Source organism: Brassica napus, chromosome A5 (genome assembly GCF_020379485.1).
Source record: "Brassica napus cultivar Da-Ae chromosome A5, Da-Ae, whole genome shotgun sequence".
Taxonomy (NCBI): Eukaryota; Viridiplantae; Streptophyta; class Magnoliopsida; order Brassicales; family Brassicaceae; genus Brassica; species Brassica napus.
The window spans coordinates 27,365,195-27,496,444 of NC_063438.1; the positions used below are offsets into that span (position 1 = coordinate 27,365,195).

At 33.2% G+C, this 131,250-nt stretch overlaps 24 protein-coding genes, 1 long non-coding RNA gene and 2 other non-coding genes across 34 annotated transcripts; 11 read left to right on the plus strand and 16 right to left on the minus strand.

Annotated features, from left to right (window-relative positions):
- The first annotated feature begins 26,964 nt into the window (after positions 1-26,964).
- Positions 26,965-30,363, plus strand: LOC125609120 (agamous-like MADS-box protein AGL80). Of its 2 annotated transcripts, XM_048780119.1 has the most exons (2): positions 26,965-29,958; positions 30,022-30,363. In XM_048780119.1, exons 1-2 carry the CDS (start codon positions 29,281-29,283, stop codon positions 30,187-30,189), a joined length of 846 nt encoding a protein of 281 aa, XP_048636076.1. In that variant the 5' UTR covers positions 26,965-29,280; the 3' UTR covers positions 30,190-30,363. The 2 variants fall into 2 exon arrangements, with proteins under 2 accessions (XP_048636076.1, XP_048636075.1); XM_048780118.1 differs by having other exon boundaries at positions 26,965-30,363.
- Positions 30,364-32,723: 2,360 nt separating this feature from the next.
- On the minus strand, positions 32,724-36,073 carry LOC125609121. Its single transcript, XM_048780120.1, has one exon. The coding sequence runs from the start codon at positions 34,753-34,755 to the stop codon at positions 34,402-34,404; it is 354 nt and encodes a 117-aa protein (XP_048636077.1). The 5' UTR covers positions 34,756-36,073; the 3' UTR covers positions 32,724-34,401.
- A 4,672-nt stretch (positions 36,074-40,745) lies between these two features.
- Positions 40,746-44,479, plus strand: LOC106400128. 2 transcript variants are annotated; one of them, XM_048780121.1, is made up of 4 exons: positions 40,857-40,979; positions 41,061-41,129; positions 41,808-42,154; positions 42,333-44,479. In XM_048780121.1, the coding sequence occupies exons 3-4, from the start codon at positions 41,811-41,813 to the stop codon at positions 44,329-44,331; spliced, it is 2,343 nt and encodes a 780-aa protein (XP_048636078.1). In that variant the 5' UTR covers positions 40,857-40,979; positions 41,061-41,129; positions 41,808-41,810; the 3' UTR covers positions 44,332-44,479. The 2 variants fall into 2 exon arrangements, with proteins under 2 accessions (XP_013695986.2, XP_048636078.1); XM_013840532.3 differs by lacking the exon at positions 41,061-41,129 and having other exon boundaries at positions 40,746-40,979.
- A 243-nt stretch (positions 44,480-44,722) lies between these two features.
- On the minus strand, positions 44,723-47,842 carry LOC106400129 (shaggy-related protein kinase gamma-like). Its single transcript, XM_048780122.1, has 11 exons — positions 47,473-47,842; positions 46,883-47,077; positions 46,705-46,797; positions 46,559-46,618; positions 46,196-46,468; positions 45,994-46,125; positions 45,760-45,900; positions 45,492-45,638; positions 45,321-45,404; positions 45,126-45,228; positions 44,723-45,036 (listed from the first exon to the last, which is right to left on the minus strand). The coding sequence occupies exons 1-11, from the start codon at positions 47,701-47,703 to the stop codon at positions 44,954-44,956; spliced, it is 1,542 nt and encodes a 513-aa protein (XP_048636079.1). The 5' UTR covers positions 47,704-47,842; the 3' UTR covers positions 44,723-44,953.
- Positions 47,843-48,806: 964 nt separating this feature from the next.
- LOC106400131 (nuclear envelope-associated protein 1) lies at positions 48,807-50,470 on the minus strand. The gene is made up of 5 exons (XM_048780123.1): positions 50,154-50,470; positions 49,953-50,060; positions 49,370-49,834; positions 49,194-49,295; positions 48,807-49,096 (listed from the first exon to the last, which is right to left on the minus strand). The coding sequence occupies exons 1-5, from the start codon at positions 50,322-50,324 to the stop codon at positions 48,929-48,931; spliced, it is 1,014 nt and encodes a 337-aa protein (XP_048636080.1). The 5' UTR covers positions 50,325-50,470; the 3' UTR covers positions 48,807-48,928.
- Positions 50,471-55,265: 4,795 nt separating this feature from the next.
- LOC125609124 (transcription factor bHLH150-like) lies at positions 55,266-56,207 on the minus strand. Its single transcript, XM_048780128.1, has one exon. The coding sequence runs from the start codon at positions 55,998-56,000 to the stop codon at positions 55,398-55,400; it is 603 nt and encodes a 200-aa protein (XP_048636085.1). The 5' UTR covers positions 56,001-56,207; the 3' UTR covers positions 55,266-55,397.
- A 203-nt stretch (positions 56,208-56,410) lies between these two features.
- Positions 56,411-62,323, plus strand: LOC125609123. Its single transcript, XM_048780126.1, has 6 exons — positions 56,411-59,423; positions 59,750-59,836; positions 60,262-60,651; positions 60,748-60,860; positions 60,961-61,184; positions 61,456-62,323. The coding sequence occupies exons 1-6, from the start codon at positions 59,367-59,369 to the stop codon at positions 61,845-61,847; spliced, it is 1,263 nt and encodes a 420-aa protein (XP_048636083.1). The 5' UTR covers positions 56,411-59,366; the 3' UTR covers positions 61,848-62,323.
- A 250-nt stretch (positions 62,324-62,573) lies between these two features.
- Positions 62,574-64,695, minus strand: LOC106399335 (zinc finger matrin-type protein 2). Its single transcript, XM_048780127.1, has 10 exons — positions 64,558-64,695; positions 64,385-64,465; positions 64,271-64,295; positions 64,124-64,206; positions 63,607-63,639; positions 63,436-63,514; positions 63,259-63,311; positions 63,107-63,167; positions 62,935-63,017; positions 62,574-62,805 (listed from the first exon to the last, which is right to left on the minus strand). Exons 1-10 carry the CDS (start codon positions 64,573-64,575, stop codon positions 62,713-62,715), a joined length of 609 nt encoding a protein of 202 aa, XP_048636084.1. The 5' UTR covers positions 64,576-64,695; the 3' UTR covers positions 62,574-62,712.
- Position 64,696: 1 nt separating this feature from the next.
- TRNAP-CGG lies at positions 64,697-64,768 on the plus strand. The gene has a single exon. It is a non-coding gene; the product is annotated as a tRNA-Pro (tRNA).
- Positions 64,769-65,210: 442 nt separating this feature from the next.
- On the minus strand, positions 65,211-68,684 carry LOC125609122. Its single transcript, XM_048780124.1, has 5 exons — positions 68,111-68,684; positions 67,799-67,924; positions 67,533-67,591; positions 65,951-67,450; positions 65,211-65,882 (listed from the first exon to the last, which is right to left on the minus strand). The coding sequence occupies exons 2-5, from the start codon at positions 67,920-67,922 to the stop codon at positions 65,283-65,285; spliced, it is 2,283 nt and encodes a 760-aa protein (XP_048636081.1). The 5' UTR covers positions 67,923-67,924; positions 68,111-68,684; the 3' UTR covers positions 65,211-65,282.
- Positions 68,685-69,450: 766 nt separating this feature from the next.
- Positions 69,451-73,612, minus strand: LOC111213576 (ATP-dependent DNA helicase Q-like 1). The gene is made up of 10 exons (XM_048780125.1): positions 73,419-73,612; positions 72,799-73,157; positions 72,068-72,319; positions 71,755-71,918; positions 71,524-71,620; positions 71,383-71,426; positions 70,916-71,030; positions 70,420-70,773; positions 70,114-70,338; positions 69,451-69,984 (listed from the first exon to the last, which is right to left on the minus strand). The coding sequence occupies exons 1-10, from the start codon at positions 73,531-73,533 to the stop codon at positions 69,880-69,882; spliced, it is 1,830 nt and encodes a 609-aa protein (XP_048636082.1). The 5' UTR covers positions 73,534-73,612; the 3' UTR covers positions 69,451-69,879.
- Positions 73,613-75,509: 1,897 nt separating this feature from the next.
- On the minus strand, positions 75,510-76,201 carry LOC111213579 (defensin-like protein 205). Its single transcript, XM_022715374.2, has 2 exons — positions 76,040-76,201; positions 75,510-75,951 (listed from the first exon to the last, which is right to left on the minus strand). The coding sequence occupies exons 1-2, from the start codon at positions 76,104-76,106 to the stop codon at positions 75,746-75,748; spliced, it is 273 nt and encodes a 90-aa protein (XP_022571095.1). The 5' UTR covers positions 76,107-76,201; the 3' UTR covers positions 75,510-75,745.
- Positions 76,202-76,591: 390 nt separating this feature from the next.
- Positions 76,592-77,381, minus strand: LOC111213575. Its single transcript, XM_022715369.2, has 2 exons — positions 77,100-77,381; positions 76,592-76,880 (listed from the first exon to the last, which is right to left on the minus strand). The coding sequence occupies exons 1-2, from the start codon at positions 77,326-77,328 to the stop codon at positions 76,735-76,737; spliced, it is 375 nt and encodes a 124-aa protein (XP_022571090.1). The 5' UTR covers positions 77,329-77,381; the 3' UTR covers positions 76,592-76,734.
- Positions 77,382-78,461: 1,080 nt separating this feature from the next.
- On the plus strand, positions 78,462-82,453 carry LOC111213577 (importin subunit alpha-7). Of its 4 annotated transcripts, none has more exons than XR_007339597.1 (12): positions 78,462-78,792; positions 79,110-79,188; positions 79,290-79,384; positions 79,471-79,602; positions 79,825-80,010; positions 80,216-80,379; positions 80,455-80,533; positions 80,672-80,800; positions 80,900-81,027; positions 81,317-81,737; positions 82,021-82,076; positions 82,318-82,453. XR_007339597.1 is itself a non-coding variant. In XM_022715372.2 (11 exons), exons 1-10 carry the CDS (start codon positions 78,574-78,576, stop codon positions 81,732-81,734), a joined length of 1,629 nt encoding a protein of 542 aa, XP_022571093.1. In that variant the 5' UTR covers positions 78,463-78,573; the 3' UTR covers positions 81,735-81,737; positions 82,021-82,275. The 4 variants fall into 4 exon arrangements, 2 of the variants coding, with proteins under 2 accessions (XP_022571093.1, XP_022571092.1); XR_007339596.1 differs by having other exon boundaries at positions 78,466-78,792; positions 82,016-82,076; XM_022715372.2 differs by lacking the exon at positions 82,318-82,453 and having other exon boundaries at positions 78,463-78,792; positions 82,021-82,275.
- LOC111213578 (syntaxin-43-like) lies at positions 82,227-84,710 on the minus strand. The gene is made up of 8 exons (XM_022715373.2): positions 83,815-84,710; positions 83,457-83,733; positions 83,282-83,371; positions 83,140-83,211; positions 82,980-83,057; positions 82,847-82,912; positions 82,690-82,770; positions 82,227-82,603 (listed from the first exon to the last, which is right to left on the minus strand). Exons 1-8 carry the CDS (start codon positions 83,994-83,996, stop codon positions 82,496-82,498), a joined length of 954 nt encoding a protein of 317 aa, XP_022571094.1. The 5' UTR covers positions 83,997-84,710; the 3' UTR covers positions 82,227-82,495.
- LOC125609761 lies at positions 84,540-84,702 on the minus strand. Its single transcript, XR_007339908.1, has one exon. It is a non-coding gene; the product is annotated as a U1 spliceosomal RNA (small nuclear RNA).
- Positions 84,711-85,589: 879 nt separating the features above from the next.
- On the minus strand, positions 85,590-88,923 carry LOC106399105. 2 transcript variants are annotated; one of them, XM_022703609.2, is made up of 3 exons: positions 88,707-88,923; positions 86,246-88,470; positions 85,590-86,012 (listed from the first exon to the last, which is right to left on the minus strand). In XM_022703609.2, exons 2-3 carry the CDS (start codon positions 88,347-88,349, stop codon positions 85,729-85,731), a joined length of 2,388 nt encoding a protein of 795 aa, XP_022559330.2. In that variant the 5' UTR covers positions 88,350-88,470; positions 88,707-88,923; the 3' UTR covers positions 85,590-85,728. The 2 variants fall into 2 exon arrangements, with proteins under 2 accessions (XP_022559330.2, XP_048636086.1); XM_048780129.1 differs by having other exon boundaries at positions 86,246-88,481; positions 88,707-88,917.
- Positions 88,924-89,703: 780 nt separating this feature from the next.
- Positions 89,704-92,241, plus strand: LOC106397148 (putative pectinesterase/pectinesterase inhibitor 22). Its single transcript, XM_013837712.3, has 2 exons — positions 89,704-90,892; positions 91,391-92,241. Exons 1-2 carry the CDS (start codon positions 89,935-89,937, stop codon positions 92,056-92,058), a joined length of 1,626 nt encoding a protein of 541 aa, XP_013693166.3. The 5' UTR covers positions 89,704-89,934; the 3' UTR covers positions 92,059-92,241.
- A 142-nt stretch (positions 92,242-92,383) lies between these two features.
- On the plus strand, positions 92,384-95,070 carry LOC125609125 (pectinesterase-like). Its single transcript, XM_048780130.1, has 3 exons — positions 92,384-93,322; positions 93,696-93,996; positions 94,212-95,070. Exons 1-3 carry the CDS (start codon positions 92,636-92,638, stop codon positions 94,901-94,903), a joined length of 1,680 nt encoding a protein of 559 aa, XP_048636087.1. The 5' UTR covers positions 92,384-92,635; the 3' UTR covers positions 94,904-95,070.
- A 141-nt stretch (positions 95,071-95,211) lies between these two features.
- Positions 95,212-99,824, plus strand: LOC125609126 (probable pectinesterase/pectinesterase inhibitor 21). Its single transcript, XM_048780131.1, has 2 exons — positions 95,212-96,639; positions 96,795-99,824. The coding sequence occupies exons 1-2, from the start codon at positions 95,625-95,627 to the stop codon at positions 97,628-97,630; spliced, it is 1,851 nt and encodes a 616-aa protein (XP_048636088.1). The 5' UTR covers positions 95,212-95,624; the 3' UTR covers positions 97,631-99,824.
- LOC125609128 (epoxide hydrolase A-like) lies at positions 99,285-100,670 on the plus strand. Its single transcript, XM_048780133.1, has 3 exons — positions 99,285-99,870; positions 99,973-100,223; positions 100,299-100,670. Exons 1-3 carry the CDS (start codon positions 99,367-99,369, stop codon positions 100,564-100,566), a joined length of 1,023 nt encoding a protein of 340 aa, XP_048636090.1. The 5' UTR covers positions 99,285-99,366; the 3' UTR covers positions 100,567-100,670.
- Positions 100,671-100,834: 164 nt separating this feature from the next.
- Positions 100,835-102,628, minus strand: LOC125609132. Its single transcript, XR_007339598.1, has 2 exons — positions 101,262-102,628; positions 100,835-101,135 (listed from the first exon to the last, which is right to left on the minus strand). It is a non-coding gene; the product is annotated as an uncharacterized LOC125609132 (long non-coding RNA).
- Positions 102,629-102,861: 233 nt separating this feature from the next.
- LOC106362019 (serine/threonine-protein phosphatase PP1 isozyme 9-like) lies at positions 102,862-104,863 on the plus strand. The gene is made up of 4 exons (XM_013801837.3): positions 102,862-103,447; positions 103,573-104,132; positions 104,205-104,384; positions 104,484-104,863. The coding sequence occupies exons 1-4, from the start codon at positions 103,246-103,248 to the stop codon at positions 104,505-104,507; spliced, it is 966 nt and encodes a 321-aa protein (XP_013657291.2). The 5' UTR covers positions 102,862-103,245; the 3' UTR covers positions 104,508-104,863.
- LOC125609129 lies at positions 104,849-106,262 on the minus strand. Its single transcript, XM_048780134.1, has 3 exons — positions 106,031-106,262; positions 105,410-105,699; positions 104,849-105,323 (listed from the first exon to the last, which is right to left on the minus strand). Exons 1-3 carry the CDS (start codon positions 106,113-106,115, stop codon positions 104,979-104,981), a joined length of 720 nt encoding a protein of 239 aa, XP_048636091.1. The 5' UTR covers positions 106,116-106,262; the 3' UTR covers positions 104,849-104,978.
- Positions 106,263-106,437: 175 nt separating this feature from the next.
- LOC125609127 (transcription termination factor MTERF15, mitochondrial-like) lies at positions 106,438-108,066 on the minus strand. The gene has a single exon (XM_048780132.1). The coding sequence runs from the start codon at positions 107,849-107,851 to the stop codon at positions 106,526-106,528; it is 1,326 nt and encodes a 441-aa protein (XP_048636089.1). The 5' UTR covers positions 107,852-108,066; the 3' UTR covers positions 106,438-106,525.
- Positions 108,067-108,076: 10 nt separating this feature from the next.
- Positions 108,077-109,245, plus strand: LOC125609131. Of its 2 annotated transcripts, none has more exons than XM_048780136.1 (3): positions 108,077-108,187; positions 108,639-108,831; positions 108,981-109,245. In XM_048780136.1, the coding sequence occupies exons 2-3, from the start codon at positions 108,658-108,660 to the stop codon at positions 109,077-109,079; spliced, it is 273 nt and encodes a 90-aa protein (XP_048636093.1). In that variant the 5' UTR covers positions 108,077-108,187; positions 108,639-108,657; the 3' UTR covers positions 109,080-109,245. The 2 variants fall into 2 exon arrangements, with proteins under 2 accessions (XP_048636093.1, XP_048636094.1); XM_048780137.1 differs by having other exon boundaries at positions 108,131-108,234.
- A 129-nt stretch (positions 109,246-109,374) lies between these two features.
- Positions 109,375-110,410, minus strand: LOC125609130 (60S ribosomal protein L22-2-like). The gene is made up of 3 exons (XM_048780135.1): positions 110,290-110,410; positions 109,761-109,999; positions 109,375-109,679 (listed from the first exon to the last, which is right to left on the minus strand). The coding sequence occupies exons 2-3, from the start codon at positions 109,988-109,990 to the stop codon at positions 109,535-109,537; spliced, it is 375 nt and encodes a 124-aa protein (XP_048636092.1). The 5' UTR covers positions 109,991-109,999; positions 110,290-110,410; the 3' UTR covers positions 109,375-109,534.
- Between the last annotated feature and the right edge of the window lie 20,840 nt (positions 110,411-131,250).

Sequence of the window (131,250 nt, forward strand, 5' to 3'; positions counted from 1 at the left end):
ACCTTCATCATATGTTAGTGAAGGATGCAACTATGCATTAAAACACATTTTTTCATATTTTTGAATTTTTCTCAAAATCTATGGCTAACCCCTACGAAAATACTGATTTTTCGTAAATGCTCTAATAATGAAGCATATGATCTTTGGGGTTGTTTTAAAATTCTAAACACATTCTACATTTGTATTAATGTATATTAAACTCTCATTTTCATGGTACATGGGGCATCGTTTTAATTTTTTGTCAATTAATTTAGTAAAACTTCATAATACTCCCTAAATTGGTGGACTAACCACTATAAAATCGCTATTTTCTAGAAACGGAGACAACAAAAGTTCCAAACCTCTTTGACCTTCATCATATGTTAGTGAAGGATGCAACTATGCATTAAAACAAATTTTCATATTTTTGAATTTTTCTCAAAATCTATGGGCTAACCCCTACGAAAATACTGATTTTTCGGTAAATGCTCTAATAATGAAGCATATGATCTTGGGGTTGTTTTAAATTTCTAAACACATTCTACATTTGTATTAATGTATATTAAACTCTCTTTCATGGTACATGGGCATCGTTTTATTTTTTGTCAATTAATTTAGTAAAACTTCATAATACTCCCTAAATTGGTGGACTAACCACTATAAAATCGCTATTCTCTAGAAAACGGAGACAAAAAAGTTCCAAACCTCTTTGACCTTCATCATATGTTAGTGAAGGATGCAACTATGCATTAAAACAGATTTTTCATATTTTTAATTTTCTCAAAATCTATGGGCTAACCCCTACGAAAATACTGATTTTTTCGGTAAATGCTCTAATAATGAAGCATATGATCTTTGGGGTTGTTTTAAAATTTCTAAACACATTCTACATTTGTATTAATGTATATTAAACTCATTTTCATGGTACATGGGCATCGTTTAATTTTTGTCAATAATTTAGTAAAACTTCATAATACTCCCTAATTGGTGGACTAACCACTATAAAATCGCTATTTTCTAGAAAACGGAGACAAAAAAGTTCCAAACCTCTTTGACCTTCATCATATGTTAGTGAAGGATGCAACTATGCATTAAAACAGATTTTTCATATTTTTGAATTTTTCTCAAAATCTATGGGCTAACCCCTACGAAAATACTGAATTTTTCGGTAAATGCTCTAATAATGAAGCATATGATCTTTGGGGTTGTTTTTAAAATCTAAACACATTCTACATTTGTATTAATGTATATTAAACTCATTTTCATGGTACATGGGCATCGTTTTATTTTTTTGTCAATTAATTTAGTAAAACTTCATATTAATACTCTAAATTGGTGGACTAACCACTATAAAATCGCTATTTTCTAGGGAAAGAGAGACAACAAAGTTCCAAACCTCTTTGACCTTCATCATATGTTAGTGAAGGATGCAACTATGCATTAAAACAGATTTTTCATATTTTTGAATTTTTCTCAAAATCTATGGGCTAACCCCTACGAAAATACTGAATTTTTCGGTAAATGCTCTAATAATGAAGCATATGATCTTTGGGGTTGTTTTAAAATTTCTAAACACATTCTACATTTGTATTAATGTATATTAAACTCTTTTCATGGTACATGGGCATCGTTTTAATTTTTTGTCAATTAATTTAGTAAAACTTCATAATACTCCCTAAATTGGTGGACTAACCACTATAAATCGCTATTCTCTAGAAAACGGAGACAAAAAGTTCCAAACCTCTTTGACCTTCATCATATGTTAGTGAAGGATGCAACTATGCATTAAAACAGATTTTTCATATTTTTGAATTTTTCTCAAAATCTATGGGCTAACCCCTACGAAAATACTGAATTTTTTCGGTAAATGCTCTAATAATGAAGCATATGATCTTGGGGTTGTTTTAAAATTTCTAAACACATTCTACATTTGTATTAATGTATATTAAACTCTCTTTCATGGTACATGGGCATCGTTTTAATTTTTTGTCAATTAATTAGTAAAACTTATAATACTTACTATACTCCCTAAATGGTGGACTAACCACTATAAAATCGCTATTTTCTAGAAAAACGGAGACAAAAAAGTTCCAAACCTCTTTGACCTTCATCATATGTTAGTGAAGGATGCAACTATGCATTAAAACAGATTTTCATATTTTTGAATTTTTCTCAAAATCTATGGGCTAACCCCTACGAAAATACTGATTTTTCGGTAAATGCTCTAATAATGAAGCATATGATCTTGGGGTTGTTTTAAAATTTCTAAACACATTCTACATTTGTATTAATGTATATTAAACTCATTTTCATGGTACATGGGCATCGTTTTATTTTTTGTCAATTAATTTAGTAAAACTTTATATATACTCCCTAAATTGGTGGACTAACCACTATAAAATCGCTATTCTCTAGAAAACGGAGACAAAAAGTTCCAAACCTCTTGACCTTCATCATATGTTAGTGAAGGATGCAACTATGCATTAAAACAGATTTTTCATATTTTTGAATTTTTCTCAAATCTATGGGCTAACCCTACGAAAATACTGATTTTTTCGGTAAATGCTCTAATAATGAAGCATATGATCTTTGGGGTTGTTTTAAAATTTCTAAACACATTCTACATTTGTATTAATGTATATTAAACTCATTTTCATGGTACATGGGCATCGTTTTATTTTTGTTTTTAATTATATTAATAAAACTTCATAATACTCCCTAAATTGGTGGACTAACCACTATAAAATCGCTATTTTCTAGGGAAACGAGACACAAAAGTTCCAAACCTCTTTGACTTCATCATATGTTAGTGAAGGATGCAACTATGCATTAAAACAGAATTTTTCATATTTTTGAATTTTTCTCAAAATCTATGGGCTAACCCCTACGAAAATACTGATTTTTTCGGTAAATGCTCTAATAATGAAGCATATGATCTTTGGGTTGTTTTTTAAATTTCTAAACACATTCTACATTTGTATTAATGTATATTAAACTCATTTTCATGGTACATGGGCATCGTTTTAATTTTTTGTCAATTAATTTAGTAAAACTTCATAATACTCTATACTACTCTAAATTGGTGGACTAACCACTATAAAATCGCTATTCTCTAGAAAACGGAGACAAAAAAAGTTCCAAACCTCTTTGACCTTCATCATATGTTAGTGAAGGATGCAACTATGCATTAAAACAATTTTTCATATTTTTGAATTTTTCTCAAAATCTATGGGCTGAATTTTTCGGTAAATGCTCTAATAATATGAAGCATATGATCTTTGGGGTGTTTTTAAATTTTCTAAACACATTCTACATTTGTATAATGTATATTAAACTCATTTTCATGGTACATGGGCATCGTTTTAATTTTTTTGTCAATTAATTTAGTAAAACTTCATAATACTCCCTAAATTGGTGGACTAACCACTATAAAATCGCTATTTTCTAGGGAAATGGAACAACAAAAGTCCAAACCTCTTTGACCTTCATCATATGTTAGTGAAGGATGCAACTATGCATTAAAACAGAATTTTATATTTTTGAATTTTTCTCAAAATCTATGGGTTAACCCCTACGAAAATACTGAATTTTTCGGTAAATGCTCTAATAATGAAGCATATGATCTTTGGGGTTGTTTTAAATTTCTAAACACATTCTACATTTGTATTAATGTATATTAAACTCTCTTTCATGGTACATGGGCATCGTTTTATTTTTTGTCAATTAATTTAGTAAAACTTCATAATACTCCCTAAATTGGTGGACTAACCACTATAAAATCGCTATTCTCTAGAAAACGGAGACAAAAAAGTTCCAAACCTCTTTGACCTTCATCATATGTTAGTGAAGGATGCAACTATGCATTAAAACAGATTTTTCATATTTTTGAATTTTTCTCAAAATCTATGGGCTAACCCCTACGAAAATACTGATTTTTTCGGTAAATGCTCTAATAATGAAGCATATGATCTTTGGGGTTGTTTTAAAATTTCTAAACACATTCTACATTTGTATTAATGTATATTAAACTCTTTTCATGGTACATGGGCATCGTTTTATTTTTTTGTCAATTAATTTAGTAAAACTTCATAATACTCCCTAAATTGGTGGACTAACCACTATAAAATCGCTATTCTCTAGAAACGGAGACAAAAAAGTTCCAAACCTCTTTGACCTTCATCATATGTTAGTGAAGGATGCAACTATGCATTAAAACAGATTTTTCATATTTTTGAATTTTTCTCAAAATCTATGGGCTAACCCCTACGAAAATACTGATTTTTCGGTAAATGCTCTAATAATGAAGCATATGATCTTTGGGGTTGTTTTAAAATTTCTAAACACATTCTACATTTGTATTAATGTATATTAAACTCTCTTTCATGGTACATGGGCATCGTTTTAATTTTTTGTCAATTAATTTAGTAAAACTTCATAATACTCCCTAAATTGGTGGACTAACCACTATAAAATCGCTATTCTCTAGAAAAACGGAGACAAAAAGTTCCAAACCTCTTTGACCTTCATCATATGTTGGTGAAGGATGCAACTATGCATTAAAACAGATTTTTCATATTTTTGAATTTTTTTCAAAATCTATGGGCTCCCTACGAAAATACTGAATTTTTGGTAAATGCTCTAATAATGAAGCATATGATCTTTGGGGTTGTTTTAAATTTATAAACACATTCTACATTTGTATTAATGTATATTAAACTCATTTTCATGGTACATGGGCATCGTTTTAATTTTTTGTCACTTAATTTAGTAAAACTTCATAATACTCCCTAAATTGGTGGACTAACCACTATAAAATCGCTATTTTCTAGGGAAATAGAGACAACAAAAGTTCCAAACCTCTTTGACCTTCATCATATGTTAGTGAAGGATGCAACTATGCATTAAACAGAATTTTCATATTTTTGAATTTTTCTCAAAATCTATGGGCTAACCCCTACGAAAATACTGTTTTTTCGGTAAATGCTCTAATAATGAAGCATATGATCTTTGGGGTTGTTTTAAAATTTCTAAACACATTCTACATTTGTATTAATGTATATTAAACTCATTTTCATGGTACATGGGCATCGTTTTAATTTTTGTCAATTAATTTAGTAAAACTTCATAATACTCCCTAAATTGGTGGACTAACCACTATAAAATCGCTATTCTCTAGAAAAACGGAGACAAAAAAAGTTCCAAACCTCTTTGACCTTCATCATATGTTAGTGAAGGATGCAACTATGCATTAAAACAGATTTTTCATATTTTTGAATTTTTCTCAAAATCTATGGGCTAACCCCTACGAAAATACTGAATTTTTCGGTAAATGCTCTAATAATGAAGCATATGATCTTTGGGGTTGTTTTAAATTTCTAAACACATTCTACATTTGTATTAATGTATATTAAACTCATTTTCATGGTACATGGGCATCGTTTTATTTTTTTGTCAATTAATTTAGTAAAACTTCATAATACTCCCTAAATTGGTGGACTAACCACTATAAAATCGCTATTTTCTAGAAAATGGAGACAACAAAAGTTCCAAACCTCTTTGACCTTCATCATATGTTAGTGAAGGATGCAACTATGCATTAAAACAGAATTTTCATATTTTTGAATTTTTCTCAAAATCTATGGGCTAACCCCTACGAAAATACTGATTTTTTCGGTAAATGCTCTAATAATGAAGCATATGATCTTTGGGGTTGTTTTAAAATTTCTAAACACATTCTACATTTGTATTAATGTATATTAAACTCTCTTTCATGGTATCTTTCATGGTACATGGGCATCGTTTTATTTTTTTGTCAATTAATTTAGTAAAACTTCATAATACTCCCTAAATTGGTGGACTAACCACTATAAAATCGCTATTCTCTAGAAAAACGGAGACAAAAAATTCCAAACCTCTTTGAACTTCATCATATGTTAGTGAAGGATGCAACTATGCATTAAACAGATTTTTCATATTTTTGAATTTTTCTCAAAATCTATGGGCTAACCCCTACGAAAATACTGAATTTTTGGTAAATGCTCTAATAATGAAGCATATGATCTTTGGGGTTGTTTTAAAATTCTAAACACATTCTACATTTGTATTAATGTATATTAAACTCATTTTCATGGTACATGGGCATCGTTTTATTTTTTTGTCATTAATTTAGTAAAACTTCATAATACTCCCTAAATTGGTGGACTAACCACTATAAAATCGCTATTTTCTAGGGAAATGGAGACAACAAAAGTTCCAAACCTCTTTGACCTTCATCATATGTTAGTGAAGGATGCAACTATGCATTAAAACAGAATTTTTCATATTTTTGAATTTTCTCAAAATCTATGGGCTAACCCCTACGAAAATACTGATTTTTCGGTAAATGCTCTAATAATGAAGCATATGATCTTTGGGGTTGTTTTTTAAATTTCTAAACACATTCTACATTTGTATTAATGTATATTAAACTCATTTTCATGGTACATGGGCATCTTTTTAATTTTTTGTCACTTAATTTAGTAAAACTTCATAATACACCCTAAATTGGTTGACTAACCACTATAAAATCGCTATTTTCTAGGGAAACGGAGACAACAAAGGTTCCAAACCTCTTTGACCTTCATCATATGTTAGTGAAGGATGCAACTATGCATTAAAACAGATTTTCATATTTTTGAATTTTTCTCAAAATCTATGGGCTAACCCCTACGAAAATACTGATTTTTCGGTAAATGCTCTAATAATAAAGCATATGATCTTTGGGTTGTTTTAAAATTTCTAAACACATTCTACATTTGTATTAATGTATATTAAACTCTCTTTCATGGTACATGGGCATCGTTTTAATTTTTTTGTCAATTAATTTAGTAAAACTTCATAATACTCCCTAAATTGGTGGAATAACCACTATAAAATCGCTATTCTCTAAAAAAACGGAGACAAAAAAGTTCCAAACCTCTTTGACCTTCATCATATGTTAGTGAAGGATGCAACTATGCATTAAAACAGATTTTTCATATTTTTGAATTTTTCTCAAAATCTATGGGCTAACCCCTACGAAAATACTGAATTTTTGGTAAATGCTCTAATAATGAAGCATATGATCTTTGGGGTTGTTTTAAATTTCTAAACACATTCTACATTTGTATTAATGTATATTAAACTCATTTTCATGGTACATGGGCATCGTTTTATTTTTTGTCAATTAATTTAGTAAAACTTCATAATACTCCCTAAATTGGTGGACTAACCACTATAAAATCGCTATTTTCTAGGGAAATGGAGACAACAAAAGTTCCAAACCTCTTTGACCTTCATCATATGTTAGTGAAGGATGCAACTATGCATTAAAACAGATTTTCATATTTTTGAATTTTTCTCAAAATCTATGGGCTAACCCCTACGAAATACTGAATTTTTCGGTAAATGCTCTAATAATGAAGCATATGATCTTTGGGGTTGTTTTTAAATTTCTAAACACATTCTACATTTGTATTAATGTATATTAAACTCATTTTCATGGTACATGGGCATCGTTTTAATTTTTGTCAATTAATTTAGTAAAACTTCATAATACTCCCTAAATTGGTGGACTAACCACTATAAAATCGCTATTCTCTAGAAAACGGAGACAAAAAAAGTTCCAAACCTCTTTGACCTTCATCATATGTTAGTGAAGGATGCAACTATGCATTAAAACAGATTTTTCATATTTTTGAATTTTTCTCAAAATCTATGGGCTAACCCCTACGAAAATACTGAATTTTTCGGTAAATGCTCTAATAATGAAGCATATGATCTTTGGGGTTGTTTTAAAATTTCTAAACACATTCTACATTTGTATTAATGTATATTAAACTCTCTTTCATGGTACATGGGCATCGTTTTATTTTTTTGTCAATTAATTTAGTAAAACTTCATAATACTCCCTAAATTGGTGGACTAACCACTATAAAATTGCTATTCTCTAGAAAAACGGAGACAAAAAAGTTCCAAACCTCTTTGACCTTCATCATATGTTAGTGAAGGATGCAACTATGCATTAAAACAGATTTTTCATATTTTTGAATTTTTCTCAAAATCTATGGGCTAACCCCTACGAAAATACTGAATTTTTGGTAAATGCTATAATAATGAAGCATATGATCTTTGGGGTTGTTTTAAAATTTCTAAACACATTCTACATTTGTATTAATGTATATTAAACTCATTTTCATGGTACATGGGCATCGTTTTATTTTTTGTCAATTAATTTAGTAAAACTTCATAATACTCCCTAAATTGGTGGACTAACCACTATAAAATCGCTATTTTCTAGGGAAATGGAGACAACAAAAGTTCCAAACCTCTTTGACCTTCATCATATGTTAGTGAAGGATGCAACTATGCATTAAAACAGAATTTTCATATTTTTGAATTTTTCTCAAAATCTATGGGCTAACCCCTACGAAAATACTAAATTTTTCGGTAAATGCTCTAATAATGAAGCATATGATCTTTGGAGTGTTTTTTAAATTTCTAAACACATTCTACATTTGTATTAATGTATATTAAACTCATTTTCATGGTACATGGGCATCGTTTTAATTTTTGTCAATTAATTTAGTAAAACTTCATAATACTCCCTAAATTGGTGGACTAACCACTATAAAATCGCTATTCTCTAGAAAACGGAGACAAAAAAAGGTTCCAAACCTCTTTGACCTTCATCATATGTTAGTGAAGGATGCAACTATGCATTAAAACAGATTTTTCATATTTTTGAATTTTTCTCAAAATCTATGGGCTAACCCCTACGAAAATACTGAATTTTTGGTAAATGCTCTAATAATGAAGCATATGATCTTTGGGGTTGTTTTAAAATTCTAAACACATTCTACATTTGTATTAATGTATATTAAACTCATTTTCATGGTACATGGGCATCGTTTTTTTTTTTGTCAATTAATTTAGTAAAACTTCATAATACTCCCTAAATTGGTGGACTAACCACTATAAAATCGCTATTTTCTAGGGAAATGGAGACAACAAAAGTTCCAAACCTCTTTGACCTTCATCATATGTTAGTGAAGGATGCAACTATGCATTAAAACAGAATTTTCATATTTTTGAATTTTTCTCAAAATCTATGGGCTAACCCCTACGAAAATACTGATTTTTTCGGTAAATGCTCTAATAATGAAGCATATGATCTTTGGGGTTGTTTTAAAATTTCTAAACACATTCTACATTTGTATTAATGTATATTAAACTCATTTTCATGGTACATGGGCATCGTTTTAATTTTTGTCAATTAATTTAGTAAAACTTCATAATACTCCCTAAATTGGTGGACTAACCACTATAAAATCGCTATTCTCTAGAAACACGGAGACAAAAAAGGTTCCAAACCTCTTTGACCTTCATCATATGTTAGTGAAGGATGCAACTATGCATTAAAACAGATTTTTCATATTTTTGAATTTTTCTCAAAATCTATGGGCTAACCCCTACGAAAATACTGAATTTTTTGGTAAATGCTCTAATAATGAAGCATATGATCTTTGGGGTTGTTTTAAAATTTCTAAACACATTCTACATTTGTATTAATGTATATTAAACTCATTTTCATGGTACATGGGCATCGTTTTTTTTTTTGTCAGTTAATTTAGTAAAACTTCATAATACTCCCTAAATTGGTGGACTAACCACTATAAAATCGCTATTTTCTAGGAAATGGAGACAACAAAAGTTCCAAACCTCTTTGACCTTCATCATATGTTAGTGAAGGATGCAACTATGCATTAAAACAGAATTTTCATATTTTTGAATTTTTCTCAAAATCTATGGGCTAACCCCTACGAAAATACTGAATTTTCGGTAAATGCTCTAATAATGAAGCATATGATCTTTGGGGTTGTTTTTTACATTTCTAAACACATTCTACATTTGTATTAATGTATATTAAACTCATTTTCATGGTACATGGGCATCGTTTTATTTTTTGTCAATTAATTTAGTAAAACTTCATAATACTCCCTAAATTGGTGGACTAACCACTATAAAATCGCTATTTCTAGGGAAACGGAGACAACAAAAGTTCCAAACCTCTTTGACCTTCATCATATGTTAGTGAAGGATGCAACTATGCATTAAAACAGAATTTTCATATTTTTGAATTTTTTCAAAATCTATGGGCTAACCCCTACGAAAATACTGATTTTTTCGGTAAATGCTCTAATAATGAAGCATATGATCTTTGGGGTTGTTTTTAAATTTCTAAACACATTCTACATTTGTATTAATGTATATTAAACTCATTTTCATGGTACATGGGCATCGTTTTAATTTTTTGTCAATTAATTTAGTAAAACTTCATAATACTCCCTAAATTGGTGGACTAACCACTATAAAATCGCTATTTTCTAGGGAAATGGAGACAACAAAAGTTCCAAACCTCTTTGACCTTCATCATATGTTAGTGAAGGATGCAACTATGCATTAAAACAGAATTTTCATATTTTTGAATTTTTCTCAAAATCTATGGGCTAACCCCTACGAAAATACTGAATTTTTCGGTAAATGCTCTAATAATGAAGCATATGATCTTTGGGGTTGTTTTTAAATTTCTAAACACATTCTACATTTGTATTAATACTTATTAAACTCATTTTCATGGTACATGGGCATCGTTTTAATTTTTGTCAATTAATTTAGTAAAACTTCATAATACTCCCTAAATTGGTGGACTAACCACTATAAAATCGCTATTCTCTAGAAAACGGAGACAAAAAAGGTTCCAAACCTCTTTGACCTTCATCATATGTTAGTGAAGGATGCAACTATGCATTAAAACAGATTTTTCATATTTTTGAATTTTTCTCAAAATCTATGGGCTAACCCCTACGAAAATACTGAATTTTTGGTAAATGCTCTAATAATGAAGCATATGATCTTTGGGGTTGTTTTAAAATTTCTAAACACATTCTACATTTGTATTAATGTATATTAAACTCATTTTCATGGTACATGGGCATCGTTTTATTTTTTTGTCACTTAATTTAGTAAAACTTCATAATACTCCCTAAATTGGTGGACTAACCACTATAAAATCGCTATTTTCTAGGGAAATGGAGACAACAAAAGTTCCAAACCTCTTTGACCTTCATCATATGTTAGTGAAGGATGCAACTATGCATTAAAACAGATTTTTCATATTTTTGAATTTTTCTCAAAATCTATGGGCTAACCCCTACGAAAATACTGAATTTTTCGGTAAATGCTCTAATAATGAAGCATATGATCTTTGGGGTTGTTTTAAAATTTCTAAACACATTCTACATTTGTATTAATGTATATTAAACTCATTTTCATGGTACAAGGGCATCGTTTTATTTTTTTGTCACTTAATTTAGTAAAACTTCATAATACTCCCTAAATTGGTGGACTAACCACTATAAAATCGCTATTTTCTAGGGAAATGGAGACAACAAAAGTTCCAAACCTCTTTGACCTTCATCATATGTTAGTGAAGGATGCAACTATGCATTAAAACAGAATTTTCATATTTTTGAATTTTTCTCAAAATCTATGGGCTAACCCCTACGAAAATACTGTTTTTTCGGTAAATGCTCTAATAATGAAGCATATGATCTTTGGGTTGTTTTTTAAATTTCTAAACACATTCTACATTTGTATTAATGTATATTAAACTCATTTTCATGGTACATGGGCATCGTTTTAATTTTTGTCAATTAATTTAGTAAAACTTCATAATACTCCCTAAATTGGTGGACTAACCACTATAAAATCGCTATTCTCTAGAAAACCGGAGACAAAAAAGGTTCCAAACCTCTTTGACCTTCATCATATGTTAGTGAAGGATGCAACTATGCATTAAAACAGATTTTCATATTTTTGAATTTTTCTCAAAATCTATGGGCTAACCCCTACGAAAATACTGAATTTTTGGTAAATGCTCTAATAATGAAGCATATGATCTTTGGGGTTGTTTTAAAATCTAAACACATTCTACATTTGTATTAATGTATATTAAACTCATTTTCATGGTACATGGGCATCGTTTTTTTTTTGTCACTTAATTTGTAAAACTTCATAATACTCCCTAAATTGGTGGACTAACCACTATAAAATCGTTATTTTCTAAGGAAATGGAGATAACAAAAATTCCAAACCTCTTTGACCTTCATCATATGTTAGTGAAGGATGCAACTATGCATTAAAACAGAATTTTCATATTTTTGAATTTTCTCAAAATCTATGGGCTAACCCCTACGAAAATACTGATTTTTCGGTAAATGCTCTAATAATGAAGCATATGATCTTTAGGGTTGTTTTTTAAATTTATAAACACATTCTACATTTGTATTAATGTATATTAAACTCATTTTCATGGTACATGGGCATCGTTTTAATTTTTGTCACTTAATTTAGTAAAACTTCATAATACTCCCTAAATTGGTGGACTAACCACTATAAAATCGCTATTCTCTAGAAACGGAGACAAAAAAGGTTCCAAACCTCTTTGACCTTCATCATATGTTAGTGAAGGATGCAACTATGCATTAAAACAGATTTTTCATATTTTTGAATTTTTCTCAAAATCTATGGGCTAACCCCTACGAAAATACTGAATTTTTTGGTAAATGCTCTAATAATGAAGCATATGATCTTTGGGGTTGTTTTAAAATTTCTAAACACATTCTACATTTGTATTAATGTATATTAAACTCATTTTCATGGTACATGGGCATCGTTTTTTTTTTGTCAATTAATTTAGTAAAACTTCATAATACTCCCTAAATTGGTGGACTAACCACTATAAAATCGCTATTTTCTAGGGAAATGGAGACAACAAAAGTTTCAAACCTCTTTGACCTTCATCATATGTTAGTGAAGGATGCAACTATGCATTAAAACAGAATTTTCATATTTTTGAATTTTTCTCAAAATCTATGGGCTAACCCCTACGAAAATACTGAATTTTTCGGTAAATGCTCTAATAATGAAGCATATGATCTTTGGGGTTGTTTTAAAATTTCTAAACACATTCTACATTTGTATTAATGTATATTAAACTCATTTTCATGGTACATGGGCATCGTTTTATTTTTTTGTCAATTAATTTAGTAAAACTTCATAATACTCCCTAAATTGGTGGACTAACCACTATAAAATCGCTATTTTCTAGGGAAATGGAGACAACAAAAGTTCCAAACCTCTTTGACCTTCATCATATGTTAGTGAAGGATGCAACTATGCATTAAAACAGAATTTTCATATTTTTGAATTTTTCTCAAAATCTATGGGCTAACCCCTACGAAAATACTGATTTTTTCGGTAAATGCTCTAATAATGAAGCATATGATCTTTGGGGTTGTTTTTAAATTTCTAAACACATTCTACATTTGTATTAATGTATATTAAACTCATTTTCATGGTACATGGGCATCGTTTTAATTTTTGTCAATTAATTTAGTAAAACTTCATAATACTCCCTAAATTGGTGGACTAACCACTATAAAATCGCTATTTTCTAGAAATGGAGACAACAAAAGTTCCAAACCTCTTTGACCTTCATCATATGTTAGTGAAGGATGCAACTATGCATTAAAACAGAATTTTCATATTTTTGAATTTTTCTCAAAATCTATGGGCTAACCCCTACGAAAATACTGATTTTTCGGTAAATGCTCTAATAATGAAGCATATGATCTTTGGGGTTGTTTTTTAAATTTCTAAACACATTCTACATTTGTATTAATGTATATTAAACTCATTTTCATGGTACATGGGCATCGTTTTAATTTTTGTCAATTAATTTAGTAAAACTTCATAATACTCCCTAAATTGGTGGACTAACCACTATAAAATCGCTATTCTCTAGAAAACGGAGACAAAAAAGGTTCCAAACCTCTTTGACCTTCATCATATGTTAGTGAAGGATGCAACTATGCATTAAAACAGATTTTTCATATTTTTGAATTTTTCTCAAAATCTATGGGTTAACCCCAACGAAAATACTGAATTTTTCGATAAATGCTCTAATAATGAAGCATATGATCTTTGGGGTTGTTTTAAAATTTAAACACATTCTACATTTGTATTAATGTATATTAAACTCATTTTCATGGTACATGGGCATCGTTTTATTTTTTTGTCACTTAATTTGTAAAACTTCATAATACTCCCTAAATTGGTGGACTAACCACTATAAAATCGCTATTTTCTAGGGAAATGGAGACAACAAAAGTTCCAAACCTCTTTGACCTTCATCATATGTTAGTGAAGGATGCAACTATGCATTAAAACAGAATTTTCATATTTTTGAATTTTTCTCAAAATCTATGGGCTAACCCCTACGAAAATACTGATTTTTTCGGTAAATGCTCTAATAATGAAGCATATGATCTTAGGGGTTGTTTTTTACATTTCTAAACACATTCTACATTTGTATTAATGTATATTAAACTCATTTTCATGGTACATGGGCATCGTTTTAATTTTTGTCACTTAATTTAGTAAAACTTCATAATACTCCCTAAATTGGTGGACTAACCACTATAAAATCGCTATTCTCTAGAAAACGGAGACAAAAAAAGGTTCCAAACCTCTTTGAACTTCATCATATGTTAGTGAAGGATGCAACTATGCATTAAAACAGATTTTTCATATTTTTGAATTTTTTTCAAAATCTATGGGCTCCCTACGAAAATACTGAATTTTTGGTAAATGCTCTAATAATGAAGCATATGATCTTTGGGGTTGTTTTAAAATTTAAACACATTCTACATTTGTATTAATGTATATTAAACTCATTTTCATGGTACATGGGCATCGTTTTATTTTTTTGTCAATTAATTTAGTAAAACTTCATAATACTCCCTAAATTGGTGGACTAACCACTATAAAATCGCTATTTTCTAGGGAAATGGAGACAACAAAAGTTCCAAACCTCTTTGACCTTCATCATATGTTAGTGAAGGATGCAACTATGCATTAAAACAGAATTTTCATATTTTTGAATTTTTCTCAAAATCTATGGGCTAACCCCTACGAAAATACTGATTTTTTCGGTAAATGCTCTAATAATGAAGCATATGATCTTTGGGGTTGTTTTTAAATTTCTAAACACATTCTACATTTGTATTAATGTATATTAAACTCATTTTCATGGTACATGGGCATCGTTTTAATTTTTGTCACTTAATTTAGTAAAACTTCATAATACTCCCTAAATTGGTGGACTAACCACTATAAAATCGCTATTCTCTAGAAAACGGAGACAAAAAAGGTTCCAAACCTCTTTGACCTTCATCATATGTTAGTGAAGGATGCAACTATGCATTAAAACAGATTTTTCATATTTTTGAATTTTTCTCAAAATCTATGGGCTAACCCCTACGAAAATACTGAATTTTTGGTAAATGCTATAATAATGAAGCATATGATCTTTGGGGTTGTTTTAAAATCTAAACACATTCTACATTTGTATTAATGTATATTAAACTCATTTTCATGGTACATGGGCATCGTTTTATTTTTTTGTCACTTAATTTAGTAAAACTTCATACTACTCCCTAAATTGGTGGACTAACCACTATAAAATCGCTATTTTCTAGGGAAATGGAGACAACAAAAGTTTCAAACCTCTTTGACCTTCATCATATGTTAGTGAAGGATGCAACTATGCATTAAAACAGATTTTTTATATTTTTGAATTTTTCTCAAAATCTATGGGCTAACCCCTACGAAAATACTGAATTTTTCGGTAAATGCTCTAATAATGAAGCATATGATCTTTGGGGTTGTTTTAAAATTTCTAAACACATTCTACATTTGTATTAATGTATATTAAACTCTCTTTCATGGTACATGGGCATCGTTTTATTTTTTTGTCAATTAATTTAGTAAAACTTCATAATACTCCCTAAATTGGTGGACTAACCTATAAAATCGCTATTCTCTAGAAAAACGGAGACAAAAAACGTTCCAAACCTCTTTGACTTCATCATATGCTAGTGAAGCATGCAACTATGAAAACAGATTTTTCATATTTTTGAATTTTTCTCAAAATCTATGGGCTAACCCCTACGAAAATACTGAATTTTTGGTAAATGCTATAATAATGAAGCATATGATCTTTGGGGTTGTTTTAAAATTCTAAACACATTCTACATTTGTATTAATGTATATTAAACTCATTTTCATGGTACATGGGCATCGTTTTATTTTTTTGTCACTTAATTTTGTAAAACTTCATAATACTCTCTAAATTGGTGGACTAACCACTATAAAATCACTATTTTCTAGGGAAATGGAGACAACAAAAGTTCCAAACCTCTTTGACCTTCATCATATGTTAGTGAAGGATGCAACTATGCATTAAAACAGAATTTTCATATTTTTGAATTTTTCTCAAAATCTATGGGCTAACCCCTACGAAAATACTGATTTTTTCGGTAAATGCTCTAATAATGAAGCATATGATCTTAGATTTTTTTAAAAAATTTCTAAACACATTCTACATTTTTATTAATGTATATTAAACTCATTTTCATGGTACATGGGCATCGTTTTAATTTTTGTCACTTAATTTAGTAAAACTTCATAATACTCCCTAAATTGGTGGACTAACCACTATAAAATCGCTATTCTCTAGAAAACCGGAGACAAAAAAGGTTCCAAACCTCTTTGAACTTCATCATATGTTAGTGAAGGATGCAACTATGCATTAAAACAGATTTTTCATATTTTTGAATTTTTCTCAAAATCTATGGGCTAACCCCTACGAAAATACTGAATTTTTTGGTAAATGCTCTAATAATGAAGCATATGATCTTTGGGGTTGTTTTAAAATTTCTAAACACATTCTACATTTGTATTAATGTATATTAAACTCATTTTCATGGTACATGGGCATCGTTTTATTTTTTTGTCACTTAATTTTGTAAAACTTCATAATACTCCCTAAATTGGTGGACTAACCACTATAAAATCACTATTTTCTAGGGAAATGGAGACAACAAAAATTCCAAACCTCTTTGACCTTCATCATATGTTAGTGAAGGATGCAACTATGCATTAAAACAGAATTTTCATATTTTTGAATTTTTCTCAAAATCTATGGCTAACCCCCCTACGAAAATACTGATTTTTTCGGTAAATGCTCTAATAATGAAGCATATGATCTTAGGGTTGTTTTTAAATTTCTAAACACATTCTACATTTGTATTAATGTATATTAAACTCTCTTTCATGGTACATGGGCATCGTTTTAATTTTTTGTCAATTAATTTAGTAAAACTTTATAATACTCCCTAAATTGGTGGACTAACCACTATAAAATCGCTATTCTCTAGAAAAACGGAGACAAAATAGTTCCAAACCTCTTTGAACTTCATCATATGTTAGTGAAGGATGCAACTATGCATTAAAACAGATTTTTCATATTTTTGAATTTTTCTCAAAATCTATGGGCTAACCCCTACGAAAATACTGAATTTTTTGGTAAATGCTATAATAATGAAGCATATGATCTTTGGGGTTGTTTTAAACTTCTAAACACATTCTACATTTGTATTAATGTATATTAAACTCATTTTCATGGTACATGGGCATCGTTTTATTTTTTTGTCACTTAATTTGGTAAAACTTCATAATACTCCCTAAATTGGTGGACTAACCACTATAAAATCGCTATTTTCTAGGGAAATGGAGACAACAAAAGTTCCAAACCTCTTTGACCTTCATCATATGTTAGTGAAGGATGCAACTATGCATTAAAACAGATTTTTCATATTTTTGAATTTTTTTATCAAAATCTATGGGCTAACCCCCTACGAAAATACTGAATTTTGGGTAAATGCTCTAATAATGAAGCATATGATCTTTGGGGTTGTTTTAAAATTCTAAACACATTCTACATTTGTATTAATGTATATTAAACTCATTTTCATGGTACATGGGCATCGTTTTATTTTTTGTCACTTAATTTAGTAAAACTTCATAATACTCCCTAAATTGGTGGACTAACCACTATAAAATCGCTATTTTCTAGGGAAATGGAGACAACAAAAGTTTCAAACCTCTTTGACCTTCATCATATGTTAGTGAAGGATGCAACTATGCATTAAAACAGATTTTTCATATTTTTGAATTTTTGTCAAAATCTATGGGCTAACCCCTACGAAAATACTGAATTTTTTGGTAAATGCTATAATAATGAAGCATATGATCTTTGGGGTTGTTTTAAAATTTCTAAACACATTCTACATTTGTATTAATGTATATTAAACTCATTTTCATGGTACATGGGCATCGTTTTATTTTTTGTCACTTAATTTGTAAAACTTCATAATACTCCCTAAATTGGTGGACTAACCACTATAAAATCACTATTTTCTAGGGAAATGGAGACAACAAAAGTTCCAAACCTCTTTGACCTTCATCATATGTTAGTGAAGGATGCAACTATGCATTAAAACAGATTTTTCATATTTTTGAATTTTTTTATCAAAATCTATGGGCTAACTAACCCCTACGAAAATACTGAATTTTGGGTAAATGCTATAATAATGAAGCAATGATCTTTGGGGTTAGTTTTAAACTTCTAAACACATTCTACATTTGTATTAATGTATATTAAACTCATTTTCATGGTACATGGGCATCGTTTTATTTTTTTGTCACTTTATTTTGTAAAACTTCATAATACTCCCTAAATTGGTGGACTAACCACTATAAAATCACTATTTTCTAGGGAAATGGAGACAACAAAAGTTCCAAACCTCTTTGACCTTCATCATATGTTAGTGAAGGATGCAACTATGCATTAAAACAGATTTTTCATATTTTTGAATTTTTCTCAAAATCTATGGGCTGAATTTTTCGGTAAATGCTTTAATAATGAAGCATATGATCTTTGGGGTTGTTTTTAATTTTCTAAACACATTCTACATTTGTATTAATCTATATTAAACTTATTTTCATGGTACATGGGCATCGTTTTAATTTTTTGTTAATTAATTTAGCAAAACTTCATAATACTCCCTAAATTGGTGGACTAACCACTATAAAATCGCTATTTTCTAGGAAAATGGAGACAACAAAAGGTCCAAACCTCTTTGACCTTCATCATATGTTACTGAAGGATGTAACTATGCATGCAAACAGAACTTTTATATTTTTTAATTTTTCTCAAAATCTATGGGTTAACCCTACGAAAATACTGACTGTTTCGGTAAATGCTCTAATAATGAAGCATATGATCTTTGGGGTTGTTTTAAAATTTCTAAACACATTCTACATTTGTATTAATGTATATTAAACTCTGTTTCATGGTACATGGGTATCGTTTTAATTTTTTGTCAATTAATTTAGTAAAACTTCATAATACTCCCTAAATTGGTGGACTAACCACTGTAAAATCGCTATTTTCTAGAAAAACGGAGACGAAAAAGGTTCAAAACCTCTTTGACCTTCATCAGATGTTAGTGAATGATGCAACTATGCATTAAGATAGAATTTTAATATTTTTGAATTTTTCTCAAAATCTACGGGCTAACCCCTACGAAAATACTGAATTTTTTGGTAAATGCTCTAATAATGAAGCATATGATCTTTGGGGTTACTTTTAAACTTCTAAACACATTCTACATTTGTATTAATGTATATTAAACTCATTTTCATGGTACATGGACATCGTTTTAATTTTTTGTCACTTAATTTTGTAAAACTTCATAATACTCCCTAAATTGGTGGACTAACCACTATAAAATCACTATTTTCTAGGAAAATGGTGACAACAAAAGTTCCAAACCTCTTTGACCTTCATCATATGTTAGTGAAGGATGCAACTATGCATTAAAACAGATTTTTCATATTTTTGAATTTTTTTCAAAATCTATGGGCTAACCAACCCCCTACGAAAATACTGAATTTTTTGGTAAATGCTCTAATAATGAAGCATATGATCTTTGGGGTTACTTTTAAATTTCTAAACACAATCTAAATTTGTATTAATGTATATTAAACTCATTTTCATGGTTCATGGGCATCGTTTTAATTTTTTGTCACTTAATTTTGTAAAACTTCATAATACTCCCTAAATTGGTGGACTAACCACTATAAAATCACTATTTTCTAGGAAAATGGAGACAACAAAAGTTCCAAATCTCTTTTTCCTTCATCATATGTTAGTGAAGGATGAAACTATGCATTAAAACAGATTTTTCATATTTTTGAATTTTTCTCAAAATCTATGGGCTAACCCTTACGAAAAATACTGATTTTTCGGTAAATGCTCTAATAATGAAGCATATGATCTTTGGGGTTGTTTTTTTAAATTTCTAAACACATTCTATATTTGTATTAATGTATATTAAACTCATTTTCATGGTACATGGGCATCGTTTTAATTTTTTGTCACTTAATTTAGTAAAACTTCATAATACTCCATAAATTGGTGGACTAACCACTATAAAATCGCTATTCTCTAGAAAAACGGAGACAAAAAAAGGTTCCACACCTCTTTGACCTTCATCATATGTTAGTGAAGGATGCAACTATGCATTAAAACAAAATTTTAATATTTTTGAATTTTTCTCAAAATCTATGGGCTAACCCCTACGAAAATACTGAATTTTTCGATAAATACTCTAATAATGAGGCATATGATCTTTGGGGTTAATTTAAAATTTCTAAACACAATCTGCATTTGTATTAATGTATATTAAACTCTCTTTCATGGTACATGGGCGTTTTTTAATTTTTTGTCAATTAATTTAGTAAAAATTCATAATACTCCCTAGATTGGTGGACTAACCACTATAAAATTGTTATTCTCTAAAAAAACAGATAGAAAAAATTTTCCAAATCTCTTTGACCTTCATCATATGTTAGTGAAAGATGCAACGTTGCATTAAAACAGATTTTTCATATTTTTGAATTTTTCTCAAAATCTATGGGCTAACCCCCTACGAAAATACTGAATTTTTCGGTAAATGCTCTAATAATGAAGCATATGATCTTTGGGGTTCTTTTTAAATTTCTAAACACATTCTACATTTGTATTAATGTATATTAAACTCTCTTTCATGATACATGGGCATCGTTTTAATTTTTTGTCACTTAATTTAGTAAAACTTCATAATACTCCCTAAATTGGTAGACTAACCACTATAAAATTGCTATTCTCTAGAAAAACAGAGACAAAAAAGGTTCCAAATCTCTTTGACCTTCATAATATGTTAGTAAAGAATGCAACTATGCATTAAAATAGAATTTTCATATTTTTGAATTTTTCTCAAAATCTATGGGCTAACCCCCTTCGAAAATACTGAATTTTTCAGTAAATGCTCTAATAATGAAGCATATGATCTTTGGGGTTGTTTTCAAATTTCTAAACACATTCTACATTTGTATTAATGTATATTAAACTCATTTTCATGGTACATGGGCATCATTTTAATTTTTTGTCAATTAATTTATTAAAACTTCATAATAGTCCCTAAATTGGTGGACTAACCACTATAAAATCACTATTCTCTAAAAAACGGAGACAAAAAAGGTTCTAAACCTCTTTGACCTTCATCATATGTTAGTGAAGGATGCCACTATGCATTAAAACAGAGTTTTCATATTTTTGAATTTTTCTCAAAATCTATGGGCTGAATGTTTTGGTAAATGCTTTAATAATGAAGCATATGATCTTTGGGGATGTTTTTAAATTTCTAAACACATTCTACATTTGTATTAATGTATATTAAACTCATTTTTATAGTACATGGGCATCGTTTTAATTTTTTGTCACTTAATTTAGTAAAACTTCATAAGACTCCCTAAATTGGTGGACTCCACTATAAAATCCCTATTTTCTCTGGAATGTGTATTATCCATATAGGAGAGCTTCCAATTGAGAAGATCTATCGACTTGAGACGAAGAGAAAGGTCTATCTATTTTATTTAGTTATTCAGTTGATTTGTTATTGGAACAGATAGCAACAACAATTGTATACAATCGGTTTACGTACTAATGAAGATCTTTATACTGGAGAGGGAAATGGAGACAACAAAAATTCCAAACGTCTTTGACCTTCATCATATGTTAGTGAAGGATGCAACTACACATTAAAACAGATTTTTCATTTTTTTTTTCTCAAAATCTATGGGCAAAATACTGAATTTTTCGGTAAATGCTCTAATAATGAAGCATATGATCTTTGGGGTTGTTTTAAAATTTCTAAACACATTCTACATTTGTATTAATGTATATTAAACTCTGTTTCATGGTATATGTGTATCGTTTTAATTTTTTGTCAATTAATTTAGTAAAACTTCATAATACTCCCTAAATTGGTGGACTAACCACTATAAAATCGCTATTTTCTAGAAAAACGGAGACAAAAAAGGTTCAAAACCTCTTTGACCTTCATCAGATGTTAGTGAATGATGCAACTATGCATTAAGATAGAATTTTAATATTTTTGAATTTTTCTCAAAATCTATGGGTTAACCCCTACGAAAATACTGAATTTTCGGTAAATGCTCTAATAATGAGGCATATGATCTTTGGGGTTGTTTTAAAATTTCTAAACACATTCTACATTTTTATTAATGTATATTAAACTCTCTTTCATGGTACATGGGCATTGTTTTAATTTTTTGTCAATTAATTTAGTAAAAATTCATAATACTCCCTAGATTGGTGGACTAACCACTATAAAATTGTTATTCTCTAAAAAAACGGATAGAAAAAAGGTTCCAAACCTCTTTGACCTTCATCATATGTTAGTGAAGGATGCAACTATGCATTAAAACAGATTTTTCATATTTTTGAATTTTTCTCAAAATCTATGGGTATCATTTTAATTTTTTGTCAATTAATACAAATGTAGAAAATAAAATCTATGGAACTTTTGTTGTCTTCATTTTCATGGTACATGGGCATCATTTTAATTTTTTGTCACTTAATTTTGTAAAACTTCATAATACTCCATAAATTGGTGGACTAACCACTATAAAATCACTATTTTCTAGGGAAATGGAGACAACAAAAGTTTCAAACCTCTTTGACCTTCATCATATGTTAGTGAAGGATGCAACTAAGCATTAAAACAGAATTTTCAAATTTTTGAATTTTTCTCAAAATCTATAGGTTACCCCCCCCCCTAAGAAAAATATTGTTTTTTCGGTAAATGCTCTAATAATGAAGCGTATGATTTTTGGGGTTGTTTTTTAAATTTCTAAACACATTCTACATTTGTATTAATGTATATTAAACTCATTTTCATGGTACATGGGCATCGTTTTAATTTTTTGTCACTTAATTTAGTAAAACTTTATAATACTCCCTAAATTGGTGGACTAATCACTATAAAATCGCTATTCTCTAGAAAAACGGAGACAAAAAAGGTTCCAAACCTTTTTGACCTTCATCATATGTTAGTAAAGGATGCAATTATGCATTAAAACAGATTTTTCATATTTTTGAATTTTTCTCAAAATCTATGGGATAACCCCTACGAAAATACTGAATTTTTCGGTAAATGCTCTAATAATGAAGCATATGATCTTTGGGGTGGAGGCGTTGATTTGGGCAGTGGAATGTATGAAGAACTTACGACAATTTCAGGTTACGTTTACAACGGATTGTTCTCAATTGGTGAAGATGGTTTCGGAACCAGAAGAATGGCCAGCATTTGAAAGCTACCTGGAAGATATCAAGCTTTTACGAAGAAGTTTCCTCAACTCAGACATCATCCATGTACCCCGAACGGAGAACCAAAGGGCGGATAGCTTGGCACGTAGTGCTAGGAAACAACCGTCTTTCGTCGTTCATATGGATGCGGAGTTACCGATTTGGTTTACAGAGTCAACATGAGTCTGTGAATGTCTTGCTGTCAAAAAAAAATGATCTTTGGGGTTATTTTTTAAATTTCTAAACACATTCTACATTTGTATTAATGTATATTAAACTCATTTTCATGGTACATGGGCATCGTTTTAATTTTTTGTCACTTAATTTAGTAAAACTTCATAAGACTCCCTAAATTGGTGGACTCCACTATAAAATCGCTATTTTCTTATACAATCGGTTTACGTACTAATGAAGATCTTTATACTGGAGAGGAAAATGGAGACAACAAAAGTTCCAAACCTCTTTGACCTTCATCATATGTTAGTGAAGGATGCAACTATGCATTAAAACAGAATTTTCATATTTTTGAATTTTTTTCAAAATCTATGGGATTCAGTATATAGAGCATTTACCGAAAAACTCAATATTTTTGTAGTGGTTAACACGTAGAATTTGAGAAAAATTCAAAAAATATGACAATACTGTTTTAATACATAATTGCATCTTTCAATAACATATGATGATGTTTAAAGAAGTTTGGAATCCTTGTTGTTTACGTTTCTTTACAGAATATCAATTTTATAGGGGTTAGTCTACTGATTTAGGGAGTATGTGCAGTTTCAACTAAATTTTTGATAAATATTAGAACGATGTACAAGTACCATATAAATGAGTTTAGCATATATTAATACAAATGTATAATATGGTTATAAATTAAAAAATAATTTTAAAGATTATAGGCTTAAATATATAGAGCATTTATCGAAAACTCAATATTTTCATAGGGTCATAGATTTTGAAAAAAAAATTAAAAAATATGACAATACTGTTTTAATGCATAGTTGAATCCTACACAAACATATAATGATGATCAAATAGGTTTGAACCTTTGTTGCCTCTGTTTCTCAAGAAAATAGCAATTTTATAGTGGTTGGTCAACTAATTTAGATATTATATGCAAATTTTCTAAACTAATTGATTACAAATTAAAACGATGTCCATGTACCATAAAATGAAGTTTAGAATACATTAGTAAAAATGTAGAATATGGCTAGAAATTTTAAAACATCACTAAAAATAATAGGCTTCAGTATATATACCATTTACCGAAAAATCAATATTTTCGTAGGGGGCTGGCTAACACAACGATTTTGAAAAAAAATTAAAAATATGAAAATATTGTTTTATTGTATAGTTGCATGCTACAGAAATATATAATGATGGTCAAATAGGTTTGGAACCTTTTCCTCCGTTTCTCAAGAGAATAGTGATTTTATAGGTGTTAGTCAACTAATTTAGATAGGATATGCACTTTTACTAAATTAATTGATTAAAATTAGAACGATACTCATGTACCATAAAAGTAAGTTTAGCATACATTATTAAAAATGTATAATATGGCTAGAAATTTTAAAACAGTACTAATAATAGGCTTCAGTATATATAGCCTTTACAGAAAAAATCAATATTTTCGTAGGGGTACACACAGATTTTGAAAAAAATTAAAAAAATACGACAATAATGGTTTAATGCATAGTTGAATCCTACACAAACATATAATGATGGTCAAATATGTTTGAAAATATTGTTTTAATGCATAGTTGCATCCTACACAAACATATAATGATGGTCAAATAGGTTTGAAACCTTTGTTGTCTTCGTTTCTCAAGAGAATAGTGATTTTATAGTGGTTAGTCAACTAATTTAGATAGTATATGCAGTTTTACTAAACTAATTGATTAAAAATTAGAACGATGCCTATTTACCATAAACATGGAGTTTAGCATACATTAGTAAAAATGTAGAATATGGCTAGAAATTTTAAAACATCACTAAAAATAATAGGTTTCAGTATATATAGCATTTATCAAAAAATCAATATTTTCGTAGGGGTTAATACACATATTTTGAGAAAATAAAATATTGTTTTAATGCATAGTTGCATCCTACATAAATATATAATGATGGTCAAATAGGTTTGGAACCTTTGTTTCCTATGTTTCTCAAGAGAATAGTGATTTTATAGTGGTTAGTCAGCTAAATTAGATAGGATATGCATTTTTACTAAATTAATTGATTAAAAATTAGAACGATACACATGTACCATAAAAGGAAGTTTAGCATACATTATTAAAAATGTATAATATGGTTAGAAATTTTAAAACAGTACTAAAAATAATACTCCCTCTGTTTTTAAATGTAGGTAGATTTAGCAAAAAGAGTTTGTTTCACAATATAAGTAGTTTACATATTTCAATGCACCTTTTTCATTTATTGGATATTGTGTGACCAATAAAATAATATTAAGCTTTTTATAATTGGTTGAATTAATTGATTAAATGATATATTTTTTTAGATAACAACTTTCTAAATATTTGTGCTTTTAAGTAAAACTACTTATAATTAAAAACAGAGGGAGTAGGTTTCAGTATATATAGCATTTACCGAAAAATTTAATATTTTTGTAGGGGTTCTTAACACATAGATTTTGAGAAAAATTAAAAAAAAAATATGACAATACATGTTTTAATGCATTGTTTCATCCTACACAAACATATAATGATGGTAAAATAGTTTTGGAACCTTTGTTGTCACCGTTTCTCAAGATAATAACGATTTTACTATGGTTATTCCATTGATTTAAGGAGTATATGCAGTTTTACTAAATTAATTGATAATAAAATAAGAACGATGTTTATGTACCATGAAAGAGAGTTTAGCATACATTAACACAAATATATAATGTGGTTAGAAATTTTAAAACAACAATAAATACTATAGGCTTCAGTATATAGAGCATTTATCGAAAAATTCAATATTTTCGTAGTGGTTAACAAATAGAATTTGAGAAAATTTCAAAAAACATGGCAATATTGTTTTAATACATAGTTGCATCCTTCAATAACAGTTTCTTGTTGTCTCCGTTTCTCTAGGAAATATCAATTCTATAGTGGTTAGTCTACTGATTTATAGAGTATATGCAGTTTTAACTAAATTTTTGATAAAAAATTAGAACGATGACCAAGTACCACAAAAAGAAGTTTAGCATACATTAATACAAATTTATTATATGGTTATAAATTAAAAAAAATCTAAAGATTATAGGCTTCAATATATAGAGCATTTACCGAAAACTCAATATTTTCGTAGGGGTTAACACATAGATTTTAAATAAAATTAAAAAAAAAATGAAAATACTGTTTTAATGCATAGTTAAATCCTACACACATATAATTATTGTCAAATAGGTTTGGAACCTTTGTTGCCTCCGTTTCTCAAGAAAATAGCGATTTTATATTGGTTAGTCAACTAATTTAGATAGTATATGTAGTTTTACTAAATTAATTGATTAAAAATTAGACATTTTAAAATGTAGAATATGGCTAGAAATTTTAAAACATCACTAATATATTTCTTGATGTTGCTGTTTTACACAAATATATTTATGTATCATCTTTTTAATTCAATAAAATTTAAATTGTTCTCTATTAAACCTTTTTTTATATTAGACTAGAAGAACTGACCAATTCGTCCAAAAAAAAAAGAAGAACTGACCAACAGTATATATATTAGCTCACATGAAAAATAATAAATAATAAAAAAAGAGTTCATATATTAGACTTGAAGAATTTACGTGTAGTACATATATTGTTATAAAAAACAAATAAGAAAAATAGTAGAAAAACAGAAAAAAAAAACAAAAGGAAAATGTCAAAATCATTTGATTTTTTAAAAAACAAAAAAGAAATAGAAAAATTTAGTTCACATGATCCTAGATGATTGGATTCAGAGTTAGGGGACATTGTTTTTGTTGTTGTTGTTGTTGTTGTTTTACACAGATATATTTATGTATCATCTTTTTAATTCAATGAAATTTAAGTTTTCTCTAAAATCACTTTTTATATTAGACTTGAAGAACTGACATGCAGTACATATATTAGTTCACATGAAAAAAATAATAAGTAATAAAAAATAGTTCATATATTAGACTTTAGAATTTACGTGCAGTACATATATTTAAAAAAAACAAATAAGAAAAAAATAGTCAAAAAATTGTAAAAAAACAGAAAAAACAAAGGGAAAATGTCACAATCATTTGATTTTTTTAAACAAAATAGAAATACAAAAATTTAGTTCACATGATCCTAGATGATTGGATTCTTGGTTAGGGGACATTGAGTAAAAGGCGATTACCTAATATATTACCAAATTCTTGTTAGTAGACCTAAGTAATCACTTAATAGTCTTAATCTATTTAGATAATTTATTGAAAATTATACTTCTATTAAATTTTAACAATTCCAAATATATACGTTTATTTAATAACATAATATTTTACTGTATTTAAATAATTTTTGAGAATTGAATATTTGTCTATTGAATTTTAATAATTCAAAATTAAATATGTTTATTTAAACTTGAGCATGTTATGTTATCATTTGACAAATTTTTTGAATTACTTTAACTTTGATTTGAATACAAATATGTGTTTCCTTGTAAATAGTAAACTTTATACAAACTGTAGTGGGTTAGTGGTAAGTAGTTGTTGTTACTCTTTTGGGGCCGAATCAAAAGAAAAGTAACATGTTTTAATTTCCTAGATTATTAGATTCGTCCTCATAATTTAGTTAAATAATATATTTTATCGACAATCCATTTCATCTTTATAGTTAGTTAAATGGTACGACTAATCAAATAGCCTTTTATCAAAGCCTTTTTTTAATAAAATGTTGTTTTGAGAATAAAAAATAATCATAATTTCAGAGATTAAAAATGGCCCCCTAATGTTGTTTTGAAAATAAAAAATAAAGAGCTGTTATTTTTTTTCAGTAAACTATGTGGCAACCTGTAAAACTGATTAAACACCCGAATAAAATTATTATTCCGAGAATTTATTAACTAAGAAGATTAAATTTATTAATTATTACTCCGAGATGCAATGTATATAGATTATAGATATGATTTCATAAATAGTCCTAAAGGCTAAGAAAAGGTAAGTGATTTGAATGAATATATTATGAGTCATTCCAGCTAAGGTGATGAAGGCCTATAAGTTTCATACTTATTCGTATACACACACGTCGCCATCAATTCATCAACTTTAGTTACAATGTATATCTTCATAAAATAAGAATTTCTTTACTGTTATCAAATTACATTTTTAAAGCCATTAAGATGGTATTATCCGAATTATACAAGTGATTACATCCTTAGTGATGAAAAGTCTTACTAGCCTTTTATGTTATTTGAGAAATAATCTCACGGTGGGGATTTCACCAATAAATTTTCGTTACTGATTATATACGACGCGGCATTACGCACATATCATATAATTAATAAACCAACACCTCCACAACTATATAAACAGACTCCTGACAAGAAGGAACATACATACAAAAAGCACAAAATATAATACATACAAAAACATTGTTGTGGTCATCATTATGACGAGGAAGAAGCTAAACATATCTTACATCACCAATGATTCAATGAGAAAATCAACCTTCAACAAGAGGAAGAAAGGGTTTTTCAAGAAAATCCACGAGCTCTCCGTTCTCTGCGGAATCCAAGCATGTGCTGTTATCTACAGTCCGTTCAGCTCTACCCCGGACGTGTGGCCATCGAACTCCGAAGCGAAGAAAGTAGTGGAGAAGTTCGAGGAGATTCCAAAGATCGACCAAGAGAAGAAAATGGTGAACCATGAAGGTTTTCTCAGAGACAGCATCACAAAAACAAGGGAGACTACCATCAAGAAGATGATGGATAATACGGAGAGCGCTATGAACGAGACCATGTTCCAATTTCTTCGCGGGAGAGGGGACATGTTTCAGCTGACTGACAAACATCGTGACGATTTGTGTAGGCACATTGATCAACATCTTAAGGAGCTTTATCACCATAGGAAACTAATCCTAAATCAATCCCATCTTGAATATGGAGAATCTTCTTCAGCTGCTAATGCCATGACACAACCAGCAGCTATAGCTGAAGAGGGTTCCTCCCCTTTCCCAGATCCTGATGCTTTCAACACTGCTCAGCCAGTGAATGAGTTATGGGCTTTAGAAAATAATTATCCTCCTGCTGCCAGTGACCAACAAGGTTATTACCAAATGACGAATCCGGTAGGTGGTTATCATCAGCATCCAAGTTTAAATTTAAATTTTAATCCTAATCAGTATCAGCAGAAGTTTGTAGGATACCCAAATGTAGCTCAAGATGGAAATTACAGTGGGATTCAAAATCAGAATCATCAGCAGGAAGAATGGTTGGTTAGTCAGATGATCAACAATTCTAACCAAGTGCGTTTCCCTATGATGGATGACAACAACCGCTACAACTACCACCAGCCGTAAAACATCTCCATTAAAGACATTTGTTGTGATGTATGCTGATTAATGCATGTTTTATTATGATGTCTACTTTCGTCTGCCAGATTATAATTCTCTCTTTCATGTTTTAGGATTTAATTTGATAAAGTGTCCTTTATTTTATTGCAGTTTTTATATAAAGTTTCAGTTTCATCCATACTATATATTTTAAATTAAAGAGAAAATGTTATAATAAAACCGTATACTAAATATATGATTAATATTTCGCATATATATGTATAATAATAAATGATACCTTTTGAGGCTCCATGACATCAGCAAAAAAAACTTATATCGAAAAGTGTCACGTAACATTATTACTAAAATAATAATAATAATAATTAAATATACAATATAAAGAAAAATAAATAATACGTAAATATATAATATAAAAAATAAAAATATAAATATTACATTAAACATCTATCATAATATCTTTTGATATAAAAGAAATAAAATTAGAGTAAGTAAATATATAATATAAGAAAAAATAAACAAAAAGTAAATATAAAATTAAGAAATGAAAAAACTAAATTATACATCTATCTTAAAAATGTAATAGTAAAATAAATAAAAACTAAATATACAATATACAAAATTGAAATATTATATTAAACATTTATTGTAATATTATAATAATTAAATATAAAATAAGTAAATATTAATATTATAATAAGTAAATATAAAATATGTTGTCAAAAAAAAAGTAAATATAAAATATAAGACAAAATAAATAAAAATATATATACAATACACGAAAAAATAAGTAAATATACAATATAAAAAATAGAAAAACTAAATTAAATATCTATCTAATAAATGTATAGGAATAAATAATAAGTAAATATACAATATAAGAAATAAAAGTATTACATTAAACATCTATTATAATATTAAAATAAGTAAATATAAAATATATATAAATAATAATAAGTAAATATATGATATACGAAATAATAAAAACTGTATCAAACATCTATCTGAAAAATGTATAATAAAATAAAAAATTTGTAAATATATTGTATAAGAAATATAAGTATTACACTAACATCGATCATAATATTAAAATTTGATATAAAAGCAAAATAATTAGAATAAGTAAATATACAATATAAAAAAAAGTAAATATACAATATAAAAAATAGAAAAACTACATTAAACATCTATCCAAAAAATGTATAGTTTTACATATTTATTATTTCCAAATATTTTTATAAGTAAATATACAATATAATAAAAAAAAGTATACAATATAAGAAATAGAACTATTACATTAAACATATCATAATATTATCTTTTGATATAAAAGTAAGAAAATTAGAATAGGTAAATATTTAATACAAAAAATAAACAATAAGTAAATATACAACTAAGAAATGAAAAAAATAAATTAACCATCTCTCTGAAAAATATATAGTAAAATAAATAATATGTAAATATACAATACAAGAAAAACTAAATATATAATATAAGAAATATAAATATTACAGTAAACATAAAACATAATATTATCATTTGTAGTAGCAAAAAAATTAGAATAAGTAAATATACAATATAAGAAAAAATAAATAATAAGTAAATATGCAATATCAAAAATGGAAAAACTAAATTAAACATATATCTGAAAATTTATATAAAATAAATAATAAGTAAATATAGAATATGAGAAATAAAATATTACACTAAACATTTATCATAATATTAGAATAAATAATAAATAATATATAAATATACAATATAAGAAATAGAAAAACTACATTAAACATCTATCTGAAAAATGTATAGTAAAATAAATAGTAAGTAAATATACAATATAAGAAACTGAAAAATACATTAAACATCTATCTGAAAAATTTATAGTTTTACATTTTTTTATTATTCAAATATTTTTATAAGTTAATATACAATATAGGAAAAATAAATATACAATATAAGAACAAATAAATAATAAGTAAATATACAATAGAAGAAATAGAAATATTACATTAACGTATATCTAATATTATCATTTGATATAAAAACAAGAAATTTAGAATAAGTAAATATACAAAATAAGAAAAAATAAGTATAAAACTAGAAAAACTAAATTAAACATCTATCTGAAAAATGTATAGTAAAATAAATAATATGTAAATATACAATATAATAAATAGAAATATTATATTAAACATCTATCATAATATTAGATAATTAAATATAAAATATAAGAAAAAATAAATAATAAGTATATATACAATATAAGAAATAGAAAAACTATATTAAACATATGTTTGAAAATGTATAGTAAAATAAATAATAAGTTAATATGCAATATAATAAATATAAATATTAGATTAAGCATCTATCATAATATTATTATTTGATATAAAATCAAAAAAAATAAAATAAATAAATATACAAAAAAACTAAATAATAAGTAAATATACAATATAAAAAATAAAATAAAAACTAAATTAGATACATTTTGATATATGTTACTCTTTGTTTCATTATTTCTATTTCCAGAAAAAAAAATGGTTAAGCACCAATATCACTTAGGTTAAGTACACGAACAACAACAAAATTCAAACATCGCAAAAAATGCTAACATCAATGTTACAATAATTTTAACATACAAATATGAAAAAAATCTGTTACGCAAACATAAATACAATGTGATCATGTATGCATCTAAACATACAATTCAGAATATAACGTTCAGTCGAATAGTTATATAGTTAACATTTGAAAATCAAAATGCTAGTATATGTAAAATTAAACCTTGAAGAATTTGTTTTACAATCTACCCGTGTGGTTTTTTTTTACAATGGAATTATCAGTTTATATATGTTTTATTTTGTTTTTGTTCCTTGTAATTTTATTGGGGGTGCGAATCGGTAATTGTGTTGAACAAATAGAAGAGTGGAGTGCATGTTGGGTGCAAATAGATGGTATGCATTGATCTCAAATTAGTCCAACCAATAGAGACCGATGAGTAGTTGCCATTAACGAGTCTTCCAGAGATTCCACATTATACTCAATGCCCTTTTCATGTGTGAGAATTATTAACCAAAATTACATACGTATGAATATAAGCATCCAAATGTTCATGCGTCAAGCAAGTGTCAAGCTGCGGTGTTACTTCTTATTCTTCTTTGTATTGTGAGTGATGTTTTGCTTTTGTGGTGATCGAATCCTGAAGACTGATACACTCACAAATCATGAGTTACATAGGCACCACTACGAGATCACTAGACTTGCAACCATTTAATAAAATTAAAGGGAATATTTTGGTTGATAGTTGGCAGTAAAAGTAAAGAGAGTATGAACCAAGAAAAGGCTCAAAGCGAAGCAAAAGACAAGAAGAGGAATCAAAGTACTCTTAAGATGTACCTTTTGTACAAAAAAAACTGGAGCATTATGTGAGCGGAAGACCCAAGCAGAAACCTCCCGTCCATGCAAATAATAGCAATCATATAAAGTTCTTGATTCTACAGCTGGCTTCAAACCTATGTTTTTTTGGTTATTTTATCTTAAATGAATACAATCAATAAATACTCATTCTGGTAAACAAGATTTAGTTATTAAAATGTCAAAATTCATGGCTTTCTACATTGATCTAAATTACGTATCTATAAGGTTATGTTAGAATTTATAGTCTGTGTGAGTCTGTGAGATTCATAAGAAGCTATACATCCTAAAAATGGATGTTTTGGGTTTCATCAAATCTTGTTGTTCCATTTCATATGGTAAATCTTGGTGGGTAAGTTTGGATTCTATAGAAAAAGCTTTAATTATTACTCATTAAGTTAACTATCTTTGTTTTTTATGTAAATTTAATAGTCTTTATTCTCTCCTGTTCATCTTTATATGCTTACATGACTATTATTATGATTTTACGAGAAACAAGAAGTCAAGAACTATACAAAGTCGAATCTGGTTATTTTGTATTCGTTTATTAACCGACACAACCAAAACACATTCCCATATGATTTAAGTCAAAATTATTTAACTAGCTAGATATGAAAGCAACAAGGAAAAAGAATGAGAAGCTAGACGAAGAAAATTGTAAAGAAAAATCGATTATTAATTACAACTAAGACAATCAATACACTCTCATAGAACATTTCAAATAAATAAAAAACAATTTTCATAGAATCAAAATAGCCCTTGATCATCATAATCTTCAATTCTTCATCATCATGCCTTCTCGGATTGCTACGGAGAGAGAGATTGGCGCTGGGACGCAGAGACACGAGTGGCATGAAACTTGGCAATAAAGGCAGACGCTTTGCGGTCAATACCTGGTTCAGCCACCCAGTAACGTTTGTCTTCATCACTAGCCATTGCTTTGCGAGTATAAACGACGTCATCCCAAGAGGCGTCTACTTCCACTCTTTGAGATCTTCGTGTTTTAAAGAAGCTGAAGAGACTGTGTGACATGCTTCCTCCCATTAGTATGTGTCTTTGAAATTTTATGGAACGAGACGAGAACAAGAAGAGACGCGAAAGATAAGAGAGAGGTTTTGGATTAAATGTTGTTTCGAATGTGGAGATGTGGGGTTTGCGCATGCATGTATTTATAAGGAATATGCTCACCAAAATATTAACGAGTGAACCAGTTATATACTGTAATAGTTTAACCGGTCATCCAAAAATGTTAATTATTAGCAGTACGTATTCAACTGAGACTAGTTATATTTATTCTTAACGTTTGTTTGTCGCATGCAGCAACCACAAGTCTAGTACTAAGTTTTAATTGTCTCCAATTGTTTTAGTTAGGAAATCGGAGAATTTTTGTTTCGTATAGTTTTCAAAAAATGTTGGATGTATTATTTACAAAATATGATAGAAGCTTAAATAAAAATTGCTTTTGATATTTTCGTTCCTTTTTTTTCAATTCTAGTGAGTGGTATGTCGGTGTTCAAAAAAAAAAAGGTGAGTGGTATGTCTTTTGAAAAATAAATAAAGAAAGTTTGAACCAAATTATGCATCTCTTGATCAGAACTATATCAAAAACTTGGAAGTATCACAAAATCTTGCTCAATCGTTTGCCATTTTTGGAACTCAATATCATCAATTCAAGAAACGATGTCAAATTTTCAAAAGTATTTGTTCATCAGTTATATATATATTAGGCGTGCAAATCATTAGTAGCCGGGATATTTCAGGCACGTCGAGAATGGTAATACCAATTATATGGTTGTCGAGATTTTGTAAATCTCATGTATTCATGTGTTGGCTTGAATTGAACCCAAAAACAAAAAGCATTGGTTAGGCATTTAAGTTCTCTGTGTTTGTTTGGTCTTTTCTCTCATATTTTCTTCAATGTCTTTTTCCTTTATACTAGTATTCTTTTTCTAGAATCAATTTTTCAAGTTTTTTTATTATTTTTTACTACTTACATGGAATTTTCTTTTATTATTATTATAAAACTCAAACATACTCTCACTTTGGTGTCCTTCCTTTCCATTCCCCACCAATCTTAGCAAACTCTTGCCTAACTAAGGCCACTTTCATTTCTCCGAAACACTTTATTATTTTATACTCGCAGTCATACACGTTAGGACTATGAGCAGTCATACACGTTAGGAAGATAATTATAACTTGAACCCTAACGTTTATATAATTCTCCACCAATTTCAATTATTTATTCATATATTTATTTCGTATATTTCAAATTGTTTTATTTATACATGTAATTAAATTTGTGAATGCGTCCGAATTTCAAAATGACCAATCATAAGAAGTACAATACATTTATCGAGTATGGATTGAATGAGTGTTCAAAATTGATCGGTCAAGTATGTCAATCATGGAGTAATTAACTTCTTTTTATAAAAAAAAATAATCATGTAATTAACTTGAGTGTATCTATCAACTCTTGAAGCATTTTATATATTAACTAGATTTTTTAACCGCGCTACGCGCGGATAAGATATTATATGTATTTCTCAATTCTAAAAAAATATAATGTATAATACTGTATTACATTATTTAAAGAATATAAAATAAGACTACATAACATAAATATATTTTTTAAATTTTCTTTGTGGAAATCATTATGTTGTTTGATTGTTGTACTTGATTCACATATTTGCATAGTTATTTGTGATAGATGAATAACTATATTTTTATTATCAGTAAATAATATATATTTATTATATAATATAAGAAAAATAAAATTATATTCTTTTAAAAAAAAAACTTGTCTAATGTAGGGACTCGATTATAGACATATCATATTCAAATGAGACATTTTACAGTTATCAATCTTCTTAACAGTCAAGAAACAAATCTGAATATCAAAACAATATCTCATACGATCTCTTTGTGGAATAACTGCTCTGAAGAAATTGAATTTAGGCATCAAAAATGACTGAAAATGGATGTGCATATGTGTTATCTAAGTCAGTTTTACAAAGTACTATTCATAATTCATATATCATTTATGTCCATCCTATTTTTTGTCCATATTTTCTTAAACATCTTGAAATAACTGATGCTAATTAATAATAAACTTTTGGCTGGCAAAAAAGAGTCAAAATTGTCTAATTATTGCTTAATTTGTCTAACTGATATATATGTATTTCTCAATTCTAAAAAAATAATGTATAATATTGTATTACATTATTTAAAGAATATAAAATAAGACTACATAACATAAATATATTTTTTAAATTTTCTTTGTGGAAATCATTATGTTGTTTGATTGTAGTACTGGATTCACATATTTGCATAGATATTTGTGATAGATGAATAATTATATTTTTATTATCAGTAAATAATATATATTTATTATATAATATAAGAAAAATAAAATTATTTACTTTTTAAACAAAGTTGTCTCATGTTGGAGATTCGGTTATAGACATATAATATTCGAAGGAGACATTTTTACAGTTATCAATCTTCTTAACATTCAAGAAACAAATCTGAATATCAAAATAATATCTCATACGATCTCTTTGTGGAATAACTGCTTTGAAGAAATTGAATTTAAGCATCAAAAAGGATTGGAAATGATGTGCAGATGTGTTATCTAAGTCAGCTTTACAAAGTACTACTATTCATAGTTCATATATCATTTAAGTCCATCCTTTCTTAAACATCTTGAAATAACTGATGCTAATTAATAATACACTTTTGGCTGGCAAAAAAAATTAAATTTGTCTAATTATCGTTTAAATATTTTATTAATATTGTCTAAGAAGCTTTCAATTGATATCATAGTTTAATTTTTATTAGTTTTTTTTGTTAATTTTAGGATTTTTTTGTATTTAAGATTTTTTTCCATATTAAACTTTTATTTCTTTCACATAATATATATATATATATATGTCATAAAAATTACCATCAAATCAGTTTTACTTTTTTTTTTAATGAAAATACACTTTTAAATAATTTAATTTAAAATAAAATTATATATTAATTTGTTGTATTCTAACAATTTGATTGATTTAATTAATTTGCTTTGGTGGATAACTTAAAAAGTTTTCATATGAATCGGAGAAAGCAAGCTTATGTTGTTATATTATATTTATTTGTGTATATAGAATCTTGTGTATATAGAATCGGGGAAAGCAAGCTTATGTAAACTTACTTTTACAAAAGTCTTAACTTTGTCACGAAAACAAAAATCTATGCTTTTTCATATTTGTCAATGTTCTCACACTTTCAAAGAATATATTAGCTTAGTCACTTTCTTATTTTTTTTACAAAACAAAATATCGAAATCTTGAAAGTTGAATCCATATTATTGTAAATGTACATAAGAGTTTGTGATTACATATTTAGTGATTCTTGTATATGTGTTCAAGAAAGTTTCAATGGCTTAGCGGTATATGCTCTATATTTATGTCATACTAACCCGGGTTCGATCCTGTCCTTTGCATTTTTTTTTTATTTTTTACGAAAAAATAAATGAGATGACGTGGCAACTTCGGGCTCTCTGATTGGATGATTATATATGCTGATGTGGACACTCTAAGAGGGGTTTATATCTCCCTTTTAGTATAGTATAGATTTCTATCCAAACTGCAGATTAGCAATTTCTATGCATACTACGCATGATTTTTCTATAGTCTTGTGGAAATTTAAAATTAGGTTTGTGTTTTGTAATAATACTAAACTGAACGTATGTGGGGGAACTAATAGTCGGTTTCACATTAGCATAGATATTTACTATAGTTATTGCATATAAATACGCGAAGATGAAATACTATATGGATATAAAAAGTATATAATTTGGTAGGAATGCAGTATTATTATATAAAATTATACAAACAAAAAATGGGGAGGAGAAGAGCACACAGTCAGAAAGAGAAGTGAAAAGAATCTGTTGGAGAATAAAAAGACTTAATATTTTAATAAGACAATTAGAGTTTTTGGTGCTTATTTGTGGAATATATCCAACAACTATAAGCTACATATATAATCACTAATTAATATTTGTTGGGTCACTTTACGTGAGAAAAATATCCTAATCTTCTTTGGTAATTCTTCACCCATAAACTGCAATTATCTAGCTGTAAACGGAGCTAAGTAATCCACCTCCATCAGATGGGTTTGTAACTTGAAATTAATTAAAACGGAATAATTGGAGATGGTCTATTGGTATCTATCTAATTTTGTAATAGGAATATAAGATGGGCTTTAACTTGTACGTAAACCGTAGACATAGAAGATAACAAAGATATAGCATCTATAGTAAAACTAAAATATTTTTTTGGTACTATTTGGTAACATGGATAACAATAAAATGAGAATTGTTTGAAAACATGAATAGTAGTGTGTTTAGTATCTTTTTTATTTACACATTTAACCATTATATTTACAATAAATTTAGTACTTACTTTTTTTTATTTACAGATTATGCCACTACATTTAAAATAAATTTAAATTAACTAATTACAATTTCGAAGCTTATCTAACCAAATCGATATTCATATATTGATCATTATTAATATTATACGAATATTAACCAAATTACATGTATTAAAGGGAGATAATATATTGGGAAATTTGACCCTATAACCAAAAAAAAAACTATATTTCATCATCTAACCATATAACCCTTTCTCTCTCTTCATTTCCCTTCCTATCTCTCTCTACCTTCTTACTACAAAACTAATATTTTTCCCATTATAGTCATCTAGCAAATTAACCCTAATATATTCATATATTACATTAAATTGCATCAAGTTATAAAATTATTTATAATATAATATTATGTACAAATAAAAAAAATTATTATCAAACATCTATATTATAAAATAATATATTTTACTTTATATGTAAATTACAAAACATAAAAATATACATGAGATTTTCTTTATAAAACCAATTGTTTATGAATTTACGTTGAACACAAGTTTTTTTTTTAACTGACGTTGAACACAAGTTAAATCAAATATCTGCGTGGAAGTGCGGGTCAAGTTCTATTATATTTGTAAAGAATGAGATTGAGGACTCTAATTAAGACTATACGTAAAGTTTAGTTTTACTTAATATAATATAATATTTACATAGTATGTTGCATGTTGATCACATACATTCTAGCTAACGTAATAATATTTGATGTTATAAAAAAAATATGAACGCTAGCTATACAGTTTTGGAAATCTAAGACTAATGGTGTGGTTTGTTGTAAAAAAAAATATTGAAGATAAGAGTTTTACCATGATTTTGAATTCTAATCCTCCATTTCTTGTAGTAAAACTTAATCATACTCCCTTAGATAGGGCAAACAAAAGAGAATGCATGAAGTTAGTCTCAAATGATGACTACATTGTTATGTATAGACAATTAATTGTATAATTAGCACACACTCTAGCTCGAAGCTCGAAAGAACCTTTCTGGCTACTGCTGCATGTTGATGCTGGTAACGAGTAATAAAACTAGTCAAATCGTAGAATTGAGAGCATAACACGTGAATAACAACTAAATCCGATTAAAGTATAAAAGTTAATTAAGTATGATATGTTCGAGGGTTAAAGTTCTCCACTCAAGTATTCTTTTTCATCACGTGAACCAAATTAATCATCAGAAGACGTACTCAAACGATGGCCAACAGATTGATAAAGCTCTAACTTTTTTTGTAGAATCATTTTAATTCATATTGCTAATATATTGGTTTAGTTTACGATTATATATATATATTAATATTAACTAGCTGTAATCAATTACAATTATTTTTAGTTAAGTTTTTCTCTTATACGAAACGAATCCATGGCATAAGTGTACACCCAAAAAAAAAACACAAATCCATATTCCATATTCCATAACATATTTGCTTTTTGATAAAATCGTAAACAATTAATTTGTTTTGTATTAGAGGTGATGAAGCTCGAGCTCAAGCTCGATGAAGATGGCGATGAGAAAAGAGAGTGAGAGCAAAGTTTGTTAGAGGTTGTAAACTTTATTTACTCAATTAATTGTAACTGTATACAATGTCTGTATTTTATATGCACATGTGAACATAGGGGAGATACGTGTTGAACAAAAAAAAAAAAAGAAGGGGAGATACGTTATCAGCTTTTAAGACAGCACGGTGTTTCGAATGAATCAACTCATCCGCCACACTGTTTACGTAAGAGGCAGTCTACAAAAACGACACGTAGTTTATATTATCAAGGACCGAACAACAACAGGCGCATGGATGATGGATGGTGATTGCTAACCAGAGAAGGTTGTCACCGCACAGACTCTTCCCTCTTCTCTTCTTCCTCGTGAATTCGATTATTAAAAAACTGCAACATCAGATTAGGGTTCCTTCGGCTCTCCGCAATTCCGAGGTAATTCAATCTCTCACTCTTAATTTTAGGGTTCATGCAGCCCAATTTTGAAATTCCGACCAAAGTTACATGTTCGGTTAGGTGGCGGATTGTATCTGTGTCTCGAGGAGAGGTTATCATACGACGATTAGATGTTCTGGAATTTGAAAAGTTGAAACCTTTCGTCTCCTTTACCCTCTGAATCTCTCGCTTTCTGTATTGAATCGAAGTGTTTTGTTATTGCCTTCTGTTTCCATGTGTAGTGGATTCATGTTTCTATAGCCAAATGCTTTGATTTGGTTCGGTTATAATCTGAAAGTTTCAATCTTTTTCGGTCTGAATGTGCCTTCAGCATTGAAATGACACTGCTCTGCATTGCAATAATAGTTTTGCTCGGTTTGAATCTGAAAGTTTCAGCCTTTTTTTTGTCTGAATGTGCCTTCATCGTTGAAATGACACTGCTTTGCATCTATTCACTTGTTGTTACAATAATAGTTTCTAAGTGATTGTGTGGTTGATATGTCCTGTGATAGCTTAAAATAAGAAACTGAGAGCTTAGACTGGTTGTTTTCGTTTATTTTTGGTGTTACAGAGTTTTGATTTTGATGTTTTGACTACAATAACTAGAGATTTGATGTTTTGGTTTGTGTCTGAACGTGCCTTCATCATTGACATAACATTGTTTTTGCATTGCAATAGTAGTTTCTAGGTGATTGTGCGGTTGATTTCTTAAGCTTAGGAGCTTAGATTGTCACATCCAATAGAGGAACCATGCAGTTGCATTGAGCTTGGACTACAATAAGTAAAGATTTTTGATATTATGTTTGTGTCTTCCTTGTTTGTTTGCAGGACATGGCAGGGAAACGGGTGATAGCAATATGTATGTCCGGTGGAGAGTTTCTGACGGAGAAAGGCGGAGCGTTAACTTACAAAGGCGGCGATGCTCACGCGATAGACGTGGACGAGGAGATGAAGTTCAAAGACTTTCTATCAGAGATTGGAGAGATGTTTAACTGCGACGCTAGAACGGTTTCTCTCAAGTACTTCCTCCCTGATAACAAGAAGACTCTCATCTCCATCTCCAACGATAAAGATTTGAAACGGATGATCAAGTTCCACGAGAACTCGAACAGCGCTGATGTCTATCTCATACCTGAAGAGCCTTCTCCAGACATCTCAAACATGCCTGCTAGCAGGTAAGCAAATCCATTTCATCATCAGGGCCGGTTCTAGACAAAGCCTAATGAAACATTCGTCTAAATCCCCCACATTCTTTTTTTAAAATTACATAGATAGGCCTCTAAATTTATTAAAAGAAAAATTTAATTGAAATCTTTATTAAATCAAAGAGTTTTTTCTTTTTTTTTCTTACAGATCAAGCAGAACTACATTGTCTGAAGCAGTTCCTCTGGAGGATATGATAGATGACATAGCGGGACCAGAAGATCTCCCCCTCTCAGTCTCAGCTCCTCCCGTTGTGACCATGGAGCAGCAAGTAGTGAACCGACCCGAAGACACACAGATAGTCATCACTACTCCACCCGACATAATGTCAGCCATCCTCGAAGCCCCGAATCCGAAAGGAGACATCCTCACAAAGGCGAGAACGCAGCAATGGCAGAACACGATCACAGGCGTCGGGCAGAGGTTCAAAAACGTGAGCGAGTTCCGGGAAGCTCTCCGCAAGTACGCCATCGCGAACCAGTTCGGGTTCCGCTACAAGAAGAACGACAGCCACCGCGTGACGGTCAAATGCAAAGCCGAAGGCTGTCCCTGGAGGATCCACGCCTCCAGGCTGTCAACCACTCAGCTCATCTGCATCAAGAAGATGACTCCCTCGCACACCTGCGAAGGCGCGGGAGGCGTCAACGGCCTCCAGACGAGTAGGAGCTGGGTGGCTAGCATCATCAAGGAGAAGCTGAAAGTGTTTCCTAACTACAAACCGAAAGATATCGTCAGCGACATCAAGGAGGAGTATGGGATCCAGCTGAACTACTTCCAAGCGTGGCGCGGGAAAGAGATCGCGAGAGAGCAGCTTCAGGGATCGTACAAGGACGGTTACAAGCAGCTCCCGTCCTTCTGCGAGAAGATCATGGAGACCAATCCAGGGAGCTTAGCTACGTTCACCACCAAGGAGGATTCGAGTTTTCACCGCGTCTTCGTGTCCTTCCACGCCTCGGTTTACGGTTTCCTCGAGGCGTGTCGACCGTTAGTGTTTCTCGACAGCATGCCGTTGAAGTCGAAGTACCAGGGGACGCTGCTAGCCGCTACTTCGGTCGACGGAGACGACGAAGTGTTTCCGCTAGCGTTTGCGGTTGTTGACGCTGAGACGGAGGATAACTGGGAGTGGTTCTTGCTTCAGCTGAGGTCTGTTCTCGCTCCAGACCAACAGGTTTCTAGCCAGATCACGTTCGTTGCGGATAGACAGAAGAGTCTCCAAGAGCTCATCCCAAAGGTGTTTGTAAACTCCTTCCACGCCTACTGCTTAAGGTACTTAACCGACGAGCTCATCAGAGACTTGAAAGGACCGTTCTCCCACGAGATCAAGCGTCTAATCGTCGACGACTTCTACTCGGCGGCCTACGCGCCGAGGCCTGACTCGTTCGAGAGACACGTGGAGAACATCAAAGGCCTCTCACCGGACGCATACACCTGGATCGTGCATAACAGCCAGCCGGATCACTGGGCCAACGCTTACTTCCCCGGCTCTCGTTACAACCACTTGACATCGAACTCGGGCGAACCGTTCTTCACATGGGCGGCCGACGCCAACGACCTCCCGATAACTCAAATGGTGGATGTGATCCGAGGGAAGATAATGGGGTTGATTCATGTAAGAAGGATCAACGCAGCTGAATGTAATGGGAGATTGACTCCTTCGATGGAAGTAAAGCTGGAGAAAGAGTGTTTAAAAGCGCAGAGCCTCCACGTGGCGTCCTCCGCGGATAACAACTTGTTTCAAGTCCGCGGAGAGACGTACGAGCTCGTGAACATTTCGCAGTGGGACTGTAGCTGCAAAGGCTGGCAGTTAACGGGTTTACCGTGTCACCATGCCGTTGCGGTTATCAGCTGTATTGGACGCAGCCCTTACGAGTTGTGTTCTAGATATTTTAGCGTTGAGAGTTACAGGGTGACGTACTCTGTGTCGATTAATCCGGTGCCTTTGTTGGAAGGAGGGGAGATGTGTTGTAGAGAGAGCTCTGGGGGGTCTGCGGTGACGGTGACGCCGCCGCCTACGAGGCGGCCACCGGGGAGGCCACCGAAGAAGAAAACGCCGGCGGAGGAGGTGATGAAGCGGCAGCTGCAGTGTAGTAGGTGCAAGGGACTTGGTCATAACAAGTCGACTTGTAAAGAATATCTTCTTGAATGTTAGTTGTTTGGATTGGTTCCATTATGTTTTGTTTTTAATTAACTTTCATCAACTTTTTGTGATCAATCTGTAAGAAAGGAGGATTGATTTTTTTTTTTTACGTTAAACACTTTTGTATTTTAGTTTTCATGCAATAAATTTTCTTGCTAAAGTTTTCACTTGTGAGCTTGTCTAAATGATAAGGTTAGTCTTGAGAGAAACACATAACAAAATGGATTTGAATGTTACAGTGTTTCTAATTTTCATTTATTAGTTTGTGCCATCTGATTCACATTTTAAGGTTGAAACTATTTTTCTTTGATAATTGTAGAAACTTTCACCAACCTCTTTATTCACTTCAATTTTCACCTTTTTCATGGATTTTTATTTTATGTTTGTCTGGAGAATGAGACTGTAAACTCCAAACTCTCTTACAAAATAATTAAAAACTTTGTTGACTTTTACAAGATCATAACCCCCACAATGATTCACTCTTTTCTGTACTCACTACAACAAACAAGGGGTTATAAAATCACCATATTGAGATTGAATAATAGTCACAAAACTGAGAAGGTAGAGAGAGAGATGTGAATTTCTCAGACTGTTCCCTCTAGTTTTTGTGTTTTGCAGGTAACAGCAGATAAGATCACAAACCGAGCCACGGACACTGCTTCCTAGCATGTTCGGGTACTAACTTAGCCACCATCTCCACAGGCACACCTTTAAGCTCTGCTTTCACACAACACATTAAGAAAACATGAGTTTTAAGTCACTTTTCTTTATGTAAAGACAAGGACGAATGGGAAGTAAGTAAGTACCATGAGGCTTGAAGTTGAAAAGTGGTGGAAAGAAACGTCCATTAGGCAACCTTGCATTCGGATCTCTAAGCTCGTCAAAGAACGGGTGGATCAATGCATCAAGCTAATTTGGCAAGAACACAAAAGTTTCAACAAAAATAAGATAAAGAGACTAAAGATTTTGCAAGGAAAGTTAGAGAAGTAGCAGATACTCACAGCACCGCAACGGAGACTAGGTGAGTATTGAAGAAGCCTTGAGACCAAATCAACAGCTTCTGGAGGCATCCTCTTGTGAAAAATCTGGAATTTTTTAAATGACAAAAAATGTTTCAGTTAACAGCTAACTTAAACAAGGCATTGAACTTGTTTACTTGTAAAGCAAGTTACCTTATGCCATGGATGAGCTTTAATCTGAGGGAACTTGAACTCAGTGTAGTTCGGGTTCATGCATTTGATCTCTTCCCTTGTTGGTGTTCCCAAAACCTTTATAATCTCAACAAGTTGATCAACGCCACTCTCGCCAGGGAACAATGGCTGCCATGAACAAAAACAACAGTTTAGGATCAAAAACAGAGCGAAACAGAGCAAAAACAGAGCAAAAACAGAGCAAAACAGAGCAAAAACAGAGTAAAACAGAGCAAAAAAATGACATTACCTGACCGAGAAGAAGCTCTGCCATAACACATCCAGCAGACCAGACATCAATGGCTGTAGTATACTCAGTAGCTCCAAAGATAAGCTCAGGTGCTCTATAATACCTAGAGCAAATATACGAAATGTTTGGCTCTCCTTTCACCTGTTTCAAAGAATCAAACAAATGACTTTTTTGAGTTTTTCACTGCTTTCTTAGAGAAAGAGAGTTATCATCATTCATCAAACAAAAACTCACCAATACTTTAGCACTTCCAAAATCACACAGCTTCACTTGATGAGTGTGTGGATTCACCAACAAGTTCTGAGGCTTTATGTCGCGATGACACACGCCAATACATCGGTGAATGTAACATAAAGACCTGAAAATCTGCAAAAAAACATAGCAAAAGAGTTAATAAAAACATAGACAAATCCAAAAAAAACTAGTATTGTCTTACCTGATAGGTGTAGAGTTTGACGTAGACAATAGGCATGCGTTGGTTGAGTTTGTTGTAGTGTTTAATAACGCGGTGTACTGTCTCCGGAACGTATTCGAGGACCAGGTTGAGGTAAAGCTCGTCTTTCTCGGTTGTTGAGAAGAAGCAGTGTTTTAGAGAGACAACGTTTGGATGGTCGAGGAGTCTCATTGTTTGTAGCTCACGGTTCTTGTACCTACGGTCTTGCAACACTTTCTTTATCGCTACGGTTTCTCCTGTCTCTAAACATTTAGCCTGAGAAAAAAAAATGATTATGTTAGTGCAAAGAGACATATAGTTTTATTAAAAAAAAGTTTTATAATTTGATAAAAAAAAAAAACTTACTTGGAAGACAACGCCGAAGGAGCCGTGTCCAACAACACGCTCTGCCATGTAACTGATTGTCTGCAATTTAAAGGAAAAATCAATTAGCTATTTAAATAAAATCAAATAGAATGAAGTAATAAAGGATCAAGAAGAGTATAACAAACCTGCTTAGGTTGGCCGTTTCTTCCACCTATGGTTGTTACTATTATGTGACCAGTCTCTGTGACATTGCCGTTTACTATTGTAGCTTCCATTTCCTGGTGAGATCATCAATAAACCAAGTCAGTTAACAAAAAAAATAATAAATAATAAATGAAGCCACAATAGAAAAAGAGGCCATACTTTATCATCTTGAATTTTCATGTGATTCATCTCTTCAGGTAACCTATCAACATCAGTAGCAGCGTTTGCAGTAGAGTCTCTAACCGCGGCACTAGGCTCTACGCCCATCGTGGCCATCTCAGGAACAGAGGAATTTGTAAAACAAATAAAGATTCTTCCTTTGTGTATCTTCAAAATTTTGATCAGATCACAGTCCTGGAGCAACAGTAATGGGTTAGAACATGATCCATAAAAATTAAAACCCTATCTGTGTTTACAGCTGCTTGGTCTTTAATTTTAAATGAAATAATCTCAAGACTACTCAACAAAACAACCATCATCTACACCAAGCAAGAGCTAGCAAAAAGAAAGGTAAATAACTCCAATATAGATCCATAAACATACCAAAAAAAGGATAGCAAATTTCAATTCAAAACAAGAGCATTTAAAACTCAGACAATCCAAATAGTAAAATATCAAGAGGATCTATGAAGCTAAAGACATTAACTTTTTAGGTGGGAAAACTTTAAAAAGATCCAGAAGAATTTTGGATGAGAATTTACAAAAAAAAAAAATAGATGAGAAACATACAAGAGATTTAGAAAACTTACCCATGAAAGTTTTGAGAGGGAAGAAAACAAAGAGATTGGATGAAGAATCAAGAAGATATGATTAGATCCATAGGAAGGAAGATGGTTTGATGATGAATGTCTCTCTCTCTCTCTCTCTCTCTTCTCTTCTGTGTCTCTTCCTTTTTTGGATTTTGGTGTGATGAATAATAATAGTTTGTAAGAATAAAAATGCTTGAGCTCTGTGGCTGTGCTTTTTGATGAGAGAGGCATATGCTATAATGCGCTGGTGACAGTCATATATCTTAAAAATGAAAATCCAGAAAATCTATTACAATAAGATAGTCTTTGGAGTTAGTAAAGTGAAAGAAAGTACATTGGGTTTGGTTTTTCCTCTTTTTTAGTTTTTGACCATTCAAACTTTGTTTACCCCACTCTCTGTATTTATATTAACCTTGATGAATCCATCTTCTCTGTTTTTTTCTGTTTTTATTTAATTTTGTGATTGGTTGGACTGACATACTAACAAAACAATCTCAAAACAATGCTGGATTTAGTGTCAAGTAACGAGATTTATTCTAATTAATTCATTTTGCATTCAATTATTGGTACATACAAAAATTAGTTTAATTACTCCTTTTTAGTAGCTACATTCTGAGAACCATTTATTTCCCAACTTTTTTAAAAAGGAGTCAAACTCATAATGTCAAAGTTGATAAAGCTAAAATGGACTAAACTGCACTGATTTATTTATGATTTTTTTTATTTCTTTGACAGACGTCCAATAACTATTTCCTGAATGTCATACAATTGTCTGCTATAAATTTTAAAATTGAAAGAATATCTAGATCAACAACCAACAGCCATAAAATATAATGACATTTTCCAGCCAAGTGTATAAGGTTTTATAATTGTTTCTTAAATTTAATCGAAGAACCGAATATTATAATACTAATTAAAAAAAGGATGACGACATTTTGAAAATTTGGACAAAGCTGGAATGTGGGGTCGGTGAGAAAACGACAAGTAGGGGTAATTTAGTATTTACCCGATATCTATCAGAATATTCCAAAGAGTCAACATTACAGGCTGATCTGGGACCACGTGTCGGAGAGGCATGAAAAAAAAAACAAATTTAGATTGAATTGGGCTTCCCAATGGGCCTTAAAAAAACTATATATCTAATAGTAGTAATGGGCCTTAGAAAACTATATATGTAATAATAGTAATGGGCCTAAAGTTATTTAAATTTGATAATAGGCCGAATCGAAAGTATGGTCCCACGGCGACATTCGAACCCACGACCTTCGGTTCGAGAAAGCCTCTAACAAACTGAGCTGCGGGACTGGTTCGAGATAAAAAGTTAAAATTACTAATACGGGTTAAAGACGATTATATTAGAGCATGGTGCGTTCTAAAAAAGACTTACACATACAAAACACCTACACTTGTTTTGTCTTAGATTTTCGTCAACTACATTTTACACAAAAAGAGAAACCTATCTCTTGGAGACTACCACTAACATCAACATAGACATTGATACAACGATCTTGAATCCTGAATTGTCCCAAAACTTCTGTTTCCCCCAAGATTCTTCATCACCTTGTTGTTTCCCTGACATCAGGTCTCTTATCTCTTTGATCTCCATGTCCCTTCTTTCCTCTTTCTGTTCCATTCATCCACACAAAGAAAAGAAGTTTTGGTATTTAAAAAAAACCTTTGTTCCAAACAAGAAGCTACACAGTAATGAACTTGATACGTACTCTCTGTAGCTTTCTGGTCTGGCTTCTTGTTTCTTGAAGACAGAACTCAAGCTTCAGTATCTTCTTCTTCAAGTCTTGATCCGTTCTTCTCTGTTTCTCCAGCTGTTTTTTGATAAAAAAAAGATTAACAGATTGTTTTAACCAAATCAAATAAAGAAAAAAAGATGGATATTCACCTGATATTCGAGTTCCTTAGTCTGATGCTTCCAATGACCTGACATCAACCTAATCTCATCTTTCAGTTTCTTGACCTCCACGTCATTCACTTCAACTAATCTATTCATCCTCTCAAAATTCACAGGAGAGACATCTTCTAGAAACTTCTTCAGCACGCAATCGTTGCTATCTATCCCAGCCTTTGTAATAGCTTCTGTAACCTCGCGCTCAATTCTCCTAAGCTCCTCTCTTAGCTGCTTCTCTGAGCACTCTCTCAAACTCAGACCTCTCTGTAGATCATCAAGCTGGTGCCCGAGCTGAGTCACACGGTGCTCGTGTTCTCTAAGAGAACGTGTTTTGTCGTCAAGTTGTTGTTTAAGCACTGAGCATTGGATCTTTGTAGATTCAGCAGAGTCAGCACTTGCCTCTGCGGTTTGATTAGTTGCATCCAGCTGTGATCGAAATTCCTCCAAGTCTTTAATAAACTGTTTACTCAAAAGAAAGATTACAAAAAAAAAAATCTTTTAGCAAAAAATTAAAAATATTACATAATTAAGAAAGTGTAAATTAAAAAAATATATATTGGTTTAATGGAGAATAAACCTTTTCAGCATCAGATGCAGAAGCATGAAGCTGAGAGTTCCTTTCTTCTAATCTCTTATTTAATTTACACATCTCCATTTCCATGTTCTTTGCTCTCTTCTCTGCTTCCTAAACAATCAACAAAAGAAAGCCAAATCATTTCTATAATTGATTTAAAAAAAGAATAATTGATTATTAAAATAAAAGAGAAAGACTTTTTACTTTTCTAGTTTGGGTTTCTTTAAGGAAAGATTGTTCTTGAGAAACCAAACGGCCCCTGACTTGCTTCAGCTCAGACGCCAAAGAGACGACGTTCCTCCGGAAACTCTCTTTCTTCTCGTCCAAATCTTTCAGAAGTGGATCCACCGTGGTTTTTTTGTCGGAACAAGACATCTGGTTGTTTGGTTAGTTTCTCATCCAAAGTCTACACCTTGATGATTTGGTCTGTTCTCATAAATCTGAAAAGAGGAAAGAAGATGGGAACAAAAAAAAAAGAGTAAGTTTTTTTTTTTGTAGCATGTGAACATGGGGCAGTTGACCATTAATACAGAAGTTAAATGAAGAAGAGTATTTAACAATTCAAAAAAATTATAATAATAAATACAAAGATGGTGACTTTACATGAGCCTTGAGTGGGAGAAAGTTGGTGTAGTAACTTGTAGTTTAAAAAGAAAATTCAAGATCTTCGGATAAATCAGATCTCTCTGGTTTTGGCATGAATCTAACAAGAGCTGAGGAGAGAGAGAGACAGAGAGAAAGGAAAGAGAAGCAAATCAGAATAAATGAATTGGAGAGAGAAGAAGACTTTGAAGTTCAAAAATCAAAACCTTCCCTCCAAAATCCTCGGCAAACACAAACCTATGGCCATGTAATATTTTTTTTTTAAAATAAAAGTTTTGAGATTTATGATTCAAGTGGAATATAGTATGTACTATTAACACGGTTTGTGATCCAAGTGGAATATGTGCATCAATCAATAGATAATGACAAATGTGACAAAGAACGGTTTAAATTTGTTGTTATGGTAGGTTGCTCCCAAAAAAAAATGTTATGGTAAAAATGTGATATGTTAGTTTATTATATTGAATTAGATAGAGCTAAACTTGTGATTAAGGGACATGTGTGTGGATGGGGAAAGAGACAATAGAGATGCCATGGTGGTAGACAAAAACAAAGACCGAAACTGATCTCATTGTAGATCGTTGCTGTATATCCATTAGATCTCTGCCTCGTGTTCTATATTATTAACTGAAGTTTGCTTTTCAACGCCTTATGAACTCATTCATCATGGTCATGTGATCACTGATCATCCTCTTCCAAACTTTGTCAGCTAGAAGTTTTCCTCTCCCGTTATCATGGACTCTAGGTAATGGTCTTATGTAATGGACCTGGAATAGTAAGTCATTGGGCTAGGCCCATTAAAAACTAATAGTAGAGGATTTAATATGATTCCCCATCTGAATTGAATAGGGTTTTAAAAGTCAGTGTGATTTGGTTCTTGTGTATGGTGTTGCAGTTTGTGACCAAAAAAAAGTGTATGGTGTTGCAGTGATCATTTTCAAACGATCTCTTCAGTATTGGAGAATCAATACACACCGTGTGGCAGTTCATTGAAAACCTTACCATTATTTCGTTGTTTGTGTAACTGTATTCTGCACTATTAGTAACAAGTGTCCTTTTCCTTGAGGAACCTACTGATGTAGTAATTTTTATTCACATGACTCATCTATGAAATTCGCTTTTGAGCTTATATGCCTCCTCGCTAGTATGAATCCAACCGCTGGATATAGAAAATGAAAGCTATCACTCATCAACACTAAAATCACGGTTTTTGGAGAGACAATAAAGTCATGATCAATGAGTGAAAAAGTTTCACCATCAGTCGTGAACTTTTAGCTTCGTATAGAGATTGAGACCATTGGATTCAAGAACATGATAAGTCAACAATTTCGGATGTAGAGAAGCTGGTATATCCCTTATATATTAAAAGAGAAGCATTGTAATAAATGCATTCACATTATAATAGACACGTGTCAGTCTCACAATGATTTGATAATAAATATGCTAACGCGTTCACACTATAATCATAAATGTGTTCATACTATGTATTTTGTGTTTTTTAAATATAAAACTCACATACATGGTTCCAATAAAACTCTGAATTTTTCGGTTCGAATAAAAATAGATAACGAATCAAAAACCAAACTATATATATATTATTTTTATATTTACGGATAAAGTTGAGTAAAATATTCATAAATTTTGATTCGATTCGTTATCCGTTTTGATTTGAACAAAAAAAATTGGATATATTTGAAACTCTACGAAACAAATCAAATACTAAAATACAATATCCAAAAAAGAAGCAAATCACAAATACCAATATTTTTAGGAACATATATCTAATTCGATATGTTATATGCACATATATACATATATGTAAAAAATTATATATATGTTATATATATTATACTTTATATCATTTTTAAAATATTTTTATGAATTAAATTTATTATATTAGGTACTAGAATTTAAAAGGTTATATAATGTTTTATTATTGTAATAAAATGTTATTATTAAATTATTTTAAAATTTTATTTTATTTACGAATCAAATCAGATATTCTTTAAAATTTTAAAATATTTCGGATATCCGAGTCACCGAATATCTAGGTGGTTAAATATCGAATCGACAATAATGCTTTCAAATACCCAGATATTTGATATGTGCCCATCCCTATTTACGAATATATTTTTATTTTCTTTATATGAAAAATGACTAATGTCAAGATCTTTTTTATTTTAAATTAATTTTAATTTTATCTTTCATATATTATTTTGAACAAAAATGTCATTTAATATTAATTAACAATATCTTTATATATTTTTCAACTATTTTTATATACTTTTTACATAAACATACATGTGCACCTTGATGTGAGCACCTTCTAACTAAGTATTAAGTTATTAACCACAGCTGAAATATCTAATTTTTTTGAAAGTTGAAATATTTTTTCTTAATGTTTCTTTCACTACCGACCAAATTGTAGTGAATTGATTTATCTTAATAATATTCTTTTCTATTTCTTAAACTATTATCTGTTTAAAAACTCTAATATGAAACTATTAGTTCGACATAACGACTATCTAAAATTCATAATATGAAAATAAACAAATAATAACATTTTAATTGAATAAACTAAAATGAATATTAATTTAAAATCATAGTTATATTTTAGAAGATTAAAAACAAAAAAAAATGTAAAACCTAACCAATATCCAGATTAAACAAATTTAATGTTTTTCTATTAAAAATAACGAAACTAATAATCATATCCCGCGCAAGGAGCGGGTTATTACCTAGTAGTATTGTATTAGTTAAAAAACATTGACCTAAAACCTAAAAGGCAAAAGCCGTCATTGGTTCGGTCGGCTGCGTTTGGGGTCCAATGGTAAGTGTTAAACAAAGAGACAAAATATCAGATCATGTCCAAAAGTTCTGATGGGTCGAATTTAAGGGTCAACGTGTATACACTGAGAATGACACTTAATTTGCCGATGCTATGAGAAAATGACCACTCCTCCATAATGTTGGGGGCGTTTTGGGTATTAATGATGATCCTTGCTATTACAAAAGGGATCCCAAATATGGCAAAACATATTGACATGCCTAAGATTCACATAGATTATTGTCGATTATGTAAATGACTTAAATCTTAATGCACAAAAACATTACATTTGTTACGCGGACAAAGTCCATACTAGTTATCAAGATTGAAAAGCTACTTTTAATAGAAACGAAAAAAAATTAAAAAGCAAAATGAATATCAGATTTAAAACTGTATAAATACAAATATAAATTATTTATTCTTATAATCAATATATGAATCTTAAAATGTGTATTTATTTCTTTTTTGAAAAATGAATCTTAAAATGTGTATTTATTTCAATCGTATTTTCTTTCAAAATAGTATTTTTTGCGTTTGTTCACAATACATTATCAACAATATGCAAGCAAATTGTACCCCAAAAGAAACAATATGCAAGCAAACACTTTGTTTTGTTTATTATTTTTGGCATCTTCAACGGAGGCTTGGCTTGAGTTTGCATGTATTGTAGCATCTCCCTAATCTCAATTTAGAATGTTATAGAAGCACGAGGATAATTATATCATCAGAACGCGGTGTAAGTGTAAGAGGTGAGAAAGTGGTGGGTGGTCCTTGAGCCTTGAAGGAATCAAAGAAGACATCTCATACTTGGGGACCCTCATACTTGACCCCAATTATTATGCCACCTTCTCTCTCACGTCTCCATCCGTTCTAGTTGTCATCTCTCTTTTTCTTGAGGTTCACCTCTTCAAACGTGTCACCTCTTTAATGGCCTTTCATCTTATAATTGTTTACGTGATCTGTATTCCCGATTTGTAGCCATAAACACATCATATTTTTCTATCAAGCTATCAAGCATCACTTAAGAGTGTTATCAACATTTCAACAACAACAACAAATTATAATCAGCGTCTTATTTTTTGCCCTAATAGGCTAATAAGTTGGATCTTCATTCCATAGTATTAGATAATTACAACATAAATCATAGTTGATCATTGCAAAATAATTTTGAAGCGTGTATAAAGTCGCCGTTTATCCGTCCTCAATAGTGTTTTTAATGGTTAACATGCAAAAATGGATAAAGATCAGACACTTTAATTACTATATAAAATTCTTGCTCTGACACCTATTTAATCAGTATATAGACGTAGCTCCGATAAATTACGAGTTGATTTCATAACTTTTTCTAATTAATTAATTGCTCTAATATTGTTAGCAATCATAGGTCACCACTAGAAAAATACCACATTCTTGTTTGGCCTTCGGCGGAAGATGTCACATTATTACTAAGTCGACGAAATAGACAAAACATGATATATGCACTCATTTTGTTTAAATGTAGGACACACGAAAGTCTATTTTAACTTATTATCATTTCATATGAAATTTTAAAATTTTCCATAAAAGAGAAAATAAAAAGCTGTTCGAGAAGAAACTAAATTCAGATAAAGAGGTTCTCACATGCGACGCACTTTGAACAAAAGAGTCGGACCGTAGGGTCTGCATGCACATGCCTTCTCGTAGACATTTATACTTTATTTTTTTAATTTTTTGCATATAGCTTATGATACCAAAGTAAATTTTCTTAACCAATATATTGATTGGGTGAATGAGAGCCACTGATTGTATACTTTCTATTTTTCTAAAACATATCTTGAAATTTCAAGAATAAATTTACCGCTCAAACTTATGAAATAACACCAAAACACTTAAAACAACAACAAAAATAGGCAATATTTTCGTCCAATTAATTAATTTTGACTTTTGTTTCAATGGCAAACAATTGATAAATAATGAGGCATTCGGATAATAAATTCGTAGAAAAATTAATCGAAACAAATACTATTACACACATCGGCTCATGCACTCAGTTTATCAGACGGCTGAAACTCGGACAGAATTTTCGATAGAGCTGTCATGGCTCGGACTTGCATTTCCAACGCCGCTATGTAATCAGCCGTCTCGTCCAAAAGCTCCGGCAACGCTGTTCTCCGGCAACCTGGCACCAAACCACCCAACACTCGGACCCGATTTCCCACCACCGACAACTTCCTCCTCCCACCTCCACCTCCCCTGACCGCCGACGCCGGCTTTGTATTCTTGTGTCGCCGCAGACTCCTCCCGAGTCTACTAACCAATATGGCTCGGCTCCACCGAGTCGTACCACGAGCTGTAGCCGCTAGCACTTTGTCGGCCGTGTCTCGGACCGTTGTGCTCCGACGCGATCGCTGGAGAGCGTCGTAGAGCTTTAAGGAATATACCTTCTGCGCCGCCGTACCTCCCCACCTCCGACTAATATGGCTCGCCGGGCCCTCTGAACTTCTTCTTGATCTACGAAGAGCCTCCAGTAACTTTGGAGCGAAAACTCTTTGACCTCTTTGAGCCGTTACCAATCTCCGGCGAAAAGGAACGGTTTCAGTTCCTTCTAACTCCGGCCACGTCGATGGATTCGTTCCAGACATTCACAAGAACTCTAACAACACCACAAAAGAACGTTATTGACGTTTTTTCTTTTGTTCAAGAAAGTTTATATTATGGCTTTAGCAAAAAAGAAAGATTTATATTATGGAACCGTCGGAGAAACAAGCCGAGCTCGTTCTTATTTTGATAATGATTCAGAGTTGTTGAAGGGATCTCTATATATAATAAACATCTGCGAGAGGCCATTCTCAATGCAATTATTTTCTATATTTATTTGTTAATTTTCTTTTGTCCTTTTCGAATTATATACCATGATTCAGATTACTTTTTCTTAAATCATTCTACCTCTATTTCACGTTGGTCAATTATGATTTACCTGGTGAATGAAAAATCAGTTTCCTATACTAAATTCAATACGTTTTCTAGGTTGAAAAACATAATCACAGAAACAAAAAGACCATTTTTATCTGTTTGACGGCTGACAAAAATATCTATAGTCATTGTGATATTAGATATTTTTACACAGAGACTAAAACATTTATGCTTTTGCATACCTATTTATGATGGTGAGCGGCGTAAATTTGTATTATGACGTGGAATTATTGAATTTGTAGAATTTTAATTATAAAAAGACAACATTGGCGATGGAATATATGGTAGAGTTTTATATTTTTATATAATAGTGTGGAGGGCAATGATTGGTAGCAATATAACCAATAGATAGGAACACGTAGCTATAAAACAAAACTTAACATAAAGAAACAACAACAATTTGGAAAAGAATTGGAAAAAGAGAAGATGCATGTGATGTTGTTTTCTTTCACGACCTCCTCACCTTAGGTTTAGTATTGTGGCTATTTATCATCCACAAAAATTTCACTCACGGTTTCTCTATATTTAAATTTGATTCTTTTCAATATTTGGTGTTTTGTGAAACATATAACATGTTCTTTATTCTTTCTCTTCTTTGAAAAAAAAATAACTTGATTAAAAGTTGATTTTTTCGAAAACATGAAATTTTGATTTTGGATTGCACCTGTCAATCGGTCTATAAGCAAAAAGACGAATTGTGTATATGCCTACTACATAACATAATGTTTTTCTTAAAATGTATATTTTATATCCGTCCATATGAAGAAATTACTAATATCATGCTACAACAAAAGAGGACACACATAAATGGAAAACCGACCATGCATTTGGTTTGTTCACCACTCCGACCAGCTCATTAGCATCAATGGGTAAAATAATGTGGCTCATTTTATGTGTGTACTAAAAAAAAATACTAGTCTTCTCGGCGTGCCATGCAATGTATTATGTACTAGTAAATTTTCTTAAGTATCTATATCACAATAGATTTAAAACCATAGAGAAAATAATTTATACATGAACAAACAAGAAAACATTCTAAGGAAAAGAGTTAGACTGTGTTACAAAAAAAAAAAAGTTAAGACTTGTCGAATTTGGGCAAAACACAGGAAAAATTTAGTCGGCAGATGTATGTAATTGAAGCTGTTAAATTAAACTAATAAAACGAATTAAGAAACAAAAGTATCTAATTTGCAATACAAATGTGGGGTGTTTGTCAATAAAAGGTGAGTAATGACAGAGAGATTTGCCTCCTTGCGTCAGACACGCTTTAATATAATCTTCTTAATTTTTCCCTTTTTTGGTTGTTTATTATTCACAAATCAAATGATTAGTTGTTATCCTCATTGATTATTTGTTATACTTATCCCCCGTTTATATTACTACTAATGATGACAATGGTTTGTTTCAAAGACGAAAGAAATACTACCAGAGTATCATTATCCAATGTTTCTTAAGGCGGGGTTATTAGGAGAATATAGAAAACTGTTTCTTACATTCCTCTAAGAACCCTGCCTTAAGAAACCATGGATGATGATGAACTGTTTTATTTAAAATAGAAAACAAGTGTCAACATAAAACCCATGATAAATTGACCCAAACTCTAACCGGTCCGGTATGGTTTGACGACAATATAAAAACATGAACATACAAAGAAACGACGTCGTCACTATATTTTCCATTTTTGGGGTTTCCCTTATTTTTTCAAATTTCGTTTTTAATACCTTGGAAGTGGAGTTTACGATACTCATGGGCATATTGTCTGAAACCCAAAAACCGAATTCGAACCGAACTAAAAAACCGAGAACCCGAATTATTTATAATAAAGTTTTATTTTGGATTTTATAAAAAAATAGAAATCCGACCCGAACATGAGGTTATCCGAATCGAACCGGTCCGAAAAATGTCTGGTTCCTAACATTTCAACCTGAATAACTCAGAAATCGAATAAATCGAACCGATCCGAACCGAAAATCCGAATGCCTAGCACTAGTTTATGACACACCAAGGCTCAGATACACATTCGCACAGTATCTTGTCTCTCAGGCAAACAACCCTAACCCTAAATTCCCGAACTTGACTACTCAAGATCATCCTCTCCCGTCATGCTGAAGCTCCTCACTTCAACCGCTTACGGTGGCCATCACGTAAACCCGATTAAGAGCCCACTGTTCAAGACACTGAGTCAGCTTACCGGATCAAACCGGAGTTCACTCGAATTGGGTTGCCATGCTTTCTGCTCCAGTCAAAGTGACTATGCAGCCGATTCCAAGGCAGCTAAGTCGGATTCCGACACCAAATCGTCGTCAGGGGTTGTTTCAAAGGTCCCTAAGCTCGACGATTATCAAACGGTTTGTAGAAATCTTTACTTAAAGTTCACTTTTCTTAGTTTCATTAGTCATGTAAAGGTAGAACCAGCTTTTGATAGCATTACCATTCTCTCGGCTCTGTTTATGTTGTTTAATTTCCAGGTTATAGCATTGCCGATGCTTAACAAGTCTCATCAGAGTGTTGTGACGTGCCTTATAAGCCAGAAGATGTGCCAATCTGACACTGATGATGGAGTTTTTCGCTTTCCTTTTCAATCTAGTGATCATAAATTTTAATTAATGTCCGCGTTTACAAAATCCTTATTGTAATATTTTTATTATATCAAATTAATTAGTAAATCGTGGAAGGAATGGGAGAACTTGCTTTATTTCATGGATCCTAATTACACCCGGAATACAATCTAACAAAATATTGTAAAATAAAATAATGATAATTAAGAAAAACGTGTATTATATTCTCTAAGCAAGGCAATATCTGTAATTTAAATTATTGGTAACTTTAATAAAACTCTTGGTTTCAAATTTCAATATACTTAGGGAATATTGAATTATTTATCAACAAACTATTTGGTTTCAGTTTATTCAGTTAAAAATAAATATTATACGTATAGATATATGTCCTTGACAAAAAAAAATATATGGATATATATATAGCGAGGCATATCTGAATACGCTGTGAGAAAGCGTGTTCTTGAGATATCTCATTCGATGATGAATGGATGGGGAGAAGAATCTCAAGGTGGCCCTTGCCAAATAACTCCAGAGGTATCTCTACTTACTTTGCTCTTCCTATGCATTATTACTATATGTTTCTGCTTGATTATTGTCGTCTCCTCATGTTTTATGATCTGCTATGTCTCTCGTACTCTATCTTTGTTCTTCTATGCAGCGTTTTCAGATATATTTTATGATTTTTCCCTGATCTGGAGGACAGTCAGGATTTAGGTTTCAAATTATTACATATTATTTTTTTACTAAAATATTACAAATTTGTTTTCTAATCTAAGTTATTGGTTTTGTATATGGCCTTTATGTGCACTCACAACAATTTTTTTTGCAACTTCTGATAGACTTTAACTTTTCTATAACAGATGGCTAATAATTTCCCTGATGAATTCCATGGAGCAACACCGATCTGGTTTGGAGGTTTGGGAGGCGAAGACACCCTGGTCCAAGAGGTATGTAACTTTTCTATATGAACTGAGGTTTGTAGTTTAGTCATCTTTATCAAATCCGATTGAGAGAGACTCATCCAAACTTATCAAATCTAGTTTCGATGTTATCTCTTAATAGAATATTGAACAAGATTACTCTTGTATATCTTGTGTTTATTTAATTATATTATTATTTTAGTTAGAAACAAAATATTTATTTATCCGTAAATGTAACTTCGTTGTAAACCACTTTCAATCTTTGTGATGATTATTTTTTACAGTTTATTCTTTTAATTATGTATTATCTTCTTTCATATATTCTAACATTAACTTAGAAACTATGTTTTATGGTATATATCTGTCTTACATATTTATCTCAGTTTTTAATATGCTTGTATAAATTTATGATTTACTCTCTATAATTTTTTTTTGTTTTATCTTTTTTTCAGGGTCTATATCCACCTTTAAACTTGACTTACACACCAACTCAGGAACATTTCAACAAAATTGAATCCAAATTTCAAGAAGAAAGGCAAAAGCAACTTTATTCCACAGAGAACACAAAGGCCTTAACGACTCATGAAACTCCTACAACTACTGAAAAACTAAAGGCTATGAATTTCGAAATCTCCAAGATCACAATTGGTGAATGGACTCACAAGTCGGTCTACCCTCATGATCTTATTGCCAAATTCTACTTTGCAAAGAAGAGACTTATGTGGGAGATTCTCGATGAAGATTCAAAACTTAAGAGAAAGATTGAGATGCAATGGTCTGATGTCTTGTCTTTTAGAGCTAGTTTTCCTCCACAAAATGAAACAGGAACACTAGAAGTCGAGGTAGTATACAACACTTCTTATATATATATATATCATATCGTTTACACATTTTATCTCAAATCTTGAGCCTAATGACTGTGAGATGTTTTTTTTCAGTTGGGAAAGTGTCCAACGTTCTTCTTGGAGGTTAATCCACAGCGAGCAAAGCACACTCAATGGAAACAGTTGGATCAAGACTTTACCCCAGGTCAATCTGCTTCTAAATACAGGTTTCATATTCTATATACCTTTGGCCCTTTTATTTTGTTTTAGCACCATATTGAAATCGACTTATTTACAGCCTCATGTTTTAATATATATATATAACAGGAGACATACACTTCAGATTTCCCCTGGAGATCTGAAGATGAACTTGGAGAAGCTTGTGTCCGCCGTTAGCTTCTGGTCAAAACTCGCCAAAGTCAATTTCCCAACTCTACCACAATCTCTTTACTTCGATAATGGAAACAGTAACAACAATGGTAACAGCAACTTGTGTCCCAACGGAAACTGCACAACACTTGGCATCAACGGCAATCATCTCTATCCTCAAGGTACTTAACTTTGAACCTTATACGCAAATCATTTTATCTTAGTATATGCATTAAAACAAGATAAAAACGTTTTTATATTATACTTATGTTTGATTTTAGTTATTAGGGTTTAAATTTTATTATTCTGAGAATGGATTAGATTAAGAATTTAGGATACGGTATAATTTAGTCATTTTACTCTTTAGTTAATCATGTTTTAAATTTTTTTATCACTACGTTATTTTGTCATATTTTTATATTTATTCTTTTAAAGGATTTGCCATTTTTATAGGACTTGGTCATGTGCCAGTGGAGAACGTAAACTTCAACATGGCAACTGAGCTCTGCCCGAATAATCAAATGAACCCAATTTTTCAAGACGATCACCAGGATGAAACTATGAGTCAATTACCTGGGATGCAAGTTACACATCCATCATCTCAGCATATCAACATGGGAAGATACATTATTAGCGGGTCACATTTTAACAATCCGATGATCCCAGACGATCGCCACACGAGTAACACAGGTAAGTTACGTGGACCGTATCTACAAGACATCTTAGCTCAAGAAGAAGTGATACAGAACATGAAATGCGTACGTCAGTTTCAGACTAACGGAGGATATTGTAATTGTAATCAGTGCTTCAACAACATCAATGGTTCACTGCCTCCTGATTCGTAGATATTATTAGAGATTTTAGCTTCCTCTGCTTCATCTTCCCTATAAGTTATTTCTCATGTTTTTCTTCTTAAATTTTATTTTTCAGTACCCCTTGGGGTATGTAACTTGAGAACTCTGTTTGGTTAAGCCCTAATTTTGGGAAGATTGTTTTCTTTGTGGACCATTAATTTATAGTGCTTGCAAACACTGATGATTTTTTTCTGAAAAGTATGGAGATGAATTTTGTACAATTTCTCTTTATGTTCAATCCAAATAATTAAATAAAATAACTCAATGTATAATACTAAACATTCCATGTATACATCACAATAATACAACTAAGACTATCATTCTTACAAGTATAACTTACAAGTTGGATTTTTTTGTGGCACAATGGGTATACTACTACTACTATCATCACCATTATCCATGTATTCTCTTTGATCTATAATCTTACAAGTTGGGATGTTTTTTGTGGCACAATGGGTCTACTCCAATCCTCACCAGTATCCATGTATTCTCTTTTGATCAGTAAGTCAAGTGTGTCACACCATATCATGGTCTTTAGTCATGTTAGTATTTGACTAAAGACAACTTACAAGAGTAAAAGAACATAATGCACCGAAAGTCAGATGCATTCTCTAACCTTATTTTGTCACTCATCTCAGATCACAGAGTTAACTGTAGCCAGTAGAAAATATGTTTATATGTAACCGTAACGTTTTTGTCATAGGCTCTAAAAGAGAGTTAAAAAGAAACAAACTGCTTTTCTTTAGTCACAATGAAACAAACGATACCGTTATGCGATGTTAGATTACAACGTCTAAAGCTTTTCGGATCAAAAACGTTACAACATAAGAGGCATAAAATGATTGAATGAAGATCATCATGATTTTTTGGAAGATCCAAAGCCCCCAAATCCCATCAGCTCTGCAACCTCGGGATCCATCTCAGGCTCCTCCTCTATCACCTTCCCTTTCTGAATCCAGAAATTCACAAGTCAAGTTTCCAAAAGCCAATCATAATAGCCAATCAAAGAAGTAACAAAAAAACAAAGAGTGAGCTCAAGGAGACATCTATATATATATATATATATATGAAAACTTGCCTTCTTCTCCTTCTTTTTCTCCCTCCGCTGCCGTTTATGTTCCTCCTCTTCTTCTTGCTGTTTCCGGATCCGTTCGTCCAGGTCTATTCCCAGTTCATGATCATATTCAGTTATCCAAAATCTACTACACAGACTAAACTAAGAGATGGGTTCTTCTCAGAGGTCTTCTTACCTTGTTCTGAGAAAGTTCCTGGCGTTTTCCGTTTCTTTAACACCTCAAACCGCTCCTGGACCTAATGCATTCAAACAAGAACCACTTTATGTCATATGTGAAACCCCATGAAAGCATTATATACAATGTATGTGAGAGAAAAAAAAGTTTACCTGTTCAAGAGACGATCTCTCCACCCGCATAGACATTCCCAACGCTCTTTGATCTGTATGAAACAAAAACAAAACCGACTACTTCAGTACAAACTGCAAACAGGCTGAATATTCCATCCAACAATTTTTAGTGGCTTCAGAGTTAAGAATGAATCTGAGTAAAGAGGCACCACGTACGTTTTTTCCCATTAATGTGATCCAAGTAGTTAGCTGAATCTTTAACAACACAGTCACAAACGCGACAGAAATAACCAGCCTGTGTGAAGAATACAAAGATTCATTAGCATATAACAACGTGGATTGCTTAAAGCTCATGTACGCGAGAATGAAGCTAGAAACAGCCATTACCTGCTGACTTAGAGGCGCTACCGGTGTAACAACCTGTTGATACAAACAACCAGAACATTAGAATATCGAGAAGCCCTCAAAAGTTGCGCAAAATTTTCCAAATCAGAACTAAATTGATAACCAAACCAACTAATTTTGATTCAGCTCATTTATATATAAAAAACACTTTTGCAATAACCAATTCAAACATCAATACCGTCCCTATAACAGTAAACAAGGTAGTTGCTAATCATTCACAAACCTTCATCTGTTTTCATGGAATATAAGAAGTGAGCTACCAAACTTGTATCCAAACAAAACACCAGCTACTACTCTCAACAAGGATCAATACAAGTTTAACACATCCCAAGTCAAAAAAACCTCTTAGAGTGGGACTCCTCATGTAAAAGAGACACGTAGCTCAGCTAAGTAGTAGACTCTCGTCCATAACAACTCTATCTTACAGTAAAACAAAAGCTAAGCTTGCAAACTTCTACTCAATCCAATAAAAGAGGGCTAAGAGAGAGATGAAACTGACCTGGGTCTTGCCGAGACGAGACTCTAAGTCTACATGATAATCTCTATGCTTCAAAGGAGCTCTTTGCACAGGAGGACCTTTAGCTGCCAAAAACAACAGATCTCAAAAAAAAAAATTAAAACTTTAATCAGAGAAGTAAAACCCTACGCTGAGATTTAGACCGATCCGCCTCCTGCAATCCACAAACAAAACCCCTTTTTCAATAAAATTGAACAAATCAGAGATTTAAAAATCTAAACTTTGGGAGAAAGAACCCTAAACCTTCTCTTCGCGTTTACGTGCACGTTCTCGATACTCTTCCGTATCGAACTTCTTTCTGAACGTGTTATCAACCCCTGGAGTCTACACAATCGAACCAAACACACACACAAAATCAATCTCAGAATCGTATCGTTACCCTAGAATCCTAAGCAGAGGATGAAGCATAAGCTTACGGTGTTGCTAGAAGCCATTGGAGAAGACGATGAATGAGAGGAAGCACTGGTGATGATTCGAATTGATGAAGAAACATATAGAAAGGCAGAGACAACGGTGAAGTTAGTTTCTGTGTTAACGTAATGGGTAACCGACGTAGGGTGTTTGGTCTAGTGGTATGATTCTCGCTTCGGGTGCGAGAGGTCCCGAGTTCGATTCTCGGAACACCCCTTAATGTTTTTTTTAATCTTTTCTCTTTCACATAGACGACTTCCCGTTCTCGGATTGTGAGCTGGAACTCCATGCTGTTCTAATTTCCCATAAGCTTTTACAGAAACGCCTTCCCGTTTTCGTCGTTTGAACTAGTACTTCATGCCGTTCTTCTCACTTCCCCTGCACCATATGACTCTTGTCGTGTGCTTTAGGCGACATGACCTGAACTAGTGGTATGATTTGGGTGCGAGAGGTCCCAAGTTCGGTTCTACTGACGTCCGTCTCATAAAGTTTTATATTTTTTTAAGTCCACTTTCAGAGAGACGCCTTCGTGTTCTCGCATTATAAACTAGAACTCCATGCTGTCTCTAAGTTCCCCTGCATATTTATATGACTTCTGCTTAGGAGCCATCACCTGAACAAAGGATGTTTAAAAACTATTTGCTACTTGAGAGAGATGTTCAGTGAATGATATTATTTCTATTAATAGAAACAATTCTTTCTAGAAGAAGACAACCAGGTCGTTAATAACTTAATAACACAAGAGAAGATCATTAACTAACTCATCAACTAAATCAGACAAAATCTCTTCTTCAATCTCACTCCCTTCTTCGTACGCCTCTCTCTTGTAATCAAGCCATCTCCCTTCAAAGCTACTCATCTCACTGTCAACCAGCTCATCCACCATCATCATCTCCCTCATCTTCTTCAACCTCCCAATCTCTCTCTTCACTTCCTCAGCTAAAACCTCTTTCCTTCCAAACAAAAACGATCCTCTGCAGCTTCCCATGAACATCTTCTCGCATTTGAGTGTCAAGCACTCGTTCACAAACTCAAACAGCGTTTTTCTCTCTAGGTTTCCACGTGGATCTCTCTTGGATTCGAGTTCGTCGAAGAGGCTCCAAGGTAATATATTAGTAGCCATCCCCAAGGAGATTTCTTTCACCATCAGTTGGTTAGAGGATATGATCTCGGTTATGTACTCTAGCTCCCAGTCACGATGGCCTTCTTCTTCAGCTTCTGCTAAAGTAACTGATTCTGAGAGTTTTGTTTCTTCAATCTCATTGTGTGAATTTGAGCCTTGGAGATCCTCAGCTTCTGTTCCAAAGCTGTTTACTTCCAGCTCTTCTGCCTGTATCAAAGTTTCAAAGATCAGTGGGAAGCTACTAAGAGATTTGTGCAAAGAGATGCATGACTAACCTGAAATTTTCGGTTATTGTAGAAAGAAGTACAGTCAGAAACAGATTCATTCTCTGACGAAACTTTATCAAGATCATCTGATGGCAATGATATAGTTCCATTCACCCAATCCTTTGAAATGGAGCCTGAAGACTCTCCCTCTTGTGTAAGGCTACTGCTAGATGACTCAATCTTAGAGGTTAGCTCTCTAAGCTTTTGTTCCAACAGAATGTTTAGAGAATCACCATTGATTGCACTCAAACTAAGTGCAGAATCTCTTTCTTGATCGGTGGTCCTTTTAGTGGATGATATGCCCTTGATAGGGGATGAGAAAGTGAATGAAATCACATCCATCTCCTTCTTCCTATCACCTTCAACACTGATGTTGCATTTCTTCAACTTCTCACCCCTTTTGATCAGTTTCTCACTGATCACTCCAGGCTCTTGCAACCCATTTGCCGGTTTTTTGTTGCGAGGAAGATTCTTTTTAGGACCAGGCTTTTTAGATGAAGTTCCGCTTTCCACCAACACCTTGTTTACAACTTTGTTCATCACTTTGCTGCCTTTCTGTTTTGTAACAGACGTCACAGCTAATTGGTTCTGTTTCTGGTTATTTTGCTTAGCCAGAGCTTTCCCAGTGCTGCTAGCAGAAGATTCTTTTGGATCCTTTTTAACTATGCGGTTCTTGGTTTGTACCTTCTCCTTTTGAACTCTGTTGCTAGTTGAAGACGTTGAGCTCTCTTGCTTGTGAATAGTATTGGTCTTTGTGTGTGCAGATACAGAAGGCGGCTTCACTCTACTGGTTTTGCCCAATAACTTATTTGCCTCCTGTGTCTTGAGTGATGATGATTCGTTCTTCCCTCTTAAATACTTATTATTGTTGCGGCTACCATTAGAGATTTGTGGAGTTTGTTTGTTCTGTGGAGCTTCTAGCTTCTCTCTCAAATCTCTGATCCTCATTGGAATCGATGAAGAAGCCTCAGATGATGATGAAAAACGTGCTTTAGCAGCAGCTATCCGAGCACTTGGCTCGATCATTCTCGAAGCTGCTTCCATAACTTGAGCAGGGTTCCTGGACTGAACAAAACCAGGACTCCGGATGGGCGACAGGAGCCTGTTGTGAGTGACGGAGATTGGTTTAGCCGACTTTGGAGGCAACGTTTCGGTTTGAAAGCGGTTAATAGGTAACCGGTGAGACTCGTTGTTATTCGTTTTTGAATCCAAATGATCCCAAGAAACGCCATCATAGTGACTGCGGAGGTTCACATAGCCCAAACTCTCGTACGCATCCCATGTGCTTGCCTTGCGTGAGGAACTGAGGAAGAACGGATCAAAATCAGGATTAGACCGAGGTTGTTCCAGGGAGTTTGGTACGGGTAGAGACTCCAAACCCATGAGCCTGGCGACCACACTCGGGGCTCTAGACCCTTGTCTATCATCGCTGGTGACAGTGGATGTAGAGCAGCTAGAGTCCCTTCTTGGACTGTAAGTTACACTCTTTCCTGTCTCCTCAAGCTCAATCTGTTAAAAAACAAAAGATCAGATCAAAGACTATTGCTTTCTGTATTCACTAGAGTAAAAAAAGGGAACTGAGAATGCTTACAGATGGGGATGATGACTTTGAGGGGTTTTGAGCATTTTGTTTCTCTTGCTTTGATGCTTCTGATACAGAAAAAAAAAAAGAAAACAAGACTTTGAGTCTACTAAACAAGAAGCCAAAGTAGATTAAATAAAGAACTTTAGTGCATTGTCATCCACACATATATATACATAGGACTATGCATCAAAGTAGCAACCATTTTACACTTAACAAAAGACAATTGGTAAGAACTGATAAAGAGTGACTTTTGGTTGTGGAGACATTATTACCGGAGGGTCCAGAGGTGGTGGTGGTAGAGGAGAGAAGCTTCTTTCTGGATTTACCAGACCAATCAAAGAGAGTTAAAAAGCCTCCTCTGGATCGTTTCCTCTCAACAGCCTCCGTTTCTATCATCTCTACACATCACACCAATTGAATTAAATTACTTACTTATTAGGGAATGCATCATTTCAGACATAAGGACAAAAAAAGGACCAAACTTTAGACAGTAACAGGATAAAAAAACAGGAATACAGACAAAACAAATGATTCATAAGACCAAACAAAACAAAACAAAGATTAGAATTTGAGCAGAATGGTACCGAATTCGAAATTTTCAGGAAATAATGTAGGCGCTGAGACGAAGACCCAGAAGCCTCGCGGAGCTAGAACTGAACAATGAAGCCCTAAAATCAATTAAAGTCTGTAACTTTATCTCTCTCTCTCCTATAAAAGCGCAATTGGGAAAAATCACGAACAAATCGATGGAAGTTGGGTTTTTTGAGAAATGGGTCGGAGGAAGAAGCTAGAACAGGGAAGAGAGTGAGGAAGAGAAGAGAAAAGATTTGTCGATTTGGGATTCTGGGATTAGAGAAGGGGGAGAGAGAGACGTAAAGGAGAAGCAGCGGGGAGAGCGCTTGTGAAGAAAAATTAAAACGATGCAGTGTGTGTGTGAATTGATGTGACGTCTTTGAGTGAGTTAACTTTGAATTTTCCCCTCTTTCTCACTCCACCTCTGGAATATTTAATGTTAACATTGTTTTCTGTATTAAAAGTCAAGACTTTTTTAGAGATATGATGATTTTTTTTTTCTTTTTGGCTTACGGATGAGAGTTTTTAATGTTTCCTTGGAACAGTACGTATTGAAATGTTATTATTGAGCTGTCAAAAAAATGTTATTATTGTAAAAAGAGAAAAAGTTATTCAGGAGTATATTAGTGTTGACACTTGTTTGTATTTCATTTTGGAGATTATACGAAGTAAAGTAATACTACTCTTGTTATTCTTTTTGTTAACTAGTATTTCCTCGGTTTCATATGATTTGTAGTTTTAGACTTTACAACACAGATTAATAAAATATTTGATTTTGTATATTTTAGATAAAAACATCATTACCAATACACTTAATCATATTTCAATCAATTAAAAAATAGATTAAAATATAAAATCAATAAATTTTATATTGAAATTATAAAACGATACTTATTTTGAAACAAAAAATTTATCCTATAATGAGAAATAATAAACGGAGGAAACCAATCAGAGTTTAATGTTTATCGGTATAAATGAATTAGTGTTATACTACATGAATTATAAATGCTAAAAATGATTTTGCAGAATCTTACAGCATATAAAAGTTGACTACTGACCAATGAGTCAATGACATAATAGCTGATAAAACTGTTTGGACTGTTATTTATATACACACAAAGTTTAACCCGCGTACTTTTTTACCCAGGTTGAAACCACCAATTAAGAGTTTTGGTACATTTATTGTGTATCTCAGTATGTAACAGGTGAAGCTTTTTTGTTTTTTGTCGTCGTAACAGGTGAATTTAACTCGGATCACATACGCAGGGCATTCAATATTTTTGTCGAGTTTGATTTTGATTTACAGACAAAATAATATTCCAAAGAATGTTGTTAGTGCTGAACGCAATCATCACCCTTCTAAACCACGATAGTAGTATTATAATACGGTCGAAACTTCATTTTACAATTTTCTTTTCAGAAAAGACAAGAGCATTCACGTAAAGTAATATCTTCCTAAATTTTTGTCGGTGTAGAAACCGCAGATACTAAAACGACCTTAATGAACAACCTAGCACTGATGAACGACTTTGCAAGAGGCTCAGGTAATGACAAGCAATTGATTAACGCTTATGAGCGATGTGCGAATAGTTATGGCATAGCGACCAAAGAGCTTGGGGGGAGCTAAAGCGTATCTGAGAAATAGCTCATTCCAACAAGCATTCTACGCTGCTTCCAAAGCACTTGATTATGCTTATGCATGCAAAGATCACTATGGTCAACTGAACAAAACTATACATCCATAACAGGTTAAGTAATCAAAGATGTGACTAAGATTACTTCAGCTCTTTTCACAGTTATCACACGGATGTAAACTGCTTTTACAAATCCTTCGGTCGAATGACTCTCCAAAGTAGTCTAGTAACATCTGTCTTCTGCATTCTGTCTGAAACATTCATTGATTAAGACTTGGTTAATGATAAGAAAAAATCTTAAACATATATAGTAATCACAATAGATAGAAGCTTCAAATAACAGCGTTTGCTGTTCAGTCTTGTGTTTTTTGAGATATTACCTTAAGCTCACAGTATTGCTGCATCTTCTTGGCCTGAGCCATGGCTGACTTGAATCTATCCATGTTTCTGCCTTGTCCATTACGCAGCATGCAGACGACTCTACTAAAATCTTTCTTCTGGTACAAGCAAATGCACTGCGCTTGAAGCCCGTCCCTTCCTGCTCTGCCTGACTCTTGGTAGTAGCTTTCTATCGCCTTCGACAATGTGTTGTGTATAACGAAACGCTGCACAAAAAATTGATTAGAGGAAATGGCAGAAAATTAGTAGCAGACAAACTGCAACAGCTAAGAACAGGCTTGACTTACCACGTCTGCTTTGTCTATCCCCATCCCAAATGCAATGGTCGCACAAACTATACGAACCTCCCCTGTTTGCCATTTCCTCTGAACATCAACTCTCTGTTTCGCAGGCATACCAGCGTGGTAATAAACTGTTTTCACTTTGCATTTCTCGTTCAGAAACTTGGCAACATCAACACATTCGCTTTTGGAGAGACAGTAAACAATCCCAGACTGATCCTTGAACCGGTCTTTTAGCAGCTCTTGCAGCTGTTTGAGTGGCTCCTTGGTCTTGTTGATCACCTCGTACTTTAAATTGGTTCTGTCAAAGCTCATCTTGAGAACCGGAGCCCTGGGGATTCTCAGACTTTTTAGTACGTCCTGTCGTGGGGAGAAAAAATAATTCAAAATGGTGGGAATATTTTCTAAAGTTCAATTAAGAACCGAATCAATGGGAATCCTCAAAGCTCTTAATCTGTAAAAATGAATTTCAAGAGAATCTTGTCATGGTGATGGTTGTTACCTGACAGACTGATTCAGTTGCCGTGGCTGTAAGAGCCATCACAGGAACACGGGGGAAGTTCTGTTTAAGACATCCCAGTTCCCTGTAGTCTGGCCGGAAGTCATGTCCCCATTGGCTGGAAACAAAGAAAAATGTAGGGGTTTTCAGATGCAGACACCCAAAATCGAACAGTTTTTTCTGATGCAAAGTGAGTTTTAACATTTTAATCAAGCGTATTTGACCTACGCTGTTAAATAAAACTACTGACATCCAACAGATTGCAACCAGTTCCAACATGCTCGACCAGTATGCTATAACAAGGTTACCAGAAAATGAATTTGTAGATGTATTATTTCAAGAAAAGAAATTCTCAGGTCGGAGCCAGAAATCTAATTTTGATGTTGAGGTGTTGGTGACGGATAATAAGAGAACAGTCATGTAGATCACAAAATTATAATGTCTGAGAGAAGGATAGAACGATAATATACCTCACGCAATGAGCCTCATCAACCACAAAACCAGCCAGCAGGCCCTGTTGTAAATAGAAAGAGATGTTTAACATTTTTCTTAGAGCTAGAAACTTTTTGATCAATTACGCAACAATAATAAGAATAAAACTCACAAAATACCTTGCGATCTAAGCATCTTAGCGTCTCCAAAAAGGATGAACTTCCAGCGATTTTCTCAGGTGTCACATATAAGAGTTTACATGACGGATTATCACTTCTGCAAACAAAATTTCAATGCACTTATAAGCTTATTTAACACATTCAGATGATTAGATCTACATAGAGAAAATAAATAAATAGATGATGCCTGGGATATCGTGAAAATGAAAGAAATGGTGAGAGGATCCTCACCTGAGCTCTTGTAATACAATTGCTGCTTGGGAAGATGTTTGCTGAGAGTTCAGAAAAGTAGCTGGTACACCGAACTTGAGGTTCAGCGCAACTATCTGATCCTGGATGAGCGATAAGAGAGGAGATATAACTATGGTAACTCCAGCTTTCAGTGTTGCAGGAAGCTGTAAAACCAAAAAACAAACAAAAAGATGAAATTTACTATGCAGCCTGTGGTAAATAATATAAACTAATGGTAATGGGACTAACTATTACTAGACAGAATCCAAATTACTCCTTGATAAACCTAGATGTAGAGGTAAAGGATCATAACCTGGTAACACAAACTTTTTCCCCCTCCCGTCGGCATTAGAACAAAGCAATCCTTCTTTTCCATAGATGCTCTACATGCTTGATGCTGCAGAGGCCGGAACACCTTGTTCCCAAAAATAACCAAGTTTGCGAATTCCAGATCATCCAACGCCTGCAACTCTTCGTAGCTTGGAGTTTCATGGTCCTTGCCTGATGTAGGTACAGAAGGTTTTCTGCCTGAAATCGTTGAAACTGAATCTTCCATGGAATATTCCTTCAAAGCAAAACAATTCATAATTTTCAGTGTAGAGAGATAGCAAACCCAGAAACTGTCAAACTACACCCAAAGTACAATTCTTTTAAGTTTAATCATATGCACCAAACGATCCAAACCCCAAACGAAAGGAAAGCTGAGTCTTTGTGATACAAGCTGTTCTTTCGCAAACCATTGACCTCACAACTAAATTGGTCTGTTTTGTTTGTCCACCTAATAAACTGGTTTCTTAGGACCATGTTCAAGATACAAAAGCAAACTCAATAACAACATCCTCGCAAACTTTCATTCCATGAAAACGAGTATGTAAAACGAGTCTACCATGAAAGTTTCTTATTCATTCACAGGGGTGCAGGGTGTTTTAAAACATAGATATATCTTTCATTCGAATGCAAATGAAGCAGTAATGTCTTTGCCAAACAATGATCAATCTTCCTTCCCAAAACCATGAAACAGTAAACGCAAGGTTGAATCTTTACCATAGATCTCAAAGAGTGACTTCTAGAACCGGCCCTCGTAGCCTTGAACTGCGTATCATCATCATCATCATCATCTTCAAAATCACTAGAAGAATCCAGCTCCATCACGTCAGGTTTATTCTTCGACTCAGGAGAGTCCTCAATGACATGAACTTGGACACTCGACTCACCATCATCAGTCTCGAATCCGTTATCACTAGCATTACCTTTATTAAACATCTCATCCAACGTTCCCTGAGCTTCAGACTCTAAAGCCTGCACGTCATCCCATTCCTCAGTTCCTTCCTCGAAATCAGCCAACGCCGCAATAAAATCGTCCCCACATAACGCAACAGTGATGAAATCTCGACCATCATCACCTTTTTCAAACCAAATTCACAAATAAATATAATTAGAGAAGATGAATTTTCTCTTAATTCCTCATTAAGTTTTGCCGTTTACATTGATCACACACACCTCTTCTTATACAGCTGAGTGTGTGTAACAAACTATTAAACCAGATAACAGAATATTAAACCGGTCGGTTCAGCATACTAAACCGACTAATTTATTTACATATAGCGATTCAGTTCGATTAAAAGCATTGATTAATCAATTTCTCTAGAAATCGGATTTGGTACCGTAGAGATCGACGAATCGATCCAAGCATTTCTTCGCGGACTCTTCGTCGAATCCGAGTCTGGTGGCGAGGCTCAGCAATCGAGCTTTCTCCAGTTCGAGATCCTGACCTTTCATCTTCGAAGACGGATTCTCGACTCCGGTAACAGTGGAAGCTGCGAATTTTTCTTCCCCGGCGGCGATTAGAAATTTAATAAAATGTTGAATTTGTTTTTTAAAGGACTTCAGCGCCAAAAAAAAAAAAAAGCCTCAAAGTGCGTTTTCCCGCCATATTTGAAACGCCGCCGTTTTAGTTTCCGTTAGATGGCCTTTTAGGCCCGACTATCTCGCTTTTTAAAAACCCAACTTAAACGGTCGTGTGAATCCATTAATAACTCGTATCGTGGTCGAGCTCTATTAAATTGATCGGTGAGAATAAACAAGCCCATCTCTCTGTTGAATTCAAACTCATTTATCAGTCAGTCCATAACATTTTATCCCACATTTTTATTCTCATACACTTGATTTTATACCGGAGAATATCTATAACTCTAATCTACGATAAGCTCCACGTAATACAACAAATAAAATTGGTGTTACTGATGCGACGAAAATTTAAAGCTCGCAAAACAAATTATTAGAGTTGATACTTAATAGATTTTTGAAGGAAAAGTGTCTACAATTATTTCAATTGATCTATTGTTGCCTTCTAGTTATTTTCATTATAATATTTGTTTTTTATTTATTTTCATATGTATTATCTATGTATTTGTATCACTTATAGTTGATAAAAAAACATTTTATATGCTTTCTAGTTTTATAGAATTAGGGTTTGTTAGATATAATCAAGGGATTTAACAGAAAGATGCCTAGGTGAAGGTTTTAAACGCAAGAGAATATAGATGAGGTCCTTTTTAGATATTATGGTAAAGATGCGGCATTATTATCAGATTTTTCCTCAATTCTGTAACGAGGCTTAGCTGTATGGGGGTTGAAAAAATGTCCAAATTAAAAGGCATGGTCCCAACTTTTCAATTTATTGGGGCCAAAGTTTTAAACTCAACGGTGTAAATTAAGCAATTCTTTGGGTTTCCTATGGATATCTGCCTACATTTATAGAGGTCATTTGGTCCCATTCATAGCTTCTGTGCCCACTTGATTCTTAAAGGATATCCACTACTATAGAGTCAAATCTTTCTCATCTTTAGTTTTGTCTAGTCTCTTGTTTAACCAAACACAAATGTATTGCTTTATAAGATTAATATTTGGAGAAAAATAAATTAGTGTACATTTATACAAGAGGAACAAGTTGTTTTTTTTTTTGGATTTTGTGGGTATATAATTAGTGCATAGGTATATGAGAGCAACAACCATCTTTGATTTCCACTAGGCTGAATCCTACATATTACTTGTCGAAAAATAAATAGTTTCCAAGACTATTGTAGACAAACAATCACAATGCATTCCCTATTTGCATGGAAATATATTTGGACAGAAACCATTCCATCAGTCTTATTTAAGAGTGAAACTTATCAACCAAGTGAATATTTTACGCACTGTACTATTTATACTTCCATTTTCGAATGATATATTTTGCATTCTTTTTTTATTTTAAGAATCAACGTGGATTAACTTTTCTTTGTGTCCAAACAATTATAAATGATATGAGCAAATTATGTTAAAGATACTTTAACTGGGACTGACAATGTCATTTGTTGCCAAAAAAACTCACATTGTTTTTTTTTTAGGTCTTATCAGATTTGATTAGCTTAGATAGAAATGCACTTTGTGTTTTAGAGTTTTTTTTTTAAAATCGCTATACTATTTGAGTCAAGTTTAAAATGTGTTATACTGACTAATGCTAGATGGTGGAGCGCATGTGACAGGGCTAATAGATAAACTGTTTTAACCAAAACCAAAGCTCAGACTTCCCACACATTGTAATTTTGTTTTAAAGAAAAACTTAAACTTGGAAGAGAGTGTTTCATTATATTCCCTGTCTAAACTATCACTTGACCACGATTACAATCATGAGGACACAAAGTGATATTGTGAACGTACATAAAACTTCAAATCGACGAATGTGTCTTTATTTAAGCGGTTAAACAAATACGTTGACAAAACACAGAAAAACTTTATTATTATTATCAAATCGAAATAACATACAACATGATCTTATAATAGACGTAGAAGGAAAGTCATTATAGCTTCCTCCTACGTACTATTTTGTTTTATTATTAGAAAAAAAAACGCAAACAACACTCACACATGACACTTAAATCGAAGGAAACCACCACGCTTACATTCTTATTTTATTTAATACGATACGAGTTTAGTAAACTTCAGCAGCTTAATAACGACCGTAGCAGTGGCAATGGTCGTCATGGTCATTTGTTAAATGCACTCCGTGGTGGTGATCATGATCCTCACACTCTCCTCTGCATGACTCGTGGTAAGACTCAGCGCATTTGGCTTCACAGTAGCTTTCCTTGCATGGGTACGCCAATATGGCTTCGCCTAAGTACTTCGTACACGTCGCCTCGCTCTTCGGGATTCCTTATAATTATCCAAAGACACATTCATTTTTTAGATTATATATATGCATGCATATGCATTTTCTGGAAAACATTAGAACCAAAATTACCAGCTGAAATCAACAAGACAACGAGCAAGAGAGTGGTGAAGCAGATGGAACTGAGGGTCTTTGCCATTTTGTAGCTTTTGCTTCTTCTTTCTACACTTATAGCTTATTGCTTTCTTTCTGTTTTCAGAAACTTGGGTGATACTAAATGAATGGGGGGTTGTAGTCTATTTATAACAAAAATATAGTTGACTTCTCACCAGATTAGCGACGTTGTGGTTTCATTTACATCGATTCGGGCCATTCGGCCCAGTTCTTAACTTTCATACTTTGTTTTAAAGTCCATTTGAAAAATTCTTTATCGAACAGCTTTTTGTTATCGAACGCATTTGTATTACGATTTTCTAACTAAAAGCGAGATAGATAACAACGCTATATATGGTAAAAAAACAAGTCATTCTCATATAACATGACACGATAATAATAAGTATATATAGTCTTATGAACATGTATTTATGGATCCTACTATAAAGTTATCTCCTAAAAGGTTCTAGTAATTGTATAATTTTTGAAAATAGTATATTTGTCTATTGCATTTTCAAGTTTGTTAGAGTGAATGTAATGTCATCAAAATATACCATTAACACAATTAACAAAAGGAATGAAATAAATGAAATCGAATAAAATATATATATGCATGCATGACTTTAGTTTCCCTTTAAAATCAAACTACTGAACAGATGATAAACATTGGAGAGCTATATTCCATGAATAATCTTCGAGCATTGGACCTTAATCCACTTGTAGCTCTTTCTCCAAGATGTCTTCATCTTTCCTTCGACTGAATAAATCTTGTACTTCGCCACTCGTCTCTTTCTCTTCATCTCCGGATCGTTCCACCATCCTCCGATTATTACATTTATTAACAGACCCACATATAATGTTAGAAACATTTTAAACTCTATTAAAAATATTGATATACTGTTAAACGCGGATTATGTGTTCATATGTTTGTACATTGTACAACTAGACTCGTCAATGTAAATGTAGCAATAGAATGTTGTCAGAAGATTTGTTGTAGTCTATAAACCATATGATTCTTCTAAAAAAAAAAAAAAATTACCTTTTAACGATGTTGAATGAGAAGAAGCTCTTCTCGGTCTAACGGGCAGGTCTTTGTAAGAGATCTTGCGCCATAGATCCGATGTCATGGGAGATCGGTTGCGTTTTGATTCCCTAACAACGTAAATCCCTCTCACCGGTTTTAAATCGGCAGGATCAACCAATTGGAGGTTCCGATCTCCTTCATACGATTTGTAAGATCGTATTCTAGGAGACTGGAAATCCTCCATCTCAGTATTGTCTCTCTCTTGTTCTACTTTTCCTTTTTATGTTTTATATTCCGATGAATTAATTAGAATATCTATTAGTGTTTGGTTTAAAACCTTGTATTTTGGGAGAGGCTATATGTGGTGGAAAGTCATCCAACAATGAGAAGAAAACGTTACAACAAAATGATCAGAATAGAAAGAAAAATAACTTTCAAACGAACAATAGTTTCTAGAGAAATGCCAATACAAAACATCAACCGTAGTCTTGACCTTAAATAGATATGGACTCCTTTTCTTGCCTAGCTAAGTGACTCTTTTTGTTTATGTTAGGTTTGAATATCATCAAGGGTTTGTTTTGTTGCCATGGTTTTCTTACAGAAATTCTCTAAACAACATCGCGCTCTAAATCGTTTTTTTTTTTGCAACTTAAATCATTTGTTCTGGAAGAAAATATAAAGAATGTTCTTAAAGATTAACATGACAATTAATAGAAAGAGAAAGTGTATTTTAATTTTCTTTTGTTCAATTAACTGAAGAACATGTTTAGGTTATCAACCCTTGCATCTCTCTCTCTCTCTCTCTAAAGCTATTTATAGAGTTACAAAACACAAAACACATGACCAAAAACCATGTCTTTCGACATCTCCCCACTTGGTATGAAGTCCCTCTGAATATCCCAATTGATTTAGAATATTCATTTACTTTCTGAGACAATCCCAAAAAAAAAAACATAAAACATAAAACCAAAATCTAAAACAACAAATAATACAATAGGGATCAGTGTGTTTATTTTTGTTTGTCATATAGTCTTTAGCTCGATTGTTAGCATTAAAAATATTTAGATTTTCAACATGTTTAGTATCAATTTCAATCTGAATAATTTTTTACCAAAAAAAAAATCTGAAAACTCATTTTCTACAAATGCATACTCAATAACTATTTGTGTGTCCATGTCGTTGTAACTTGCAATTGGGCCTTATTCGGTTTTATAATCCATCCAGATTAACTTCTTAGCCCAACGATTAATATCTGAAACGGACTTTAGGCGGGAACGAATCAGTTGCGCGTTTTTTTTTACCTGTGCTCTCCCCAAGTTATCTTACAAATTCGAATTCACACCCCTAATTTTCAAATATTCATTTTTACACCCAAAATATATAATTTTTTTCCTTAATATATAGCGTGGGGCCTCCTCTCTCGTTTGCTTTTCCTGGAAAATTTGATTTTGATCGTCACCAAACCGTCGAAAATCGGCGCGATCGAAGAATGAAAGGAGGAGGAACAACGAGCTGGACGACGACGTCAGTGCGGAGGAGCGGGTACAAGGCGGTGGTTGACGGAGTCGGGGGACGGCGACGAAGAGAGGAAGACATGGTCGAGATCCGCAAAGCCAAGCGAGAGGAGAGCTTGCTCAAGAAGCGTCGCGAGGCTCTTCCTCTTCCTCATTCTCCTCCTCCCTCCGCCGCCGTTTCTCTCGATCAGAATGTTCGGTTTTGCTTATTTAACCTCTCTTAAAACGAGAAACCTGGAGATTGATTGATAGATAGATAGATGCATGCTTCTCGTGTTAGGATTCGTTCGCAATGGATCTTATCTAATTTTCGATCGATTCTCGTGTCTCTAGATCGTGATTGATGAATCATCTGAGTGATCTTATAGCTTTTTGTTAGTGAGATCTGTGACCTCTGAAGGATCTCCAATGCTCTGAAATTTTCAGTATGATTATTTAGTTTTCATCTGAAGTTTGAATCTCTAAGAATTAGTTTTTTGAGTAGGTTCGTATGTTTGGATTGATTATACAGTTGATAAGCCGTATCTGGTCTGACAAGAAGGAGCTGTTGATCGAGGCTACTACTCAGATCAGAACGTTACTTTGTGGTGGTGAGAGATAATCCCATTTAATTTATGAAATAAAGATGAATAAAGCTATAGCAATGTAATTGCTCTTTCTAATGCTATTATACATGTTTTTTTTTTGGTAGAAATGTTTAATGTACATGTTGAAGAAGTTATACAAGCTGGTTTGGTTCCACGCTTTGTGGAGTTCCTTACGTGGGATGACTTTCCCCAGCTTCAGGTTAGCTTTTGATACACATGTTCGTTCAGTCTGGTTTTATCACTAGCTTCACAAGCTCGATTTTTTCTCGTTTTTTTTTTTTGAAGTTTGAAGCGGCTTGGGCTTTAACAAATATTGCATCTGGAACGTCTGAGAATACTGAAGTGGTGATTGACCATGGAGCTGTTGCAATACTAGTGAGACTTCTCAGCTCACCGTACGATGGGGTCCGTGAGCAGGTATGTTATTGTGATGATAGATCATCACGTACTATGCTATGTGGTTACCTAATTCTTATGACTGCTTTGGAGCCTGTGGTTGCCTCTGCAATCGAATAAAAAATAAAAGAAAATGACAAAGATCAGTAAATGTAACTTTAATATATTTTGTTGAGTTTGGTTTTCCTCTCCCAGTTTTCAGTTGTGTCTAAGCTGTATTCTTCTGTATTCTTGGACGATCAGGTTGTGTGGGCATTAGGAAATATTTCTGGAGACTCTCCTAGATGCCGTAATATAGTCCTTGGACATGGCGCTCTACCTTCTTTGTTGTTACAGCTAAACAATGGAGCTAAACTTTCTATGCTTGTAAACGCCGCTTGGACTTTGTCTAATCTTTGTAGAGGGAAGCCACAGCCTCCCTATGATCAGGTAAGTTTTGATCCAACCTGAGTTTTGTTATAACTCCTCTCTCTCTCTCTTGCACTCTCAATATTGTGGCGTGTCATTAATAAATCCATCTTGAAAAACGCTCATGCTTAGGGTTGACTGGCAATTTTTTCTTGATTGGATTTGATGAATGTCGTATTCTTTCAGACATTTCACTTATTTGCTATTGTACATTATATGCCCACAGGTGAGTGCTGCATTACCAGCTCTTGCACAACTCATCCGGTTAGATGACAAGGAACTCTTGGCTTATACGTGCTGGGCGCTGGTGTATCTCTCTGATGGTTCAAATGAAAAAATACAGGCCGTTATTGAAGCCAATGTTTGTGGTCGACTTATTGGTCTTTCGGTGTGAGTTTCAAGACTTTAGCTAACCAATAAAATCCTGAGTCATTATTCTGATGGCTTTGTTTGCTTTCTGAACAGCCATCGTTCACCTTCAGTTGCCACTCCTGCTCTTCGCACCATTGGCATTGTTGTAACTGGAAATGATAGTCAAACTCAGGTAAATATGCAGCTAGAGATATTAATTTTGTATTAGAGCTGATATTTTGCTTACTTCCTTTGTTGAGTATTGTACTATTACTGGTGGCTTTTTCTATTTCGTTTTGAATCAGAACTTTTTTCTTTGTGACTTCCCTAGTATATAATTGATCTTCAAGCGCTCCCATGCTTGCTAAATCTTCTTAGAGGACCCTATAATAAGACCATCAGGAAGGAAGCTTGTTGGGTAGTCTCTAATATCACAGCTGGTTGTCAATCACAGATTCAGGTTGGTCAATATGTAATACCTGAACTTGTCTTTTTAACCGCTTCTAATCAAATATGTTGCTCTCAATGTATGTCTTCAATTCTTTATCTCCTTTGGTAGGCTGTATATGATGCTGATGTATGTCCTGCACTTGTCAATCTGCTCCGGAACTCTGAGTTTGATGTCAAGTATGAAGCTGCTTGGGCGATCTGCAACGCTATAGCTGGAGGCTCTTACAAGCAAATCCTGTACGTAGAAGGAAACTCAATACATCTTCTGACTATTAGTATTTTCTCATTAGATGTTCGGTTGTCCATTCGGAAAGAAAATCTTATTTACAAAATTGAAAACTATATAGCGAACAAGATATATTCAGTAGTCTGGACATAAAGGCATGAAAATAGTCCTAACATCAGGACCAGGCCTTATGTCTTCACTCCATTTGGTTTATTACAAAGTTTTGGTTATATATTTCTCAAGCGTGTGCGGGTCAGTTCTTTCTTTCAAAACCTCACACATGATCCGCTAATGTGTCAGGTTTCTTGTAAAGCAAGACTGCATAAAACCTTTGTGCGATATTCTTACATCCTCGGATACTCAACTCGTCATGATTTGTTTAGAATCACTTGAGAAGATACTGAAGGTGGGAGAAGCTTGCGACACGAGACACGCTGATGGTAATCAATGCACTGAAACAAATGTAAACCCACATGCTCAGCTTATAGAAGACGCCGAGGGACTGGAGAAAATAGAAAGCCTGCAATCTCATGAGAACAGTGACATCTATGAAATGGCGGTGAAGATTTTAGAAACATACTGGTTAGAAGAAGAAGAAGAAGACGAAGTAGAAGAGGAAGATAAAGGAAGACAAGACATTGTGTATTTCCCAGTTGACAACTTTGCAAACATGCCAACACCCTCATGTACTCTCGGTGAGATGTACTGTGGACCTTAAGAGGTACAAGTCCTACCTTTCCGTAAATTCTTAATGCCTTTTTTTTTTTGCTTTCACATCAAGGGCTAAGCACGGATGTAGGTTTCCTATTCAGGGGTGACCATTTTGGTTTAGAACAGAGTCTGGTTTTGTTTTGTGTAGTTTGGGAGGAACTGGTCAAACTCGAGCCGAACAACTTTGATTTGATTTGGCTTAGTTTAGTTTTAGTGCTATTGGTATTTTATATCCGGTTTTACTTGGTTTCGTTTCATATCTTGTTTGGTATTTTTCTGATGAACCAGGACAGGCGGCTTGGCAATCACACACTCAGCTTATTTGTCCATACACTAACAGAGAATCAAGGTTAGAGGTTATTACAATCTTTGAATAGTAATGAAAATATTGGTCTTTGGTAGTTTATATTCTTAAACAAACTGTAATCCGTACAGTTCCTATATGCTGTTTTTTTCTTCATAGATTCTTAAACATTATAGTTAAAATCTTCTTTACATGTAAATAAACCATTATAAAATTAGGTAACATCCAGAAACTTACAAAGACTCAATACAATAGACTAGTGATTACTGTCCTATGTGAACCTCAGGATACATGCTTTGATATAACAGTGCGATAAGAAACTAAAGTATCAGAAAAATCTGTAGCAAAGCAATGGAGCAACAAAGACAACACAATCGAATTTCTCTTCAGACCAATTGGTGCAAAAATGTGGGGTTCCCATCATAAAAGAATGAAAAAATGAGGGTTCAACCTTGTTTCTTGGTTCAGAAGATAATCTCCTTAAGGATTAAGAGAACAAGCATGATGAAACAGAGGATGACAAGAACAGACGCACATTTAACCATGCCTCCACTTCTCTGTGTACGTTCTGCCTGTGGAGATTCACAAAACGAACCCACTTGAACATTTTAGTCATGAAACGTTGAGTGAGAGAGATGGTCATATATAAGAGGTTTACCTTTTGCAGCTGTTTGAGACCATCTTCAACTGTACTAGAAACGTTCTGGATGTTATAGTCAATCCGATCAACTATCGTACCCTGTCCCATCAAGTTTTTCGTTTCAAATTAGTAAGCGACTCAGAAGCTAGACAACAAACAGTTGATAGTGTTATACCTGGTCTATCACAAGCGCAGAAAGATCCTTCATTATCTGAGCGAGCTCGTTTACGGATTCAACAACCTGTAGATTACACAGAACCACAAGGTTATAACAGCAATGAAGAACACTAGGAGTTGCAAACACTAACCTGCTGAATCTCTTTCTCCCTCTCTACAGATATTTCCTCGCTCTTTTTGATCTTGCTCATCTGATGCTCACTAAATAACTGAAATGAAAAATGCATATAGTTACACAACATATATACATAGGAGAAACAAAGGTTGTAGATTGTAATAAAGGACTCATACTATATCATCGAAGTCATCATCTTCTGCTCTAGAACTGCTTCCGTTTAGATTCATCTCTAAATCCCCTCCATCCTGATCATACATCAAACGTCAAAAGCTTCATTTCCCCCCAAAACTGTACAAAGTAACAAGATATGCATACCTCTTTTTGTAGCCTCAAGCGTTTCAAATAAGTAGACTGTTTCTTGCGTAGCTCCATGGAAAGTTGTTGGAGATCAGTTGCAAGAGACCGCTGTTACAGAAAAAACACATCAAGACACAATGTTCAGATACTGACAAAAGAACACGTCAAATTCAAAGCACACCAACCCTACTACCTGCACGTTCTTCCTAACACTCGAATCCTCAGAAGGTCCACCTTTAGAAAGCCTCTGAAGCTGCTTCTCCGATTTCCTCAACAAGAAAGTAACCGCCTGCGTCAAAGACTCGATCTGATGCTGATCCTCTTTACCGTCCCCAAACGAAGGCATCAAAGCTTTAGCATGAGCCTTCCCAAGCTCAGCCATTTTGGTCCTCGCGCGCTGAATGTTCACCGAAATCTCCTCGGAGACATCAACCCAATCCGGTGGTAACCCCACTGTCACTGCTCCTTTACTGTAACAACCAAAGCTTTCAGCTTTAACAACTTACATGCTTATGCAATCACAAAGGTTGAACCTTTAAGAAGGTGTGTACCTTGAGGTCCCTGGATCTTCGGTACTGACTGGAGTGTAGGAGCGTTTGGGATGCAATAGAGATGTGCTCGCCATCTCGATCACCGGGCCTACGCCGGATTTCGATTCCGTCATCGGAGCACGGACGCTCCTCAGAGAGTTTCTGTACTTTCTGAACAAGAGCGTGCGGTTCCGAGTCGCCATATCAGCTCAGGTTTCAATCAAAACCTCTTGAAGAATCTCAGTAACCAAATATAGGATTTTTTCGAGCCTCCTTTTCGGATCCGAAGCTATAGATCTGAACAGGATCGCGGTTTCACTACAGAGAAGAGCAATGAAGGTAGAACGAATTGTGAATAAACGACGGCGGAAGCTTCTCAAAGCTGGTGTAATTGATCAGAGGATCGCCGACGGAATTAAACTTCTCCGACGAGACAGTAAGCTCCACAAATTTTTAATTTCTGATAGTTTAGAACGTTTTTAATAAGTAGGATTTAGTAAAAAGGAAAGTTAATTACACATATATATAATTTTGGGCTTAGTTCGAAAAAACTGAATCTTAATGGGCCTCAATCACGATATTGTGAGCCCATTAAGATGTTAACCTTTTGTTTCTCCCTCTGTTTTTAATTCGACTCAGAAACTAGTCTTCTTCTCATATTCATAAGCAGCATATGAAGGAATTTATTATAATCAGAGCCAGTTGTGAGGTTTTGACTCGCAAAAAAATTAAATACTGGAAGACTGGTGGGGGTTGCGCGAACGCAAACCCCCCTGCCACAAATAATGACGTAGGCTCTTCCACTTGGGAAGACCTTAGGCTAAGCACCCTTCCGGTATGTGCAATGGAAGTCACTAGCCTAGGCCACTCGTCTTCTTGATCACGAGTCGACCCCGTCCAGGTAAGTGATTTGCTACTTCACAGGAGCTTCCTATTTATACCCAGTTTCCACAGGCTCCTCCTTCTCTCGTAACCGATGTGGGATGCTTTTGATAAATCAGACTTTACGCCGTTCTTATTCCCTTAATACGCACAGAGTGCCGTTTTTAGGATTCCTTTTCTAAACGGCGTGTCGGTTAGGCTTGGTAAATACGCGAAACGGCTAGACTTTTGTTCCCAGTTTGGAACTCTTTTGTGGGCTGGGTATCCTTGGTGGCCCAAAAGCTATCACTAGTACAATGTCATTAATTTTGGTATTAGGCCTACATTTAAATTATGAATAGAAAATACTGGGTAAAGCCATAGCTAGCCTAATAGAGAGTTGAAACACTATTTTAGGTGGATGCCTAAAGCAATAATCAACATGGTCCATGAGTGATGTAAATCTCTATGCGGCTTATAATTGAAATTCAATTTACTATGAAGTTATGTAGAGGACAACTATGTTTGTGTAGAAACGTAATATAGGAAAGGATGTCACGGTGAGAACAGTTAATACCAGGGGCGGAGGCAGCTTAGTGGGTGGGGGGAAGGGAGGGGTCAGCTGACCCCACTTCTTTTTTGTAAAAAAAAAAAATTTAGATAAAATTTGTATCAATTTTGTATTGACCCTATTTAAAAAATAAATTTGACCCCACAAAAATAATTACAAAACATTATTTCTTTAACACGCAGAGAGTGCCGTTTTTAGTGCTCTGCTTTTTAGACGACGTGTCGGACGGGATCAACAAACGCGCGAACCGGCAAGACATTTGATTAGATTCTTTAGTGGGCCGCGCTCTTTTTGGACTTAATTTAAGCATTTGACTAAAATTGTATGAAGGTTCGTACCCCAGCTGATTAGCTTAATAGTGGAATAATAAAATCATTTTTTTCTCTTAATAATGAATCGCCCCCCACTTTTATCATATACAAATGGCTAAAAATTAAGGTTCAATATCTGAACAAAAGAGTTAAAAGAAAAATCATTTTCTAACAAATCTAAACAATTAAAGCTCAGTGGAGCCCTAACCTCAACCAATGGGGTTGTCTTGTGTCCAGAATCATCTTAACTACATCTTCTACAAATGAATCAAAACAAGAAGAGCAACACCCTTTCATCAGGCTGCTGCTGCTGCTGTTGTTGTTGTTACCACTGCTGCTCCCAGGTCTCATATCATCGTGAGGACACGTCACTGACGGCGGGACAAAGTGGACTTCACTGCTCTTGTGTTCCAGTCCACAAGCTGCCAGTATCGTGTGTATTGAGCACGTGGAAATCTCCTCAAACGTGGCGTGACCTGTACAAGACAGTGGAAATGGTACCCAAGAAAACTACCATCAGAAGGCAGATAAGAGTATTAATCAACATTACAATCCAAAGGGTGGAGTTATGTAAACAATAAATTAATCTTAGAGAGAGTTAACGAGTTGAAGATTTATGCCTAAAGCCATTATCAACATTTTCAATGACTAAAGATTATTAAACTTTGGTTAAACCAAGAGCTTGAAGAGGGGATTGGATTATGCGTACCTAAGTTGATTTGACGAGACAAGTTCTGGAGATGGGCTTTAACTCTTTGTTGCAGTCGTTCTCCTCCCGTCAAAGACATTGTGTTTGGCATGTAGCTGCGTGGATGTTGTTGATTACCAAACAAAGGATCACCCTGAGCCAATCCATAATGCAGTTCTAAATCAATAGGTCGATCACCACGGAATGTATTACTAGAGAAACGTCTCGCTGCTTCATCGCTTCCAAAATGATCTAACTTCGGAGACAAAAGCTCAGGTTCATTGTGCAATCTCTCCTCAGAGATTGTATACAACGACATCCCTGTTTCTAGGGTCGCTACATGTTGAGGCGGTTCTCTTTCTCTGCCATCACTCGAGTTAGCAATCATCGATGATCCACCAGTTCTACTACTCCCCATATTAACAAGCCTATCACTGTTGATAATATTTTGTATGTGTCTATGAAGCGTCCTTCTTCTCGACAACGTGGTTGCTCCCCCTAAGCCGGAAGGAGAAGAGCCTTGAACATCACCATTCCTTGAAGAGAAAAGGTAATCTCCACTGGAAAAAGGTGTACGTGGGGATACTAGCGAAGACGGATCTTGATATTGCCCTGAAACAACAAGAGGCGATGGTCTACTGTAAAAGCCAGTCACCCTTTGTGGCTCGGATGTAGCATGCATCTGGAAGATAGCTGTTCCAAGTGCAACAGGTCTACAAGCATCACAGTACCAGTTTCCTTCAGGCACTTCCCTCCCGAGTCCAACACAGTACGTATGAGCAGATGAATCACAAAGATCACAAAGCAGCATAAGCCCATCGTCTTCACCTTGGTGACACTCCGAGCATATTATATTTTCGTATGGATCGAGATAACTCCTCAGCTCTTCCTCAGTGGGTTGATAGACCTGATCACGTTCAGGTACACGTATCACGACTTCTCTCAAATCAACACCATGTGTGGATCTTGCAGGCTTACTAATTGTTCTGAACCGCTGCTTACACAGAGGGCATCGAGATTCTACTTTTGACCACTCCATAATGCAAGTGAAACAAAAGTAATGAGTACAACAGTCCAGTGTTCCTTTTAATCTCCTCATGTCTTCCTTAGACAGACAAATCCCACAAACGTTTTTCATCACTATCTCTACCTTCTTTTCACTTTTCTTCACAGGTGATTTACGAAGCTGAGGGTGGACCGTAGCTTTTCGTGTAGATGACACGTGTTTCACGTTACTTCTCAATAGACTACTGACTTCCCTTACCTGCTCTCTTTCCTCCTCTGAGATTGTGTACTCGTAATCAGACTCTCCAGAGGAGGCAATGTCTGAATCTGATTGTAAAGTACACCGACGCCTTGGTCTTAATGATCTCGCCCTCTTTCTTGCAGGTAGGCAGTCATTTACAAAATCACCATCATCATCATCAACTCCTTCCTTTGCGTTCTTCCCTCGTCTCTTCCTTCCACTTGCAACATTTCTTCTTTTACGCCCTCCTCCTCTAGATCTCTGCTTCCGCTTGTTTCTCTTACAAACCTTGAGCGTTTCTTCCTCCTCATCTTCCTCATCTAGTGAGACATCTTCCTCATCCGCGGTAAACTCTTCGTCCCCATCCTCATCCTCATCATAATCTCCATCATCTTCCTTCTCCTTCTCCTGTGACACATTCTCCTGCTCCTCCAACGCCATCTCTTCCTTTTCACAGCTCACATCTTCCTCTTCTGGATAGTCTCCATCTTCATCTTCCACCTCATAGAAAACTCTCCTCCTCTTACCAAAACCAATCTCTTTCACACTCTCCCTCTCATCCTCCTCAGCATCATCAAGATCCTCATCTTCTTCCTTATCAGAAACAACAACAACAACCTGCTCCACCTTTCTCGACCTGCATCCCGTGATCTTCCGATTGCCACGTGGACCGGTCTTCACTTTCGGCCACTCAACGCTCCTCAGCACAACCTCCTCCTCCTCCACCTCCACCTCATCCTCCTCCACAGCACAACCATCAAAAGAATCCTCATTCAGATCATCACCTTCAGATTCATCTTCGTCTGATATCACATAATCCTCATCTAAGCCCTTTTCCTTAGATCTAACTCTTCTCTTTAAATTGTTTCTCTTCCCCATTTACTCTCTCTCTCTCTCTCTCTCTCTCTCTCTCTGGATTAGGTTAATCTAAAATCTAAACCCCTAAGCTCATCAACCTAAACCTTCTCAACGCCAATTCTCCAGCTCCCTAACACCAGATCTGCAAATTAACTGTAAATTAAAATAAATATATTAAAAGCTCTTGATTTGATTCCAATTTTAGAAAAATTCTACTGTTACCCGATATTACTAAATGCTATTTAATTCGGATCAAGAAAAATTAAATGAATCCCCCAATCTCCAGAGAGAGACACAATGAACAACGAGAAATAGCAATTTTAATAACAAAACAAAATTTGCAATCGTTCATAGACACAGAGGCAAAGAATAACAAACCTCTCACGATGAATTGGAATATTTTTCCCACTAATTTTGTGAAATCGTGATCCTTTTCCCCGCCTTATTTGCCTCTCTATTTACAATTTTTTTTTTTTTTACGAATTGTTTTTGGTTGAGAAAAATTGGGGAAAAGGGTGTTTTGATTGGTTTGTTGAGAAGGAGATGGGAAGCTCTCTCTCTCTCGTATCTGTAATTGCGGGATTAGGCTCGTGGCCGCATCTGGTGGCACTTGGAGTTGTTATTGGGCTTTTTTAATAATTAGCATGATTGGGCTGAGCACGTGAGGCAGCTCTACTCTGTGGTTGAGCGTATTGAATGTTTTGTATCGGGCGGTTATAATTTGTCTCTAGATTTCTAACAGTGGAATCGACGGTAATGATCAATTATAAAGTAGTTGACAGAAATGAAAGATTTATTAAGTTATTATTTTGAGCAGATTTTGTTTGCAAGTTTCATATAAATAAACTTAGCATTTAGATTATCTTCCATATGATACTTAGAGAAACTTAATCCCTCTAATGTATTATTACATTTAAAAAAAAATGAAATATTTTAGTTGAAAATTTAATTATAATTATACTATATTTTAAAATAAATAAAGTAAAATTATTATTTTATTATGGACTACATTTTTTTTTACTCTATTGTAGAGTAGAGAATAAAATGAAACTCGAAAATAATTTACGCTAAAGTTTATTTTGGAATAGAAAATAAAGTGAGGATTATAAATGTTTATTTTTGGATTAGAATGTTCTCTTACCATGATAAAAGAAATACAGCAGTATAATCTGGAAGAAAACCAGAACATCTCCTTGTTTTTTAGTTGATTGCTGTCAGCTGAAACAACCGGTTTATAAAGTGTGGTGATGGATTTTCCATAACATGTATCGATTGAGACTGCATGTATTCGCGAGGAAATAGTATAGTTTGCTAGTCGCTAGAAGCAGAATCTAAAGTTTATAGAACAAAACAAAACAAATAGCTTTGGCCAAATGAAGAAAGAATAACTTTGGCTTGAGAAAAGAGTAATAAACCAAGGTAAAACATTAAAGTTTGAATATGTTCCTACAGTTCCCAAAGAGGCAAAGAACATTTCTTCACCAACAATCAATACCTAACTAAACCTCCAATTTTTGTTTTCTTCTATATATATGCCTCCACTCTTTCCTTTGCTCTTCTCCTCTTGTTAACCTAAACCCAAAATCCTAAAACCGGTTATCACAAAATGGGCATGACCGCACTTCTCTTTGTTACAACGCTTATGTTTGTTCACGCGTTTTCATCCCAAACACAACTTTTCAAGCCTTACAAAGAAGAAAACGTCCAGTCTCTAGTCGCGAAGGCGTGCCAGTTCATCGATGCTCACGACTCATGCGTCTCCAACATCCGTACGCACATCCAAGAATCGGGTCACGGGTTAACCCCTCACTCGGTTCTAACCGCTGCGGTCAAGGAAGCACACGACAAAGCCAAGCTTGCGATGCAAGGAATCCCAACGGTCACGACGTTATCCTTCCGTTCACGTGAACAAATCGCTATCGAGGATTGCAAAGAGCTTGTAGGCTTCTCCGTGTCTGAGCTAGCATGGTCGATGCTCGAGATGAACAAACTCCACGGAGGAGGAGGAATCGACGGTGACTCTCACGACGCAGCTTCAGCAGGAGGCAACCTCAAGACATGGCTAAGTGCGGCCATGAGTAACCAAGACACGTGTATCGAAGGGTTTGAAGGAACGGAGAGAAAGTACGAGGAGATGATCAAAGGTAGCTTGAGACAAGTCACTCAGCTCGTGAGCAATGTCCTAGACATGTACACGCAGCTCAATGCCTTGCCTTTCAAGCCATCTAGGAACGAGAGCTCCGTATCAAGCCCTGAGTGGCTCTCGGAGACCGACGAGAGCCTCATGACGCGGCTCGACCCTAGCGCGATGCATCCAGACGCTGTCGTGTCGGCGGATGGGAAAGGGAAGTATCGGACGATTAATGAAGCCATCAACGAGGCTCCGAATCATAGCACGAAGAGATATGTTATATACGTGAAGAAGGGTTTGTATAGAGAGAATATTGATATGAAGAAGAAGAAGACAAACATTATGCTTGTCGGTGACGGTATTGGACAGACGATTATTACCGGTGACAGAAATTTCTTGCAGGGTCTTACTACTTTCCGAACTGCAACCGTTGGTTAGTATTAGTAATTTAATAATTGGTTAATTATTAGTTAATTTATTGATCAGCCTTTTTATACTTTTCTCACTTTTTTCTTTTGGGGTTTTGGGAGTGTCTGAAAATCAGAAAGCATAGATGCTTTCTGCAATCTGCAGGCTTTCAAGTTTTATAGCATTTTTTGTCTTACAATTCATTCCTTTCTTGTGTTAGAAGTATCTATTATCTCTAATTTATTAGTTTCAGTTAGTTAAAGTTAATTAACTGATTAGTCTTTTATTAACTTTTTGTTCTTTTCTCTCTTTTTGGTTTTGGTCAAATTTTGTTTATTTAGTTTTTCAGAAATCAGAACTAAGCATATATTCTTTTGCTTTCTGCAAACTGAAGACTTTCAAGCTTTTTACATTCTCTTCTTATAATCCATTCCTTTCTTGTGTTACAAGAGACTGCTTATTCAATAAAAAATTGCTGTTTATTAAAATTAGTTTGATTAACCCTTAATTTGGTTTTGATCAGCTGTTTCTGGAAGAGGATTCATAGCAAGGGACATAACTCTCAGAAACACGGCCGGGCCACATAACCGACAAGCTGTTGCATTAAGGGTCGATTCCGACCAATCAGCCTTCTTCCGATGTAGCATGGAAGGTTACCAAGACACTCTCTACGCCCATTCCCTCCGTCAGTTCTACAGAGAATGTGAAATTTATGGTACAATCGATTTCATATTTGGAAACGGCGCCGCGGTACTACAGAACTGTAAAATCTATACCAGGGTTCCATTACCGCTCCAAAAGGTAACCATAACCGCACAAGGGAGAAAAAGCCCTAACCAGAACACAGGGTTTGTGATCATGAACAGTTACGTGTTAGCCACACAACCTACTTATCTTGGCCGGCCATGGAAACTTTACTCAAGGACGGTTTACATGAACACTTACATGAGCCAGCTGGTCCAGCCCAGAGGCTGGCTTGAGTGGTTTGGTAACTTTGCTTTGGACACTTTGTGGTATGGGGAATATAATAATATTGGACCCGGTTGGCGGGCATCTGGTCGGGTTAAATGGCCCGGTTATCATATTATGGACAAACGGATTGCGATGTCCTTCACAGTTGGATCGTTTATTGACGGTCGGAGGTGGCTTCCGGCAACAGGTGTCACGTTCACGGCTGGCCTAGCTAATTAATTAAATTAAAACTTTAGTATGATTTTATGACTATGCTACTATTTTTCATACGCGGTTTATCATCCATTTAAGCCCTGGTTCTAGCTGATCATATCATGAATATATAGTTTCTGCTATGTGTATGTTTTTATTAATAGCCTATGTCTGATTATACAATTATGTAAAGCACCCTTTAATTCTTTACATATGCACAAATAGATAGAATAGCAGCAAATAACATCTTTCTTTCTTTTTTGTAAATTAATTCTTTACATCTTATTTGAATAGTTTTAGCTAATTTGAAATGGTTGTAATATATGGTATCCCACTAACTCAAATGAGATATTCAGTCACGAGTATCCACCTACACAAACGAATCACTTCAAATCTTAGGTCTTACCTTCGGAATAAAGAAATGAATTTACCATTCTGTTGTTGACAGCCATATCTTTAAAAATCATGTATTGTTGTTTGCACGTTTAAAAATATGTCAACAAAAAATTAGAAACTGAGAGATTAGATGGATCATGCATGTATAAATTAATACACATTAAAACATATTGAAGTAAACTTGTAACATCTACACTTTTTAGTAGCCATGGCTCAAAATAGTATTCTGTTCACGGCCATCTCTTTGCTTCTTTTCTCTATCTTTTCTCATTGTCAAGCCCTAACTTCCTTGGAAGCTCTTTGTGAATCCACTCCTCACCCGCCCGTCTGTAAATCCGTTCTACCAGTCGGGTCACCCGGTTCAGTTTCAGGATTTGCCAGTATTGTCATCCTAAAGTCTCTAGAAGCTTCTAAACACCTTCTCGCCTCCTTCGACCAGCATCATCCCACATCAGGACCCCTTGATGATTGCCAATTACTAGCCGGTCTGACCGTTGACCAGCTCACACGTGTGAACGTCATCAAGGAGACCGTTCTTGGAACCTCCGAGGTCAACGATCTCCTCACGTTGCTTAGCGCCGCTCTTACCAACTACGAGACGTGCCTAGGCTCGTTTCATGATGTCACCGGAGAGTCGTCCGAGAATTTTGTTAAGGACCGCCATGATATCCTCACACGTGTTTCGGACGGAATAAAGCTGATTAGCGTTTCTCTTGCCTTGTCCAAGGAGGCTTGGCCGATAGCATCTGATGCTTCAGCGACAAAGCCACCACCGAGGATTCTTACGGAGGACGAGAAAAAGTCTTCGTTGCCAGAAGTTTCGTATGTGAAGGTGACGGAACGTGAGAGAATGGTTTACGAGAGAGTTAAAGTTTTGGGACGAAAGCTTCTTCAGGTTTCATTTCTATCAACCAATCGTATAAACTTTACATTTTTCTTAGATTCTGTAACATAATAGGGGTTGTGGAAAAGAAATGAAAGTAATTTCGTAGTGGTATTATAAAATTATCGTAAATAATCAAAATTTATAGATTACTTTTTTAAAAATATTTTAGTATTTTGTAATTCTTTTAATTCTAAAACTGAAACGGGAAGCCAAAATTATTAATGTAGTTTTTAATGTAACCATTTGGACTAATATATCAAACATATATGCACTGCTTTTGATAAACCTTAAGTGATGGACTTCTTATTTACTATTAATTTAGCCAGTATTTGTTTGTGCATATACCTTTTTAATTAAAGTGTTAATGTTATGTATTTTACAGTCTTCTCCTGGAGGCAATGGTGGTCTAAAGGTGGCCAAGACAGTGGTCGTTAACCCTAACGGAATCAATGGTGATGCCTATAAAACCATTAATGACGCTATAGCTGCTGCGCCAACGAAGGCAGAATCCGAAAACGGATACTTTGTGATTTACGTCGTGGCTGGAGTTTACGAAGAGTACGTCACGGTCCCTAGCAATAAATCGTACGTGATGATCATTGGTGACGGCATTGACAAAACAATCATCACCGGAAATAGAAACGTGGTTGATGGTTCCACCACTTTTGCTTCTGCTACACTAGGTAAGTCATCAGTAAACCAGATATCATCTAAAATAGTAAAAGAAAATGTAAAACATTTGAAAACTGATGTAGAATATTATGTAGTTAAGTTTTAAAAATTTAGCTAGCGAATGTAAACAGCGTTTTAAGTTATTAGAAATCGAGACTTGGATGTCACGTCACATATCCATCAGTAGATAAAATACATGGACTAATTTTGATGTTATTGTATTCAGCTGTTATCGGAAGAGGCTTCACGGCGGCGAACATAACCGTGAGAAACACAGCCGGCCCTACCAAACACCAAGCTGTTGCTGTCCGAAACAGTGCTGACATGTCAGCATTTTACAAATGTAGCTTCGAGGGCTACCAAGACACGCTCTACGTCCACTCACTTAGACAATTTTACAGAGAATGCGACATCTACGGAACGGTAGATTTTATATTTGGAAACGCAGCAACGGTTCTTCAGAACTGCAACCTCATTCCTAGATTACCACTTCAAGGACAATTCAATGCCATAACTGCTCAAGGCAGGAGCGATCCAAACCAGAACACCGGGATTTCGATACAAAATTGTAGAATAACACCGAGTGCTGAATTGGTTTCAAGTAATTTCTCGGTTAAGACGTATTTAGGTAGGCCGTGGAAGGAGTACTCAAGGACGGTTTACTTGCAAAATTTCATGGATGGGTTTATTGATGCTAAGGGATGGAATGAATGGATGGGTGATTTCGCTTTACAGACTTTGTATTATGCGGAGTTCATGAATACCGGACCAGGTTCAGAAACAGCTAACCGGGTTAATTGGCCCGGTTATCATGTGATCAATGAAACTGAAGCTGTTTGGTTCACTGTCTCAAACTTTATTGTCGGAGACTACTGGTTGCCGAGCATGGGAGTTCCCTATGCCGGTGGGTTGATGTAATCTCGATTGATTTCTGGTCATTCAAACCATATATTAATCTTATCAAAGTTTCCAAGAAAATTATTTTTTGTTGTTTTGTTTGTACAAGAAACATTTATTTACACATATTATTCTACACATATATATAATAGGTTTAATATATATAAGTATTTGATCAGTGTTTTCTTTCTTCTTAAACCATAATTTATTTGATGTAGAAAACATAATTTCTTTAGTTATAAATTTATAATGTACCCAAAAATGTTTTAAATTATCATATTTATTCTAGAATATAAACATAAAAGGTATTACTTCAAATAAAAACAAATTTGGAAATGATGTTAAAAGTGGATTAAGCAATGGCAAAAAACTCCATACTAATATCTGTAGGAAACTGTATTTTTCTCTAAGAAAATAGAATGTATGTCAGTTAGTAGTTATTAAACACGATTAAGACACTGGTTATTCAGATTTTAGAGGAAAAAGTAGAACAAACAAAAAATGAAGTTTTGAATTCCCTAAAATAAGACTAATTAATTTCTCACTAGCCAATTTTCCCGCCAAGCCTCATAAAACAGAGCAAGTAGAGTAACGAACTCTTAATTTGTCCGCCTTGACAACTATGAACAGATGCTCACTCCTAAGGAAGCTACTTAACCTTCGAAAGAGTCCATAAAAACTCACAATCTCGTTTTCTCAGAACAAACGGAACAGCTCTTTAACTTAAAAAAAAACAAACAGTATGTCGTACGGGTACGACGATGATTCCAAGAGAAAGAAGAGGTATGTTATTATCTCAATCTCCTCAGTTCTTCTAATCTCCATGGTCGTCGCCGTTACCGTCGGTGTCAACCTCAACAAGCACGATGGTAAAGGTGACTCTGAAAGTAACGGGCAGATAACGGCTTCAGTCAAGGCCGTCAAGGACATATGTGCACCAACGGATTACAAAAAGACTTGTGAATATAGTCTCATCAAGAACGGGAATAACACGACCGACCCGATGGAGTTGGTTAAGACAGCGTTCAGTGTTACGATGAAGCAGATCACCGACGCGGCTAAGAAGTCTCAGACGATTATCGATCTTCAGAAGGATCCGAGGACGAGGATGGCGCTTGATCAGTGCAAGGAGCTGATGGATTACGCGTTGGGAGAGCTTAGTAACTCCTTTGAGGAGCTAGGGAAGCTTGAGTTCCACAAGCTCGACGAGGTTTTGATCAATCTGAGGATTTGGCTCAGCGCGGCGATAAGCCACGAGGAAACTTGCCTTGAAGGGTTTCAAGGCACGCAAGGGAATGCTGGAGAGACCATGAAGAAAGCCTTGAAGACGGCTATCGAGTTGACACACAACGGGCTAGCGATCATCAGCGAAATGTCGAATTTCGTGGGGCAAATTGATATTCCTGGGCTGAACAGCTGCCGGCTTTTGGCCCAGGAAATTCCCTCGTGGGTGAACCAGCGAGGGCGTAGGCTCTTGCAGGCTGCTTCCGAGTACTCCGACGCAAAGCCTGATATTGTTGTGGCTCAGGACGGGAGCGGTCAGTATGCAACGATCAACGACGCGTTGAAGCACGTTCCAAAGAAGAAGAACACGACTTTTGTAGTTCACATTAAGGCTGGAATCTACAAGGAGTACGTTCAAGTCAACAAGAGCATGACTCATCTCGTGTTCATCGGCGATGGTCCCGAGAAAACCATCATTTCCGGTAGCAAAAATTACAAGGACGGTATCACTACCTACCGTACCGCCACTGTTGGTAAGATATATATTCAGTGTTCTATAAATCGATTTACACATCCTAATCAATAATTTCTTATAAAGCGTCTAGTTACAGTATAACTATTTTTTGAACATTGTATATATATATGATTATTTGTACTTAGAAGTCATATAATGTTAATGCTAATGCAGCCATCGTTGGAGACTACTTCATTGCCAAGAACATAGGGTTTGTAAACACTGCCGGGGCAATCAAACATCAAGCTGTTGCAATAAGGGTTCAATCAGATGAGTCCATATTTTTCAACTGTAGATTCGATGGTTACCAAGACACGCTCTACGCTCACTCCCACCGTCAGTTTTACCGTGATTGTACCATCTCAGGCACCATTGATTTCCTCTTTGGAGACGCGGCTGCTGTTTTCCAGAACTGCACTTTGTTGGTGAGGAAGCCACTTCCGAACCAGGCATGTCCGATCACAGCTCACGGTCGCAAAGACGTGAGGGAATCAACAGGATTTGTGTTCCAAGGTTGCACGATTGCCGGCGAACCGGATTACTTGGCAGTCAAGGAAACTAGCAAAGCCTATCTTGGAAGGCCATGGAAAGAGTATTCAAGGACTATTATCATGAACACTTTCATACCAGATTTTATCCAGCCACAAGGATGGCAACCATGGCTTGGAAACTTCGGCCTCGACACATTGTTCTACTCTGAAGTACAGAACACAGGACCTGGAGCAGCCCTTGCAAACCGGGTTACTTGGCCCGGTATTAAGACACTGAGCAACGAAGAGATCCTTAAGTTCACACCGGATCAGTACATTCAAGGTGATGTTTGGGTTCATGGCAAAGGTGTACCGTACACTCCTGGCCTCTTGGCTGCTAACCCTAATGCTGCAACCACAATCCCCAGCAACTCAGCTGCTCCAGGTTTCTCCTCCTTCACGGATACAAGTGGTGCTGGCTCAGTTTCTCCAGCAGCTTCCCCGCAAGGGTCTATTAAGATGGTTTCAAAGTCTAACTAGAAAGATCGATTAAGATGCCATATAATGTGCTTATTTCCTACTCTAATTCAAGACAATCTGGAAACAAAAAAACATTTGCACAAACTTGAGGAATTCAGCATTATTGATCTACCAAATTGTTGAGATTAAACTCATGTTTGATATCACAGTATTTTAAAGATGTTGTGTATAAATCTTAATTATAACAATGATTATGTAGAAATAGTTTAGATAAATTAATTTTCTTTTACTTATGTATCCTAAACGAAATTAAAACCTGCAAATCGAATTGGAGATAATAGCTTATTTATTTTGTATGAAACACAATGTTTAAGAAAAATATACACTTATTTTCGCTGATACAAATCGTAAAAGTGCTATGCAAAAAAGTAATATAGAGGTCACTCAATGTTATTCAGAATGTGATTCATTAAATTCATTTCACCATATCACATACTCCTCCATACATGATACATTTATCAATTTATGAATCAGGACAAGATTATGAAAATAGAAATTCATAAATTATTACTATAACGTAACTTGCACCCCCCATGCATGAAGGCATAAATAGTGAAACCAAATTGCTTTCACCAAAAAATAAGTTATGATTATCTTTCTTTCATAGAAGAAAGATGACATTTTCAGGAAACAGAAGTAGTTACACCTAACTTCATTTACTTCTGCTGCATTCACTTCATTTCCGCACTTTCATCTTTGTTTTTTTCGCACTTTCATCTTTTACTCATCTCATTGCTAGAATTCAAATACATGATCCGGTCAACCTCCCTCCAGATGTTCTCCACTTTATATTTTTCTCGATGATCTATCTGATTCTTATTCAATTCTAACAATCCAACTAGTGGTGGAATTAGATAAAATCACCAAACGAAAGACTTGTTATCTCCACTTTAAACCTGGTCTCTAAGATGCAGTGATCAAATCAGCGGAAAAGAAAAGAGCATATATTTTCTTACAAAATGTGTCAGACAGTAAGTGTCCGTCCTTGCATTCTTCGAATTCTACGCTAGCTTTTTCAAAAGAAAAATCCATAAATTTCGACATATTAATCAAATTAAGCTGATGAGTAGATCTGAAAAAAAACCAACATTTAATTTGGATACACAATTTACTCTATTCTAGGTTGATATAGAAAATATTTTATTTTGGGTTAACATACAAATTGTGGCAAATAAAGGAAAGTGGCTTCTGCAAGGCAGTTTTGCATGCACGCCTAGTCTCAACCACCTACATCTCTACGCTTTACTTCTCTCTTTCACCAATTGGGAAGGACTCTTCTTTTGAGAAGCTCAACATTATAACATGTCTCCTTTCTTTAGTATTTTTTCAGACAAATTTTAAATTGTTTTCAATTATACACATGAATTTCGATAATCTTGAGGAGAAAAGGTTATTTAATTATCTTTTATTTTCATTTGTAATGACTTTTGACATTGGTAAGTATACAGCTAGGTAGACTAACTGGAATATAATGTGTCACTCAATTGTTGTAGTTTTGATTTTATTATTTAAAATAGTATTTACCTCACAGATTTCAAGTAATCTCAAGACATGCAATCAATCGTGTAAATACTAATTTATACAGGCTTTTCAACTTGTCACAGTTAATATATAAGCATATTTCAATGGCACTGCAATCTAAAAAAAGTAGGTAAAAGAGTTTAGCAACAGAACTAAAGTAATTTCATTTAAGTTCTCTATTTATATCACAACAAAAACTACTCTCCTACACATTCATGGATCCAACAAAAAATAGAGGAGAAATGGAGGGAATCGATCATAGGATGGTGAGCGTCAATGGCATCACGATGCACATTGCCGAGAAAGGTCCCAAAGAAGGAACCGTGGTGCTTCTCCTCCACGGATTCCCTGATCTCTGGTACACTTGGCGTCACCAGATCACTGCGTTATCATCTCTAGGTCACCGAGCCGTAGCTCCAGACCTCCGAGGCTACGGAGAGTCTGACTCGCCGGAGTGTTTCTCAGAGTACACGTGTCTTCACCTCGTGGGTGACCTCGTGGCTCTTATTGACAGTGTTTCTGGAGATCAAGAGAAGGTGTTTCTGGTGGGTCATGACTGGGGGGCTATTGTCGGATGGTATCTCTGTTTGTTCCGACCGGAGAAGATTAAGGGTTTTGTGTGTTTGAGTGTGCCTTATAAGCCAAGAAACCCTAAGGTCAAGCCTGTTGAAGGGTTTAAGGCTGTGTTTGGAGATGATTACTACATTTGTAGATTTCAGGTTTCATAATAGATTCCACCATTAATTATTACACCATTCAGTTCACATAGTTTAGTTGTATCCAACTGTTTTTTAATTTATTTTAGCGTTGTGAATTTGCAGGAACCAGGGAAGGCTGAGAGAGAGATTGCATGTGCAGATCCAAGAAGAGTTCTGAAGAACATCTTCATAGGGAGGGAACTCGGCCCACCGATTCTACCTAAGGATAACCCCTTTGGAGCAAACCCTAACCCTAACTGCGAACAAGTTAAACTTCCTGAATGGTTTTCAAAGGAAGATCTCGACTACTACGTCTCCAAATTCAAGAAGACAGGATTTACCGGTGGACTTAACTACTACAGAGCCATGGATCTGTAAGTTCTTCACATGAAGTTCTGTTTTAAAGCCTTTTGGAGTTAGATTTTTAATCAGTTCTTGGATGATGCTAGGACATGGGAACTCACTGCACCATGGACCGGGGCAAAGATTCAAGTTCCGGTGAAGTTCATGACCGGTGATTTGGACATGGTTTACACCACGCCGGGGGTTAAAGAGTACATTCACGGTGGTGGATTTGCTGCAGATGTTCCAAATCTTCAGGAGGTAGTTGTGATTGAAGATGCTGGTCACTTTGCCAACCAAGAGAAACCTCAAGAGGTCACTGCTCACATCAATGACTTCTTTACCAAGCTTCAGGACAACTACAAAAGCTTTTAGGGTTCTTGGTGAAGTCTGTTTTATTGACTCTCAAATAACAATCTCGTTCTTGCAAATGTTGTACTTCGATCGAACAGATTATGAATAAGATATAAATTGCAGGATTTGGTGCTACTGAAGAAGAGAATAGTCTGGAAAATGTAGTAAACTTAAATATTGTCTGAAGGAAGCAAATGCAAAGCGCCACTATTCTATAAGCTGTGCAAGTGTTCATTAGCTCTGTAGTTTGTCTAATCTTATATGAGTTATCCAAGTGTTCATAATTTTCTATGATGGTATCTTCATAATTCTATTAATTTGTTTGAATTATTATCATTTTGTTACTTTTAATCTTGTTACTTCAAGATCACTGCATTGAACTTGCTCTGTGTTCTCCTCACTAGAAACCTATAAAGCTGCAATTTTTTTCATTACACAAAATGTCAAACAAGATTTCACTCAAAAATAAGACAAAAGATTCGTTTGTTTAAGGGTTGGACCTTGACGGTAAGCTTGAGGTAGACATCTTCGGACTTTGGAGCTGTCCTTTTCGTCTTCTTGCTCTTACCTCCTGCGATCAAATCAATTCCCTGCAAACAAAAAAAAACACGATCGAAATGATCTCAGAAATCAAACAAATGTCACTATCGAAGTTACAAGAGAGACAATTCCGACACGGAAAGAGAGAGAGAGAGAGAGAGAGGGCAAGATTTTACCATTGTAGCCTTCTCCGGAGATGTGGTGGTGCCGCCGCCGCCGCCGTAGCATCTACGAGTGAAGTGGTGAAACTAACTTTTAAGTGTTTTCTCACAATGTTGGGTTTTTTTTTTCTTATTTCCACTAAGGGCCCAACACTATAAGCCCATCAAGAAACTACTATCATCAACCAAATTCTCTCTTTTTTATATGATTTTTTTACACAATTTTTTTATATTTATTTATTGGCTATCATATCAAGTTGAAGTATTCTGTTCAACATACAGTTTTATTCAGCTTTAGCTCTAAATATTTTCCAGTTCTTAAGTTTATACGTTAAAAAATTGTTTTTCAATGCTTTAAATCTATTTTGATTTTTAACTTGACTTTGTTTGTGATCTTTTTTTTTTGTTCAACGATAATTCGTTAAAAAAAGTAGAAAGAATTTAGCAAGTTACGTAATTTGGGTTTCTGAGAATGGATTTGGTTAAAGCATCAATCTGTCAATTCTCACCCTTTGGAAGAAAAAAGAAAGATAGATCGATAAACAGAAGGAAAGTTGCTTCGATATCCTTCACGATACCGTAGATCTTCTTTTCTTCGAAGAGTTTGACGTTGATGGCCCTGATCAGGGTTTGGTTATCGGAGAACATCCGAAGGTGGGTCACATTTAGCAAGGCTGCTGCTTGGAGGGCTGCTCGCATCACTAGGACTTCAGCAGCAAGAGGTGTTGTGACATTGTGATGGATTTGAGCTCATCTTTCATCCAGAGAGCGTGAAGGGTCCGAGATGATCCATACTAGTTCTAAATACATTGCAAAAAAATATAACTGATCAAAAGAAAAAAAAAAGAAAGAAGGAAGGTGTTCTGTTCAACTATCATTGTTAATTATCTACGGTCCCTTGATTAAAAAAAATGCTTACGAAATCTTACTTGTTTTATCAAAAAGTAAAAACTATGTTAGGGAGGGGACATGATGGGCACCCAGATATACAAATACAAGTATTAATCTCACACGTATGTAACTGTACAAAGTGCTGCTCCCTATCTCTAACCATAAAACCGAACTTTTCAAAAGACGCGGTTTCTCGCCCGACCTGAATACAAATTTCTTGCAGAATTAAATAAAGGAATAAATGTGTGTATAAAATCATTAAATTGTACGGAAGACTATTTTACTTTGACCAGTTCCAATGAGAAACCTCCACGTCTCATCCTTTTAGGCTGGATCTTCCACCACCGCCCACTAACTCACGTATTCTTGCCTTGGAAGGTTTCACTAATTACCTTTTCTTCTAACTATCTTTGAGAGTTTTGACAACTAATCATTTTTATAGTTTGCTTGGACAAAAGACGATCATTGGATCCATTAATCATCAACTGATTGATGTATTCGTTTACATAATTAGACTACCTAATGTCCATTATATATGGCTAAGAAAGTGTTCAAAGTTGCATTTAATTTAATAAAGAAAAAAATACCCGAACATACTAATAGTTTTCATGTTTCTAATTATGTTATGATTAGAAACTTGTAATTATAAGATAACCAATAGCCATTAAAAATGAAAGCTGCGTTGAAAAATATTAATCCCAAAATTTTCGGACAAGAGAGAGAGACACGACATAATCTGCACCATCTGTTTTCCTCTCTCCTCAATATTCTAAAGCTGGAAGTTTTTTTATTTTTCTCTTCTGAGAGAAAGAGATTTGGATTTGTTCTATTCTAATCTCCACTTTCATCCTCTCAGTTCTAAAGTATAATTAAGATCTCGTGTTTGACCCTTTAATTTGTCTCTTTCCTTTCGTGTTCCTTGCACTTTCCCGGGAAAATCCGAAACAGAACAAAAAAAAAAACAAAAGCTTACGACTCTCTGATCACCTCTAAGTGAGGCTCTAACCCATCAACGACCCATTGTTCCTACCCTGATTTGGCACGAACCCTTTTGTTTCAATTTCAGGTTCCGGTGAGAAAAAAAGTTTCGGATCAAAGCCAAAAAACAATGACGACGACGATGACAACAGAAGGGATGATGATGGAGATAAGTATGGTGGATGACATCATCAGAAGATTATTAGAAGGCAAAGGAGGCAAACAGGTCCAGCTCTCAGAGATCGAGATCCGTCAACTCTGCGTTAACGCCAGACAAATCTTCCTCTCTCAGCCTAACCTCCTCGATCTCCATGCCCCCATTCGCATCTGCGGTACCCCCCCCCCCTCTCTCTCTCAAGAAAATTCTCATTTTGATTATTTATATTTTTATGTTTTCTTTTGTTTATTATGTTATTACAAACTATGAGAAATATTATAAATACGGCTATGAATACAGGTGATATTCATGGACAATACCAAGACCTTCTCCGTCTATTCGAATACGGAGGCTACCCTCCTTCAGCCAACTACCTCTTCCTCGGCGACTACGTCGACAGAGGCAAGCAGAGCCTCGAGACGATCTGCCTCCTCTTGGCTTACAAAATCCGCTACCCGTCCAAGGTCTTCCTCCTGAGAGGCAACCACGAGGACGCGAAGATCAACAGGATCTACGGCTTCTACGACGAGTGCAAACGGAGGTTCAACGTCAGGCTGTGGAAGGTATTCACCGACTGCTTCAACTGCCTGCCCGTTGCCGCCCTCATCGACGACAAGATCTTGTGTATGCACGGAGGGTTGTCGCCGGAGCTGGAGAATTTGGAGCAGATTAGGGAGATTCAGAGGCCTACTGAGATTCCGGACAACGGTCTTCTTTGTGATTTGCTTTGGTCGGATCCGGATCAGAAGCATGAAGGATGGTGTGATAGCGATAGGGGTATCTCGTGTACGTTTGGAGCTGATGTAGTTGCTGAGTTCTTGGATAAAAATGATCTTGACCTCATTTGCCGTGGCCATCAGGTAAAAAAATATACTTCCCCTAGACATTATTTGAGAAGCCTTTGTGATTTACTTTGGTCTGTTTGTTTGCAGGTGGTGGAAGATGGGTATGAGTTTTTTGCGAAAAGGAGATTAGTGACGATATTCTCAGCTCCAAACTATGGTGGAGAGTTTGACAATGCAGGTGCATTATTGAGCGTGGACCAATCTCTTGTTTGCTCTTTTGAGATTCTGAAACCTGCCCCATCTTCAAGCAGTATCCCTCTCAAGAAGGTTTGTTTTCACCAGACCAAGAAATGATTTTTCTGATGATACAATTGGTTTACCTAAGTACACATGGCTTTCTTTTTTTTATGTTTACTATTTTATCAGGTACCTAAAATGGGAAAGTCTTGAAACTCGATTAATAAAAGCTTCACAAGCTACTAAAGCTAGACTCTGTGCATTTTCTTAAGATAGGTAAAACTGCAATGGAGAAGAGAACCTCAAAGGCTCATCAAAGAAGAAGCATCTGTAAAAAGAAAACAAAAGTTGTTATCCAAGTATCTTGTGTATAGTTGCTTCTTTGTGATTTTCATCTCCTTTTTGGTCTGTTTTCTTTTTCTTTTCTTCTTATGTTTATTCTTTGTTACTCCTTCCTAGTTTAACTTAGAGTGCCCCTCCTCTTTTGCTTTAATATAACTCTTTTCTTGTATCATCATCAAGTTACCACATTTTTTTTAAAAAATCTTTCAATATAGAATTGACTTCCATGGTTTGGCTCTTACTTTTCTTAATCGTCAGTACAGTAAAAGTTTTTACAGAGATTATTTAAATGTTTGAATGCTATGCTAAGGAACTCAAACAAAGAGAGTTTTAAACTCCTCTTTAGGCAACAATCCCATTCATGTTCCTAACCACTCTTTCTCTCTGAATCAAACCTCGCATCTGCCGCTGATAACGCCCCCTGATTTCTAGCCAACAAACTGTTCGTAGCACAATGACTATTACTAGCCAATAGATCTGAAGAGATTGAAACCACGCAGTTTTCACGAGTGGTTCTTCTTCCACCACCAATGGCGGCTCTAGACTTGATTTGCTTCCGTAACAAGGCTCTTCATCAGCTGATTGAACAGTGAAACCCAATGCATAGCAGAACGCTGTGCCATTAGTCTCCCATTTAGAAGCTTTCCCGCAGATGATGCTTTCGCTTGCTCCACACGGTACTATAACCTGACACACACATAACAAGAAGACACAAAGATCTCTCTCAAAACTTCAGAATTCTCAAAGAGTGTTTTGCCTCATTGGTCTTTTACCTGATCACTGGCATCACTAGTGAAGTAAGCATCAGAGCAAGCTTCAAAGACTCTGTCACAGAAGGAGGCACAAATGGGAAGAGTTTTTGAACATTCCAAAAGCTCAAACAAATACAAACAGTCTTTAGGAGCTTCTCCATAAGTAGACAGGTTTTGGACAGCTGAGAGCATCCGTGAAGCAGAGCAACTAGTCTTCCCATGGAACTCGTTACATAGGTTTAGATCAGAAAACTTGGGAAGGTTTCCTTCTGACTCTGATGGTTGAAATCGTCCTTCTTCAACTGATGCACCTGAAGAAGAAGAAGAACAACAACAACGCTCAAAAATTCAACAAAGTTTCATTCTTTTTCAAGATAGCTAAATTAAACGCATGAAACAGAGAGAACAAGTCCTGCCATTGCAACGATTTCGATAAGTTTAACCATGAAGAGCAAGCATCTCACGCGTTCACAGCTCAGTTTGAAACTGTTTCTATTGGATCAAAACGAATCGAGCTGGTCTAAAGGAACTGAAAGATCGAATCTTTTCGAGTAGAACATCGCAAATACTCTGTTTCAGAAGGGGTTTGATGCAAGATAACGAACGAAGTTGATGCAAAAGAGTTGAAAGATTGATACTTACCAGACGAAGAAGAGATCAAGAGAGGAAGCAACATGATCAGAGTAAGAAGCTGAAGAAACATCCTCTTCGTGAAGTATCCTCCCATCTTTCTCCACTGATCTCTACGATGAAAAGTAATTATCTTGAAGCCGAGTTCAAGAAGAAACAATCCTCTACTGCTTTCTGTTTCTTTTTTTCAAATAGTTTCTCCCTCTCTTCTCATGTATATATATAGCAACAACAACAACACTTGAAATGCCAATCTGGTTTAGTGTACACTTTCGGTTGAGGTTTATAGTCTCCGCTTTACTTAAAACCACTCCGGTTCATGGTGATTTCATTGAATTGGGTTTGATTAGATTTTATTAACCGGTTTACAAACTAAACTTCTTCTGCAAAACTCAAGCACTTCTTTCACCAGCAAACAATCTCACAAGCTTTTCATACATTCACCATATCAATATCAAATCTGTTTGACAAATTATAATGAGACTAAAGAACAAAACAAATCAAGAATCAACTCACAGAAACACACAAGCCTTTAACGTTCTTTATTGCAGTGCGTCCTTGTGAGCCCTTTTCCTTATCACCATCAAAGATAGCCATCAGCTCAGGCACCAGCCTCCCATGTTTCATCACAAACCTATTCAAAAACACCTTATCACTACACGCCAAAACAGACGACATCGGAGGTATCCCACCATATCCTCCTCCTCCTCTTCCACTCATCACTCCTTTCTCCACAAGAGCTCTTACCACACCACACCTAGGAACCATCCTCTTCTCCAAACTATACCCAAGCACCGGAGGTATCCCAACCACATCCTTCAACTCCCACTTCATCTCCCCAACCAAAAACTCAACCTTCCTCCTCACATTCTCCGCAGACAAACCAACACAAGTGGGGAAACACTTCACCATCGACACAAACTCCTCCCCGCTAAAACCCAACCCTAAAAAAGTCTCTACACAGCTTCTTATCTTCTCCTCTGACGCACGCATGCACTCCGGACGCTTCTTCATCACCGCCACCACCTCCTCATCCCCCAAACCGCACCTCTTCAGCGTCTCAAACGTCTGAGTGATCTTCCTCTCGGAGAACTTCAAATAGTAAGGCCATTTGTTAAACATTTCCCAAACTTCCTCAACCCTAAACCCTAACTTGTTATACACGTTAACTTTCTCCTCTATCGTTCTCTCGCTCATCTCGTAGAAAACGTGCAGCGCTTGCACGAACTTCGACGTCGCGGGATCGAACCCCATCTCGACTACTTTCTTGACTGACATTTCAAACTTCTCTTTCCCACAGACAGGCTGGCTCTCTGAGACGAGTAATGTGAATAAGAACCGTTGAGGGACTCCCATATCTCTCAGAACCGATACGTTTCTCATCTTGTTCCCTTGCTTACCTGTTGTAGTAGAAGAATGAGAGCTCTTACCATCGTTGTGGATGATGTCTTTGATGAAGTCGAAGTACAATCCGGTGGATTTGGTGCCTCTCTTGGATAAGATTTTGGGGACTTTTGAGATGATCTCGGTCAGTTCAGAGGTTGAAGCTCCTCTGGATTGTAAAGATTGAAGCTTTGGGAGAAGGGTTGTCTTAGCATCGAGTGTGAGGAGGCGTGGGTAGGTGGTGATGATTTTGGAGATCTGAGTGGATGTGAAGCCGTAGCTTGTGAGAAGATTCAGAACTGAATCTGATTGAAGAGTAGACGCAGAGGAGGAGAAGGGATTGCGAAAAGGATATTCCTTTTGAAGAAGCTTCACTGAGATGACTCTAAAGGTAGAAGATTTATGAAGTTCGATACATTTTTTGCCGTGGAGTAACAGAGAAGAATACATGACAAAAGGTAATGTTTTTTTAGGACAGGATTCAGAATCTCCGACCGAACTAGATGTTTGAATTTGGAGATAGATAGTTTCAGAAGAGGAAAACTCACTCTTCAAACAGAGACGACCGATCTGGTGAATGTTTCCGACTAGATCAGATTCTCGGTGGTTATCTAGGGTTTTTAATATAATGACGGTTTTGACCAAAAATGAATAAAAAGAAGAGGATTGTATTAGGGGTAGTTTAGTAATCTGAAAATTGCAAACAGAAGAGGATTGTTTTAGCTTAGCAGAGATCCTCCTCCTCCCACAAGTCAAGACTCTTTTATCATCCCCGCGTCGTTGTCGGTGAGTTCTGTCTGAATCTCTAATTGTTCAGTTATTATAACACGTCGGTGAGTTATGAATCTCTGATTGTTCGGTTCTTTTCTGTGTCGGAATCTCATTTTCACGACATCTATGTTTTGTTTTGTTTCAGCCTGTAACCTTGCTTGATTTTTTTTTGTGTCGTGATGATGTTTTTGTGCTGTCTTGATTCGTATGCTTTTCATGACATGTGTTATATTCGTACATAGCCCTATGTGATTGTGATCTAACATAATCGTCGGTTCCTTAGATTGATATGTAACACGGCGGAATTTGGTAGGAAAGTTTATGTTTGCTTTCCAATGTTGTGTATTCAATTGACGGAATCTGAGAAAAACTGACATTGAGTAGCTGATTGCTGCAGGATTCTTGTTTCCGTTGGGTTTCGTGTTTAGTTGAGTTTAAATATTTACATTCACATGTTCCTCTTTAGGACAAACTAACAACAAACAATGGAGACGAAGAATACTCAAGCTGAAAACCCGCCTAAGCCAGCCATGTCTTCGTGTAGAAAGATAGTCAAGGATGATGCCAATTTCTTAGAAGACGTCAAGGACCACATTGATGAATTCATCAATGCCTCCATGGATGATCACAAGAATTGTTTCAACAAGACCATCAAGAAGGTTCTTCTCCTCTTTCTTCATTATCTCTACCTATAACATATAGCAAAACTTAGATAATTGTGCTTCAGAGGTTCTTTGTTTTGATTAGATTAATCTGATTTGGCTAATTAATAATATTAGCTTTTCTACTTGGGGTTTATTTGTTTCAGATGTTTGGATTATCGAAGGCTGTTGCAGAGAAGCAGCAAGCTGAAGAAGCTAAAGGAGTGGAGAGTTATTTGCCTCTTCAGACAACTCTCTCTGATTAGAGAAACTGATAGATTCATGCTAACCGAATATTGGTTCGGTTTACTTTTCGTTGGTTTGTTTCGATTAACAAAGTTTATGGGCTAATAATACCAACTGAATACAGTCGAATAAATTGGAGGCCTGAAAGGTTAAATACTTGAATCAAAATTTTTTGTTTTAACAAAATAAAAAGCGAAACCAACAATAGAATGATCATGAGTAATTGTTGAATTATATAATTAACCACTGTCCAATTAATTACTTTGAATTATTTTCCTGACTAAGTTATTTAATCTTCATTAACAGATTCTTGAATCATAACCAAAATATTTTTCTTAAACAATCCTCTGAAACAAGAGTTAATAACTCCAACAAAACTAAAATAAGATGTGTCAATAAAGAACACAAGGGCGATGATAAAATTGTATTTGAGCAAACAACGAAACAAAAACCGGAAACAGGAGTTTTAGTTCTTCTAGTCTTCTTCCTCGCCCTCGTTCTCAGCGATGTTGAAGTACCTCAACTCGTAGAGGTTACGGTCCTTGTTCGCTGCAATCACTCTGAGCCAATCCCTCACATTGTGCTTCTTCAAATACTTCTTCGTCAAGTACTTCAGATACCTAAAGAGACACACAAAGTAACATATCAGTTTCCATCATATCAAGACCAAAACGTAGAAGAGAGTGAACAAGTATGGTTACCTCTTGGAGAACTGACCATCAGAAGTGACAGTGATCTTGTTCTTCTCACGTGTGATTGTGACAGAATCACCGAGGGCACCGGCTTTGCCACCGACTTTGATCCTCTCCTGAAGGAACTTCTCGAGGGACGCAATCTCCATGATCTTGTCATCGACAGGCTTGGAGCAGTCAATGGAGAAGGACACTCCCTTCTTCTTTCCCTTGGCAACGGCTGCACTTCCTCTACTCATTTTTCCTCTCTACAAATCCAAAACCAGACAGAGTGTTTAAAATAATAACTTAAAATGAAAATATAAACACACATACACACACCAAAGACACATTCTCAAGATTCACTAAACTCAAATTCACAGTGAGATCTGATGAGGATCGAAACTTATGATCTAATCGTCGTTAATTACACTCTCGCGAGCTAAAACTACGAATTTGGGAGAATCTATTTCATCTTAAAATCTGGCGAGCTAAGTCTAATCTCAGAAACTGAAGAGCGCTTCCATTAGAGAGGGAGAGGTAGTAGTGAGAGACGTACCTTGAACAAATCGTGGAACTGTCTGAACAGATGAGCGGCGATTTTCAGCTGAGGAGACGAAAGCAAATGGCTAAGGGTTTTTGTGCTTTTAAAGTGCTCTCGCAGCCCTAATTTATATTCTCTTTAAATATCCTTAACGTCCCCCAAGTTTTTTAATAATCGCAAAATTACCCCAAGCTTTTGATATGTGTAAACTATAACTCCACATTTCTCTTTTCATTGAGAGTATAAGAACCAAAACTTCAAATTCGCATGCAACAAATAAGTATCTCGTGTGCAATAACACAGAACAATCGCACTGATAGTATCAGAAGAGTGAAAAGTATATAGAGAATTTACCGAAAAATTTAATATTTTTGTAGGGGTTTCGAAAAAAAAATTCAAAAATATGAAAATATTGTTTTAATGCATAATTGCATTCTTCACTAACATATGATGAAGGTCAAAGAGGTTTGAAACCTTTGTTATCTCCGTTTTTCTAGATTTTGAGAAAAAATCCAAAATATGAAAATACTGTTTTAATGCATAATTGCATCTTTCAATAACATATAATGAATGTTAAAGAGGTTTGAAACTTTTGTTTTCTCCGGTCCTCTAGAAAATAACGATTTTATAGTGGTTAATCCACCAATTTAGGGAGTATTATGAAGTTTTACTAAATTAATTGACAAAAAATTAAAATGATGACCATGTACCATGAAAGGGAGTTTAATATACATTAATATAAATTTAGAATGTGTTTAGAATTTTTAAACAACACTAAAGATCATAGGCTTCGATACATAGAGCATTTACCCTAAAATTCAATATTTTCGTTATGGTTAGTTAACACATTGATTTTAAGAAAAATTCAAAAAAAAAACGAAAATATTGTTTTAATGCATAGTTGCATCATTCACAAACATATGATGAAGGTCAAAGAGGTTTAGAAATTTTTTGTCTTCGTTTCTCTATAAAATAACGATTTTATAGTGCTTAATCCACCAATTTAGGGAGTATTATGAAGTTTTACTAAATTTATTGACAAACAATTAAAACGATGCCCATTTACCATGAAAGAGAGTTTAATATACATTAATACAAATGTAGAATGTGTTTAGAAATTTTAAAACAACACTAAAGATCACATGCTTCAATATATAGAGTATTTACCGAAAATTTAATATTTTCATAGGGGTTAACACATAGATTTTGAGAAAAATTCAAAAATATAGAAATACTGTTTTAATGCATAGTTGCATCTTTCACAAACATATAATGAAGATCACAGAGGTTTAGAACTTTTGTTGTCTCAGTTTCTATAGAAAATATCGATTTTATAGTGCTTAATCCACCAATTTAGGAAATATTTTGAAACTTTACTAAATTAATTGAAAAAAATTAAAACGATGCCCATGTACTATAAAAGAGAGTTTAATATACATTAATACAAATGTAGAATGTGCTTAGAAATTAAAAAAAAAACACTAAAGATCATAGGCTTCAGTATATAGAGCGTTTACCGAAAAATTTAATATTTTCGTAGGGGACACATACATTTTGAGAAAATTTCAAAAATATGAAAATACTTTTTAATGCATAGTTGCATCTTTCACTAACATATGATGACAATCAAAGAGGTTTAGAACTTTTTTTTGTCTGCGTTTATCTATAAAATAGCAATTTTATAGTGCTTAATCCACCGAATTATGGAGTATTATGAAGTTTTACTAAATTTATTGACCAACAATTAAAACGATGCCTATGTACCATGAAAGAGAGTTTAATATACATTAATACAAATATATAATGTGTTTAGAAATTTTAAAGCAACACTAAAGATCACATGCTTCAATATATATAGCATTTACCGTAAAATTCAATATTCTCGTAGAGGTTAACACATAGATTTTGAGAAAAATTCAAAAATATGAAAATTCTGTTTTAATGCATAGTTGCATCTTTCACAAACATATAATGAAGATCACAGAAGTTTAGAACTTTTGTTGTCTTCGTTTCTCTAGAAAATTGCGATTTTCTATCCACCAATTTAGGTAATATTATGAACTTTTATTAAATTAATTGAAACAAATTTAGAACAATGCTCATGCACCATGAAAGAGAGTTTAATATACATTAATACAATTTTAGAATGTGTTTATAAATTTTAAAACAACACTAAAGATCGTAGGCTTCAATATATATAGCATTTACCGAAATATTCAATATTTTCGTAGGGGTTAAAGCCTAGATTTTGAGAAAAATTCAAAAATATGAAAATTTTATTTTAATCCATAGTTGCATCCTTCACTAATATATGATGAATATCAAAGTGGTTTAGAACTTTTATTGTCTCCGTTTCTCTAGAAAATATCGATTTAATAGTGCTTAATCCACCAATTTAGAGAATATTTTGAAGCTTTACTAAATTAATTGAAAAAATTAAAACGATGTCTATTTACCATGACAGAGAGTTTAATATACATTAATACAAATTTAGAATGTGTTTAGAAATTTTAAAACAACACTAAAGATCACATGCTTCAATATATAGAGCATTTACCGAAAAATTCAATATTTTCGTAGGGGGTTAACACATAAATTTTAAATTTTTTTTAAAAATATGAAAATACAGTTTTAATGAGTAGTTGCATCTTTCACTAACATATGATAAAGATCAAAGAGGTTTGGAACTTTTTTTGTCTTCGTTTCTCTATAAAATAGCAATTTTATAGTGATTAGTTCACCAATTTATGGAGTATTATGAAGTTTTACTAAATTTATTGACAAAAAATTAAAACGATGTCCATGTACCATGAAAGAGAGTTTAATATACATTAATACAAATATATAATGTGTTTAGAAATTTTAAAGCAACACTAAAGATCACATGCTTCAATATATAGAGCATTTACCGAAAATTCAATATTCTCGTAGAGGTTAACACATAGATTTTGAGAAAAATTCAAAAATATGAAAATTCTGTTTTAATGCATAGTTGCATCTTTCACAAATATATAATAAAGATCACAGAGGTTTAGAACTTTTGTTGTCTTCGTTTCTCTAGAAAATTACGATTTTCTATCCACCAATTTAGGTAATATTATGAACTTTTATTAAATTAATCGAAAAAAATTTAGAACAATGCTCATGAACCATGAAAGAGAGTTTCATATACATTAATACAAATTTAGAATGTGTTTATAAATTTTAAAACAACACTAAAGATCGTAGGCTTCAATATATATAGCATTTACCAAAATATTCAATATTTTCGTAGGGGTTAACACATAGATTTTGAGAAAAAATCAAAAATATGAAAATTCTATTTTAATTCATAGTTGCATCCTTCACTAATATATGATGAATATCAAAGTGGTTTAGAACTTTTATTGTCTCCGTTTCTCTAGAAAATAGCGATTTAATAGTGCTTAATCCACCAATTTAGAGAATATTTTGAAGCTTTACTAAATTAATAGAAAAAATTAAAACGATGTCCATTTTCCATGAAAGCGAGTTTAATATACATTAATACAAATGTAGAATGTGTTTAGAAATTTTAAAACAACACTACAGATCACATGCTTCAATATATAGAGCATTTACCGAAAATTCAATATTTTCGTAGGGGTTAACACATATATTTTTTAAAAAAAATAAAAATATGAAAATACAGTTTTAATGAGTAGTTGCATCTTTCACTAACATATGATGAAGATCAAAGAGGTTTGGAACTTTTTTTTGTCTTCGTTTCTCTTTAAAATAGCAATTTTATAGTGATTAGTTCACCAATTTATGGAGTATTATGAAGTTTTACTAAATTTATTGACAAAAAAATTAAAACGATTCCCATGTACCATGAAAGAGAGTTTAATATACATTAATACAAATATATAATATGTTTAGAAATTTTAAAGCAACACTAAAGATCACATGCTTCAATATATAGAGCATTTACCGAAAATTCAATATTTTCGTAGAGGTTAACACATAGATTTTGAGAAAAATTCAAAAATATGAAAATTCTGTTTTAATGCATAGTTGCATCTTTCACAGACATATAATGAAGATCACAGAGGTTTAGAACTTTTGTTGTCTTCGTTTCTCTAGAAAATTGCGATTTTCTATCCACCAATTTAGGTAATATTATGAACTTTTATTAAATTAATTGACAAAAATTTAGAACAATGCTCATGCACCATGAAAGAGAGTTTAATATACATTAATACAAATTTAGAATGTGTTTATAAATTTTAAAACAACACTAAAGATCGTAGGCTTCAATATATATAGCATTTACCGAAATATTCAATATTTTTGTAGAGGTTAACACAGAGATTTTGAGAAAAATTCAAAAATATGAAAAATTCTATTTTAATTCATAGTTGCATCCTTCACTAATACATGATGAATATCAAAGTGGTTTAGAACTTTTATTGCTCCGTTTCTCTAGAAAATAGCGATTTAATAGTGCTTAATCCACCAATTTAGAGAATATTTTGAAGCTTTACTAAATTAATTGAAAAAATTAAAACGATGTCCATTTACCATGAAAGAGAGTTTAATATACATAAATACAAATGTAGAATGTGTTTAGAAATTTTAAAACAACACTAAAGATCACATGCTTAAATATATAGAGCATTTTCCGAAACATTCAATATTTTCGTTGGGGTTACACATATAATTTGAGAAAAATTAAAAAATATGAAAACACTGTTTTAATGCATAGTTGCATCTTTCACAAACATATAATGAAGATCACAGAGGTTTAAAATTTTTGTTGTCTCCGTTTCTCTAAAAAACAGCGATTTTATAGTGGTTAGTCCACCAATTTAGGGAATATTTTGAAGCTTTACTAAATTATTTGAAAAAAAATTAAAACGACGCCCATGTACCATGAAATTGAGTTTAATATACATTAATACAAATGTAGAATGTGTTTAGAAATTTTAAAACAACACTAAAGATCATAGGCTTTAGTATATAGAGCATTTACCGAAAAATTCAATATTTTCATAGGGATTAACACATAGATTTTGTGAAAAATTTCAAAAATATGAAAATAGTGTTTTAATGCATAGTTGCATCCTTCACTAACATATGATGAAGATCAAAGAGGGTTAGAATTTTTGTTGTCTTCGTTTCTTATGAAAATTGCGACTTTATAGTGGTTAGTCCACCAATTTAGATAACATTATGAACTTTTAATAAAAAAAATTTAGAACGATACTCATGCACCATGAAAGAGAGTTTAATATACATTAATACAAATTTATAATGTGTTTAGAAATTTTAAAACAACACTAAAGATCATAGGCTTCAATATATATAGCATTTACCGAAAAATTCAATATTTTCGTAGGGGTTAACACATAGATTTTGAAAAAAATTCAAAAATATGAAAATTTTATTTTAATTCATAGTTGCATCCTTCACTAACATATGATGAATATCAAAGTGGTTTAGAACTTTTGCTGTCTTCGATTCTCTAGAAAATAGCGATTTTATAGTGCTTAGTTCACCAATTTAGTGAGTATTATGAAGTTTTACTAAATTAATTGACAAAAACTTAAAACGATGCCCATGTACCATGAAAAAGAGTTTAATATACATTAATACAAATGTATAATATGTTTAGAAATTTAAAACAACACTAAAGATCACATGCTTCAATATATAGAGCATTTACCGAAACATTCAATATTTTTGTAAGGGTTACACATATACTTTGAGAAAAATTAAAAAATATGAAAACACTGTTTTAATGCATAGTTGCATCTTTCACAAACATATAATGAAGATCACAGAGGTTTAAAATTTTTGTTGTCTCTGTTTCTCTAAAAATAGCGATTTTATAGTGGTTAATCCACCAATTTAGAGAATATTTTGAAGCTTTACTAAATTAATTGAAAAAAATAAAAAGACGCCCATGTAACATGAAAGAGAGTTTAATATACATTAATACAAATGTAGAATGTGTTTAGAAATTTTAAAACAACACTAAAGATCATAGGCTTCCGTCTATAGAGCATTTACCGAAAAATTCAATATTTTCGTAGGGATTAACACATAGATTTTGTGAAAAATTTCAAAAACATGAAAATAGTGCTTCAATGCATAGTTGTATCCTTCACTAACATATGATGAAGATCAAAGAGGGTTAGAACTTTTGCTGTCTTCGTTTCTCTAGAAAATTGCGATTTTATAGTGGTTAGTCCACCAATTTAGGTAATATTATGAACTTTTATTAAATTAATTGACAAAAATTTAGAACAATGTTCATGCACCATGAAAGAGAGTTTAATATACACTAATACAAATTTAGAATGTGTTTAGAAATTTTAAAACAACACTAAAGATCACATGCTTTAATATATAGAGCATTTACCGAAAAATTTAATATTTTCGTAGGGGTTAACACATAGATTTTGAAAAAAATTAAAAAATATGAAAATACTGTTTTAATGAGTAGTTGCATCTTTCACTAACATATGATGAAGGTCAAGAGAGGTTTGGAACTTTTTGTCTTCGTTTCTCTATAAAATAGCGATTTTAAAGTGATTAGTTCACCAATTTAGGGAGTATTATGAAGTTTTACTAAATTAATTGACAAACAATTAAAAACGATGTCCATGTACCATGAAATAAAGTTTAATATACATTAATACAAATATATAATGTGTTTTGAAATTGTAAAACAACACTAAAGATCACATGCTTCAATATATATAGCATTTACCGAAAAATTCAATATTTTCGTAGAGGTTATAACACATAGATTTTGAGAAAAATTAAAAAATATGAAAATTCTGTTTTAATGCATAGTTGCATCTTTCACAAACATATAATGAAGATCACAGAGGTTTAGAACTTTTGTTGTCTCCGTTTCTTTAGAAAAATAGTGATTTAATAGTGCTTAGTCCACCAATTTAGGAAATATTTTGAAGCATTATTAAATTATTTGAAAAAATTAAAATGATGCCCATGAACCATGAAAGAGAGTTTAATATACATTAATACAAATGTAGAATGTGTTTAAAAATTTTAAAACAACACTAAAGATCACATGCTTCAATATATAGAACATTTACCGAAACATTCAATATTTTCGTAGGTTACACTTATATTTTGAGAAAAATTAAAAAATATGAAAACACTGTTTTAATGCATAGTTGCATATTTCACAAACATATAATGAAGATCACAAAGGTTTAAAATTTTTGTTGTCTCCGTTTCTTTAAAAAATAGCGATTTTATAGTGGTTAATCCTCCAATTTAGAAAATATTTTGAAGCATTACTAAATTATTTGAAACAAATTAAAACGACGCCCATGTACCATGAAATAGAGTTTAATATACATTAATACAAATTTAGAATGTGTTTATAAATTTTAAAACAACACTAAAGATCGTAGGCTTCAATATATATAGCATTTACCGAAATATTCAATATTTTTGTAGAGGTTAACACAGAGATTTTGAGAAAAATTCAAAAATATGAAAAATTCTATTTTAATTCATAGTTGCATCCTTCACTAATACATGATGAATATCAAAGTGGTTTAGAACTTTTATTGCTCCGTTTCTCTAGAAAATAGCGATTTAATAGTGCTTAATCCACCAATTTAGAGAATATTTTGAAGCTTTACTAAATTAATTGAAAAAATTAAAACGATGTCCATTTACCATGAAAGAGAGTTTAATATACATAAATACAAATGTAGAATGTGTTTAGAAATTTTAAAACAACACTAAAGATCACATGCTTAAATATATAGAGCATTTTCCGAAACATTCAATATTTTCGTTGGGGTTACACATATAATTTGAGAAAAAATAAAAAATATGAAAACACTGTTTTAATGCATAGTTGCATCTTTCACAAACATATAATGAAGATCACAGAGGTTTAAAATTTTTGTTGTCTCCGTTTCTCTAAAAAACAGCGATTTTATAGTGGTTAGTCCACCAATTTAGGGAATATTTTGAAGCTTTACTAAATTATTTGAAAAAAAATTAAAACGACGCCCATGTACCATGAAATTGAGTTTAATATACATTAATACAAATGTAGAATGTGTTTAGAAATTTTAAAACAACACTAAAGATCATAGGCTTTAGTATATAGAGCATTTACCGAAAAATTCAATATTTTCATAGGGATTAACACATAGATTTTGTGAAAAATTTCAAAAATATGAAAATAGTGTTTTAATGCATAGTTGCATCCTTCACTAACATATGATGAAGATCAAAGAGGGTTAGAATTTTTGTTGTCTTCGTTTCTTATGAAAATTGCGACTTTATAGTGGTTAGTCCACCAATTTAGATAACATTATGAACTTTTAATAAAAAAATTTAGAACGATACTCATGCACCATGAAAGAGAGTTTAATATACATTAATACAAATTTATAATGTGTTTAGAAATTTTAAAACAACACTAAAGATCATAGGCTTCAATATATATAGCATTTACCGAAAAATTCAATATTTTCGTAGGGGTTAACACATAGATTTTGAAAAAAATTCAAAAATATGAAAATTTTATTTTAATTCATAGTTGCATCCTTCACTAACATATGATGAATATCAAAGTGGTTTAGAACTTTTGCTGTCTTCGATTCTCTAGAAAATAGCGATTTTATAGTGCTTAGTTCACCAATTTAGTGAGTATTATGAAGTTTTACTAAATTAATTGACAAAAACTTAAAACGATGCCCATGTACCATGAAAAAGAGTTTAATATACATTAATACAAATGTATAATATGTTTAGAAATTTAAAACAAACACTAAAGATCACATGCTTCAATATATAGAGCATTTACCGAAACATTCAATATTTTTGTAAGGGTTACACATATACTTTGAGAAAAATTAAAAAATATGAAAACACTGTTTTAATGCATAGTTGCATCTTTCACAAACATATAATGAAGATCACAGAGGTTTAAAATTTTTTGTTGTCTCTGTTTCTCTAAAAATAGCGATTTTATAGTGGTTAATCCACCAATTTAGAGAATATTTTGAAGCTTTACTAAATTAATTGAAAAAAATAAAAAGACGCCCATGTAACATGAAAGAGAGTTTAATATACATTAATACAAATGTAGAATGTGTTTAGAAATTTTAAAACAACACTAAAGATCATAGGCTTCCGTCTATAGAGCATTTACCGAAAAATTTAATATTTTCGTAGGGATTAACATATAGATTTTGTGAAAAATTTCAAAAACATGAAAATAGTGCTTCAATGCATAGTTGTATCCTTCACTAACATATGATGAAGATCAAAGAGGGTTAGAACTTTTGCTGTCTTCGTTTCTCTAGAAAATTGCGATTTTATAGTGGTTAGTCCACCAATTTAGGTAATATTATGAACTTTTATTAAATTAATTGACAAAAATTTAGAACAATGTTCATGCACCATGAAAGAGAGTTTAATATACACTAATACAAATTTAGAATGTGTTTAGAAATTTTAAAACAACACTAAAGATCACATGCTTTAATATATAGAGCATTTACCGAAAAATTTAATATTTTCGTAGGGGTTAACACATAGATTTTGAAAAAAATTAAAAAATATGAAAATACTGTTTTAATGAGTAGTTGCATCTTTCACTAACATATGATGAAGGTCAAAGAGGTTTGGAACTTTTTTGTCTTCGTTTCTCTATAAAATAGCGATTTTAAAGTGATTAGTTCACCAATTTAGGGAGTATTATGAAGTTTTACTAAATTAATTGACAAACAATTAAAACGATGTCCATGTACCATGAAATAAAGTTTAATATACATTAATACAAATATATAATGTGTTTTGAAATTGTAAAACAACACTAAAGATCACATGCTTCAATATATATAGCATTTACCGAAAAATTCAATATTTTCGTAGAGGTTATAACACATAGATTTTGAGAAAAATTAAAAAATATGAAAATTCTGTTTTAATGCATAGTTGCATCTTTCACAAACATATAATGAAGATCACAGAGGTTTAGAACTTTTGTTGTCTCCGTTTCTTTAGAAAATAGTGATTTAATAGTGCTTAGTCCACCAATTTAGGAAATATTTTGAAGCATTATTAAATTATTTGAAAAAATTAAAATGATGCCCATGAACCATGAAAGAGAGTTTAATATACATTAATACAAATGTAGAATGTGTTTAAAAATTTTAAAACAACACTAAAGATCACATGCTTCAATATATAGAACATTTACCGAAACATTCAATATTTTCGTAGGTTACACTTATATTTTGAGAAAAATTAAAAAATATGAAAACACTGTTTTAATGCATAGTTGCATATTTCACAAACATATAATGAAGATCACAAAGGTTTAAAATTTTTGTTGTCTCCGTTTCTTTAAAAAATAGCGATTTTATAGTGGTTAATCCTCCAATTTAGAAAATATTTTGAAGCATTAATAAATTATTTGAAACAAATTAAAACGACGCTCATGTACCATGAAATAGAGTTTAATATACATTAATACAAATGTAGAATGTGTTTAGAAATTTTAAAACAACACTAAAGATCATAGGCTTCAGTATATAGAGCATTTTCCGAAAAATTCAATATTTTCGTAGGGATAACACATAGATTTTGTGAAAAATTTCAAAAATATGAAAATAGTGTTTTATTGCATAGTTGCATCCTTCACTAACATATGATGAAGATCAAAGAGGGTTAGAACTTTTGTTGTCTTCGTTTCTCTAGAAAATTGCGATTTTATAGTGGTTAGTCCACCAATTTAGGTAATACTAGTATATTTCACCCGAGCTACGCTCGGGTATTTAATTCATTGTTTTTTTCTTATCTTTAATTGATAACAAAAACCTTTTTTTAGTTTAATTTAGTAAAAGTAAATTTGAATAATTGGAAGGAAATAATTTATGATAACATGATATTTTAGTATATTAAAAAATTGCATACTTTAGCTAGTATACTTGGTTAGATGTAAGCATGCTTAAATAATTATTTATAATATTTTTTTTTTAACGAATTCACCTCAACCACATCTAGATATATTTATATATGTTCATCCCATGATATTTATTATATAAATTACTGTCCAAAATTAGTCATTTAAGAGTTTTACAAATTCGATATTTAATAATTGGTTAACCATACAATGTTTACAACACTAACTATTGTTTAAAAATAAACAAATTTAGTGGTCAAGGTTTTGTTCTATGCCTTCTTTGAATAATTAAAAGGTTTTGCATTTGACCTATTGATCAAAACATGAACAGGAATGTGGGCTGAGAGTCTTCGTGTAAGTTGTCTCGTTTCCCTTTAATTCTCCTTCAATCGTTGTCGACTTCAAATTAAACATATTTTCTTTGTTTTAAGCTGAGAATCATTTTTTACGTTGAAAACAGTAATGAGAACAGTAATGATTCCTCTGCAAAAAAAAAAGAAATAAAAAAACAAAAGCATAAGGAATGGGAACTGTACAACAAAACATGATTAATTGTTGGAATTAAGATACTTTATCACTTACTCATTTACTATACAGCCACCATCAGATTGAAAATTCGTCCAGAAAAGAAAGAGTATAGGATGTTGTCGGTATCAAAATAAAATTATGGGAGAGATGAAAGCATCAGTTACCTCATGGGAGAAATTAAACTGTTTGAAACATTTAATAAACAAATTTGTTGAATAACTTAATTTAATATAGGATGGGGAGGTGGAGATCGTGGCAAGGAATACAAAAAAATATGAAACGGTAGTGATAAAGAGAAAAGGAAAGATGAAACTATTGTGGTGTTCAGTTGAGTATAATGAAGAAAATGATTTATGGGATAAAGAATCGTGGGTAGTTATCTATATTTATCTTTTTGCATTGTTAAATTAATTTTATGGTGTTTGTTTTTTATCTATCCTTTATTATATTAATAATAAATGTAATATAATTACATACACATAGAAAATGTACAACGTGAATACAATATAATCAAACCACGTAAATTAATCTTTTTTGTGAGAAAAATTAGGAAGTTAGTTTTTGAATATTTGACTGCCGAACAAAAAGGAGATTAAGCAAAGATTAATTCATTTATTTCTTGCAATACTTTGATGGGCGAAAAAAAGTAGAAGAAAAGAAAATTTCAAATATTTTTTTGCAATATCTTCGCAGCCAAAAAAAGAAAGAAAAAAGAATTTTTTTTTTTATTTTGCCACATATCTAATTCTGATTGGTGAAGCGACTTGCGCTTTATTATATAGAAGATTATGAACTTTTATTAAATTAATTGACAAAAATTTAGAATGATGCTCATGCACCATGAAAGAGAGTTTAATATACATTAATAAAAATGTAGAATGTGTTTAGAAATTTTAAAACAACACTAAAGATCGTAGGCTTCAATATATAGCGCATTTACCGAAACATTCAATATTTTCGTAGGGGTTACACATATATTTTGAGAAAAATTTAAAAAATATGAAAACACTGTTTTAATGCATAGTTGCACCTTTCACAAATATATAATGAAGATCACAGTGGTTTAAAATTTTTGTTGTCTCCGTTTCTCTAAAAAATAACGATTCTATAGTGGTTAATCCACCAATTTAGGGAATATTTTGAACCTTTACTAAATTAATTGAAAAAATTAAAACGAAGCCAATGTACCTTAAAAGAGAGTTTAATATACATTAATACAAATGTAGAATGTGTTTAGAAATTTTAAAAACACACTCAAGATAATAGGCTTCAAGATATAGAGCATTTACCGAAAAATTCAATATTTTCGTAGGGGTTAACACATAGATTTTGAAAAAAATTGAAAAATATGAAAATACTGTTTTAATGAGTAATTGCATCTTTCACTAACATATGATAAAGGTCAAAGAGGTTTGAAACTTTTGTTGTCTCCATTTCCCTAGAAAATAGCGATTTTATAGTGGTTAGTCCACCAATTTAGGAAGTATTATGAAGTTTTACTAATTTAATTGACAAAAAACTTAAAACGATGCCCATGTACCATGAAAATGAGTTTAATATACATTAATACAAATGTAGAACGTGTTTAGAAATTTTAAAACAACCTCAAAGATCATATGCTTCATTATTAGAGCATTTACCGAAAAATTCAGTATTTTCGTAGGGGTTAGCCCATAGATTTTGAGAAAAATTCAAAAATAAGAAAATTTTGTTTTAATGCATAGTTGCATCCTTTACTAACATATGATGAAGGTCAAAGAGGTTTGGGACGTTTTTTTGTCTCCATGTTTCTAGAGAATAACTATTTTATAGTGGTTAGTCCACCAATTTAGGGGGTATTATGAAGTTTTACTAAATTAATTGACAAAAAATTAAACCGATGTCAATGTACCATGAAAATGAGTTTAATATACATTAATAAAAATGTAGAATGTGTTTAGAAATTTTAAAACAACCCCAATTATCATATGCTTCATTACTATAGCATTTACCGAAAAATTCAGTATTTTCGTAGGGGTTAAGCCCATAGATTTTTGAGAAAAATTCAAAAATATGAAAAATCTGTTTTAATGCATAATTGCATCCTTCACTAACATATGATGAAGGTCAAAGATGTTTGGAACTTTTGTTGTCTCCATTTCCCTAGAAAATAGCGATTTTATAGTGGTTAGTCCACCAATTTAGGAAGTATTATGAAGTTTTACTAATTTAACTGATAAAAAACTTAAAACGATGCCCATGTACCATGAAAATGAGTTTAATATACATTAATACAAATGTAGAATGTGTTTAGAAATTTTAAAACAACCCCAAAGATCATATGCTTCATTATTAGAGCATTTACCGAAAAATTCAGTATTTTCGTAGGGTTAGCCCATAGATTTTGAGAAAAATTCAAAAATATGAAAATTTTGTTTTAATGCATAGTTGCATCCTTCACTAACATATGATGAAGGTCAAAGAGGTTATGACCTTTTTTGTCTCCGTGTTTCGAGAGAATAACTATTTTATAGTAGTTAGTCCACCAATTTAGGGAGTATTATGAAGTTTTACTAAATTAATTGACAAAAAATTAAACCGATGCCCATGTACCATGAAAATGAGTTTAATATACATTAATACAAATGTAGAATGTGTTTAGAAATTTTAAAACAACCCCAATTATCATATGCTTCATTATTATAGCATTTACCGAAAAATTCAGTATTTTCGCAGGGTGGGTTAGCCCATAGATTTTGAGAAAAATTCAAAAATATGAAAAATCTGTTCTAATGCATAATTGCATCCTTCACTAACATATGATGAAGGTCAAAGAGGTTTGGAACTTTTGTTGTCTCCATTTCCCTAGAAAATAGCGATTTTATAGTGGTTAGTCCACCAATTTAGGAAGTATTATGAAGTTTTACTAATTTAATTGACAAAAAACTTAAAACGATGCCCATGTACCATGAAAATGAGTTTAATATACATTAATACAAATGTAGAATGTGTTTAGAAATTTTAAAACAACCCCAAAGATCATATGCTTCATTATTAGAGCATTTACCGAAAAATTCAGTATTTTCGTAGGGGTTAGCCCATAGATTTTGAGAAAAATTTAAAAATATGAAAATTTTGTTTTAATGCATAGTTGCATCCTTCACTAACATATGATGAAGGTCAAAGAGGTTTGAGACATTTTTTGTCTCCGTGTTTCGAGAGAATAACTATTTTATAGTAGTTAGTCCACCAATTTAGGGAGTATTATGAAGTTTTACTAAATTAAACCGATGCCCATGTACCATGAAAATGAGTTTAATATACATTAAAAAAATGTAGAATTTAAAAAAATATATTATTAAAATGTGAAATGGAACTTATATAAATATACAATTATAAAAATGTAATGTGTTTAGAAATTTTAAAACAACCCCAAAGATCATATGCTTCATTATTAGAGCATTTACCGAAAAGTTCCAAAATTCAGGTTAGCCCATAGATTTTGAGAAAAATTCAAAAATATGAAAAATCTGTTCTAATGCATAATTGCATCCTTCACTAACATATGATGAAGGTCAAAGAGGTTTGGAACTTTTGTTGTCTCCATTTCCCTAGAAAATAGCGATTTTATAGTGGTTAGTCCACCAATTTAGGAAGTATTATGAAGTTTTACAAATTTAATTGACAAAAAACTTAAAACGATGCCCATGTACCATGAAAATGAGTTTAATATACATTAATACAAATGTAGAATGTGTTTAGAAATTTTAAAACAACCCCAAAGATCATATGCTTCATTATTAAAGCATTTACCGAAAAATTCAGTATTTTCGTAGGGGTTAGCCCATAGATTTTGAGAAAAATTCAAAAATATGAAAATTTTGTTTTAATGCATAGTTGCATCCTTCACTAACATATGATGAAGGTCAAAGAGGTTAGGACCTTTTTTGTCTCCGTGTTTCGAGAGAATAACTATTTTATAGTAGTTAGTCCACCAATTTAGGGTAGTATATGAAGTTTTACTAAATTAATTGACAAAAAATTAAACCGATGCCCATGTACCATGAAAATGAGTTTAATATACATTAATAAAAATGTAGAATGTGTTTAGAAATTTTAAAACAACCCAAATTATCATATGCTTCATTATTATAGCATTTACCGAAAAATTCAGTATTTTCGTAGGGTTAGCCCATAGATTTTGAGAAAAATTTAAAAATATGAAAATTTGTTTTAATGCATAGTTGCATCCTTCACTAACATATGATGAAGGTCAAAGAGGTTGGAGACCTTTTTGTCTCCGTGTTTCTAGAGAATAACTATTTTATAGTGGTTAGTCCACCAATTTAGGGAGTATTATGAAGTTTTACTAAATTAATTGACAAAAATTAAACCGATGCCCATGTACCATGAAAATGAGTTTAATATACATTAATAAAAATGTAGAATGTGTTTAGAAATTTTAAAACAACCCCAATTATCATATGCTTCATTATTATAGCATTTACCGAAAAATTCAGTATTTTCGTAGGGGTTAGCCCATAGATTTTGAGAAAAATTCAAAAATATGAAAAATCTGTTTTAATGCATAATTGCATCCTTCACTAACATATGATGAAGGTCAAAGAGGTTTGGAACTTTTGTTGTCTCCATTTCCCTAGAAAATAGCGATTTTATAGTGGTTAGTCCACCAATTTAGGAAGTATTATGAAGTTTTACTAATTTAATTGACAAAAAACTTAAAACGATGCCCATGTACCATGAAAATGAGTTTAATATACATTAATACAAATGTAGAATGTGTTTAGAAATTTTAAAACAACCCCAAAGATCATATGCTTCATTATTAGAGCATTTACCGAAAAATTCAGTATTTTCGTAGGGGTTAGCCCATAGATTTTGAGAAAAATTTAAAAATATGAAAATTTTTTTAATGCATAGTTCATCCTTCACTAACATATGATGAAGGTCAAAGAGGTTTGAACATTTTTTGTCTCCGTTGTTTCGAGAATAACTATTTTATAGTAGTTAGTCCACCAATTTAGGGAGTATTATGAAGTTTTACTAAATTAATTGACAAAAAATTAAACCGATGCCCATGTACCATGAAAATGAGTTTAATATACATTAATAAAAATGTAGAATGTGTTTAGAAATTTTAAAACAACCCCAAAGATCATATGCCTCATTATTAGAGCATTTACCGAAAAGTTCCAAAATTCAGGTTAGCCCATATATTTTGAGAAAAATTCAAAAATATGAAAAATCTGTTTTAATGCATAATTGCATCCTTTACTAACATATGACGAAGGTCAAAGAGGTTTGGAACTTTTGTTGTCTCCATTTCCCTAGAAAATAGCGATTTTATAGTGGTTAGTCCACCAATTTAGGAAGTATTATGAAGTTTTACTAATTAATTGACAAAAAACTTAAAACGATGCCCATGTACCATGAAAATGAGTTTAATATACATTAATAAAAATGTAGAAGGTGTTTAGAAATTTTAAAACAACCCCAAAGATCATATGCTTCATTATTAGAGCATTTACCGAAAAATTCAGTATTTTCGTAGGGGGCCCATAGATTTTGAGAAAAATTCAAAAATATGAAAATCTGTTTTAATGCATAATTGCATCCTTCACTAACATATGATGAAGGTCAAAGAGGTTTGGAACTTTTGTTGTCTCCATTTCCTAGAAAATAGCGATTTTATAGTGGTTAGTCCACCAATTTAGGAAGTATTATGAAGTTTTACTAATTTAATTGACAAAAAACTTAAACAATGCCCATGTACCATGAAAATGAGTTTAATATACATTAATACAAATGTAGAATGTGTTTAGAAATTTTAAAACAACCCCAAAGATCATATGCTTCATTATTAGAGCATTTACCGAAAAATTCAGTATTTTCGTAGGGGTTAGCCCATAGATTTTGAGAAAAATTCAAAAATATGAAAATTTTGTTTTAATGCATAGTTGCATCCTTCACTAACATATGATGAAGGTCAAAGAGGTTTGGGACCTTTTGTCTCCGTTTCTAGAGAATAACTATTTTATAGTGGTTAGTCCACCAATTTAGGAGAGTATTATGAAGTTTACTAAATTAATTGACAAAAAATTAAACCGATGCCCATGTACCATGAAAATGAGTTTAATATACATTAATAAAAATGTAGAATGTGTTTAGAAATTTTAAAACAACCCCAATTATCATATGCTTCATTATTATAGCATTTACCGAAAAATTCAGTATTTTCGTAGGGGTTAGCCCATAGATTTTGAGAAAAATTCAAAAATATGAAAAATCTGTTTTAATGCATAATTGCATCCTTCACTAACATATGATGAAGGTCAAAGAGGTTTGGAACTTTTGTTGTCTCCATTTCCCTAGAAAATAGCGATTTTATAGTGGTTAGTCCACCAATTTAGGAAGTATTATGAAGTTTTACTAATTTAATTGACAAAAAACTTAAAACGATGCCCATGTACCATGAAAATGAGTTTAATATACATTAATACAATGTAAATAGAATGTGTTTAGAAATTTTAAAACAACCCAAAGATCATATGCTTCATTATTAGAGCATTTACCGAAAAATTCAGTATTTTCGTAGGGGTTAGCCCATAGATTTTGAGAAAAATTCAAAAATATGAAAATTTGTTTTAATGCATAGTTGCATCCTTCACTAACATATGATGAAGGTCAAAGAGGTTTGGGACCTTTTTGTCTCCGTGTTTCTAGAGAATAACTATTTTATAGTGGTAGACCAATTTAGGAGAGTATTATGAAGTTTTACTAAATTAATTGACAAAAAATTAAACGATGCCCATGTACCATGAAAATGAGTTTAATATACATTAATAAAAATGTAGAATGTGTTTAGAAATTTTAAAACAACCCAAAGATCATATGCTTCATTATTAGAGCATTTACCGAAAAATTCAGTATTTTCGTAGGGGTTAGCCCATAGATTTTGAGAAAAATTCAAAAATATGAAAATTTTGTTTTAATGCATAGTTGCATCCTTCACTAACATATGATGAAGGTCAAAGAGGTTTGGACCTTTTTTGTCTCCGTGTTTCTAGAGAATAATATTTTATAGTGGTTAGTCCACCAATTTAGGGAGTATTATGAAGTTTTACTAAATTAATTGACAAAAAATTAAACCGATGCCCATGTACCATGAAAATGAGTTTAATATACAATACAAATGTAGAATGTGTTTAGAAATTTTAAAACAACCCCAATTATCATATGCTTCATTATTATAGCATTTACCGAAAAATTCAGTATTTTCGTAGGGGGCCCATAGATTTTGAGAAAAATTCAAAAATATGAAAATCTGTTTTAATGCATAATTGCATCCTTCACTAACATATGATGAAGGTCAAAGAGGTTTGGAACTTTTGTTGTCTCCATTTTCCTAGAAAATAGCGATTTTATAGTGGTTAGTCCACCAATTTAGGAAGTATTATGAAGTTTTACTAATTTAATTGACAAAAAACTTAAAACGATGCCCATGTACCATGAAAATGAGTTTAATATACATTAATACAAATGTAGAATGTGTTTAGAAATTTTAAAACAACCCCAAAGATCATATGCTTCATTATTAGAGCATTTACCGAAAAATCAGTATTTTCGTAGGGGTTAGCCCATAGATTTGAGAAAAATTCAAAATATGAAAAATTTGTTTTAATGCATAGTTGCATCCTTCACTAACATATGATGAAGGTCAAAGAGGTTTGGGACCCTGTTTTGTCTTGGTTTCTAGAGAATAACTATTTTATAGTGGTTAGTCCAACCAATTAGGAGTATTATGAAGTTTTACTAATTAATTGACAAAAAATTAAACGATGCCCATGTACCATGAAAATGAGTTTAATATACATTAATAAAAATGTAGAATGTGTTTAGAAATTTTTAAAACAACCCCAATTATCATATGCTTCATTATTAGAGCATTTACCGAAAAATTCAGTATTTTCGTAGGGGTTAGCCCATAGATTTGAGAAAAATTCAAAAATATGAAAATCTGTTTTAATGCATAATGCATCCTTCACTAACATATGATGAAGGTCAAAGAGGTTTGGAACTTTTGTTGTCTCCATTCCCTAGAAAATAGCGATTTTATAGTGGTTAGTCCACCAATTTAGGAGTATTATGAAGTTTTACTAATTTAATTGACAAAAAACTTAAAACGATGCCCATGTACCATGAAAATGAGTTTATATACATTAATACAAATGTAGAATGTGTTTAGAAATTTTAAAACAACCCCAAAGATCATATGCTTCATTATTAGAGCATTTACCGAAAAATTCAGTATTTTCGTAGGGGTTAGCCCATAGATTTTGAGAAAAATTCAAAAATATGAAAATTTGTTTTAATGCATAGTTGCATCCTTCACTAACATATGATGAAGGTCAAAGAGGTTTGGGAATTTTTTGTCTCCGTGTTTCTAGAGAATAACTATTTTATAGTGGTTAGTCCACCAATTTAGGGAGTATTATGAAGTTTTACTAATTAATTGACAAAAAATTAAACCGATGCCATGTACCATGAAAATGAGTTTAATATACATTAATAAAATGTAGAATGTGTTTAGAAATTTTAAAACAACCCCAAAGATCATATGCTTCATTATTAGAGCATTTACCGAAAAATTCAGTATTTTCGTAGGGGTTAGCCCATAGATTTTGAGAAAAATTCAAAAATATGAAAATTTGTTTTAATGCATAGTTGCATCCTTCACTAACATATGATGAAGGTCAAAGAGGTTTGGAACTTTTTGTCTCCATTTCCCTAGAAAATAGCGATTTTATAGTGGTTAGTCCACCAATTTAGGGAGTATTATGAAGTTTTACTAAATTAATTGACAAAAAATTAAAACCGATGCCCATGTACCATGAAAATGAGTTTAATATACTTAATAAAAATGTAGAATGTGTTTAGAAATTTTAAAACAACCCCAATTATCATATGCTTCATTATTATAGCATTTACCGAAAAATTCAGTATTTTCGTAGGGGTTAGCCCATAGATTTTGAGAAAAATTCAAAAATATGAAAATTTGTTTTAATGCATAGTGCATCCTTCACTAACATATGATGAAGGTCAAAGAGGTTTGGAACTTTTTTGTCTCCGTGTTTCTAGAGAATAACGATTTTATAGTGGTTAGTCCACCAATTTAGGGAGTATATGAAGTTTTACTAAATTAATTGACAAAAATTAAACCGATGCCCATGTACCATGAAAATGAGTTTAATATACATTAATAAAATGTGTAGAATGTGTTTAGAAATTTTAAAACAACCCCAATTATCATATGCTTCATTATTAGAGCATTTACCGAAAATTCAGTATTTCGTAGGGTTAGCCCATAGATTTTGAGAAAAAATTCAAAAATATGAAAAATCTGTTTTAATGCATAATTGCATCCTTCACTAACATATGATGAAGGTCAAGAGGTTTGGAACTTTTGTTGTCTCCATTTTCCTAGAAAATAGCGATTTTATAGTGGTTAGTCCACA

What these genes read in the sequence shown, in the direction of transcription:
- LOC125609120 (XM_048780118.1), top strand. Translation starts at nt 29,281, where the DNA reads ATGACGAGGAAGAAGCTAAACATATCTTACATCACCAATGATTCAATG.
- LOC125609121 (XM_048780120.1), bottom strand. Translation starts at nt 34,755, where the DNA reads ATGCGCAAACCCCACATCTCCACATTCGAAACAACATTTAATCCAAAA.
- LOC106400128 (XM_013840532.3), top strand. Translation starts at nt 40,851, where the DNA reads ATGGTGATTGCTAACCAGAGAAGGTTGTCACCGCACAGACTCTTCCCT. An exon ending in CGGCTCTCCGCAATTCCGAG is followed by an intron (nt 40,980 to 41,807) that starts GTAATTCAATCT and finishes GTTTGTTTGCAG; the next exon opens with GACATGGCAGGGAAACGGGT. An exon ending in TCAAACATGCCTGCTAGCAG is followed by an intron (nt 42,155 to 42,332) that starts GTAAGCAAATCC and finishes TTTTTCTTACAG; the next exon opens with ATCAAGCAGAACTACATTGT.
- LOC106400129 (XM_048780122.1), bottom strand. Translation starts at nt 47,703, where the DNA reads ATGCCTCTCTCATCAAAAAGCACAGCCACAGAGCTCAAGCATTTTTAT. An exon ending in CCTTCGGCGTTGTCTTCCAA is followed by an intron (nt 46,469 to 46,558) that starts GTAAGTTTTTTT and finishes TTTTTTTCTCAG; the next exon opens with GCTAAATGTTTAGAGACAGG. An exon ending in AAGCTCATCCATGGCATAAG is followed by an intron (nt 45,405 to 45,491) that starts GTAACTTGCTTT and finishes AAAAAATTCCAG; the next exon opens with ATTTTTCACAAGAGGATGCC.
- LOC106400131 (XM_048780123.1), bottom strand. Translation starts at nt 50,324, where the DNA reads ATGTCTTGTTCCGACAAAAAAACCACGGTGGATCCACTTCTGAAAGAT. An exon ending in CTGCATCTGATGCTGAAAAG is followed by an intron (nt 49,835 to 49,952) that starts GTTTATTCTCCA and finishes TTGAGTAAACAG; the next exon opens with TTTATTAAAGACTTGGAGGA. An exon ending in AGACCAGAAAGCTACAGAGA is followed by an intron (nt 49,097 to 49,193) that starts GTACGTATCAAG and finishes TGAATGGAACAG; the next exon opens with AAAGAGGAAAGAAGGGACAT.
- LOC125609124 (XM_048780128.1), bottom strand. Translation starts at nt 56,000, where the DNA reads ATGTCTGGAACGAATCCATCGACGTGGCCGGAGTTAGAAGGAACTGAA.
- LOC125609123 (XM_048780126.1), top strand. Translation starts at nt 59,367, where the DNA reads ATGATGAATGGATGGGGAGAAGAATCTCAAGGTGGCCCTTGCCAAATA. An exon ending in CAATCTGCTTCTAAATACAG is followed by an intron (nt 60,861 to 60,960) that starts GTTTCATATTCT and finishes TATATATAACAG; the next exon opens with GAGACATACACTTCAGATTT. An exon ending in CAATCATCTCTATCCTCAAG is followed by an intron (nt 61,185 to 61,455) that starts GTACTTAACTTT and finishes CCATTTTTATAG; the next exon opens with GACTTGGTCATGTGCCAGTG.
- LOC106399335 (XM_048780127.1), bottom strand. An exon ending in CACGTAAACGCGAAGAGAAG is followed by an intron (nt 64,296 to 64,384) that starts GTTTAGGGTTCT and finishes TGTGGATTGCAG; the next exon opens with GAGGCGGATCGGTCTAAATC. An exon ending in CTCGTCTCGGCAAGACCCAG is followed by an intron (nt 63,640 to 64,123) that starts GTCAGTTTCATC and finishes TTGTATCAACAG; the next exon opens with GTTGTTACACCGGTAGCGCC.
- LOC125609122 (XM_048780124.1), bottom strand. Translation starts at nt 67,922, where the DNA reads ATGATAGAAACGGAGGCTGTTGAGAGGAAACGATCCAGAGGAGGCTTT. An exon ending in CACCACCTCTGGACCCTCCG is followed by an intron (nt 67,592 to 67,798) that starts GTAATAATGTCT and finishes TTTCTGTATCAG; the next exon opens with AAGCATCAAAGCAAGAGAAA. An exon ending in ACAATAACCGAAAATTTCAG is followed by an intron (nt 65,883 to 65,950) that starts GTTAGTCATGCA and finishes ACTTTGATACAG; the next exon opens with GCAGAAGAGCTGGAAGTAAA.
- LOC111213576 (XM_048780125.1), bottom strand. Translation starts at nt 73,533, where the DNA reads ATGAAAGGTCAGGATCTCGAACTGGAGAAAGCTCGATTGCTGAGCCTC. An exon ending in GTCACTCTTTGAGATCTATG is followed by an intron (nt 72,320 to 72,798) that starts GTAAAGATTCAA and finishes TTTGCTTTGAAG; the next exon opens with GAATATTCCATGGAAGATTC. An exon ending in GGATAGACAAAGCAGACGTG is followed by an intron (nt 70,339 to 70,419) that starts GTAAGTCAAGCC and finishes TTTTTTGTGCAG; the next exon opens with CGTTTCGTTATACACAACAC.
- LOC111213579 (XM_022715374.2), bottom strand. Translation starts at nt 76,106, where the DNA reads ATGGCAAAGACCCTCAGTTCCATCTGCTTCACCACTCTCTTGCTCGTT. An exon ending in TGTCTTGTTGATTTCAGCTG is followed by an intron (nt 75,952 to 76,039) that starts GTAATTTTGGTT and finishes GATAATTATAAG; the next exon opens with GAATCCCGAAGAGCGAGGCG.
- LOC111213575 (XM_022715369.2), bottom strand. Translation starts at nt 77,328, where the DNA reads ATGGAGGATTTCCAGTCTCCTAGAATACGATCTTACAAATCGTATGAA. An exon ending in TCATTCAACATCGTTAAAAG is followed by an intron (nt 76,881 to 77,099) that starts GTAATTTTTTTT and finishes TAATAATCGGAG; the next exon opens with GATGGTGGAACGATCCGGAG.
- LOC111213577 (XM_022715372.2), top strand. Translation starts at nt 78,574, where the DNA reads ATGAAAGGAGGAGGAACAACGAGCTGGACGACGACGTCAGTGCGGAGG. An exon ending in ACGATGGGGTCCGTGAGCAG is followed by an intron (nt 79,603 to 79,824) that starts GTATGTTATTGT and finishes TTGGACGATCAG; the next exon opens with GTTGTGTGGGCATTAGGAAA. An exon ending in CGACTTATTGGTCTTTCGGT is followed by an intron (nt 80,380 to 80,454) that starts GTGAGTTTCAAG and finishes CTTTCTGAACAG; the next exon opens with CCATCGTTCACCTTCAGTTG.
- LOC111213578 (XM_022715373.2), bottom strand. Translation starts at nt 83,996, where the DNA reads ATGGCGACTCGGAACCGCACGCTCTTGTTCAGAAAGTACAGAAACTCT. An exon ending in GAAGATCCAGGGACCTCAAG is followed by an intron (nt 83,734 to 83,814) that starts GTACACACCTTC and finishes TGGTTGTTACAG; the next exon opens with TAAAGGAGCAGTGACAGTGG. An exon ending in GTCTCAAACAGCTGCAAAAG is followed by an intron (nt 82,604 to 82,689) that starts GTAAACCTCTTA and finishes GAATCTCCACAG; the next exon opens with GCAGAACGTACACAGAGAAG.
- LOC106399105 (XM_022703609.2), bottom strand. Translation starts at nt 88,349, where the DNA reads ATGGGGAAGAGAAACAATTTAAAGAGAAGAGTTAGATCTAAGGAAAAG. An exon ending in GTCTCGTCAAATCAACTTAG is followed by an intron (nt 86,013 to 86,245) that starts GTACGCATAATC and finishes TGTCTTGTACAG; the next exon opens with GTCACGCCACGTTTGAGGAG.
- LOC106397148 (XM_013837712.3), top strand. Translation starts at nt 89,935, where the DNA reads ATGGGCATGACCGCACTTCTCTTTGTTACAACGCTTATGTTTGTTCAC. An exon ending in TTTCCGAACTGCAACCGTTG is followed by an intron (nt 90,893 to 91,390) that starts GTTAGTATTAGT and finishes GGTTTTGATCAG; the next exon opens with CTGTTTCTGGAAGAGGATTC.
- LOC125609125 (XM_048780130.1), top strand. Translation starts at nt 92,636, where the DNA reads ATGGCTCAAAATAGTATTCTGTTCACGGCCATCTCTTTGCTTCTTTTC. An exon ending in TGGGACGAAAGCTTCTTCAG is followed by an intron (nt 93,323 to 93,695) that starts GTTTCATTTCTA and finishes TGTATTTTACAG; the next exon opens with TCTTCTCCTGGAGGCAATGG. An exon ending in TTTTGCTTCTGCTACACTAG is followed by an intron (nt 93,997 to 94,211) that starts GTAAGTCATCAG and finishes TATTGTATTCAG; the next exon opens with CTGTTATCGGAAGAGGCTTC.
- LOC125609126 (XM_048780131.1), top strand. Translation starts at nt 95,625, where the DNA reads ATGTCGTACGGGTACGACGATGATTCCAAGAGAAAGAAGAGGTATGTT. An exon ending in CTACCGTACCGCCACTGTTG is followed by an intron (nt 96,640 to 96,794) that starts GTAAGATATATA and finishes ATGCTAATGCAG; the next exon opens with CCATCGTTGGAGACTACTTC.
- LOC125609128 (XM_048780133.1), top strand. Translation starts at nt 99,367, where the DNA reads ATGGATCCAACAAAAAATAGAGGAGAAATGGAGGGAATCGATCATAGG. An exon ending in ACTACATTTGTAGATTTCAG is followed by an intron (nt 99,871 to 99,972) that starts GTTTCATAATAG and finishes GTGAATTTGCAG; the next exon opens with GAACCAGGGAAGGCTGAGAG. An exon ending in TACTACAGAGCCATGGATCT is followed by an intron (nt 100,224 to 100,298) that starts GTAAGTTCTTCA and finishes GGATGATGCTAG; the next exon opens with GACATGGGAACTCACTGCAC.
- LOC106362019 (XM_013801837.3), top strand. Translation starts at nt 103,246, where the DNA reads ATGACGACGACGATGACAACAGAAGGGATGATGATGGAGATAAGTATG. An exon ending in TGCCCCCATTCGCATCTGCG is followed by an intron (nt 103,448 to 103,572) that starts GTACCCCCCCCC and finishes CTATGAATACAG; the next exon opens with GTGATATTCATGGACAATAC. An exon ending in TCATTTGCCGTGGCCATCAG is followed by an intron (nt 104,133 to 104,204) that starts GTAAAAAAATAT and finishes GTTTGTTTGCAG; the next exon opens with GTGGTGGAAGATGGGTATGA.
- LOC125609129 (XM_048780134.1), bottom strand. Translation starts at nt 106,115, where the DNA reads ATGGGAGGATACTTCACGAAGAGGATGTTTCTTCAGCTTCTTACTCTG. An exon ending in CTTGATCTCTTCTTCGTCTG is followed by an intron (nt 105,700 to 106,030) that starts GTAAGTATCAAT and finishes CTTCTTCTTCAG; the next exon opens with GTGCATCAGTTGAAGAAGGA. An exon ending in CTAGTGATGCCAGTGATCAG is followed by an intron (nt 105,324 to 105,409) that starts GTAAAAGACCAA and finishes TGTGTGTGTCAG; the next exon opens with GTTATAGTACCGTGTGGAGC.
- LOC125609127 (XM_048780132.1), bottom strand. Translation starts at nt 107,851, where the DNA reads ATGTATTCTTCTCTGTTACTCCACGGCAAAAAATGTATCGAACTTCAT.
- LOC125609131 (XM_048780136.1), top strand. Translation starts at nt 108,658, where the DNA reads ATGGAGACGAAGAATACTCAAGCTGAAAACCCGCCTAAGCCAGCCATG. An exon ending in TCAACAAGACCATCAAGAAG is followed by an intron (nt 108,832 to 108,980) that starts GTTCTTCTCCTC and finishes TATTTGTTTCAG; the next exon opens with ATGTTTGGATTATCGAAGGC.
- LOC125609130 (XM_048780135.1), bottom strand. Translation starts at nt 109,990, where the DNA reads ATGAGTAGAGGAAGTGCAGCCGTTGCCAAGGGAAAGAAGAAGGGAGTG. An exon ending in GATGGTCAGTTCTCCAAGAG is followed by an intron (nt 109,680 to 109,760) that starts GTAACCATACTT and finishes GTGTCTCTTTAG; the next exon opens with GTATCTGAAGTACTTGACGA.